Raw genomic sequence first — 144,179 nt, forward strand, 5'->3', positions numbered from 1 at the left:
AATAAGTTATTTGAGAAAAAATGTTGAAGTGTTGGGTGATCGATCAAAATAAATTTTGAAATTCTTTTAACGTATATTTTAAACCATCTAAAAGAGATCTTATATCACGTTGATATGTGAAGTTTCATCTTAGGCTTAATTGACAACTAGAAGAATTCCATGTATACTTTTAACTTGAGAGGATTCTTAACTTTTCAACGTCGATTCTTCAGACAAATAGAATTCATGTAAATTTAAAGCACGAACTACTAAGTGTTCAACTTTTTTGTTCTTTAAAAAGTGGGGTGAATTCTCCTTAATTGTTCTATTTTCTTATATTAGATTATTTTATTCACTTTTGATGATTATTGGTTGCAATTGAATTGCACTTTTTGGATACATTTAAAATGAACTCCAACCAAAGATGTTCTAAGCCACATATCAAGAGATAGACGCTATTAATAACTTTTGCAAAAGCATAAATCAACAAGTAATTAATTAAACTCTTGGCTCAGTTTCTTCCATCACATTCTTAGCTTTTCTGTGAATGGTTGGATAGATCCCTTGCTTGGGGGAAAAAACACTGATTGATTTTGTTTAACTGTTTTTAGAGGGTTATAAAACATTGGTTTTATAAAAAGCAGAAGTGTTTTCGTTCCTAACTACTCATGATAACGTATTTAATTATATACATCAGTTGATCTACGACATCAAAATTAAAATTTTACAATCAAATCGAGTTAACTCTGAACTTAGTTTGAACAAGGTAATAAACCATTTTCATATTATAGGCTAACCTCTAGGTCATAATTATGTCGAGACCGTGGGTTCGAACTTTTTTTCATTTTCCACGTCCAGTTAGGTCACGAGGTGTAACGTTTCTCATGTCTTATTGCTTTTTCTAGTTAGAATTTGTTTCACTTTGGTTATATTATTCTTTAGTCTAAAATTATGATGACAAAGACAGCTTCCATCTTTACCATATATGCCTGGAGTTCTTGCTCACTGTTCTTAACGACCAAAACAAAACTCGCTAAAAGTATTATTTAGTTAAAGGAATTTCTATACATACTTAAACCGGACATTCAACCTACAAACTTTATTACATCGATGAAAACAAAACAATTTTATCTTTTCATTTTTTTTGAACGGATAAGTCTCTGATACCTCTCTGATAGCCCTCCGATAACCTTTTGATCGTCATATGATAGTCCTTTGATATCATTAATTATGTGTCATATTTGTTATATTCTTTATATTCGCAACATGAAAAAAGGAAAATGTTATATTCTGTTTTTCTAAAATTTTTTTTATCATGCAAAGGCAAATTTCCCTTTTTTGATAATCACCTGTACCATGAAATTCAATTGTCTTGTCCAATTTCTACTTTTTTTTTCTAATTTACCAACTAATTCAATTTTAATTTTATTTATTAATCTATTATTTTTATCATTATAGAAAAACTCAATCTTACCGTTCCAAATTTAAATACAAGTTTTACTAACTCTACTTATTTAGTCAAATGGGCTCCTATTGTATTTTAAATTACTTAGTAATATTGGTGCTTTCCTGAGGCACTAATAGAGTAAGCGTTAAATTCAAGTAAAAGAACTTTTCCATAAACACACCGAAAAGTAAGTATAAGAGAAAATACATATAAAGTACTTTTGTTAAACAAAAATAAGTGGGGAAGAATTTCAAAAAGTATTAAAAACAATTTTACTTTAGAAAGGTAGTATGAGTGTTAGTTGTATAAAACTATGGGTCACAATTAATTATCTGTCTCACTAGTCAAGTGTCCGTTATGAATTTGTGTCTGCATTACTTGATAAATATTTTTTTGGTTAGTTAATGGGCAAATGGAATTCAGTGTCTGCAACCTTTATAATTCCTTTTTTTGTCTAAATAAAGTCATCTTACTTTTCAAAATTATTTAAATAACCCAATGGAAAAGTAGTATTTATACATATCTTAATCTAATATTAAAATTTGTATATATTAAAGCCGTCCAACCATTCCAAGTTGACAAATAACGTTTTGTATTAATATTTAAATTTTCTGATCTTTTCTTTGTTGAAGGTGAATTTTTCTGCATTTTTCGTCCCTTCTACGATTTGAGGTTCAACGCGTGCTGAAGCCAGGCATTGAGAGTTGGAAATTTTCTAAAAAATTTCCTAACCATGCTTAATTAGTGATCTACACGTCAAAATCATACATTCAAACATCATGCAATGAAGTTCATACATAAAAGTGAAACCATTCAATTATGCATGCAATATATTTGTCCATCTAAAATCACATTGTTTGAATTAAACTCAAGTTATAACAAGCTTCAAAGTAGTTATGCTTACAATATCGATTAAGTAATTTAAGAAACGAACTTTTTTCATTAAAATCTATGCATAAGTGGATGCAATCCTCGTTATTTTGACTCTAAGCATGTTTGAAAGGGTTTGGCAACTCTCAATTTGTTTTGCCTACTTTGGTTCGGTTCTCTCATTAAACTATCTTACAAAAAATGGAAGTAATATCTAGATTAGGGATGCCCTATTTTTAATATTTCCTTATACTTTTTACATAACAGTTTCTTTTACCTAGGGCATGTAGCTTTCACACTCGTCCTACAAGAGTTTATACAACACTAACATCCGGCAACCTTAGTTGATAACAAGGAAGCCCATCCACAAATACACTTTTTTTTTGCAAGCTAGCTAGCATTGCTTTTGCTTTTAACTTATTTTTTTATAAGGTTTTTTATTCTCATATTCAAGTATGAACAAGGAACAAGATGGATTATTATTAGACCGAAAAGGAACCCTTTGAGGTGAAACAAAAATATGAGCAATGCCATCCATCTCTAAAGATCTAAGGTTCAAATTTACTTAACAAAGTATAAAAAAATGCATGATGGCAAGATTTTTTTTTAATGGGCTCAAAATTATGGTGTTCTGTTCATACTTAAGATCATATGAGCATAGACAAGAGTAGTGTATCATCAATACAATACTGTCCTAGTCAGGAACTAAACAACAAGAGAGAACATACAACATGTAAAAATTTCTTTAAGCAATCAAACACTCGTTCAATTCATTTTTTCATTCATACATTCACAAAATCACAAAATTACAAATCCGAACTCAGGTGCTCAAGGGTTATCTAGATAAGGATGAAAATCATCACAAAAGCACAAGTGTACATAGCAACATATGAAGCAAAAAATGCAAGCAAGAGAAACCAAACCCCACCCCGAACTTTCAAGACGAAAGCACAAGGACAAACAAAGGGAGGGAAACATAATACTCCCCTGACATTTGACGTGTGCACTTTGGTTGAGCTTAGGTATCACCAGAGCATTCCTTTTCTTCCTCTTTATTATGAGATTTAAAGAATATTCAAACTTCTCTCAATTATTTGTAAACTTAAAATTAAAAACTAAAACTTGTTGAATTGAAAATCTAAACTAAGAAATCATATAAAGTTTTAAGGCCGGTTGCTCACTCTATCCACCTCAATTAACCTAAATCGATTATGACTACCTATACTCCTCAATCTATCATGACTGTACTTATCTCTCCATACTCATGAATGGATGTGCCATGAGTTGTAAACCCTGGACTTTACTACATCTTTACTGAAGTATTTTGTTGGAGCATTTGTTGATATTATTGTTATATCACTTGCTAGGTAGTGTAAGTTAAGTGTTGTAAAGGATCAAAAAGCTAATAAGGGTATGTATGTAGCCTATGTATGGCTTCAATTGTTGCATTAAGTAGACGGCCAAAGAGTCATTGGCATGAGATAGGCAACGTGAGTAGAGTTTAGATGAAATCTAAGATGTGAGAAGATAAGCGACCAAGTGATAGGGAAAAATTGAAGACTAATGTCACCTAGGCAGCCAAGGATGTATGTGTGAGACGACGAGACTATCAAACCTAAGTATTGTGTCGATGGCCAAATGTGAGAGTAAGATGCGCAAGAAACAACATTTAAATGTTTGCTAGGGAAGAAATGAAGAGGTTTTAGGCGTTATGAATGAGCTACACAACCTACGTTAAGGTTGGGCACTAAGTGATAAAGAGCCAAATGTGAAGACCCTGTGAGTATGCAACATAACCATTAAGGCTTAGGTGAGCAACGTTTTTGTTGTTAGACGTTCTAAAGTGAATTGGTAGACATAAGACAAGAAGACTAAGTCGGCTTATTGGTTTACAAGTGACAGATTAAGTGTAAGCATAAGTTTAACCTAAGTAGGAGGTGTGATCGCACAGTAAACGGGCTAGGTTTTCTAGCTTAAAACTCTATGGATAGCCACACTCATGTATTAATTCTCTTATTTTATAGGAAATTATGATCTACAAAAGTGAGAAAAATCCAATGCAACAAGAATGACTCAATTTTAAGGTAAAACAAACGAAAATGGGTTGAAAAAAGAAACAGTGGAAAAACCGTAAATAAATGGAAACTAGCGACCTTGACGCTTGATAACTTGTAGAAATACAAGTTATTGTGACTTTTTAGATAGAATAATTAAGTCAAAATGCATACGAAGTGTGGCAAAACACTTAGCTTATAGTATGAATGCATAAATATTTAGAAATACACACTTTACATAAGCATCCATGTCTGTTTCACCCTGTTTTTAGTGTCTTAACGCAGGCTAAAAAAAAGAGAGAATAAGTTAGCAAATCGAAGAAAAACTCGCACGAAGATTGACTGTTATTAATAAAGTGTTATTATTATAATAAATGTTATTGATTATATATATATATATATATATATTTTGTCTTAATAACCGAAATCCAATAAACTAACATCCTAAGTTATTTGACAAGTTTTGAACAGTATGTAAAGACATATAGAGATCAATATTTGAAATCAGCTTAAAGGGTCTATAGTATAGGGATAAAGCTGAGTACCTTATCCTAGTAACACTATGGATACGGATCATTTTGTACTTGATACAAACGCAATGATCCAACACGTTCATGTTGGTGACATGCGAGTGAAGGTATCCTATGTAATGAGTTTGCATAAGATCAGACCACAAAATAGTAACCACTAGATGTAACTTCGTTAACTAGTTAGTTTTCTATTTCATTAGGATGACCTAGGTAACTTAGTCTTAATCCTGAGTGTATTATGAACTCCTATTCGCGAATTATTGTCCTTTGATTTGTACTGGTCAGATTGACCAAATTGTCAAGTCAATATTCTTATTATTTTGGGGACAAGATTGAGTGGAGAGCTGGAAACATAATTACACAAGATGAAATTTACTCATTCTCTACTTTAAGGGTAAGTAGATGAGTATTCCCTTAAATGGTGTCTTCGAGACTTGAACAAAGGGTCGTAGCCTCTCTATGACATGAGAGGGATTTTTATATATTGGTTAGAGTATAAATAGGTTGTTCATTAGAGGAGCATTGATATTTAAGGACTAGAGGTAACCTAGGGGTAAAAGGGTAATTTGACATAGCTGGTATTATGAACACTCGTAAAGGACTAACTTACTACTATTAATCTATATTTGTGGACACAGAAACATATCTACAGTGAGAAGAGTTCAGTTGTGAGTTTTTAGTGGAGTGTACACACGATTAACGAATATTGATTAATGTGGTTAATGAGTTTTGTTAATTAATTTTATATCGTCGTAGCTTTTTATCTATAGGTTCATTAGGTCCCTTTTCTAGCTTGTAGAGGGTAATAGAATTTATTTATATTGATTATAATTTAAAATGTTCAAATATACTTTGGAAATTAGTATAATGTTTGATCTCATACATTATAATATAAAGTTTATATATTTTAATCAAACTTTATTATATGAATTTTATTTTGGATATAAATCAAAATTAATTTATGACAAATAAAATATTTGAATGAGTTCAAATATTAGTTTAATGTGAATTGAATTTATATTAAAATTATTTATTGGTTACAAGAGAAATTTATATTTGAATATGATTCAAATTTAATTTAAGTTAAATATAAGATATTTAATTCAACTATTAATTAATTGAAGAATTAATTAATAGTTTAGATTAAAATTTTATTTAATTAAATTAATTTAAAACTATAAGATATTGGAGAGATATTCACTAAATATGATTTAAATGTAATATTAATTAAATATAATTTAATTAATTATTTATTTATTGATTGATTAATTAATTAATTAGTAGATTTAAAATTTCTATTAATTTAATATTTTTAAAATTAATAGAATCTCATGGTTCTCTCCTACTCCCTTAAGGAAAGGGGTTATAAATATGGAGAAGAAAAATAGTTTTTCTTAATCCATTATGCAAAAAGTTTCTAAACATTTTTCTGATCCCAATTGGTTTCCACAAATCAATCTCATCCTAGAGGATAGAAAGGTCTTCGATGGGTGGTGTCCCAATTTGGAGTTTTTTATGTAGATTCAGAGACGTCAAACTACGTAAGTTTTTCTTTCTCTAATCTATAATTAGAAAACATGTTTAGCCTTTAAGTTATAATATGAAAATTAGTTTCGGCATTATTTTGTCAATGTACTGGTATTTTAGAATTTTCAAATTGAATTGAGGAATGATTATATAAAATCTCCAGCTGTCATGGGTTTTTATCCCTTCAAGCTTGAGGTCTGAGTGAAGAAGATCTCATTTTCCATCTCCCCTAACTTCTAATTGCATTTATATTACTTCCATATTTTTTATTTCTTTACATTGTATTGGTTCATATTGTACAGTGAGCAAAAGATCTTTATTCTTTAATACAATGTATATTTATGCCTCTTCAATCTATCACTTCTTTATTGTTCATCTATCATTGTGTTATTTGTAGTTTAGGGTCTATGAAAGTTTCTTGATAAGAAGACCTAACTTATAACTCTTATCACATTAGCTGAGCTATTTTGATCACTTGGTCAGTGTGTATCACCAACTACCTGATAGGAGAAGTACCAAGGATATGGCTAATGCGTGAAAGGAGGAGTTTGGAGACAAACTCCACCTTGGCAAGGCAACTTCCATCATTTGTATTCCGAATGGAGAACAAGTGTGGGTACTAGGCGCCGAGAGATTGTCACCCTTAAACAAGAAGTTTTACAAGTCTTGTAAGTGAAATCTTCTAGATATACCTTGTTTACCTAGGCTTAGTCGTCTGAATCTTGAAAGGAGAGCAAGTGTGGCATTTAAAGACTCTAAGAGGAGCTCGCCTTAATCATAAGCTAGTCAAGTAAGTAATTGAATTAAGACTTTCATATAACTTATTCACCTAGCTAGTAATGCATAGATTTTCTTTCATTCCCTTTTTTGTACAAGTTAGTTTACTGTTGCATTCCATTCTCACAACCACCTTCATTAAATTACCTTTACAGATTTCTCTAGAGTACATAACTAGATATGATATAAACTTACACTCTTTTACACTGTATAATTTATTCTTTCATACTGCCTAATTGAAGAGTATATCCTAGAACTAACCTTCAATATCAATTCCCTGTGTTCGACCATAGATCATCTAGAAAAACTTGTTGTTTAGCTTACACTTGGGCAAACAATAGGAAAACTTGTATACCATGAGGAGTTAGCTAACACATGAGGAAGAGATTTATAAAAAGCATTTTGCATGTAATGATCTTGATCAATGACTCATCATGTAGATGTAAACACAAACATAAGCAACAATACTATTCCTCTAAGTCCTAAGTTAGTCAATGTTACACAAGCATGTTTTTGGCGCCATTGGTAAACACACAAGCTTTTATTTGACGCTTTTTTCCACGTCAAGTATAGTGTAGAATTTACTTGACTGTGTTTTAGTATCAAGTGTAGTGCAACTTTTACTTGACATTTTTCCACGTCAAGTATAGTTAATATTTACTTGAATCAGAAACACATTTTTATTTCGTCAAGCATAAAAATAAACAAATATTTTTTATTTCCCTCTTTTCAATAAATAAAATTATTAAAATAAACATATTGAAAATTTTACTCCCTTCCCTTCTCGTTTCATCTCCCTCTTTCTCTCCATCAAACCTTCACGTCGTTTTCTCCATCTCCATCTCCACCGACCGCTGGGTCACATATATTTCTTGTCTTTTATTTACAGTTAAGACCTAAATGTTTTGCTTATTGAAATTTTTTCTTGATGGTTTCTGTGATATATTGATGGTTCTTTATAGGAAAAACATCCCTCGTAGTTTTGCTTTTATAGAAATGGTTCCTTAGAATTTTGTCAACATGTTTATGTATGCTTCCTTGATAGTGACTTTTAGATTCTTCCTTTGTAGTTAGCTAAACATGAAGGGATTTCTTCAAAACAATTACTAGCTAGATTGACAACTAGAGTGGCTAAAAGCTGAGATTCTCGAGATACTTTTAGCCACTGTAGTTGTCAATCTAGCTGGAACAAAGGATTTGGATATTGATCTTCAAAACTAATTTCACTTCAGGTTTTTTATTGTTTATTTGTTGTGAGACTATTGGTGTTCTACTTTTCAATGTTTGTTTGTTTTGTAGGTTTAATCATTATCTAAGGTCAGTTGCCAATATTATACAAACTTCACATATATGGTTCATGTTTAACTGATCTTAGGCGTGTAGGTTTCGATAATTTTTTTATGGTTTTATTTTCTAAAGAGAAATTAGTGAACGAATATATAACAAAAATCCAACATAAAATGCATGCATGGATATTGATCATATAATAGGATAAACCAAACCCTATTATTTTACACTATTAGGTATAAACTTTTGAATTACATGCCATAGCTAAATTTTGGAATTAGGTTATATATATACTTTTTTTTATTTGGTTAAAAAAATGGGAGTTATAAAATTAGGTGAAACCTTAGTTGCCAAAAACAAAATATATATATATATATAATTGTATCGATACAACACACTTATTCAAATTAAGATTAACTTTTCGTTTATCAATTGTAAGGTGGACCGAGAGTAAGTCATTAAAATCTTCAAAAAGATAATTGGTGCCTTCGAAGTATTTTCGAATTAACGAAATAAAATTTATTTGTGAGATTATTAACCATTAATCACTAATTCCAACGCAAACAGACACACTTAATCTACACTAAAACAAAAATTGTGACAAAACATTCCATTCTCGCATAGCATAAAAAGAGAAACAATGATGTTTTTTATTGCTCATAATCAACTACATTCAAAAGCATGAATCTACATTTACATCAAAACAAAAAATGTGTTTAAATATGAAATAATAGGCTTTTAAGCCAATGGTTTTATTATTCGTATATGGTATGTTTATCTTGAAAAGTCAATCACGGTTCCTTTCTCCTCTCACCATACTTCATATTCCTTTTGTTAGCATCGCTACTTCATGCAAGTTTGATAACATCCTTTATAACAACTCTCTGATTTTTCCAGGTCTGCCAATTTCATAAAGAAAAAAAAATAATTAAAAGAAGGATAAGCACCCATCAAAACTAGAGAAAATTATTAAAGTAAGCGACCAAATTTTAGTATATATATGAATACTGCTACTAAACTCTCAATGATTGTGAGTTTGATCCAGATAAAATTTTTGTATATGAATACTACTCTAATTGAATGTTAGTCATGACTAGGATAACCTCTAATGCCATTTCATGCTCAATGCATGTAAGCAAACGATGTCTTCCCCAACGAATTATCCTCATTATGAAAATGTTTGCCAACACCACTATTAGTGCTTAAAATACAAAAGAAATATCAAAATTAACACCAAAGGACCTAAAAGCTCTTTTTTTTTTTTTTTTTTTTTTGATAAAAAAGAAAGGATAGTGTCAATCAGAGAGTCGAGCAGAATATCTCAACTAGAATGTGACATTCTTAGATATAGTCAAAACAACTATGTGAAAGGGACAATATTATGGAAGCTCATAGAAGAAAAGAACCAGAGCAAAGATCTCTCAGAATAGCATTTAGATTGACACATCAGAAACCAAAAAAATCTTAAAGGAATAAAATAGATATATTAACTTGGTCCAACAATGTAAAAGAATAAAATAGGTACTCCAAGAGTACTAGAAATTAACTCACTCGGGTTTTTCGGGGTGGAAATTTGGCTGCAGAGAGAAGCGGCACAACCAAGGTTGCAAAATTGACGAGCAGCATCCTCAGGGTTGGCATTCGTAGCGGAATTCGTAAGGGTTGATGTGGATCCTCCACCACATAAGCTAAGGATAATCAAGCAAATTACAAATGATTTCATTTTTTCTCAATTTCAATTTCTTCTTATGTTTTTTCTTCTTTTTGTTATGGTTCAAATTTATATATGGTTAAGCGCTTGATTTTATAGAAAATAAGATTGAGTAAAATTAACTATAGAGAGAAAAATAAAATTAAGTACTCTTCATCAAAACCACAAATCGAATTGAGGATGAAACAATATTCATGGCGATACTATCGAAAAACGAATGACTCACGATGACACACTGCCACGCTTCCCTTGATCACCTCACATTTTTTTTGACTAATTTAACTTCCTCTTATGGCTTAAAATGCCTTTCACGTTAAAGCCCTACCAATGTGGAAGATCTCATTTGTAGTTTACAAAATTGCCATTACACAAATTATATCTTTGACATTTTCAACCGATTATTTTTAGTTATAAATATAACAAATAGAAACACATATATAGACCTAGACCTAGACCACGTCAATTAATAGGAGTATACATTGTTATATTTACTTTTCATAATGCTTAAATCAGTAAACCTGGAAGTGATCTCTATTGTAATTGTTTGTTTATTTATTTTTCAGTAGAACATGATCCTTTACTTAATTAGCCGAGTTATTATTCGACATAAAGAATTTTATTAGTATAAAACACATAGCTCAACTGACATCTGATATGTGTTAGCGATCATGACGTTTATGACTTGAATCACTACACCCGCATCATATTCTCTCCAATTACTAATTTAATATCAAATCAATTAGTATAAAAAGAGAAAGTTGATGTCACAATTAGTATAAAAAGATATTATATTCGATCAAGGACTCATGACCTTGAATAGGCTTTATATTTTGGATTAAGTTGAGAATCACCCACATTGAAAATATATTTTTGTTAAAGAAATCAACAATGAATTATAGAATTACAAAAAACGTATGGAGAAATCGACGTACATATCTATGTGTGGTTTACTAACAGTGTCTTAGCTACATCTACGAGATAGAGAAGACACATGTTTTGGAGAGAATCTTTTCTTAGTACAAATTAAATTGTGCCTCTATACTTTGTTGTTCGTAACACCACATGTAACAAATTCAAGGCATTTTATCAATTTGTATATGTTTCAATTACTTTACTTCCACAATCCAATTCATGTATGGTATGAAAGGCTATAGCTCATGTAGTTATGATCTAATTTGATGATTAAGTTAGAAATTAAGTATCTTAGCCTCTCAAGGTTTGCTATTTTATATACATTTTTCATTTTATTATAACTAATAATTTTCACTCTTTTATATGGTTGCGTTATAAACAATAAAAAAATATTTTAGTATTTTAATATTTTATTGTTTTTATACTTCATTTTTCAACAATTTTAATATTTCATATTAGAACGAATATCGAAAAAAAAGTTTATTCAAAGTTAAGATAATGGACAAAAGGCATAAAATTATATTTAAAAGAAAACTACGAATTCAAAACCACAATAGTTTTTTTTTTTTTTTTGGTGTAGACACCCTAAAGCTTTATAATTAATTATATTTTAAAAAATCAAAATAGTTTCATTTTTTTAACAATAAATGGGAACAAATTGAAACACAAATTTGAGTACTACATAATCTATTTTACTTGACACTAGTTAGCTTTACAAAAAAAATGTCAAGTATTGAGCATTTTCAAAAAAAACGTCAAGTATAGTTTCAAAAAAGTGGAATTTTTTGAAGTATTTTACATTAACTTTTACTTGACGTTTTTTTCACATCAAGTACAAGAGAGATTTGATTTGACGTTTTATTCGCGTTAAGTAGTATAACAAAATTTTACTTGACGCAAACAAAACGTTAAGCATAGTTTGAAGAAAGCAAAATTTTCATGAAATTTTTTGAATTTTTTACGTTACCTTTTATTTGACGTTTTTTTCCACGTCAAGTATAATGTAGAATTTACTTAACGGTGTTTTAGTATCAAGTATAGTGCAACTTTTACTTGACATTTTTCCACGTCAAGTATAGTTAATATTTACTTGAATCAGAAACACATTTTTATTTTGTCAAGCATAAAAATATAAAAATATTTTTTATTTCCCTCTTTTCAATAAATAAAATTATTAAAATAAACATATTGAAAAATTTCCTCCCTTCCCTTCTCGTTTCATCTCCCTCTTTCTCTCCACCAAACCTTCACGTCGTTTTCTCCATCTCCATCTCCACCGCCGCCGGGTCACATATATTTTTTGTGTTTTATTTACACTTAAGACCTAAATGTTTTGCTTATTGAAATTTTTTCTTTGATGGTTTCTGTGATATATTGATGGTTCTTTGTAGGAAAAACATCCCTCGTAGTTTTGCTTTTATAGAAATGGTTCCTTAGATTCTTGTCAACATGTTTATGTATGCTTCCTTGATAGTGACTTCTAGATTCTTCCTTTGTAGTTAGCTAAACATGAAGGGATTTCTTCAAAACAATTACTAGCTAGATTGACAACTAGAGAGGCTAAAAGCTGAGATTCTCGAGATACTTTTAGCCACTGTAGTTGTCAATCTAGCTGGAACAAAGGATTTGGATATTGATCTTCAAAACTAATTTCACTTCAGGTTTTTTATTGTTTATTTGTTATGAGAATATTGGTGTTCTATTTTTCAATGTTTGTTTGTTTTGTAGGTTTAATCATGATCTAAGGTCAGTTGCCAATATTATACAAACTTCACATATATGGTTCATGTTTAACTGATCTTAGGCGTGTAGGTTTCGATAATTTTTTTATGGTTTTATTTTCTAAAGAGAAATTAGTGAACGAATATATAACAAAAATCCAACATAAAATGCATGCATGGATATTGATCATATAATAGGATAAACCAAACCCTAGCATTTTACACTATTAGGTACAAACTTTTGAATTACATGCCATAACTTAATTTTGGAATTAGGTTATAGCCAAATTTTGGGGTTGCGTGACACACCAATATTGACATTTCCTTATGTTCATATAGTATCATAAAGTCAATCCCAAAATGACTCTTCCTCTCTCCGTTCTTCATTAATTCATGTCGTGTTTTTTTAGCATCTTTGAAAGCTTGAGTTCATACAATCTCTCTCACTTGGTTCTCATCAGCAAAAAGGAAAAAGCTGAATATATTTAACAAAAGCAATGAATTCGGAAATTACTAAAAGTTAAATCAAGCTCAAAATATAAAAACTAAAAGTGCAACGTTCTGGAACTCCTAAGAATCGAATAGAAACTATATCTTCATTTGTTTTCAAAAAGTACTAGAAATCGAGCGATAAGGGATATGAGACAATGTAAATTCGTTGGACTTAGAATCATAATACATATAGTTTCTGTTTTTTGAGATGATAATATTGCAAACAGACTCACTTGGCGCACCAGTGTATCTCAACCAGCTGGTTGACAAACATAGCATAATTCCTCACTAAAAAATTTAGTATGTGATAATTTTTTTGTAAAAGATTAAAATATACTTTTTTTTTATTTGGTTAGAAAAATGGGAGTTATAAGATTAGGTGCAACCTTAGTTGCCAAAAACAAGATATATCTATATATATATAATTGTATCGATACAACACACTTATTCAAATTAACATTAACTTTTTGTTTATCAATTGTAAGGTGGACCAAGTGTAACTCATTAAAATCTTCAGAAAGATAATTGGTGCCTTCGAAGTATTTTCGAATTAACGAAATAAAATTTATTTGTGAGATTATTAACCATTAATCACTAATTCCACCGCAAACAGACACACTTAATCTACACTAAAACAAAAATTGTGACAAAACATTCCATTCTCGCATAGCATAAAAAGAGAAACAATGATGTTTTTTGCTCATAATCAACTACATTCAAAAGCATGAATCTACATTTACATCAAAACAAAAAATGTGTTTAAATATGAAATGATAGGCTTTTAAGCCAATGGTTTTATTATTCGTATATGGTATGTTTATCTTGAAAAGTCAATCACGGTTCCTTTCTCCTCTCACCATACTTCATATTCCTTTTGTTAGCATCGCTACTTCATGCAAGTTTGATAACATCCTTTATAACAACTCTCTTATTTTTCCAGGTCTGCCAATTTCATAAAGAAAAAAAATACAATTAAAAGAAGGATAATCACCCATCAAAACTAGAGAAAATTATTAAAGTAAGCGACCAAATTTTAGTATACATATGAATGCTGCTACTAAACTCTCAATGATTGTGGGTTTGATCCAGATAAAATTTTTGTATATGAATACTACTCTAATTGAATGTTAGTCATGACTAGGATAACCTCTAATGCCATTTCATGCTCAATGCATGTAAGCAAACAATGTCTTCCCCAACGAATTATCCTCGTTATGAAAATGTTTGCCAACACTACTATTAGTGCTTAAAATATAAAAGAAATATCAAAATTAACACCAAAGGACCTAAAATCTCTTTAATTTTTTTTTTTTTTTTTTGATAAAAAAGAAAGGATAGTGTCAATGAGAGAGTCGAGTAGAATATCTCAACTAGAATGTAACATTCATAGATATAGTCAAAACAACTATGTGAAAGGGACAATATTATAGAAGCTCATAGAAGAAAAGAACCAGAGCAAAGATCTCTCAGAATAGCATTTAGATTGACACATCAGAAACCAAAAAAAACTTAAAGGATTAAAATAGATATATTAACTTGGTCCAACAATGTAAAAGAATAAAATAGGTACTCCAAGAGTACTGGAAATTAACTCACTCGGGTTTTTCGGGGTGGAAATTTGGCTGCAGAGAGAAGCGGCACAACCAAGGTTGCAAAATTGACGAGCAGTATCCTCAGGGTTGGCATTCGTAGCGGAATTCGTAAGGGTTGATGTGGATCCTCCACCACATAAGCTAAGGATAATCAAGCAAATTACAAATGATTTCATTTTTTCTCAATTTCAATTTCTTCTTATGTTTTTTCTTCTTTTTCTTATGGTTAAAATTTATATATGGTTAAGCGCTTCATTTTATAGAAAATAAGATTGAGTAAAATTAACTATAGAGAGAAAAATAAAATTAAGTACTCTTCATCAAAACCACAAATCGAATTGAGGATGAAACAGTATTGGGATTGACTTTCAACCTGCGTCTTGCAATAGATTTCATCACCACACATCACACAATGAATACATAACAAACATTAGTTCAACAACCAACATTTAGCACAAAACAACGTAATAACACAACATTGAGATCACTTGATTTCAAAACAATACAACAATACAAATACTTAGAAGATACTTCTTTTTTCTGTAAAGAACATAACATGCATAACATTTCAAAATGTTCATGAAAACCATTTACAAAAATACTCATTTTATATATGAAAACCATTCATCGAAATACAGTTTTACGAGTGAGAATCACCCACAAACGATTCATTTATCATGATCACTTCACAAACAATTATTTATTCTTAAGGATCACTCACAAACAATCAATCAGCCTCCAACCTTTCTTCTTTGCTTTCAGCTTCCTCTTTTCACCAAGGGGTCCCTTCAACCAGTCATTCATCAGAATGGTAGCATCTAATCCCCTCCTTCTTTCGGCCTTTAGTCTTATTTATAGCGACCTTTCACATCTATGGATCATTTTTGCGCTTTACACGAGTCACCCTTCCATTTCTCTGCACTATGGAGTCAACTCAGACTCGACATGTAAGTCTTATGTCAGTTACAAATTGACACTTCCCTTGAGAAGCCAACCTTATCTCCTTGGAAAGGTAAACTTCTTTTCTTCTGAATTCTTTCTCGGAAAGCCACATAACATTAACTTCGCCTTAGCAGGTTGTCCAATCACCCTATACAAATGTTCGTCCTTTTAACAGAACGTCTTCCTTATCGCGATCGTACTTAGGTGTACGTATTTCTCCTTGCATCACCACACCCAATTCCTAGTTGTTAGCATTTATCCTATGCTTCTTCCTCACTAGCTAAACCTTTTTGCATCACTTACTTTAACGTGGTGGTACTTTGGCTCACATGCTTCTCTTCACATCATCTTTTGTCCAATTGCATTATTCCTTGTAGAACACCTCTTTCTTACACATAGTCAAAATTACCTTCCTAGACGGAATTCGCCTTTAACAAGACTCCCTTTTGGATCAGTGTCTCGTAGTTCTATTTGCTACTTGTTGTTTATTATGCAATATACGCTATGTGCAAAAATCATTTGTCGATATGTCATGTGAGGCTCTAATAATGTGACTAAGATGGTGTCTAGGTTAGGATTATGCGATAAAAGGTGCATGTCCTACTTATGCATTGCTAAATACATGATGATGAACGTTTATGACGAATTTTCCTCTTTTTCGCCCAAGTGCAAGAGACGAAAGAGGTTTCCTAGTAAGTCTAGGGTCGAATACGAAATTAGTTTTCTAAATAATCTATCTCGCGTCTTAATTATCTTATGTAGTTAAGTATATGGTATAAATTTATGCAAAGTATGATTTTCTTAACTATTTACACTACGATGCGAATAAGAACAGCAAGGTGGATATAGGGTGACATGGGATGAAATATGAACTCAGTGCTTATTAAGAAAAGCAACTTCTCGGTGCTTTCGCCACACATATCTTACATATCTGTGAAATACCGCTAGGATCTTTGGCGACACCATTGTATTGCTACAATCTTCTTGCCGTATGGTTAGCAAAACATGGGTCATCACGCGTCAAGCGATAACAGTCAATGCTTTATCTTTTCTCGAAAGGGAAAAGGTTATATTGATGGTTGTATTTAGTTAAGTATAGCATGGAAGGCATTCAACCAAGGTCTATAATGTTAAAACATGCTATATTATGCAAACAATTAACAAAGCATGCAATGAATGGACAGAGAAAGAAATATAAGAGAATGATTGAAGGAAAACATCAACCTCATAAATAAAACTTTAGGTCTCTCAACCATTGAGTCAATATTACAATTTAATGTTAACAAAATACAAAAATGAAACACAGAAAAAGATATAAGTCACAGAGTACGAGTGTTCATATTTTTTGGCTCTGATTTTTTCCTTTACACTAAGGAAAAAAAGGTTGAGGGAATCTCTCTCCTTTTCAAACTCTCACCTAAAACAGATAAAGGTTGTTCGTAACCCCTTGACCATCTTCGTAGTTAGCTTAGGATTAAGATTAAGCTACCTAGATCATCTATAATCAAAATAGTCAACATTATACAATAAATGGTATTATAACGTAAAAGTGAATATTTCATGGTTCAGGCTTATGTAAACTCTTTACATGGGATACTCCCACTTTCATGTCTCTACATTAACAATTCAGGATCACATCATTAGTACTAACTACAAAGTGGGCCACATCCATAGTGTCTCCAAAATAAGGTGCCCAATCAATTCATATATTGTATACAGCTTAGGTTATAGACTCTAACTTGATCCATGTTTATGTCTCTACATAAAGTTTAAGTTTACTGATCAAGACAGCCTTGAGGCCAGTCCTTAAGGGAAAAATCTATCTACTCACTCTATAATGGGTAGGAGTGATTTCATCTTGCACCATATGTCTCTAGCTATCCATCTGGTCTTACCCTTAAAATGGAAGGTTTATTGTGTTAGCGTTGATGAGTTGTCATCACCTATGTAGATCTAAAGATAGTCTCATGAGAACGGAAGTTCATAATTGGCTTAGATTAAGTTACTCATGTCATCTATAATTGAAATTGTAAGTTTTATATAATAAACGGTGTTATAACATAAAGGTGAATATTTCATATTGTTCAGTTTTATATGTAAACTCTTTACATGGAATACTGCCACTTTCATGTCTCTACGTGAACAATTAAAGATCACATCGTTAGTACTAACTACAAAGCAGGTTGCATCCACAATGTCCTCAAAATAAGATGCCCAACCAATTCATATACTATATATTGTTTAAGGTTATATACTCGAACTTGATCCATGTTTATATTTCTACAAAAAGTTCAAGTATACTCAAGATAGCTTCGGGACCTTATTTTATTGAATTCAAGATTGTAATATTCAATTTGACTGATAATTTCTCAGTAACAACTTTATTGGTTAAAATATGATTTTAAATTGCATACTACGAGTTTTATGACATAAATACCAACATGATGATGTGTTACAAGTTTTTTAATTCAAATTCAAGTGTAAACTTTGATTAGGTTCCTAGTGATTCCAAGGTCGAAGACAAAAAAAGTTGTTTCCTTTTGTAATGTATTTGAGTCGGCGTTTTGTGATTCAACTACAATTATTTAGAAACAGGTTGTGTTATAAATTAAATTAACTACTGCCCTGATGAGACGTGGTGGATGTGTAAGATAAATAGTCAATCAATCACTTTTAACTCAACAAGCATTGGATTGTAGGAAACGTATATGATTAAATATGGTTAAAATGTTTTGCGTCAATCCCTCAAACAAAATATAGATAACAGTCACACGTCCAATTACTAACTAAGGCAAGCTATTTTTTTGGCGCCTTAATGCCACAAATATTCTATTTAGAGATATAAATGATATATCAGTTCACAACAACAATAAGCTTATTTCTACATTAGTTCTATGTTTGTTTAACTTGATGTCAACCCGTTACTCCTTCAAAGTTAGCTACCCTTTACTTGAATTGTTCATTCAATGAACTCAAGCAATTAACTTTTACATAGGTTAAACAAAATGAAAGTTATCCATGCTTATTTTGCAGGAGTGAATCCAACTTCCTAACTCATTAACAAATTTCTCTTTTCATATAAGTAGAACGAAAAAAGATGAAGTTGTAATAGAATTAAACTGAAGTGATCATACTAATAATAAGAATTTTTCAACAATATCAAAATCTCTAATACAATCATTAAATGGAAGTGAAATGAGATACAAAAAATGGTAAAGATTAAGTCGTGGATCACAATTTCTTGCGTTCCTTGGTTGCTTGATGGCTGCTATATAAGGCTTCAATGACTGATAGGTGCACAAATAGAGAAGAAGATGGTGATTTGAGAAATAGTAAAGGTTCGATTGTTGAGTGTGTGCATCATAAATATCGTCCGTTTTGCAACGGCTATTTGCACGTACGCTTTGTGTGATCCACCCACCATTAGGAAGACTCGCCATTTTTGGTTCTCAGCACCTTACTCTTCTACGTGATGGATAACCATCATGCATTCATTTCTCACCGAGTTTGCCGCATTGACTCCATGCTTGATGACAAAGCTTCACTTTGCCTATGTGCTGAAGTGTTTGAAAGTTACACTTTAGACAATTAATTTCTCTTTTTCTTTGAATCATGCAATGAACAACAAAAAAATGTTGTAGTTTCTAGGATTTTGAGCACTGTCTTAGATCACAAGATTGCATAATTTCTAAGTTTAATTAGTTGATGTGTTTTCTACTATTTATCCTTAGTTATCTTGAACAAAGAGCACCAAATATTAATATACATTGCAGAAGAACTTTAGATTTTAAAAGTTTATATTAATACTCTTAAACACTGTATCATTTAGGAAAGACTAATTTGAATGAAAGGTAAAATGGAGAAGGCAAAGGTGTGGAATCAGCGAAAGCGAGTCTTTTCACCAACTTTTCCCACCAAAGTAAAATGGATAACAATAGCGTGGAAAGATCCATCGTGCAATTGCACGCAAAAATAACTTTATGTAAACAAATTAAAGGGGCAAGAAAATAGAAAAGAAACAAAAACGATAAGGATTTCTTTTGTATATGGATTTGGTAAAGAAAAGGGAAGTGAATAAAATAACAGAAGATTTGGGTTTGTGGTTTTTTGTTATTATTGTTATTTTGTTGTTTACATCAACTAAAATTAATTTAGTATAAGCTTTTGTTTAAAATAAACTAAAATAAAGCATTTAACTTTTTGCATCCAAAAAAAGGAGAAGAAGGATCAATAAATTTATACCATATTGACTCGCCTCTTCTTTTGAATTGAGTCTATTGTGGGTTAATGTCAACCATTTTAGTTATTATTTATTTCCACCTTTATTTTATTTTATTTTATTTTATACTCATCGTTTAACATATAATAAATTTGTAGGCCCTCTCTCACGACCATATACCTAATTCATGTCTTTTATATATTCTTGAAATTGAGGTGTAGATGCGTGATAACTTGTAGAAGTACAAATTGCTATAACTTTCTCTTGATAGAATAATGAGACTAAAATGCGTAGCTTATTATGTAAATTCATAAAAATTGAGAAATGTACTTTACATAAACACTCATGTTTGTTTCACCTTGTTTTTAGTGTCTTAATGCATAATTTGAATAAAAAAAGACTGGTGAATCATAGAAGAACTCACATAAAGTCTATGTGAGAAGATCTTTTCAGAATGCAAGAAGAGATTCGCTAGAAGACAAAAGTGATAGATGAAGTTGATGTGACTTGACACAAACTGCTTTCGGCGCTGACACATTTAGGAGAATAGAATTAAGTTTTCCACCCGAATTTGCCTATAAAAATTAAGGACTTCATCACCATCAAATAGAGTGTGATGTCTAGATGGGCCAAAAGATAGAAGGTTGGTTGAGAGAAAAGTCAAATGCTCGTACCAACTAGCCCAAATCCTAGAGAGTGGTGGAAAGGACTAGCCTTTCCACCGTTTATAAAGTCATTCTTCCTCTTCTTCGATCAGCCATTGAGTGGAAGGTTGAGCTCTTAGTGAAGAAGATCACATCTTCCATTCCCCTGTAACTTGTATTATTCATCTCTATTCCTTCCATTTTTGTATTTATATTAGAGATCTTTTTAAAATATAATAAAATGGCAAAATACGTACAAGGTATAAAACAATTTTAAAATTGGAAAAAACAAAAACAATTTTAAAATTGGAAAAAACACACAGACTCACAATGAAAAATACTAAAAATGACAAATTTTTAATTTTCATCTACATAATAATCGTTTAGATTTGGCTATTATTTCCTACACGATGGTTTAGATTTGATCATTTAGATTTCGAGCCAAATTTAAACTAAAATTTTCATAATTTTTTGGTATACGACCGTTTAGGTTTGATCGTTTAAATTTGGATAGTCAAATCTCAACGATTTTTTTCATGATTTTTTGGTACATGATCGTTTATATTTGGAACACACTTGTTTATATGTGAAAAATGATCGTTTAGATTTGGTACACAATCGTTTATATTTGAAACATGATCGTTTGAATTCTGCTACCTACATCTAATTAGTTTTTTTAAAGATTTTTTTGTACATGATCGTTTAGATTTGACTATTTTGGTACACGATCATTTAGATTTGGCTATCCAATATCCCAACGATTTTTTTCATGATCTTTTATATTTGGAACAACCAACGAACATTGTGAAAAAAACTAGATCTTTTATATTTGATACACGATCTTGAACCAAATAACAGTTTGAAAAAAAAATAAAAGAAAACTACATAAGAATAAGAGAAAAAGATGGTGGAAAGAAAAAAATTCGCAGAAGAGGAAGAAAAGGAAGCACAAGCCTTGAACATTTAAAAAAATGACCCGTTTACGAGCTTTTTCATTTTGTTATATGGACCATAAATATTTTATCGATTTGTTATATTTGTGAAAATTAAGCTTTATATTATTTGAATTTTATAATCTCGGTAAGTTATTTCTTTTTATCTTATTCTAATTTCAATAAATTTCGTATCTCCTACTAAATTCAACTTTGTTTTTTAATCTAAATATATACACACTATATACAATTAATGTAAATTTCTTTTATAATTTGAATAATTCAATTTTATTAGAAAACATTGATTTATATAAAATCTTGTGTGTGAGCTAGTAAGGAGGTTCAATGGACCTACGAATTAAAAGCTCTATTAATGGTTCAAGATTAATTAACTGAACTATTTAATTTGATTTTCTAAAACATGCATTTTCAAACCGTTGTGCTCAAAGTTTAGCTTTTCAGTATATGCAAATCATCTTATAAATAACATATAAGCTTCTAAAACATTTGAACTCTGTAATAATTCTCTTCAATAAATAATTCTTTGTTTCATGAAATGATTCTTTATTCGTTATATATCTTGAAACTCAGTCACATTATAAGCTTGATAACTCAATATTAGCTTGTTTGATAAACTTGGTCATGATATTATAATGCCTGAACTCGATCAAGGTAACAGAGTCAAATCAATACAATTTTGCTTGAACTCAATGGTAGATGGCGTGCATGGTGAATACAACCATGTACCCCTGTTACTCTATGTGAAAGGGGGCACATGCTTCCACTGGCCCATTAATTAATCTGTCCTTGGCTACATGTTATGGATTATGGTATTCTGTTAACTTTGTCTATTAGGGTTTTACCTACATAGGAGTCTTTCAAGATCATCGCCTTTCATAGATTTATGATTGTGTGCGTTCGACGAGACCACCAATCTGTCATGAATAGAATTATGAGTGGTTTGACAAGATCACTTATAGCCTGACATCATAGGTGTTTCTTTGGATTCACCAACAAATGAGAGTGCTCCTAAGGGCTCACTAGATTGCATGTGTTCGGGAGCACGATAGTTTTGGGTACCACCTTAAGAGGCTCTAAAGGGAAGTTTAACAGACAACTGGAGGGACTAGTAGTGGGTCCCTTACTAGGTATATTTTGCATAATCACTCTTTCCGTAATATCTCATTGGTTGGTGTGTTCTCTTGTTGGAACAACATATAAATGTTACTTGGGACTTAGTCATGGTAATCTAACATCTTGGTAACGTAACTGCAATACATCACTAAGTAGGTTCACTGAAGATCTGGCTGAGTACGAACTGCCTCTGGAAAGCCGATGATCAGGCAGGCAACTTACTCGTAAACTAGGTCTCATTCTCTCTAGAAGTGACTCATTCCATCAAGTAAGGGAATAAGGAAGAACCCTAAAATAGATAACGTATTGTGCTCACCATGTCTTTCTATATTGCATGGTTCATTCTAAGCAATACGTCATGGGTCATGATCATAGCATAAAGTGCCCACTATGCACCTTTTTATCGCGTGAAGCCTAAATCATCATTGAATCCAATTTTTCCTACTAATTGTCCAAGTGTAAGCGAAGCAGAAGGTTTACTTGGGTGATCCAGGGTCGAACACGAAAAATTGTTTGGAGATATTATTTCTAAGGTGTTACTCAAACGTTAAGTATTATGATGTTTAAGGTAAACGAATATACATAAAATAAAACTAAAGTTAATTAGAATCAAATTAAAAATCGTCGTTTTAAGTCCGCCCATCCTTGCAAAAGTTTACGCTCGTCCTTTGATCTATACCAATTCAATGTCACTTCATCAACGCTAACTACAGCCACTGTCATTTTCTTCGAGTCAGTCAATTTGTGGATTTAGAAGTACTGATCGGCTCTAAATAACCAAGAGTCTGGATTGTTGTCACTAAAGACCGACATCTCAACCATCTTGAACTTGCTTCGACCATTTAAATGTTCCTCTCCTTTAGTTTTGTTAATTCTCACTGCTGGCTTGGTCTCTTTCATTTACATATCACATCCTTCAAGAATAATTTCAATTGGACATCCCTTACTTGACGATCCTTCCATCCCCTAGGTCATCATTGATTTCTCCTTCACCATTCCTTCGATGTACTCAACAATAATTGTTGTTGTTGTCATTGTTATTTTTTCGCCCGGATGCCTAATAGTGGCAAATCCATAAATTTTATACATGGGGGCACCAGACACTATATAATAAACACACTAAAAAATGCTTAAAAAATATCTTAATGTTTCACTAATGCTCCAATAACATTCACTACATTTGTAGCAATAAAGAAAAACCGACAATTTCCACATGATTTTTTGTAATGTAAATATGTGAATTTAAAATTTGCATAAAAAAATAAAGAATAATACATTTTCATGAAATATTGTTGAGAAAGTGGAAGTTTGGATCACCGACTTTGTTGCATTTTTTTAAAAAAAATTGTTAGATAAAAAATGAGGGCTAGAAAATAAGTTAGATTTTTATCTTAGATGAGTTTTTTCTTTTTTTCTTTTTAAAAAAATTATCTTCTTTTTAGGAAATCTAATTATCTTCCTCCTAGAAAATCAAAATTTAGAAAGAAAAATTAAATTATTTTTATTTTAGGAAATCATTGAAACTTAGGAAGAAATTTGATATTTGAAGAAAAATATTATTGATATTCGAAGAAAGAAGATTATTGAAATTTGAGAAAAGAAAATATTGATGTTTTGAATAAAATTTATTTTATGATAATTTTGTAAAAAATTTGATATTTGAGAAAAGAAAATTGGTGATATTTGAAATAAAAACTATTTCGTAAAAATAATTGCAGTAAACAAAATTTGAACTTACAAGCAAAGAATTGTGCACGGGACACATAAATAAAATTTAAGCAAAATGAAGCTAAATTTAATATATATTGTAATTTAACGGTCGAAAATTAATATTAAAATATAAAACCCGATATCGTATGGCAAGTACCAGAGGCATGATGCCCAACCTTTGGATGCTCTTAGTCATGGATGATAAATTCTCTTGGATCGCCGGAAGTTTGTGCAGCTCCCCTCTTATTCCATAAATGTTCTGATCGAATGCTTCAAGTTTTTCTTCAATCCGTTTCTGTGCCTTTGCGATTCGTTTTGGAGGTAATTAAGCTGATACCAATATGATAGAACACCAAAGTTGCATAAACTTTGGGATTACAAGAAGAAATATATAATCTCAATTTGCGATTGATAATTGCAAAGAAACTACTCTCTGCCTTGAGACCTTTCCTCTCTCTCAAGGACGAAGTTCTGCAGAAATCCTTCACAAAATCATCCACCCTCCCCCTTCCCCTAACTTCTCTATTTCACTCATTTTTCTCTAACTGTGATCCCCCACCCTTAGTGCTCACTCCCCCACTCGCTCGTTTTCTATCCGTCTTCCCTCTCCTACTGATTTGCTAATAGAAGAATGGAAATTTCTAAAAAAATTCATACTGATTTGCTTTATTTGAAATAGATAACTTCTTAAAAATCGAAACAGTATTTACTACCTTTCCCTATATTATTTAAGCACAGTCATTGAAATAGTATTTATTACTTTAGCTTGCCATGTAGCGTTCGTACCAAATTATTTTTTCTATTAGATAGCGTTACTGTGTAGGGTTTTTGGTCAATTTGCTATCTTCATGGGGTGTTCTGTTCATTTTTGCTATCTTCTTTTCCTTGGCTGCTTATTTGACTCTAAGTGCTCTATTCGAGCTCCAATTGAAACTCACCAAACATGTCCCAAAAGCTTCTCAAACTTGATCATCTCAACAAAGCACATTTAAATGAAAACTTGATAGTTATCAAAAAAGAGCAGAACATTTAAATGTAAAATCTTAGGAACTAACATCATTCAGGTCAATAGAAGATTGCCCATTTATAGATCAGATATCTATGAGCTTAAATGAACAGTTTTAGATTTATGGAAAACATTTTAAACCACATGTAGAAAGCGATATATGATTGTTTTTAATTTAACCATCATCCATGAGAAAATTTTATTTAAAAGCCCACATTGATGTCATTTTAGTAAGCTGGAAGTGTGATCATAGGCCTGGCTTAAAATGATTTTTTTGGCAACAAGTTTATCATAACACTCTTCAATCCCAAACCCTTGATTTAATGTCACAGTACAGGAAGGATCACCTGAGAGATGACTGTCACATAATACTCATTCGATGCCGAGAGAGTGGTGACTTTCAGAAATGCCATAAAAATAATCCATCATCGTATTCTATATATGATGACACACGATACAACGACGGTTTATAACATTCAATCCTACGTCTACAATAATGTCAATTCATAACAACGTAACTAACATCTAAAACCAAAATTATTGTAACGAACACATTTTGATGGGAGATGAGAAAGTTTAGCCCTCTCCTGATCGCCTTCCCCTAGTAGTAGTTTGGGACATCCATCGATCACCAAATCATCTAATTTGGTTAATCGTTGTATGGCCTCTCTCGAAGGTAACTCTTTCAAATTTTTGCATTCGAGGAAAACCAATGTTGCCAAACATGTAAGGTTTCCCAACCATTCTGGTAGAACTTCAATGTCATCAAAATCTGCAATCTTCAAAACCTTCAAGTTGGTCAGATGCTGAAGTTGTTGGGGAAGTTGGGTTGTTTCACTACCACTTGACCCATCATCAGTCAACTCAAGTTCAACAAGCTGAGAAGATAAATGTATGAAGGGACTAAATTCATAGTTTTGCATACATCCACCAATTCTCAATTTTTTCAAGTTAGTGAGCTTACCAAATTCATCTGGCAATCTTTTCAACCCACGAATGTCTAAATGATACAAGTTGTACAAATTTTGCACATTTAGCATTAAATTAGGACACCCATCGATGGCCAAATATTCAATGGAGTAGCACCCTTCTAACCCACTTGGCAATTTTGCCAATTGATGACATCCAGAAAGAATAAGTTCTTTTAGACATCCAAAGCGATTTGATGCAAAAACCGTTGCTTCATCCCATTGTTGTAGCTTCTTCAACCCACAAATATGAAATTTGTTCAGCTGAGGAAAAGCAGAAGAATTTCTGTCGTTACAGTCAACTCCATAGAACTCACTGCCTATACTTCTCACACTGTTCATTGAAATAATCTCAAGTTTCTTCAAGTTGGGCAACTGTCCAAGCATAGGAAGCACTTCACATCTTCCACAATCAACCAAACGTATCTCAACTAAATTTTCAACAAAAATATTATTATTCAAAACTCTTCCTTGGAAGCCTCTAATGTCCAATGACTGTACGTTTTTGTGTGGCTGAAGTCCTTCCAACACTTGTTTGTTATCATCTTCATCATATTCTCCTCTATCATAAAGATTTAGAAACCATTGAAAGATTAGATGACGTAAATACTTCTTTTCCACCAATTTTGCAGCCATAGCCTCGTCTTTATTTTGCACATTTTGTAGATTTTTAAGAGTTAGTGTACCTTTGAGGTCTTTTAACGGTCCAAGCTCATCAATTTTACAACCCTTCTCAAGTCCAACTACAAACTCAGATAGTGTTTGAAGATGAATCATGTTGCCCATATGTGAAGGCATTTGTCCCATATCAAAAAATTTCTTAAATTCTAAATGTCTCAAATTAACCAAGTTCCTCAAATTCTTCGGCAGATCACATTCAATATATCCAAGTTTTAGCGTTTGTAAATTATAAAGTGCACAAATAGAATCTCGAAGAAGCTTGTTTATATTACAGTTTGAAATATCAAGATATCTCAAATGTATCAATTTGTCCATAATAGTCGACAAGGTATTAGTGTCAAACCATTTTAAGACTAACACACGCAAACAAATAATGTCAGTCTGAATTTTATGAAAAGCTTCTTCATTCTCGCAAATTAATGTGCGCAACTTTCTTGTACTTTTTCCATTCCAACTAATAGGATTTGAGTCCATCTTATGATGATTTGAAATTGCACAAGCAATATCATGCATTAGATCATGAATCTTAAAGGTGACAATTCTTCCATCATATTTAATGGCATCTTCAAATAAGGAGCGAGACAATAAAAAGTTAAGATACTCTTCTCCTATGTTCTCCATTGTCAAGTTTTCTCTTTCTTGTTCGGGTTGAATAAATCCTTCGGCTATCCACATTTGGATTGCTTCATCTTTATCAAATTCATAATCTTGAGGAAAATTTGAGCAGTAAGCAAAACATTGCTTCAATGCAGAATGAGGGAGAGACTCTACACTTAATTTTAATATGGACAAAACAAAATCTTTGTCCTCTATTGAAATATTTCTCGCAAAGCTTTCAATTTTTGCCATCCAACTCTCAGACCCACCTTCTTCAAACTTTACTGCCCCACCTAAAACTTTTGCAATGAGTGGTACACCACCAATTTTTCTAACCAAAATATTTTTCGTATTCTCCAACTTTGAATTCATCTGCAGCTGATTTGCATTTGCACTTTTTTTTAACAACGCCCAACAATGATCATCCGATAATTTTTTTAGATGATAAATGGGAACTGTCTTCACCATGGTCGCTACTTCTACACTCCTTGTGGTCACCATAATACTATTTCCAGATTTTCCAGCAATATATTTCAAATTGCCAATAAGCTCGTCCCACAAGCAATTCTCTTTATCCCAAACATCGTCAAGCACAAGAAAATACTTTTTTCCTTGCATCTCCTCTCGGAGTCGATTAAGCAAGGCCTCCCTGGAGTTCAAACCACTACTAGTATTCGTTAAACCTTGAAAGATTGCTTCCAAAATTTTCATCACAATAAATGGTTTAGACACACAAACCCATACAGTTTTATCAAAATGTCCTTTAATGGCATCATGATTGAAAACCATCTTGGCCAAAGTTGTTTTTCCAAGACCACCCATTCCAACAATGGATATCACAGAGATATGATCTTCATCGGTAGAGTCAATCACCAATTTTAGTATCTCCAAGACTTCAGCTTCCCTTCCTTCAACTTCAAAGTCAAGAATTGAGGTTGTCTCCCGAATCTGATTAAGTGCAGCCTCTGATTCTGTGGTGGATTCATCACCAACTAGTCCTAAAGGACTTGCCTCACAGTAATGTTCGTATAAAGTTTTGGTAATCTTCTTCATTTTCTTGGCCATCTTGAGACCAAACAAAAAGGAATTTTTGGATGGTGAGATAGAATCACGTACCTTTCTAAGTTTACCAGTTTGCTCCACAGTTTGTCGAATTTGTTCATAAACAATCTCATCTAACAAATCATCAGCTTCATAGATAATATCATGAAGTTCTTCCACCCATAACCCAACAGAATGATGGTGTGATTTCTTTGTGTTAATGTCTGCTAAGATTGTTTGCGCTTTGAGTAACCACTTTTTCAAGTGGGACAACTCCTTCTCCAAACCCCATGCCAAACTAATTTGCTCTGCTCCAAAGTTCACAATCTTCTTCAAAACTTCCTGAACAGCAAAAGTCCATAAAAATTCAGCCATGTTTCTTTGGTTTTTGTGCCCTCTGATTTCCAAAACACTTCAATGTTGAAGAGGAAATGCAAAAGTGAAGAGACCAAATTAGTAGATAAATAATAAAAAAACAAAATAAAGTATTGTATAGGGAACTCATGGTTTGTTTGTCACTCTATTTTTTGGATTTAAAATTTGAAGTAAAGTCCTCTCATTCCAACTCTCTTGAGCTTAAACAAAAAAAACTAAATCAATTTAATATATAGCAACATTTTAAAAAATTTGTAAATATAGCAAAATTTATCAAATTCTATCAATGATAGAAGTCTATCACCGATAGACCATGTTGTAAATATTGGTCATACACCATGTGAATCTATCATCGATACAAAACTATAGTTTTACTATATTTGTAATTTTTTTAAAAGGTTGTTATATCCTTGATTATTATTCCTAAATGACCATCAAATTATAATTACCCATAACAGTGTTGATTTAGTTTTTATTTTTAGATTTGTTTTTTATTTTTTAATTTTTAAGTATAATTAATAAATTACTTTTTATTTTTTTTGTCATTAAATTGCTTAAATAACACTGTGGTTAATTTTTCCCTTTTGTATTTAAATCGTTGTTTTTTATTTTATTGAAATTGAGATAGTTTTTGGGTTTGGTTCTTGTTGTTGTGCATTTTTTTTAACATCAACCAATATTAGTTTAGGGTGTTAGATAGTAATTTGAGATCAATCAAATAACAATAATCAGTATATTAATTTAATTGTTGTGGTCAAACAACAACTAATATCATCAACAAATTTTTAATAATTATCATATAACAATTTGTATAGTTGACAACCATTTTTAGATTGTAATCAAACAAACAATTAGATAACAATTGATATTATTATATCAATTAATAATATTAAATAGCAATCAAACCAGCGGAATTGCCAGAAATGACAAATTTGACGAACATTTATAAAATATAACAATATTTTAAATTATATCAATAATAAACATTGATAGACACTGATATGTTTCTAACAGTGGCATATTGATAGACAGTGATATAAGTTTATCAATTTCTATCATTAATTGAATCCACAGTATTACTATAGTTTGTAAATATTTTAATTTATCTTACTATATTTGAAAATGTCCCATCAAACAACTATCAAATAACAAATTTAATATAAAATAACAATCCATATCAAATGCAAATTAAGACATTAACTAGACAATAATCATTATAATTGAAAATTAGTATATCATAGTGTAATGAAAAAAATATTCAATATCAAATAGTAGCAATCATGTAACAATCAAATTTCAATCCATTTTAATTATTTAATTTACCCATAAGTTCTTATTCTCTTGCTTAAATTGTATTTATTTGAAAAATTGTTATATTCACATTTCATACCTTATTTTCTTTGAGGTCATTGAGATCACAAACATTATTTTACGAGTATATTAAAATTGTTGATTTTGCTAAGTTTTGAAGAGATCGAGGAGTGTAGATTCATCAGTATGGGTATGATATGATTTTTCTTAGTTCAATTCATATTTTAGTTGAAAATTAACTACATAACTTAATTAGTTTGTGATCACTATTTGATTACCATATGATTGTTATCTTTATTACCGTCAAATTGTTATTAGATTGCTAGTTGATTATCATCTAATTGTTTTATGATTATTGGAATTTAAATATGTATTGCTATTTGTGATTTTCATTACTTTGAAATTTCATAAATATTCAAAAATGCACTTTATATGATTCTTCATGCCTGTTTTACCATGTTTTTAGTGTCTTAACGCAAGATATTGATGAAAGAAGAGTCTAGTGAATTGCAAAGGAACTCGGGCAAAAACTACTCGAGAAGACCTTGTTTGACAAGTATAATTTCTAGGCGAGAACCACATCAACATGTGAGAAATGTTCACTAGAAAACAAAAAGGATAGATGGAGTTAATGTGACATGACAAAGGTTGCTTTCGACGCTAACATGCTAAGAAGAATAGAAGTTTTTCACCAAAAGTTGTCTATAAAAATACTCCATCTCCACCAAGTCGAGGGAGGCCAGACGTCTGAATGGACAGACCAAAGTGCTTGAATGGACCAAACCCAAAGAGAATGGTGGAAAGGGCTGTAAAGTCTTTCTTCCACTTCTCTGGTTAGTTTGTATGTGAAAGCTAAAGTTTGAGTAGAAAAGAAGTCATCTCCCATTTTCTCCTAATTTGTAATATTCATTTCTATATCTTCTATTTTCTTCTTTTTTGTAATGTATTTGCTCATATTGTACAGTGGCCTAAGGCCTTTATTCTTTAATACATTTCATGTTTATACATTTTCAATCCACCACATCTTTACTATTCATTCGTCAATGTATTATTTGTAGTTTAGGTTTGTGATAAGTTCTTGATAAGAAGCTTAGCTTATAAGTCTTATCGCATTAGTTGAGCTATAGTCATCACTTGGTCAGTGTTTATCGTCAACTACCCGAGAGGACAAGTAGCAAGATATGACTAAGCGCGCAATGAGGAGTTTGGAGACAAATTCCACCTTAGTGAGATAAATTCCATCATTTGTGTTCCGAAAGGAGAACAAGTGTGGGTGTTTGGTGCCGAGAGGTTGTCGCCCTTAAAAGAGAAGCTCTATAAGTTTTGTAAGTAAATTCTTCAAGATATATCTTACTTAACCCAACTTAGTCATTTATGTCCCAAGAGACGAGCAAGTGTGACATTTAAAGACACCGAAAGGTGCTAGCCTTAATCATAAGCTAGTTAAATGAGCTATATTACATCATGGCTATTTCATAGCTTAATTGCTTAATAGTGCATGAACCAGCTTCCTTCACCTTTTCTTTAATACAAGTTAGTTCACATTTTTATCTCACTTCCATCCTAATTCCCCTTTACAGATTCTCTAGTGTATTTAAGTAGATATAATATAAACTTACACTTCACTACACTGTATGGATGTTTCTTTTATATTGCCTTAATGAAGAGTAAACCTTAGAACTAAGACTTTGATATCAATTATATGTGTTCGACTCTAGATTAATCTAGGAAACCTATTGTTTTGCTTACACTTGGACAAACAATAGAAAAACTTGTACCCAATGAAGACTTAGTAATTACATGATGAAGAGATACACAGTGAGCATATGGTATAAAGTGACCATGTTCAATGACTCACCATGTAGAATCAGATACAGATACATATAACATTAGAACACACACACCAACATTATCCCCTAAGTTTAAATCTAACAAGCAATAACATTCCATGGAAATTTTGTAAGACATGATCCATAGCCTCAAGGAGTACTAAACCTCTTCGTCCTAAGACGAAACAGTAAATGGGATACAACATTCACTATTACCTACCTCCTTTAAGGCACAATAAAATGTACCCTTCTTGATGGCGCTTAGTAAAATAGGTTCGTCAATCCTACCATTAGTACAGAGTTAACCACATATATATGCACAATAGGTTCCATGTAATATTTAGGCTAGGATAAAACATATTTGAAAACCTTTAAACATTCTTTTTCTTTCATAATCCGTAGTCATAACATTCAATTGAACATGACAGTCTTGGAAAACCAACTTATAAAACATTTAAGCATTTGCAAACTCAATAGAAAGTAGTAACTTAAACTTTTTTTTTAAACGTGCTTTAAGCAATAGGTTATAAATCATGTTTTATGAAACATTATAGAAATCATTTTATCACCCACAATACTTGGTTTTACATCTTGGTTTAGAACTTCCTCTAAAATTTTCTTGACAAGAAAAATTCATACTTAAGTCCTAATTAATCCCTTGATTAAGGAAACATATCCACAAGTTGATCGTAATTGCCAAAATAGCAAAACAGCTCGAAAACAGCCCAAAATAGCCCATTTAGGCATGATGGCACGTAGTGGCATTTCGACAGAGGCTTGGCACTCGCGCATGGCCTAGGTGAGCCTTGTCGTGTGCTAACCTCATAATGGGATGTCATGCGCATCATGGCCGCGTTTCTTGCAAGCATCATGGCTTCATGCCTTGTGTGCGTTGTCCTACGTGTGCTAACCTCTACGCTCAACCTGAGCGTGTCCTTATCGTTTGGTTATGCCATGGTCGTGGCGTGTGCCCTTCAAAACATCAAGTAACCTCCATCCTATCTTGCACGCGTATGACCAATCCTTCCACGCAGTGATGCTTGGCCACTCAACCCTTGATGGTAAATTGTGAAATTTCAAGAATTCAACAATCAACTTTCAACACCTATAACTTTTGAACCAAACCTCAAAATGGAAAACTTTCTTTTACAAACTTGCTTAGAATTTTCTTACCTTTCTACCTCAAATGCGTTCAACTCAAAACTTTAAAAGATGCATTATGAGGACCCCAAGAAGTGCACACTGCTCAGTTTCTCTCAAAAAATGACCTTCTTGCCTTTCCTTTGCTTGAACGCAATCCTTCTCACCTCCAATTTGATTGACAACCCTAGTCTAGAAACTATATAGACTCAACCTCTAAAATTTTGGAGGTAAATAGCATAAGTGGATTGTGAGAAACTCTTGTCTGAAGTTGCCTATTTATAGTGATCCTTGCATGAGACTTGATTGACACCTCCAACTTTCTTAATCCACATCACATTTCCTTAATCCACTTTCTGCTTGTCAAAAAATGCCTAAAATATGTTGAAGACACCTAGAATTCTACTAAGCTGACTAGCCTCAGTTGGCCATCTTACTTACTTAAATGTCTTGCTAACCTTTATGGCCGGTCTCAAGCGTTCGTCACATACATAGCATTCCTCACCTAGCCATCTCACCTACTAACCTCTTAGCTCATCATCTTGCCTAGCAACACTTGCTCGCATAGCTTCATTAAAAGCCCACGATTTCTCTTTAAGGTTATTCCTCAATATGTGGTCTCCCAACCTTGTCTTCTTGCCTAACCTTAGAGGTTCTCCAACAATCTTTGGGCACCTAGAGTGAATCTTTTAGAGGTTACCTTGCCTTTCTGGGCCACCTATCACCCAATTACTGTTAACTTTCCTTGTTCTCAGCGACACTTCCCACTTACCAAACTTCCATTTAGAGGTAATTTAATTAGCTCATTTGGCAGCCTAGCCCATGCTTATCTTGCCTAGCTCCATATGCCATTAAAGAAAGACGATGGAAAAAGAAACAAAATAAATTGAAAAAGAGGAGAAGAAAGAAGATGGAATGGAATAGCAAACTTAAAATATTTTTTAAAAAAACTAACCGACTTCATGGACTTTTTGATTTTGTTACATGAGCCGTAAATATTTTAATGTTTTGTTATATTTATGAAAATTAACCAATAAAATAAAAATTTAATTGAATAATGAGAGTCAATAATAAGAACAACAACCTGAGTGCAAAGAAAGGCAAGTCATAAAAAAATGTCAAAATGCAATGAAAAGAGAAAAAAATAGATTAAGATAGAGTCTCAACACATATATACCTAAGGATGAGATTTCATAGCGTCACTTCCATAAAAAGTTATAAAATTTAGTTGTAATTAAAAAGGTAGCCATATCTCATATTTGGTTCTTTAAAACGAATTTATCATATTCTAATTTTGTCTAATAAGAGGTAGGGATTCAAATTAGAACGTGGTGATCACAAATTCATAATAAACCCAATATCATCTGTAACTTTAGTGGTGAGATAACATTTCTTCTTAGTAGTTTGTAGGTTCAATCTGTGGAAGTATATGTTTTTGATCTCTTATTTGCAAAATAATAATAACAACAACAATAATGAAGATTTTAGATCCTATATTATTTTTATTTCAGAAGATTATAAAAATGATATTTATTTAAAACATAAAAAAACCAATGTCATATCAACTTCTGTGATTAAATGGATGAACCAAAACATTGGGTAAATGCATGTGTTGTTGAGTTTGGAAACTCAAGAAACTAAATGCAACATAACTCAAATTTCATGGACCAAACGGATCCTTCTACACATATAGCATAATCTATTATTAAAAGAAAATAAACGAATTGACATTAATAATGGTAGTAAAGAATAATATATTATTGAAGCTACTGGAGATGTCAAACTATTCTTCAACACAATAAAGAACAGCATAATTTATTTCTAAAACAGCTATTATATGAATAATTTTACACCTAAACCGAAGACATATTGAAGATAAATTTATTATTTGAGGAGGTACAACTAATACAAAAATTAAGATTAGAATATAGTTTTATCTGTCTGTTCAATCTACATTTTTAATTTGGAAAGACCATGCATTATTAGATGATCAGCTAATTGCTTAAGCTACATGTTCAAACTACAAAATTTTAAAATGTTTCAACCTCCAAAAATATTTTCATCAAAGTTCATTAGGTAAAATTTTAAGTGGCTAAGGTAACTTTTAGATGATCAGCTAACTGTTTCAATTGAGTTTTAGGGCTTACTATAACAGATATCAGATCTCTCACACCTCGTTTGAAATCTGTTGTTAGACTCAATAATCAAGTTTAATTTCTTCCCATTTTTTCAAATCTTTTAATTTCTTTGAATCCCTTATCAATAGACATCTATGAATATATATCTAGGGATGAGCTGATAGTTATAGACACGTTTTCATGAGTGTACCAAGCATATCATGCTTAGACTGTCATTTTGTTCGAGATCAAATTGTCAAAGAGTACTGTAAAGTTGTTATTCCCTTTTCACACTCAATATCGGTTCGATGACATTTGTACTGAAGCACTTCATCCTTTCAAGCTCGATCTATTATCCAAGATGGGTGTTCTTAATCTTATTGTCCCATCATGAGTGGGAGTTCTAAGGTGTACAAAAGTGTATTAGTGTCTTACTAGTTCGTTACAATTTTGGTTTAACCACTTGTACTTCATTTGATGGCTATTTATTGTCCATTTCTGATCAATAAGAATTGAACGCCTTCCTACAACATTTTCACCTATTTTATTCTTTGAAAACAAAGCTAATTGATACATAGATCTATCACTCTAAAAAGGTATAGAGGAAAACTTATATTCATATCTGTCATATTATATATAACTTGAGAGTATACTTTATCAAAATAATTATGTGTGTATATACCTTATGTGTAAAAGAAAGACTAAATTATAAAATTGGGTAATTGTAATGGATGACCATTTGAGAAATAATAATTAAGGATATAGCAACATTTTTTAAAAAAATGCAAATATAGCAAAACTATCGCTGATAGACTTGTATCACTGATAGGCTCGTATGATTTATCGGTGATAGACCAATTTTTATAATATGGTCTATTAGTGATAGACTCTATCATCGATAGAATTTGACAAATTTTTCTATATTTGCAATTTAAAAAAAATGTTGTTATATACTTAATTATTTTGAATTTAATTACTAAATTTGCAACTATCCCTTATAAAAAATGCTCATGAACTTTGTAGTTTGTGTCAAAATTTACCCATAAACCTTCCAACGTTAAAAAAATGTCCTTAAAACTCTAAAAAATGGTTAAAAAATTACCCTCACCATTAGTTTCGGATGAAAATCGTTATAGTTTTATTTCAAAAATAGTCTTACACTATTGAAAAGTTTCATAATTACACTCATTGATCTAAAAAAAAAGTTAATAAATACACTCATTAATCTAAATTTTATACCAATTTTCTCACCAACGAAAATAAATAAAAATTAAGTTAAAATCATAGTTTTAAATTTATTTGACTATTAACACATACAACGATAGATCAAGAACACAATAGTTATTGTTGTGATTACCATATAGTTAATTGTCAAATAAAAAAATGTATTTGACTATTAACACATAGTGATAGTCTAATAGATTTATCAGTGTGATATATTTTTTTTATTTGACTAGTTATTGCTTTAGTCATGTTTTAAGGAGAATTTATGTTTTGACTAAGGTTTAAAATAGCGACGTTGATGGATATCTCAAAGGGTTAATTTTACAGAAATTTCTATTTCGAGGAATATTTCTCGAAAATTATAAAAACGAAAAAAATTAAAAAAATTAAATTAGTAAATAAATATTTTATTATTATTTTCAAATAATTAAACATGTTTATTATATTATATTGTATTGTATTATATTATATTTATATTAGTATCACTTTTATGTTTATTTTTTGTGTACGGTGGACTTTTCTACCATCTAATAAAAATATCAATTCATCCTTTTATCGTTATCAACTCATGAAAATGTGAAAATGTCATATCGACGTATGAATGGAAATTTAAAACTAAGGTTTTAACTTAAAATTTTGGTTTTTATTTTGGATGCTAAGAAACTTAGTGTAAAAATTGGATAAATATGAGTATTTTTTTTTAAAAAAAAAAAAAGCTTAAAGATATTATGAAACTTTTCAATAGTTCGTGTTATTTTTTAAACCATTAATGGTTTCCATCCAAATATAACGGATAAGAGTATTCTGTTCGCATTTTTCGAACGTCGTTTAAGAGAAATTTTAAAACTTTTAAAAGTTTAAGAGTATTTATGACACAAACCACGCACGCATAGTTGAAGGATATTTTTTATAGTCTAACCTAAAAGAAAATAAAAGCATGTATTTAGCATATTTATAATATACGTCCCAAATAATAATCCCCAATAATTCTATTTAGGGAAGGAAGCAAAATCAACTTCCACATTTAATTTGATACACCATATTTGGTCATCAATGAAATAAAGAATGTGTTGAATTAAATGCTCATAGAATTATTATTAATAATGTAGAAAAATGATATTAACATCTTGATGGGAAGGGTACAGATCACTACATGTATAAATAAATGTAAAAACTCCATATGCTTTTAGTAGAACAATATCAATGAACTTTTCTTGATCAGTTATAATAAAGTCTGTAGAGAAGATTATATACATTGAAGAAGAAAAAAGAAAAGAAAAATGTCTATTACTGGGAAAGTTGAGGCTCACATTGAAATGAAAGCTGCAGCTTCGAAACTTCATGAAATGATTGTAAAGAGACCACACCATATATCCAATGCTTCTGGAGACAAAATACAAGGCTGCCGTTTGCACCAAGGTGAATGGGGAAAAGTTGGTTCTATTGTCTATTGGGATTACTTTCATGGTTCGTATTTTTCTCTCAACTACTTTACTTTTCTTAATTCTCATTGCTCTACACATCACCTGTCCAGTTCATATCAATATCTTTTTAAGAGATGTTCAAATATTAACAAATACTTGTTTCAAATATTCTTGGATTAATCGATTCTCTGTTGAAGATCTCAAAAAGAAAATTAAAGCCTTGTCTGATTTGAAATCCAAAAATAATACTGTTGACTATAGATGGAGAGGCAAAGGTGGGAAAGCATGTAATCGAAGCAGTTGATGAGGAGAAGAACATGGTCGTTTACAAAGTGCTAGAAGCAGACCTTCTAAAGAATTATAAAGACTTCAGGTTTATAATGCAATTTACTCCAAAAGGAGAAGGAAGTATAGCTCATTGTACATTAGAATATGAGAAATTGCATGGAAAGGTTCCTGATTCACATTCCATGCTTAAGTTATGTGAAGAAGTTTGCAAAGATCTTGATGCTCACCTCATGGAAGGCAACTAATGAGAACTCAACTCAATGGATTTTTATTCTATGCTATGTATTAATTATTAAGCACTATACTCTATGTTTTTACAAATAATATTGCTTGTAGTAAGCATGTGTATGTTATCTTCATGTATGAGAAAATATTTAATAATCCTTTGAAATATTTTAAAATGTAACCATATACTCATATATATTGGTTGGACAATAAAACTACTATTTGCATTATGTTTACTATTATGTTATATCCATCCACTAATTTTGTTACGTCATAATACTGTGATAGTCTAATTTATTAAATTGGAAGTGAATAAAGAATTTATCTGCACCATTAAGTTTTCCTCAAAAAAAGAAAGAAAAAAGTTCATCAATTAGTTAATTTGAGATTGGGAGACAAACAAATGATAGCTCAAGCATTCACATCCAACCATGAATATTAAGCCTAAAGACGCAATATATTGATTATTGAAACAGATGTAAATATTGTAAATAGATTTAAATTAATAATATGTATAAAAACAATTTTAAGAAATTTCAAATATGGTAAAACCTATCAAAAAGTCTATCAAGGATAAAAGTCTACAACTGATAGATCATATTGCAAATATTCTGTCATGGACAGACTTATGTAATTTTTTAAAATGTTGTTATACACTTTATTTTTATTTTTATGTTATAATTACTCACGTTATTTGGATAATAGTTCTATTTTACCTAAAATTGTAAAATGTAGTTAGCAAGGCCCAAAGATTAAGCAATTCAAGCTTGTGACTTGAAATGCATTGGGACAATTAAAGAATCGAATAATGGAATAGTTGCAAATTTAGCAATTAAACTCAAATTAATTAAGTATATAGCACAATTTTAAAAAATCTGTAAATATAACAAAATTTGTCAAATTCTATCAATGATATAAGTCTATCACTGATAGACCATGTTGCAAATATTGTTCTATCACTGATATACCATATGAAGTCTATCAGGGATAGTTTTGCAATATTTGCAATTTTTTTAAAATGTTGTTATATCCTTAATTATTATTGCTAAAATAGTCATCCATTGCAATTTTCCTCGAATAATACAAGGGGCAACTAGAAAAATAGCAAAAATTGAAGTTTACTTTGTACAATTAAAAAAAATTATTTTAATTATAAAAATAGTAAAAACGAAAAAATGAAATAATAAATGGTTACAAATAGAACTTAAATTTCTCTATTCTTAGTACAAATGACACATTTTGTAACGTCCTGAGTTTAGGAGGGGGACATAAATGAACCGGTATCACATATAAATGAGAAAGATCCTAAGAACATCAAATTAAGGTTAAGAAAGACTTAAAAGAATTAGAAGTTACTACATATACTAACAAGGTGCACCTTCTTTTTTGGTGGCTTGATCATAGGAACTTCAAAGTTAAGCGTGCTTACCTTGGAACAGTTCTATGTTGGGTGATCTCCTTCCAGTAAGATGTGGTTCAAATGACCTCTTGAAAATTTTCCGAATCTTGGCCTAGGGCGTTATAGATGGAATCAAAGTGAAACGTCTCCCAGTAAGATCAAACCAAGTGATACCAATAAGGGTTACCTTCCTTTTTCGATGGCTCGATCATATAAGAACTTCAAAGTTAAACGTGCTTAGCTCGAAACAATTCTATGTTAGGTGATCTCCTCCCAGGAAGATGTGGTTCAGAAGACGAACCAAACATGAATGAACTGATATTACATTTGAATGATAGGGATCCTAAGGACATGCAAGGTTAAGATAAAGACTTAAAAGAATTAAAAGTTACTACCTATATGAACAAGGTGTACATTGATCATAGGAACTTCATAGTTAAGCGTACTTAGTTCGAAACAAATTCTATGTTGTGTGGCCTCCTGAGAATTTTCCTAGGATGGCATGTGAGTGAGGACAAAGCATGCTAAAAGGACTCATGTTGGTTTGTAGGGATGACTAGGGGTCACAGGGGATGCAGGGGAATGTTGGAGATCTGAATTTTGAATCCTCGGCTTGGGACATTACACCTTTTAAAATACAATAATAATTATGAAAAAGAGGAGTACACCATAGTGTAATTGTTTTTTTAAAATATATTCTTATGAATTCTTTGTACTTTCTATTTTTTACATGATTAAATAATATTTAAACTAAAAAAAGTGAAATGTTAGGAAAAATAACATAAGAAACGAGAAGCAAGAAATGATTATCAAACAAATTTAAGTTTCTGTTTTTTTTTTTTTTTTTTGAGAAACAGAAAACGAAAATAGTTATCAAACACAACACGTTTCTTGTTCTAAATAAAGAAGAAACAAGAAATGATTAGGAAACAAATTTTTGTTTTTGTTTATTTTTTTCAAGAAGCGGGAAACAAAAATAAGATCAAGCATAGTTTTATTTCTTATTCTAGAAAAAAAAAACAAGGAAAGAGAAACATAGAACAAGAAACAGAAAATAAGAAACGAAAATGTTATTAAACGAGCTCCTACTGTCTCATTTAATAAAAATGAACCTACATTTTCAATTTCATTTAGAAATTGCTTTCTATCTTTTATTTTGTAGTTTAACTACCAATAAGATGAGATCTTTGATCATATCCGTCGAGAGATATGGTTCCGCTCTAAATAATAGAAACAAAATTTTCCAACAATGGAGTATATATGAAAACTTTTGAAGTCTCAAATCGAAAAAATTCAAATAGATTAATTGGTCTTGTAATTAACTTTGACCCTAGTGAAAATATTCAACTAGTCGATTGATGGAGCATCAACAGGGGCAGCTTCGGCACATATCCGAGGGTTTTGCTTTCCAGAAATGATCGGCTTCACATTTGCACATTGAGACGTAATTGATCCTTTGTTTCCATTGTATTTTAGATCAATGTCAGCAACTTCCACCGCTTCACATGGTATGCTTTTGCTGCAAACAAGTTTGACCGCCACTGGAGTAACAGTAGTGCCTCTAATATTTTTGAAGCTAACTTTGCTGATTTTAATACTCGATGGAATCTAAATGTTGTAAACAAAAAATATTGTTAGCATAAATATATAACTCAACTTTTCCATTTTCTAAATTAATATACTTGTTTAATTGAAAATGAAAAGGTATATAACTAGAATACATACTTTTCGGTTGCATTGATTCCATGGACAATATTCTTGGTCTATGAGGATAGGATTGCTGACATCAATCATTTCAATATCTTCAAAATGCATGTCAGAGGCGGAATATTTTACTGCAGAATCTGGCCACGTTTTTATCCTAACACCGTTTGTAGTCTTGATTAATTTGCATTTTGTCACCCAAACGCCTTCCACAGCCTTTTCCTTAGTGTACTTGCCTAAACTTCCTATACTGATTCCATGTCCTGGTCCGCAAGTCACATCTCTAATAGTTATATCTTTGTTACTATCTCCTACAGACACGCAATCATCTCCTGTTGATATTTTTGTATTGAGAATGCGAATTTGTTCTGAACTACTAATATGAATTCCATCGGTGTTCGGGCTATTTTCTGGTGCAGATATTGTCACATGTTCAAACGTAATATTCTTGCAACCCAAGAGGTTGATATGGAAATTCTTACTATCCAACGAAGTTATGTCCTTCACAATTGAATTGGTGACAAAATTGAACTTCAAAGTCTGCACAAAAAAACATACACACACAATTAAGAGATATTTCTAATGTATTTAAGTTGTGTATGTTATTAAGCCAAAAACAAAAGACTATTATAAACCAGAGGGTTTACCATTGGGAGTTTGGTACATATTTTCTTCTTGTGACAATCATTCTTTTCCCAACCCGCTTTTCCTTGCCCATCAAAAACTCCAGTGCCTGACAATGTCAGTTGATCGATATATTCCAAAATGACCAACCCATCACCTTTAGGATCGGGAGGAGCTTGCAATGTCCCTTGAACTTGAATTTCAATAGAACTCTTGCAAGGACCTTTAAGGTTGGATTGACTTAACAAGTAAATTCCTTTTGGAATCAACACTTTACTTCTGCTTGTTGATGCACATGCTCCTTTCCAAGCATTTAGTAAAGCCTATATATGAATTTGTTTTATTAGAAAAGATTTTAGATTACAAATTAAAATGGTATAGCAAAATAACGAATATATACTTACGTGAGTAATATCAGTATTAGGTTTTGCGCCATACCGAGTGACATCAAAAACAGATTGACCTTTAGTAGTAGATGCCAACAAGAACAATAAAGATAGAAATGCCACAAAGTTCCATCTCAAACCCATTGTTTCTATGTCTTTCTACTATGTTTTAATTGGAAGGATTGCTTAAAATATTCATATCCAACTTGGCTTTAATATAGGAGAGAAAAAAAATTATTTGCTAAATATGTCTAAAGATGAATAAGAGGTTGAGGTTAATGCATCATGTGCGTATCATTAGCTCCTTCCTTGAACATTGGAACGACTACTTCTTTCACTACAATCAAATTCATTCCATAAGTTTCTTTTCAGATCTACACGCATGGCCACACCTCACAATCTGTGACAATTGTTGAAAATAAAAAAATAAATAATATGCTAAACTCATGGAATAGCCTTGTTGATCCATCAAAAGGAAACTTTCTTGCATCTCTTGAAGTTAGTTTCATTCTTGAATTTGTGATTTGGAAGGGTAATGGTGGTGATATCTATTGGCGATCTGGTCCATGGATTGTTCTATCTTTTATGGGAGTACCCGAAATGTATACTAATTATCTGTCTGGATATAACCTTGATATCGACTACAATACTTACTATTTATATATTGCAAACTATAGATATCATGTGATTTGCGTATGTAATTCTAAATAATTCACTAGGGAATCTTGAAGAAACATTGGATGTTGAAAAACCGGAGTGGTTGGTTACTTGTTCGGCTTTTCGCACGGCTTGTGATTACTATGGAACTTGTGGGGCATTTGGGATTTGTAATGCAAAAGCTTCTCCTATTTGTAGTTGTTTAGGTGGGTTTAAGGCTAATGAGGAAGAGGAATGGAAGCAAGGGAACTGGAGTGGTAGATGTGTTCGAAAGATACCATTAAAATGTCAAAGCTGGAACATTAGTTAAGAAGAAGAAGATGGTTTTGCTATGTTGGAAATGGTTCAAGTCCCTTATTTTGCTCACTGTTCTAATTCATCTAATTCAGTACAGGATTGCAAAAGAGAGTACAGGAAGAATTGTCCGTGTGTACTGCTTATGCATACCAAAAAAGTCTTTGTTGTATGCTTTGGAATAACCAATTAATAGATATATACATAAGTTTGAGAGAGGTTGAACCACAGCTGGCTTTTACTTCTAGAGTGGCATTTTCAAAACTTGGATCATACAGGTATATAATGTCACATCCGACTCCAAATGTCACCGTTTGCGAACAATGTGGAAACATGACCGCTTAGACACTTAATGCATATCTTCCCACAAGATATTGCACGTTGAACGCCTAGTAAGCCGAATTACTTCAACAACCGATCCCCACGCAACTTGAACCTTAGCTTTATCGCCTAGTTCAACTTAACTCTTTTAGCCTATTAAGCGATAAGAATAACACAACGCAGCGAAATAAACAAACTTCTCTTTATTAACTTAACAACATGCGTTCTAAATACAATACAATTCATGCTTTCTTAGATACAAAACTATAAATTAAAGCTTCTAATGCCTTGCGCTCGGACTAATGCCTCAACGTGTAGCAACTCGCCTACCTTTATTAACTTGGCCTCAATGCCTTGATATATAACTTGGGGAAGGAAAACTTAAACCATAAGTCAAATACTCAGTAGAGTGAGATTTTAGAAGTTCATTTTAGGTTATACAATGCAATCAAATGAATTCATTTTCATTTTCAGAAGCAGATTCTCAATACCTCATTTTCAGTAAAACATATATATCACACATTAGCTTTTACTTATTCCATTAGCTTTTACTTATTCATTTCCACTAAAAACACGAACCATTCTCACGTATAGATCTCAGATTCATTTCACCCACATCAAGCCGCATAGACCCCAGATTATTTCACCAGCATCCAACACTTAGACCTGGGATTCATTTCACCAACATCCTTTAAGAAATTTCTCTGGTCATTTCTCGTTGCTTAGGTTGACTCATACACATTTACTCATTACTTGCACATAATATAGCCTAGCTTATTGATAGGAATAAGGCTAATTAGGTTTACTTACATATAAGGATTACAATCATCACATAGAGACTTTAGTTTTCTTTTCAAATAACAATATCAACATCAACAATACAGTACGCGTTAAACATATACAACACAAGACTCATAAAGAATGCTTTCAAAACGTTTTTTTCTCCTAGAAAATCATTCACAAAATACTTAGTCTTAGTTTCCTAATACCTAACTTCAGTTTTTGCTCCTCGCCTAGTGTTTTCTTAGCAAGCAACACAACTCTTAGGAAATTCTCAGGAATAACAAACCTTTCTTCGTCATATCCTTCAATTCTGTTTATATTAATCTTAAATCAGGTTAATGATCATCCTTTAGCTTCTCATAGCTCGCCAACTTCTTCTACTTACAATTTTATACGTGTCAACTTATAACTTATAAAGTCATGCTTAATTTTATGTTTAACACGTGAACAGTTGTCAAATCAAGATTTGACATTTCCTTGAAATGCTAAATCTTCAGCACCGACTTTCTATTGCGTTTCACCAAAATGTTTACCCTTTCTCGCGTTACAGGACTTGAACACATACTTCTTCTAATCGTGTCACCTCACTTCAACGCAAAATGCCTTCTTCAAAATTCTTTTAATCAAAATTTTACTTCAAGATGACCCTTCCTATCCAGGAGCATGGTCTCACACAGTCCCTTTTCACTTTGTTCTTTAGTGTAATCAATTTTGCCATGCTAAAAATTACTTTTCAATAGTTGAATTCATGAAAAATCATCCATTAACTTATTGAAATACTGAATTTGTTTATACAATTGTTAAATGACATAAAATTAACTTCGTTTTCACCAGTAACTAAAGATTTTGGAGTCATTTCGTGAAATTGATTTTTTAATAATTATTTTAGTGGAGCTTTTTTTTCGTGTTTAGACTTATTTTAGTAATGGTAAATCACCATGAGATGATAAGTAGAAATAGTAATATTGAATTAAACTATGGTTGGCTATACTAGTTAGAAATATACGGACAATTATAATTTGAGTCTCAAACATAGTATGTGGTATAATAGCATAGTGATAGTTCATTTAGTTGAAGTTGGAACTTCAAATAGCTCAACTTTTACATTTGATTTACCAACTTCTTAAACTAGTGCAAACAAATCAACTTTAATAATAAACACTATTAAACTTGCTCGATTTTCATTTTATATTTACCGAAAAAACAATTTTCCTTTTGATAACTACAAGAAATTCTGGACATCCAGACGCTACTTTAGTCCATCGAGAAAAAAGGACAGGAGGTAGTGTATCTCCTGACGCAGGTGAGTCAAAAGATTGGATATCTCCCGACGCCTAACGTAATGCATCAGTAGAAAAGAGGCTAATTATCGACGCATTAGCAAAATCGTCGGAAAATAGCAGGCTACTTCGAATGTCATTAGTAATGTGTTGGGAGTTCCTACACAATTCCTGATGCGTCAGTAAATCATCAGCCAAAAAAATCATTAAAATAATGATTGTGCGTATCCCAATGCCATGCATGTATCCGTCAGGAGTTTTGTGCGAACTCCTGAAGGTTATCATGGTGGGTCAGGAGTTTTCCTTTAGAAACCCTCTTTTACATCTGTAAATTACAGATCTAGAAGAGAAAGATAAAGGGCAAAGAGGAGAAGAAAAAGAGACTGCGAGAGAGAACATATCAAAACATCGTTGCCTGTCGCCTGTGCCACTTTCGTCGCTCATCAACAGCTTGTGCCACAGTTGTCCGTTACACCTCCGCCTCCATCCTCCCTTGCAGTCGCCGCCTTCTTCTTCAGTAACTATAGTTTTCTTTTGTTTTTTTCCTCTTTATTTTGGTTTACTCAATTAATAAATAATATTCGATCTGCTTCTTGTTATTTGGTTGATGATGTATGTGTTTGATGCTTGACATATTTAGGTAGATTTTTAATTTTGCCCTCAAACTCTAAAATTATTTTGTTTGATAAACTGTTGATTATAGAAGTTGTCCTGAAAACCCCTTTGTTAAAGTTGGAGAATCTCGCTAATTTATTTTACTTAGGTTGATTTTATGGGAGTTGAGGTTAGAATAAGTTTTTATGATTAGTGCTAAAGAAAAAAATTAAATATCATTGAGGATGGAATCAATTTTGATGAGCTTAGCTTTTAGTGTTCCACTTTCAAAATGAAGAATTATGTTATGTAATTTAAAGATTGATGTGAACAGTGAGTTTATGTGTTCTTGTTGTAAACTTATGTTTTCTGACATGAACAATGAGTTCGTGATCACTTGCCCTTTGTGTTATTGATAATTTAGTGAAAGACTTGGTTAACTAAATTAATCCTTGGTTGTAGTTATTGGTTTTGGTATAGTATTTAGGTCTGAAATCGGTGTTTTTGAAAGCGCTTACAGTGTCACACTAAAGACTAAAGTATGTATGTTATTCTTTAAATCACAACTTGAATCATTCTTCATGTGTCAATGGTTTGAAATTGTATTGGAATGTAGTTTTTAATTCAGTAGTAGTTTTATTTGTTGGAAGTGTTAGCTAACTTGTAAAGATTGAAGTACGTATGCTTTGTGGGGTGGGGAGCGAGGAGGGGTAATATTGCAACATGTGAACCTAAAGATTGAAAGTGTGTGTTGCAAAACTCCGTAAAGTTAGCTAGGTTGTAAAGATTGACTAGTTTCTGTGATTCTTTCTCCATTTTTTAGATTAAGTCGCATATTGTACCATTATGAATAAGTCATGGATGAAAAATAATAGAATGTCAACTGAGTATAGCTTAGTGGTTGAAATGTTCATTAAAATTAGTTTTGAACATTTAAGGGATTGTTTGGATTGAAGGAATTGGAAATTAGATTTTAATACTTGAGGCAAAGTTGGTGTGAGATGTTTCGAGATGAAAAGCAGAAGGATTTAGATTTTGAAACTTGAGGCAAAGTTTCCCAAGATGCTCTCTAATGAAAAACATAAGGACTTAAATTTCTATAAGTAGTTCTTGGACTTGTTTTTAATTTTCTTGTATTCGGTTGTTAATTCTTTAATTTTCTCAAGGAAAATTCAACGATTTCTTACAATAAAAGAAAAAGAAGAATAAATTGGAAAGAGAATTATTATACAAAACGATCTCATATGAAGTTAAAATCTCTTTTCAAAAGGAATCAAAGTAACAATTATGTTAACGTATGGGTTGATGTACCAGCATTTTATGAAAAATGTTACACTTTAACCAATATTATTTTCATTTCAGTTTTTAAGAATTATGGATGTTGTGGGAGATAGTGATCCATACGACATCTTGAAATTGAAGCAAAACCTTTCCATTGAAAACATTAAGAAGAGGTATGATTTTGCTTATTTCATATTAACTAGATTTTGATGAACTAATGTAGATTATGTGCAAGGCTTTTATATATGAATCTATGCTTTATGTTTTAAACAATTTTCTTTTTTGAAATCTGTTACTCATACATTGGTTTGTCTTTCTTTCGTTTGTCAAAACTCCAGACTATGGATGAATTTATGAATATAAACTTGACATACATTGTGTCTTTTGAATGCTTTTTCTTATATTTTCTTTCTGCAATTTCTTCTTCTCTTACTATGAAATCTTATGTCACTCAATTATTGTTATGATTTTTTTCAAACGGTTGCTATGTGTATATCTAGTTATGAGGATCAAATTGGTTAACAAGGCTTTTTTTTTCTTAAGATGGAATGTTTGAAAGTACATGGATGTAAGGGATAGAGAAACCTATAGAACAAAAAAATGATTTGGGAAGGTAAAAGATCATAAAAGGTTAAAATTCTACCCCAACGTATATATACCATCCATTTATTGATGGAATGTATTTTTTTAAAAAAAAAATGAGTGGTGATATTCTGACGTCGTACAAACGGCATCGGAAGTTCCGCATTATCTATTGACGCATCATGTTGTGCATCGGGAGATTCTTTCCTGACAAGGTTTTTCGACCTCGATCTTGACAGACCTTTATACGTCAGAAGATCCTTTTCCGACTCATTTTCGTGTATCTACTGAGACGTGTTTGTGCATCCGGAGATCCCCCATTTCTCATAATGATTTTATAGAATAAGTATTTATGGTATCATCCTTTTTCAAAACAAAAGCAAGACAATATTATTTATGATATCTGAAGTTGTGTAAGTATGGTAAATCTCAAAAAACCAAACAACTACAAATAAATTCATACATTTTTAGTTTAGAGTTATTTTTTCAACAAGATATTATTGATTTTAGTTTGTATAACCCCATAACTTGTATTTTCTTTAAGCATACTTGTTTAATTGTGCAAGAGTTGTTATTATTGTTATTATTGTTTTGAAGGTCTTACTGCTAAGTAATGTGTATTAAGAGTCAAGAGAGAGAATTAAACTAAATTTTGGGTGGCCAACGCTTACTAGGTAAGCAACCCTGCGTTATTGGCTAAGTATGCAGCAAGATGTTAGTTGATGACACTCAAGTGGACGGCCAAAGAGCAACCAAGAAGACACTAGGCATTTGGAGTTAAACGGCCAAACAATGAATGTTGTATTTGAAACTAAATGTTCCTAAGGCGACCTAAAGAAGGTGAGCTAGGCGGAAAAACTATGTGAGCCAAGTGACCTATAAACTGAAAGATTAGCTCATCCAAGTGTTTCCTAGACATCTTGGGTGATGGAGTTGAAGGCAAGATGGTAGTGTGCGTCCTAACCATTAGTTGTAGGCTGACACTAGGCAGAACGACGATTGTTGTGGTGCTAGGCAGCAAAAGATGTTATGCAAGGTGGCGAAGACCTATGGCGTAAGTTAAGTGTTAGGTGGCCACAAGTGAGTTGGTGGGATAAGCCAGGTGAAGAGATTAAGTTGTTTAAGTAGATGGTTCATTATGGTTAAACATCAGCTTAACCAAGTAGGAGGTGGTCGATCGTGCAAAACCATGCAGAGAAGCCTATAAAAAGGCTAAGCTTAACCAAGTAGGAGGTGGTCGATCGTGCAAAACCATGCAGAGAAGCCTATAAAAAGGCTAACTTCAGCATAAGAGTTCTTTCAATTCCTTTGTTCAAACTTCATGTTATTTGTGTCAAATGAAAGATATTTTAGTGTAGTTTATGTGTGTGGGGTGCTGAAAAGAGGTAAGTTGGAGAGGTTAATTACTGAGAATTTGAAGAAAACACACATTGTCTAGATTTTAGTTCAATTATCCAAGCAGTACTTGCAGTTTTCATTACAACCGAAGCTCTGGATTGAATTTTAAGTTCATATTTTAAGGTGAGCTAGTTAAGAGGATAAGAAAAAATTTAAAGAATGAACTTTTCAAATTTAATAAATGGACTTTCGTTTTCAGAGAATTTGTGGGGTGTTAGGTGGATTTATCTCGAGTTGTTTGCTAACATAAGGAATACTACCAACAAGATTTATTTATTACATCAAACTTGCAAACTACGAACTATAAAGACCTAGTTTCAAAGTTTGTCTATGCTTCTATTAAAATTAAAAACATGAACATGTAATTATTTGTTTGACATTAAAAGATCTTGTTGGTTAGATGGTAAGAACATAATTACTCGAGGATTTTATGATTACCGCTTTGATCAAGTTATTATTTGTGATTTATTGTATGTTATACATGAGGTGATATGTCAAGTTGGCTTAAAAATCAAATTAGATGAGTATTGATATAACGAACTTAAAATTGAAAATGAGGTAAATCCTTCTAACAGCCCTACAAAACTCCATAGTAATTATGTTCTTTATCATCCATTCAAATTAATTCACAACGTACATGAACATCAATAATTTAACTGACTTAATTAACATTAAAAAAATTAAGTAATAATTTAATCGACTTAAGACATTTAAAATTTCATCTCAGACACAGAAGTAACCAAACCCAAAACAAAGATCAAATAGAGAAAATAGTATACCTTCAAACAAAGAATGAACAATTTTGAGCACAACATCAACCTCTACCATCTTTTTCAAAATGTGTCCAATTTCATCCTTTTCTTCTCGTGCACCATTTATGTTCATGAAAGAATACGAACCAAACATCAGTCCGGGAAGAAACATCATTTGATAGGCTTTAGCTTTGACATTAGGACCATCTGAGATCTGACTTGAGTAGAACTTTGAGTTTGGGAAAAGGCTTATGGATGGATGCATTATGTATTGCACATTGAGAAGATGTTTTGGATGCACTAATGAGCTTAGCCTCGCAAACAAGCTTCTTCCAAATCCAGGATTACCTGAAACCTTAATGGGAAGAAAAGAGAATTTTTAAAAAGCACGAACACAGACTGGCCAAGACATGGAATGGAAAAGAAAACTAAGAACATATGAATGTTATTTATATTAATGTTATTTCTTCTTCCACTTACCTCAAGTGTCTCTTCCATAATTTTTGTTATGAATATTATGATCTGCCAAGAAATGGAAAAGAAAACATAAGAGAATAGAGGAGGGAATGGAGGATATATATAGAGAAATTTAGAATTATTAAAAGAAGTTAAAAGAGTAGAGTTATTATTTTATCGAGAACTGCAAGAGATTGGCCTCTAAGGGAACTCCTCGTTTCCTCTACTCTCATAACTCACAAACACTATTATTTGTGTATGGTTATAAATAAATATAGGGGAAGATAATTAAAGAGTTAGCTATTATTTTGGAAAATTGACTTATGTTTTATATTTTAAAAATTATTACAACTTTAGAAAATTCGTAATTTTGTTTTTCTTGGAGTTAATCTTGGCTGGGATCGACCGGAGATTCTTTCCAAATTTAAAAAACTCTTTAAAGGATTTATCTTGGTTTCTCTCGACCAAGTGCATCACTAATAGAATGTGTTTTCATTAAAATTTTGAAATTGAGGTTAATTCTTCTTGGGCCAAATTTTCCACGAGAGTCCTTGTAGGATTTTTCATAAATCCCAACAAGGTACTACTTTAAATCATACTCTTCTTGAACCATTTAGATTAACTATTCTCGAGCTATTGTGTCCCTAAGATGGCCCCAAGATCATACTAAGTATTATGTCAATGATATTGTCAATTTTTTCAATTATGTCCATGATTCTTAGCCAAAGTTGTCCTGTGATGGCCCCGAGCTAAAAAACATAAGCATTATTATGTAGTATGATCTATGGGTTAGTCAGTTTTAGACTAGATAGTTTAAATTAAAGTTCAATCTCAGTGATGCACTCAATCGAGAGAGACCGAGATAAATCAGCTTCAAAGAGTTTTTAAAATTTGGAAAGAATCTTTCGGTCAAAAAATAAAATTATAAATTTTCTAAAGATGTATTACTTTAAAAATATAAAACAAAAAAGGTGGTAGGTTTTGTCAATTTTCCTATTATATTCTACTACCATATACATTATATGCTTTTTGTTTTTTGTAATTTCCATTTTCCTTTTTGTAAAACGAATATATATATATATATATATTTTACTAAGTTTTGAATTTGATTTATATAAATTTAGTCTATATGTTTTGAATGAATGTAATCATTTTATAATTTTGTTTCAAGGTGGTCTATAAGTTTCTAAATCTACTCTTATAACCTCAATTTCTCGGGAAATAAATACTTTGTATTTAACTATCTTTTTAAGAATTGGGATTTTAATCTTAAAGTTTATGTTTTTTAATTAATTTTTCTTATCTTTTTGTTGAGTTTCTTTTTTCTTAATTAATTAACCTTTTTTTACACTTTTTTTTAATAGTTTCTTCCTAGTTTTTAATAACTATGTACAAGAGCTCATACCAACTTTCTTGTCATTCAAGTAAAAGTCAAGGGCGTTAATTTTGGAGATGGAGAAACAACGTCATGCCCAATATTTTCGAGATAGAATGAGACATCACCAATACTTTGAAGATAAAGATATTTTCGGTCATATTAAAATAGGATGACCCCAAAAAGGTCATTGTTGACTGGACCTTCCAACGTAGCCTCACGTGCACGTCATGATTTTTGGTAAGATATGTTTAAACCATGTTCAACATGAACGTAATGAACTATATCTTTGGGTGTGGATAATTCAGAACCAGCTAAACTTATTTTGTTCTTGATTCAGTCCTTGATAACAGTAAAGATAGCCTATATATATATGATCTGTTAGTGGAACATCTAGTGAACATGTATGTTCAGAATCGAACCTAGTAAGAACTCAATCTTCAATTACAGACTGCAAAACTAACACTACTTTGTTTGATTTCACTGTAACGTATTGAAAATTGTCTCTAATAGCAATGACTTAAATGAACTATTTCAACAAAGATTTGGTTGAAAACATGTCGTGGTTTTTTAGTGCAAAGTTTGAATCTATCTTAAACACATCTATATTTTAAAAAAAAACGACTCACATTTGAATGGATTTCAGTTTGAAATGAACTTGATGACGATGAACTTAAATAAATCGCTAAAAGGCTAACAAAATGAACAATAAGGGCAATATGTTGTTCAATGTTTGATGTTATTATATGGTAAACCCATTTAAATCGTTACCATTCTTTATAGTCAAATCCTTCTTAAGACATTCTATAGGACGCAAAGATATATATCAATATTGTTCATATCAATAAAGCTACCTAACTTGGATTTAAGGACATTGTACAATTCTTTATAGCACATATTGTTCATCAACTATTATTTTGGACACATAAACTAACGTAATTGTTAGATTCATTGAAAAAGTCCATCGAAATAGACTGCAATTCTGGCCGTCCTACCAAAAAATATTAGAACTATATGTCACTAAATATTGACGTTGTAAGTAAGATGAGATATATATATATATATACTAAATCACACAACAAAACTATTATATTTTACGGATATATTAAATTATATATTGTTAATTTAAAAAATATATAAAGTGATAATATGTATATATGATATTTTGATCGTATATTATAGATACATTCAGAATGTGTAGTTTACTAATCTTTTAGTAATATTTACTATATAAACATATATTTTAAACTCAAATTTTGTCGAAATAGTGTAGTGTACAGTATACTTGAAATATAAATATTTATATGACTAATAACTTAAAATTACTATATGATAAACAAAGTAACAAAAAAAATCATTGAAGGAAAAAATTTGGACATCTTACTATATATCATTATATATGTGTTATTGTATATATGTGTAAACAATATAATGGAATGAAAAATTAACACGTTCTAGGTAAAATACGATGTAATGGACTGATTCTAGGAAGCTACTTCATTTTCCTCATATTCGAGAATATCAAGATCGTTTAAATATCATTTTAACATGATTTAAACAATTGTTTACCATGGTCAACACGATTGTTTAAATTTAAAGCCTATTTTCCATCATTTAAAACGAACTATACGATCGTGTTTGCATTATTTAAGCGATCGCTTACCATAGTTAACACAATCGTTTAGCATGGTCAACACAATCATTTGATTTGAAGTTTTTAACTATTATTTACATTGGACTATACAATTGCTTACCATAATCAACACGATCGTTTAAATTTGAAACATTTTTTCCATCATTGAAAAAAACTACACAATAGTGTATCATAACCTAAATGATAGTAGATAATTCGTTTAGACTCTACACGGTCGTGCACACGTGTAACCGATTAATCGTGTATTGATTGGGACATTTTTGGCATTTCTCATTATAAGTCGTTGATTTTTTATGTTTTCAGAATTATTTTATACCGTGTAAATATTTGAGTGATTTGTCATATTTAAAAAAAAAAAAAAACCTTTTTAAAATAAATATTTGAAATTTTTTTTAATCATTTCCTTTTAAAAGTGAATTATATAAAAGGAAAAAATAGTGATGATATACATTTGGAAGGTTAGGAGTAAACTTGTAATTTAACCAAAAAGAAATGTGTTATGGGGCAATGCGCATGCATAGCATGGCGTTCTTTTTCCAAATTGCGAAGTTTCAAAGCAACTCAAACAGTGGTAATAAAAATGGGTTATACGGGAAAGGAGCAAAGAAGAAACTCCATGTTGACTCATTGGTTATAATGGAGGTCATTGTTTTTTCAAAAGCATTCATGGACTTCCATGTCTATTTTTAGTCTACTCTTCTTTTTCTCATCATTGGGTTTGTTCCCTTTTCTTCTGATTAGGTAGCGGAATGCGAAGTTGTGAATGTTTGTGTCTCATTCTGCTGAAGAGTTCTTGAGGAATTTTGATGTGGAGGGAGTTTGTGGTTGGAGATTGAAAAAATGGACGCAGATAGCTCTTCAAAGACGGTTAAAACTAAGAACATATGTTCCAATGGCCTTATTCATCATTTGTTTTCTTGGACTTTAGAAGATATATTGTATGATGGTTTCTATAAAAACAAGGTTCTGTTTTTCTTTTTTATCTTCTGATTTTTTGATGAATACTCATCATACTTTATTTTCTGGGTTTTTCTCTTGACTTCCTTGCAATTTCTTTATACTGTTCTTATAATCTTATAGTTGATACTGGACCTAGACCAACTGAAAATCTAAACTAATTTTGTATTATATCTATAAAAAGTCATGCAGGAAGAATGTTGTTAATTATCTTTTTGTTATCGAACTCTAAAAATAGATGTTTCCCTCTTCTAGGAAGCACATTATAATTCAAATAAAAGATTCAAAAGCTTGCTTTTTTGGAGGATTACTTCTTGAGGTTACCTAGGCTACATCAAAATGTTGCATCTTTTTTTTTTTTTAAATGTTTACTAATTACTATCCATCTCTATTTTCCGTACTATATACAATTAATTGACTAGAAGTTTCGCTGTAATATTGTAAAAACTTGGGTGGCGATAAAAATTAGATTATGGGATATGGCCTTAAAATTAGTTTATTTGAGATCATAAAACTAAGTTTATGGTTACATAACTAAAATACTACTATTTTATGAGTTTCTTGACTTCAAGTGTTGTAGATTTGAATAGTGGTTTTATGGGATGAATTAAAGTATTAACAAGTTGGCATGAACACTTAATTTTCTCTACTTCACTTTACTTGTATGATTCATACGATGCTATATGATCTAGAAGTAGATTTTTCTTTCCTGTATAGTTTTTTATTTCCTTCTGCTGAAACAAGTCAAGTAGCCCATCCTGATAGGTGCTTGTTCTTATTTTGAGTTCGAAATTTCAGGTGCAACATATTCCAGATTCGTTTGAATCAGTGCATCAATATCTTGGAACTTATCTCTTTCCTTTGTTAGAAGAAACTAGAGCAGAACTGTCTTTAAGTTTGAAGGCAATTCATAAAGCACCTTTTGCTCGACTGGTCTCTATTGAGGAGCCAAAATCTGGTGGCAAATTGTTACTAGATGTCAGTGTTGATTCTTGGAGAAATACAACAAAAAATGGTGGGAAGGAGTCTTACAGAACATTGCCTGGCGATATCTTTCTCATACTGGATGAAAAGCCGAATGCGGAAACTGTTATGAGTTTGCAATGCTCAACAAGAACCTGGGCTTTTGCTTGGGCTAAACAGAACCCTGAAAATGGATACTCTGCTCATCTGAAACTAAATTTCTCCAAAAACATCAGTGGTGAACATGACATGCAGAAAGAATTCTTTATTGTTTTTCTGATGAGTATCACAACCAACTTGAGAATATGGAACTCATTACACTCTTCTGAAGATGCAAAGATTATCGAGCACGTACTTAGCAAAAAATTAATGGTAAACATTTATCTTGAATGAAGACATTCACCTTGCTGGTTTTTGTTTATCAGCCTGGGCCCTACAGAGCATGATACTTTTTAACATGAAAATAATTTGATCTTTTGGATGTCAGGGTGACGAAATCTGTGATAGATGCTCTTTGTATAATAATGCTGTCTGTGCTGAAAAATTGGGAACAAGCTTATCTTCTGTGTTGAATGATTCTCAAAGTGCAGCAGTGCTGTGTTCTATCTGCAAGACACTTTGTGACCATATGCCTTCCGTGGAGCTTATATGGGGTCCGCCTGGTACAGGAAAAACTAAAACTATTAGTTTCTTGTTGTGTAAAATTCTGGAAATGAATCAAAGGGTTCTTGCCTGTGCCCCAACAAATGTTGCTATTACAGAATTGGCAGCTAGAGTTGTACAGTTGCTAAGAGAATCATCCAAAGCAAAAGGTGTGTTATGCTCTTTAGGCGACATGCTCTTGTTTGGGAATAAGGATCGGCTGAAAGTTGGTTCTGAACTTGAAGAAATATATTTAGATTACCGTGTTGACAGGCTTGTAGAGTGTTTTGGACAAGCTGGTTGGAAATATCATACAACTTGTTTCATAAATCTTTTTGAAAGTAGCAATTCTGAGTATCTCATATTGTTGAAGTCTAATGTACAAACAAGCCCTTCATTCCTCGGATTCATAAGAGAAAAGTTCAAATCTACTTCTTCAGCACTCCGTGGATGCCTCAAAACCTTGATAACACACATTCCCAAACAATTCATTCTGGAGCATAATATTCAGAATATAGAGATCCTTCTAAACTTGATTGATTCATTTGGAATGCTTTTATCCCAGGACAATGTAACCTCTGAGCAAATGAAGATGCTTTTGTCAAGTCCAGAAGTATTTATTGATTTTCCAAATTCTTCTGTGGCAGAAACCATTTTATATTTCAGGAGCCAGTGCCTCTCAAGTTTAAGAACTCTTCAGGCTTCCCTGAATCAACTTCAGTTTCCAAGTACAGCGAATAGAGAATCCGTGAAGAAGTTCTGTTTCCAGAGGGCTTCTCTGATTCTTTGCACTGCTTCCAGTTCATTTCAACTGAACTTCATGAAAATGGACCCAGTGAACTTGTTAGTTATTGATGAAGCTGCACAGCTAAAGGAATGTGAATCAATAGTACCGTTACAACTTCCTGGTATAAAGCATGCTATTCTCATTGGTGATGAGTGCCAATTGCCGGCAATAGTTAGTAGCCAGGTAAGTTCAATGGACTATCTACTTTGATATCAACATTCAGATATAGTTTGTCTTCCAATTATCCTTGGAACTCACACATAATGTCTAATCCCTTTTATATTAGGTTTGTGATGCAGTTGGATATGGTAGGAGTCTTTTCGAACGACTGAGTTTATTAGGACATTCAAAGCACTTGCTCAACACACAATACAGAATGCATCCATCAATAAGTTGCTTTCCAAATTCCAAATTTTACAGCAACCAAATTCTAGATGCTCCTCTTGTGATGGCTGAAGTACACAAGAAGTGTTATATTCCAAGTCCAATGTTTGGTCCGTATTCTTTCATAAATGTTTCTGTTGGGAAAGAAGAAGGGGATGATGATGGATATAGCAAGAAGAATACGGTTGAGGTAGCTGTAGTGATTAAAATAATTGAAAAGCTATACAAAGGTATGTTGATGCAAATGAGAGATAAAGTGCATTTGGGATTGCTTTTTAAGGGTCAAAACTAATTATGTGAGAATTCATTATCTATTAATCTATCTACTGACACTCTTTTAATTTACTCTAGTGTGCAAAATCACCACCTAGGTCATAGCTTTTGAAATTAGCTTTCTGATGAAACACCAAGTTGTGTTCAATCAATAGAACTTCATTGATAGTAGATTCTTCGTTCGATTACAAGAACAAATCGAATTGAGAATATCTCAATTCAGTTACAAAATCCCTCTCTGTTGTCTTATCTCTCAAAGGTGCACAAAATTCCTTACTAATCTCAAAACTTAACTCACTTTCCCTCCAAGATTACAGTTCTATTTATAATTCATATTGTAACTAACTCATTTAACAGACTCAGACGTGCCCGCACTGACACTCTCTTTCTTCTTCCCTCTTCTACTGTATTGGTGAATGATAGGGGGTCTATCACTTTCCTAAAAAATTCATGTACTCTAACAAAAATTTGGAAATTTGGATCTACCCTCCCATGTGCTCCGATTCTATTTTCTTATAAAGTTGTTTTTTTCCTACACTTTGAATAAATAATTTAGATTAAACAAAGTAACTTGCAATTTAAGTTATATAATTAACTAAATAAGATAATGAATATCAATATAAAAATATTTGAAATACTGTTAGAATTTGTGGGATTGGCCCTTAGGGTGTTTATGGAAAGCTTACCGTAAATCTTTCTTTTCCTTTTTTTCTTATTTCCTTCTGTATTCTATTTAATCTTCCTCATTGTACCTTTGTGAATCATCATAAAATAATAAAACAACAACATCGTGGTTTTTCTCCTAGTACTCAGGTTTACAGGTAAGCCTAGGTTTCATGTTTATTGCTGTCAATAAATAATAGCAGCAGCAACAACATCAATAATAATAACAAAGAAATAACATTAATATAAAGAAAAAGGAAAAGAGAAGAAAATTGGCAGTTAAGATATATTTCTTATTGTTTTGCTTGCATTAACTAGTTATAAATCCTCTCGAAGATCTTTTTGGATAGGTTTTCAATTTTCAGTATGTCCTTTTTTGTAGTTGGATTTTATTTTATACAATTTCTCTTGCTTTCACTCATTAATGATGTGGCTTTCTTTCATACGGAAAAATGTATATGCAGCCTGGAGGGGTGCCAAGACAAGACTCAACGTTGGTGTAATATCTTTCTATGCTGCACAAGTTTCAGAAATTCAGAGCAGACTTGCACATAAATATGAGAAGAGTCATAATTTCACTGTAAAAGTGAAGTCTGTGGATGGTTTTCAAGGTGGTGAGGAGGATGTGATCATATTAACCACTGTCAGATCCAACAGGAGAAAAAATATTGGGTTCATCTCTAGTTCACAGAGAATCAATGTTGCTTTGACAAGAGCTAGGTACGTTATCTTCCATGTATGTTTCGGTAATATTTAATTTCTTTTTACTTGTTACATTTTAGAATTTTTGTTCTTTGCAGGCACTGTCTTTGGATTGTTGGAGATGCAACAACATTAGGCAATAGTAATTCTGAATGGGAAGCTGTAGTTTCTGATGCCAAGGATCGTCAGTGTTATTTTAATGCTGCGGAAGACAAAGACTTCGCAGATGCTATAATAGAGGTCAAGAAAGTGCTTCTTGAGCTTGATGATTTACTCAACAAGGATAGCGTACTGTTTACAATGGCTCAGTGGAAGGTATGTATCTTGTGATACACTAATACTTTGTCATTGTGTAAGAGCACTTAGTTACTGAATATTGATATATATATTTTTTACTTTTGAAAATTTATATTGATTTTTGTGTGCTCAAACAAACTTATCTTCTTGTAATCTCAGGTTCTTCTAAGTGATTCTTTTAGGGCATCCTTTCAGAATGTGGTTTCAATCAACCAAAAGAAATTAATTATTGTCCTTTTGCTGAGGCTCTCATGTGGCTGGCGTCCAGGGACAGACTATGTCCCCAATCTCAAATGTTCTAACATTATAAAATGCTTTAAAGCTGAAGGTCTGTTCATCATATACTCATTGTATATTGAGAAGGATTTAAAGTACAAACAAATTCTTAAGATATGGGATATCAAACCTTTGACGGATGTAAAAGTACTTGTTGAGTGTCTTTCCGACATACATGAGCTGTATACTGATGACTTCCTGAATCTATGTAAAGCAAAGTCTCATAAAGGGTACACCCATATCTTCTCATTTTAAATGTGACCAGTAAGAAAATTGTTGCCCTTTCATATATTTACTAATTGGATAATGTTGGCCTCACACAATTTTCTGTTATGTGACTATAGGGATCTTGAGCTTCCAATCACATGGAGTGCTTCTCCTGATATTGTTGTTTATAAAGATTACATGAAAGCTGAGCTAAATGCCATATTAAGTTTGCAAGGTGACAGTGATGACACCCAGGATATAACTTTGAAAAAAAAATTGCTGCAGATGAGGTTTCAATCTTTATCCTATCAAAAAGCAAAGCACTTGCTCTCGGGCCGTGACAGTAAAGAATTGGATCTCCCATGTCAAGTCGAAGATGTTGAATTAGAGATAATTTTGGTTCCTACCAATGCTTTCATAATGGGAAGGCCCGGTTCTGGGAAAACTGCAGCTATGACAGTAAAGCTTTTTATGAGAGAACAGCAGCAGTATATCCATCCTACGGGATGTAGTCTGGTTACACGAGAGAATGCAGAAGTATGTTATAGAAATGAGGGTGGTGAGGAATGCAAAAAGACAGAGAGAACTGTCCTGCGACAGCTGTTCATCACAGTCACTCTTAAACAGTGCCTCTATGTAAAAGAGCGCCTTGCATACTTGAAAAGGTTTGTGAAAATTTTCTGGTACTTGTTTTAAGAGTCGTACCTTTCACAGAAAAGACATTAGAGTTTGTTCGGTAAATTAAATGTCCTTCATTTCCAGTATATATTTGATTGAATTACCACCAGTAAGGCTTACAAAAACGGTAGAGGCTTACAAAAACGGTAGACTTAAACATAGACTTAAACAAACACATATGAAACTCCCATCGCAGAGTGCTTTTTGGTCGAAAGAGATAAGAATTCATCATTTCTTTAAGTAAAGTTTGGCAATTGACTTTCTGGATTTCAATTGAATGAGCTGGCCAAACATTGAAAATCAAGCTCAGAGAGCATAATGAAATCAGCGCAGTTACAAAGCATATAGTTATTTGTCTACACTTACCCTCTCATCAGGAGTTTGGATTGTTCAGTCAAAGAAGAGCCAACTATTCTTATTTATTATTCCTTTTTTTGTAAATAAAAATATGCACTAGAATGATGATTAATAGCTTCATGGTATTAAGAGCATTCTTAAGATCATTATGAAATCTTCTCGTGTTTTGAAATAATAAATTTTATATTGGTTGGGAATGAGATTTTATCTTCCCCTTCTTCTCAGTTATTTCACCTCAAAGAATGATCTCATATTGTTTCTTGAGCTTAATCTAATTATGTTTCTGAAATATTCTAATTTCACCATTACTGAATCATATTTTATATGTTTAGGCCATAATTGAAGGTTTCTTTAATATGCAGAATTTCCAATGGTGGGAACGTTTTTAAAGAGACCCAAAATTTGTGTAAAGCTGATGTGCTCGATATGAATGATGTTCAAGATCTCTTGGATGTTCCAAATAGCTTTGATGGTATTCCAGCCAACTCATTTCCTCTAGTGATAACATTTAGAAAGTTTTTGATAATGCTTGATAGAACTGTGGGAGATTCATACTTTATTAGATTTCAGAAACAATGGAGACTTAGTGGTGGCAAGCCCAAAGATTCATTATCAAGAGCTGCCTATAATTTTATAGTATCAAAGGAAGTAACTGTTAAAAACTTTGCTTCATCGTACTGGTCCTACTTCGATAGCTGTCTAACCTACAAGCTTGATGCTGTTGTGGTTTTCAATGAAATCATTTCCCAGATAAAAGGTGGATTAGGAGCAAAGGATGCTCTTGATGGTAAACTTAGTAAGCTAGATTATACTCGACTTTCAAAGGGTCAGTCCACATTAAGCAGAAAGCAAAGAGAAAGAATTTATGATATATTTTTAGATTATGAAAAGATGAAAAACGCAAAAGGGGAATATGATTTGGCTGATCTAGTCATTGACCTTCATCGTCGATTGAAAGTTTTTCGGTATACAGGCGATCACATGGATTTTGTTTATGTGGATGAAGTACAAGCTCTTACTATGATGCAAATTACTCTTTTAAAATACCTGTGTAAAAATGTCAATTCAGGCTTTGTTTTTTCAAGTAATACAACTCAAACTATTGCCAAGGGTATTGACTTCAGGTTCCAGGACATAAGATTTTTGTTCTACAAGGAATTCATATCAGGAGTTAAAACTGATGAAAAAGGCATTGATGCAGGGTTAATAAAAATCCCGGACATTCTTCACATAAATCAGAATTGTCGTACACAACCCAAAATTCTCCAATTAGCTAATAGCGTTACAGATCTTCTTTTCCGCTTCTTTCCACGATGTATTGATATAGTGTGCCCTGAAACAAGTGAAATGAGTTCAACTGATTTTGAAACCCCAGTTCTTCTTGAAAGTAGGAAAGGCCAAAATATGATGATGGTTTTATTTGAAGAGGGGAGAAATATACCTGCAGACGCTCGTGGATATGGAGCAAAACAGGTCATTTTGGTTCGAGATGAGTGTGCCAGGGATGAGATCTCTAGTCTTGTGGGAAATCAAGCCATTATCGTTACAATTATGGAGTGTCAATGCATGGAATTTCAGGTGAATACTAGTCCTTATTTTGAATTACAATAAATTTGCATGAAGTCGCTATCATTGATAGCCATTCTTTTGATTTTTGGATGGGAAGATATTATGCTTCGAAGAGTTGTCTCAGGTTTGTGGGATAAATCACCTCAGGGATTTCAGAACCTGAAAACTTGAGTTATATAATCTACTCCATATAAATGTCATACTTCATAGTAAAGCCTTGTTTTCACTATGGTGAATGAATCACACTATAAATGGGATATAAGATCAGAGGAACTTATTAATTATTGAGACAGTTAAGTTTTTAGTTTTGATAATTTAGCATGACCATTCATACCTTCTTTTCTCCATAGAATGTATGTTCTGCAAAATTTAAAGTTTAACCTTCTGCCACAATTATATGCTGAAATATATATATACTTATATATTTGCATTTTAGGATGTTCTGTTGTACAAATTTTTCAACTCATCGCCTCTGGGAAATCAGTGGAGAGTCATATATCAATATATGATTGAGCAAGACATGCTTGAAATTGCTCCCGGTGGTTCTCCAAGCTTCAATCAGCCAGTACAACTGGACTTATGTTGGGAATTAAAGCTACTCCATATAGCACTTACACGTTCAAGGAGAAGATTATGGATTTATGAAGACAACCAGGAGTTTTCCAATCCGATCGTTGACTATTGGAAAAAACTGTGTTATGTTCAAGTAAAGACACTGGATTACTCAATCGTACAAACAATGAAGGTCCCAAGCACGAAAGAGGAGTGGAGCTCACTGGGGCTTGAGGTATGACTAATTTTCCAGCATGCATGAGCATATCCTGCTAAATTAAGGATAACAAGTACTGCTCTTGATTATTAACACTCTTCCTTTGGAACTTAAGTACTTGTTATAAAACCCTCGAGGAATGGATTTAACTGTCTTACTAACAAAACAAAACTCTTGAAATGAATTTGAAAATGTTGGAAGTTCAACAATTTAGGAACGTTTATGTGTAAATGCTAGTTGTCAAATATTTGTTCTTGATTGTCATAATTCTGTTTCATATTTGTCATAGGTTTTTCTCCTTTATAAGAAACTTGATAGACCACCAATAATAGTTCATCAATACAGTAAAAGGGGGAAGAATAAGTGGTTGAAGGAGCTAATTGTAAATATAACCGATTAGATAGTTAGTCTGTTTATTAGTTGAAACTAATCAGCTGTAAAACTGATTAGTTCTCCCCCCCAAACTACCTAACTGTAACAAACTGAATGTAACTACCCACTACAATTCATCAATTCATCAAAACATCAAGCCCATACACCGCACCCGATTTAAGCTTAAGCGCATCTTGACTTTCTTGTCTTTGGCTGTCTCCATATACTCAAAGAAGCTCTCCACATTTTTTAACCCAATCAAGAAGTGCTTCTGCATCCAATTTGCCGCTGAAATTTGGCAAATCGACCTCCATCTTAAAATCTTGCTGCAAATTTTCTCTTCTCCTTATTTCTCTATATCTGGCAGGTTGCAAATGGTCTTCAAGATAGTCTTCTCCCCCATTTCGGCCTCTTCTGAAAACTGGGTTTTGAAATCTGAACTCTCTCTGTCGCTGGCCATCTCTGAAATCTCTTCTTTCTCTTTGGCGTGGCCGAAAAAGCACTTCCTCTTCAGAAGCCTCCGAATCTTGAAGATCCATATTGGGCTCCTATAGTCGGCCGTCTCTGAGGTGGTCTCCACCTTCGTCTGACGTTTCTGATGAACTCCAGTGATTGTCGCGGCCCGACTTGCCGGGATTTCGGCCGGCAATGTGCCGGAGTTCTTGGTGATTACCGTCGCCGATTTCCTGCTGCTGGGGAAGTGCCATCAACACTACTTCCAGCCGGTGAGCAAGACGTTCCGTGTTGGTTTCAAGATTTCTCACTCGGTTGATGAGTTCTACCACACTTTCTTCAACGGCCATCAATCGGGCAGTCGAAGTGAGTGGAGATGGGATCTCTTCTTAATTGGGCACTACCTCCTTTCCTTTGTCGAGGTATTCTTGCCAGTCACAGCTCCCTTCATCAGTGAAGCTCTGATACCAAGTTGATGTGTTTGGGTGTGTGTCTGTGTTCTTGGACAGAAAACACTTAAAATAGACTAAAAATCTTCTTCTGGAACTTTTTATTATTAATAGACACAATGACAAACTAAGGGTTTTTATACTAAACCCCAAAAGTCAACAAATTACATCAGCCTAATCATAAAGCTTCTAAAATATCAGCACACATTTGATATAGTAACAGTAACTAAACAGTGACTAACTAACAGTAACTAAACACTGAGCACAAACTAAATACATCAAGTTTGGAGAAAGAGAGGTTAAGCTCTTTGTACTCGAGGTATTTTGTAGCCCTCGGGCACCCTTTTTCTAAGTAATACTAAAGTTAGTAAGGAGATACCTTACAGATTGTTAGTACATTAACTGCCAGATAGATTCTATCCTTATGTCTGTTGCCAGTTATTTTCTTTTCATATTTTCTGCTTATCATTTTATACATTATGATGGCAGTTCTTTTCAGAGGGTGTTTATGGGGCAGCATCTTTGTGTTTTGAAAGGGCTGAAGACAGACGTAGAAGTGAATGGGCCAGGGCTGCTTCTTTTTGTGCAACTGCAAATCCTCAAATATCTCGTAATGCCCTTCGAGAAGCTGCTGAAATTTATATTTCTTTGGATCGTGCTGAGATTGCTGCCAAGTGCTACATTGAGTTAAAAGAATATAAAACAGCAGGTGCACAACTTCGATAATTTTAAAGTTTCATACATGAATCTGAGCTTGTTTTAAGTCTAGGACTGTTCAAGTATCATAATGAGAAGTCCAATAGGCCTAGATGGGTAAGGAAGAGATAATATTACAATTGGTAATTTGGTAGGATAGTTTAAAAGGACATTTTGGTGATATGATGTGTGGCTTTTAAAGTGGAAGGCCCATCTTAAATCGTCTTATTAATGTCTCCGTTATTGTTGTAGCTTATACATATTTAACAAAATGTGGGGAAGCAAGGTTAGAGGATGCTGGTGATTGTTATATGTTGGCTAAATGCTACAAATTAGCAGCCGTGGCATATTCAATGGGCAGATGTTTCTTGAAATTCTTTGATGTCTGCACTGCGGCAAATCTTTTCGACACGGGGTTGCAAGGGATCTGCAGCTGGAGGAAATATGATAATGTTGATCTCATTAAGAAATGCAAACATATCAAAGAGGCGTGGCATTTGTTTCTGTGGAAAGGTGCCCTTCACTATCACCAGCTTCAAAATTTTGGTTCCATGATGAGATTTGTCGAATCCTTCGACTCCATTGATGAAAAATATTTATTCCTCGGGACTTTGGGTCTCTCTGAGAATAAAATGTTGCAAGAGGAAGAACTAACCATATCCGAAAATGAAGGGTTTCATTCACCAGGGTTGCATCTTCAACCAAAGCTTGTATCAGTCTCAGTACACAAGGAAACATCTCAAAATGATACAAAGACTAAGGGTAAGATGAAAGTTGCTAATAACATATCAACAGCTAAAGGGTCTTCGCGTGGTTCAAAGTTTCAACCTAAACTCAAGTCAGTATGGAAGGAAACGACATTCCAAAATGATACCAAGTCAAAGGAAAGGATGAAAGTGGCTGATGACATGTTTTCACTAGGATTGCAGTTTCAATCTAAGCTTGAGTTCAAAACAGTAGCACAGATTGATACCACGATAAGGGGTAAGATGAAAGTTGCTGAAAACATGTCAACAACTAAAGGGTCTTCCCAAGGATTGAAGTTTCAATCTAAGATAAAGTCAGTATGGAAGGAAACAACATCCCAATATAATACAATGACAAAGGAGGTGGAACTGGCTGATAACTTGTCTACAGCTGAAGAGCCTTTGCAAGGATTGCAGTTTCAATGTAAGCTTGAGTTTGAAACAATATCACAAAATGATACGACGACAAGGGATAGTATGGAAGTTTCTGAGGACATGTCAATAGTAAATGGGTCTTCAAAAGAGTTGAAGTTTCAACCTAAGCTCAAGTCAATATGGAAGGAAACACAATCCCGAAATGGTACAAAGACAACGGATAAGATGAAACTGGCTAATAGCATTAGCATGTCTATAGCAAATGAGTCTTCACAAGGATTGCAGTTTAAATCCAAGCTCAAGACGAAAACAGTATCTAAAAATGATACGGAGAAAAAGGATAAGATCCAAGTTGCTGAAATCATGTCAACAAGTGAATGGTCTTCACATGGATTGCAGTTTCAATCAAATCAGGAGTCACTGTGCATGGAGAAAACATCTCAAAATGATTCGAAGATTGAGGATAATCTGACAGTTGCCCCTTTCATCTCATCCCCTAAAGACACATCATACAAGTTGCAATTTAAGCCAAAGTCTGTGTATGCCAAAGAGGTAATTGCAGCACAAAATGATCTGAAGATGGAGAAAGACGAAGTGAATATTGTAAACAAGGCAGAAGCTTCACAAAGGCTGCAGCAGCAATGTAATCAGAAGGTCAGAAATGCACATAAGGAAACAACAAGCTCGATTGATTCAAAAGCGAAGAAGGATAAGATGAAAAACTCTGTCAACTTGTCAGAATTTGGAGATTCATCACAACAACTGCAACAGCTGCAAATTGAACAGAAGAAGCTAAAAAACAAGAATGTGGATGGTGAGAAGGGTAAACAGAAAGTGACAGATCACAAGTTCATAGCCAAGCAGTACTGGAGAAAGGTAACCGAAAATGGTATGAAATTCAATTTTCAAAAATGATATAATGTGCATGAATATGAGCAGTTTTACGCTCTACGATTCTGTTAGCTTGTTTTTGTACATATGCATGTACACATGTGAACTTTCATTCTGTAATATAATGCATATAGGGCCTATAGTTTTGAGTTTGTGATATTGGTGGCTTAATAAACACTTCAGACTTGACTATTTTTGGGTTGTTGGCATATCCAACATACTAATATGGCCTTTTCCTTGTTATCTTTGGCTTGGCCTCTGAAATTTGGATATCAATCCTCCTTAATCTATCTAGTCTCTCTCAATCAGTCTGTTCATCGTGCACTCTCCCTTAGATTCCTATAAAACCACAAAGCTGTTGATCGAGGAGGTTTTATTTCATCTGCCCTTTCTCTTAGTTATTGTTTTGTTTTAACTCACTTATGTTTCATAATCAAGGTTTAAGATTTAAAAAATATGGAGGTTTTGATTGTTGAAAATATCGATGCAAATATTGATAAAATGTTGATGACGGTGGATATTTTTGGAAAAATTATAAAAACAAACCGTAATAAATTTAAACCATTTTTGGAAATAATGGTTTATTTGTGAAATAGTCAACAAAATAGATTAAAGCTGATATACTCAATAGCTTTGTATATTAGTTTGATAGCTCAGTTATCAGATTTAAAGTATATCAATTATAGTTGATATAGAAAATGGAGAAAATATTAACCTACACATTCAACGTAGTTGTACTAATTTAGACCCTTAACTAATAATTATATCAATTTAAATTCTAAACTTTGAGGCTTTGTATCCATTTAAATTTTAAACTAATTAATAATTATATTAATTTAAACTTTGAACTTTTATAAGTGTGTCAATTTAAACTTGAGTTCACATTATTATATCAATTTGAACCCTCTTTTATGTTTTATTTGGATACACTTACGAGAGTTGAGAGTTTAAATTGATATAATTATGTAGATTTGAAGTTTAATTTGATATATTTGTGAAAGTTTAGGATTTGCCAACACGAGATTAGTTTATCTAACATCTTATTCGTCATGACATCCCACACCAAGTTTACTTAAAAAGACCTTTAAAAAAAACTTACACGATTTAAATTGACAATTATTAGTTTGAGACTTAAATCAAAATAATTATTAATTTGTGATCTAAATTTGTCCATAATTTGCCTTTATAAAATATTTAGTAGTATTAGTATATGAATTGTAGAATAAACATAATTTATTTTATGCACGTACTTAGTTTTCAAATATACGAAAATGAATCCAATTTTTTACAAATTACAACCAAATTTCTTAGTTTAACAATTATAGACGTTGGTAGAAAGAATTTTATAATACACAATTTTAGAGAAAAGACCTCGTTTGGCCACAATTTTACACCAATGCCTTAAATTTTCAATTAATTTCATTAATAAGATTTAGTTAATTTTATGAACAAATTTGACCTTTTAAATAATACATATAAACAAAATTTGAGATATTTTTTTACCGTAATGAAATATTTTGAACTATATTTATTATTAAGATAATTTTAAAAATAGCATAATATTTATAAGCTATAGTAAAATTTCTGATTCTATCCACGACAAAAATTGATAGACTTTTATCACTTTCTATTAATGTTACTAATAGAAGCATATCACTATTATTATTGTAACTATTTTGTCAAATTTTCTATTTTGGACCATTTTTCTTATTATTTATATTAAAACTTACATATTTACACTATTAATTATTGGAGAATTATCAAAAATAACAAATTTGACAAAATATTTACTAACATATGGCAAAATTTTCAAATTATATCAATAATAGCCAAAGGAAAGAGTTTGACCATCACTTTGCATAATAAGAATCTTGGAAAACTCAAAGAGGAGAAATTAAAGTTGATTATCCTCCAATGGAAGATGTTGAGTTCAAAAGTTTTTATAACGAGAACGATATAGCAAAACCTTTTCAAATTATCAAAGAATCAGAAGAATATAAGACTCCAACAAATAAGGAAATAAAAAGTATGTAGGTGCAAAACAAATATTCAAACAAAATGCTCTCTTCAATTCTAACAAAAATGAAAGTCTTCAAGTTAGAGAGAACTTTTAACCCTCCTACCCCTAAAGAAATTCATAACATTTTCCGACCTTTAGAAAAAGTTAGAATAAAAACTAAAAACAAAAACTTCTTGAAGAAACTAAAAGGTGAGAGTTCTATAAATGTTCTTAATGAAGAAGATGCAGCTCAATTCATTGGAGATTTTGAAAATCTTTCACTCAACGTAGAAGAAAAACAAATCAACAAAATCAATTTTGAAAGATTTGTTAACAGAAGAGATCAAATTAATTTCTATAAACGATCTTCATTTCCAGAAAAAGATCTAGACCAAAGATAAAGATATGCAATCAATACAGAATTCAATGGAGAATCTATATATGTTTGGAATATTGATGGAACTTCATAATATCAAATTTATGACATATTGAATAATATGTTAACTTATTCCATAGTCTATGAATCCAATGGTCATACAAATGGAAAAGTTGTTATGCTTCTAATCAATGGATTCAGTGGAAGCCTCAAAATGTGGTGGGATCATGCCCTAACCAATGAACAAAGGGAAGCAATTAAAAATCATAGGACAAGAATTAGAATGATGATTAAAACTAAAGATGGAACTTCAACAACTCAAGAAGTAGAAGAAGAGCGAGTGGACGCTATAAAAGTTCTTCTCTACACAATCAACATGCACTTTGGCCCAGGAAGTGACACTGATATAGAAAACCAGAGGAAAATAATAAAAATCTAAAATCTTCCTCTATGGAAAACTTTAGATGGTACAAAAGTATGTTCTTATTCAGGATTGCAATACCAGACATTGGAAAGAAATGTTCATTGATGGACTTTCGAGCTTCATGGCAGAACGAGTCTACAACTCTCTCAACGAAACACACTCTGAGCAAATACCTTCGGAAGACCTTACATATGCTCGATTAACCTCTAAAATCATAGAGTATGGTCTTCTGCAATGAGATAAAAATTCAAAGCAAAGTTCAAAAGCATTCAAATCTTCATAAGAGAGAAACAAAGACTTTTTGTTCTTAATATGGATTTGAGAAAGTCAAAGAATCGGGTTCTTCTTCAAAGAAAATTTGTCCAAAACACTATAATATGAAACCTACATTTTATAGAAGATCTTCAAAGTATAGCAAATCTTAAAAAGGTATTTCTTTAAAAATGTCTTTAAAGAAATTAAAGACGCAAGTAAATGTGTTTTAAACAAAACAAATGTTTTAACTTTCAAACAAGATTTATTATTTCAAACTATTAACCGTGTTTGAAATGAGGAGTTAAAATGAAATATTTTAGAAACACTTAGAGATTCTTTCACACGAGAATCTTCCTCAAAACAATTTTAAAAAAGGAAAACAATTTTTTGAAAAGGTTTTTCAAAAGTATTACAAACTCCAAACACCGGTTTCTATTGATGATTTAAAATTTGAAATCAATTGCCTTAACAGGGAAATTTTCCAACATAAATATGAAATTTTAGAAATGAAAGTAGAAATTTCTCATATGAAACAAAATAATAATTAAGATGATTTAGACTTAGGAAAATATTTTTTAAGTAATCTAAATCGTGAAATTAATTTAATTTCAAGAATAAGTTTTAGTTTATTCACTTTAAAAATAGAAGATTTCAAAATTACTTTAAAATCACTCATAAACTCAAGTGCGGATCAAAATTGTATTTTAATTCCTACAAAATATTTTGAGAAAACCATAGAGGTTATCAAAATTGTATTTTAATTCCTACAAAATATTTTGAGAAAACCATAGAGGTTATTATCATTGGAGCAAACGGTAAGAGATTATATATCAAATTTAAACTTTCAAAAGTACATGTTTGTAATAAAGAATATTGTTTCAAAACATCTATTCTTTTAGTCAAAGATCTTTGCCAAGAATTAATTCTTCGAACTCCTTTTAGTAAAAAGAAATTCGGAGAAAAATTGATTTTGGAATTTATCTCATCAACTTTTATAAATGAATGTTTTGAAAATAAAACAAATAAAAAGAAAACAAAAGCAAATTAGTTTTCTAAAAAAGGGAAATTGACTACAAAAGGATTGAGGAAAATTTAAAAGAATTTTCAATTCAAAATAGGATAAATTGAAATGAAATTTGTTCTAATTTACCAAATGTATTTTGGGATATGAAAAAACACATAATTGATCTTCCATATTCCAAATAATTCAAAGAATTGGATATCCTAACAAAAGCTAGACCGATTCAAATGAATTCACACATTACAGGAAAAAAATACAAGTCTTATTAGATAAAAATCTAATAAGATCCTCAAAGAGTCCATGGTCGTGAACCGCCTTTTATGTCAATAAAGTCGTCGAAAAATAGCGCGAAGTTCCAAGATTAGTAATAAACTATAAACCGTTAAACAAAGTTTTGGAATGGAATATTAGATATTCAATTCCCCATAAACAAGGTTTACGCAAAAGAATTTCAAATGTAAAAATATTTTTAAAATTTGATAAAATCTAGACTTTGACAAATTCAAATTTCTGGAAAAGATAAATTACCAAAATATTTTCAATGTTTCGTTTGGACAATAATAATGAAATGTAATGCCTTTTGGGCTAAAAAATGCCCCATCAGAATTTAAAAAAATCATGAATGGTATTTTCAATGATTTTAAAGATTTTACGATTGTTTATATTGATGATGTTTTAATCTTTTCTCTAAGTTTAGAAAAACATTTTAAACATATCAATATTTTCATAGATGTCATAAAAAGAAATGGTATGGTAATCTCTTTACCAAAAATCAAATTATTTGAAACAAAAATAAGATTTTTAGGGTTTGAAATATACTTAGGAAAACAATCAAGCCCATTCAAAGGTCAATTAAGTTTGCGTCGTACTTTCCTAGTCAAATTCTAGATAAAACACAACTTCAAAGATTTCTCGGCTGCCTACATGATGCGTCTGACTTCATTCATAACCTTAGACCCATTTGCAAACCACTATACCAAAGATTAAAGATAAATCCAAAATCATGGTCCGACAAACACACTTGAATTGTTCAAAAAATTAAGTCTTTCGTCAAATCAATCTCGTGTCTTAATATCATCAACCCAAAAGTAAACCTTATCATTAAAACAGATGCCTCTGGTTTAGAATATGGAGGAATCCTCAAACACTGTCTAGATAAGATCAAATCAATAATATGATTCCACTCAGAAATTTGGAATGAAAAAGAAATTACTCAATGGTGAAAAAAGAATTACTTGCAATAATTCTCTATGTTAAAAAATTTCAATGAGAATTTATCAATAAAAAATTTGTTATCAAAATCGATTCAAGAGCCTCAAAATTCGTGTTAGAAAATGATGTATAAAAGATCGAGTTTCAGAACAAAATTTTGCTAGATAGCAAGCCATACTATCTTCAACGGATAACTTTTTTACTTTCTCTTGTTCGTTTGAGGTTTATCTATTTTTCTTTTTTCTTTTTTCATTTCTCTATACAATCTCATTTTAATTATTGGTACATTTTCATGTCAAATATACATTTTAAATATACCTATAATTACTTAAACCTAATAATTAAAATAAGAAAATTTTATAAAATTAACTACATTTAAAATATGTAAACCATAATGCATGGTAAATCAACAAACAGTAAGATTTTGTTACATATTTAAATCATAATGTAAGTTAAATCAACACAAAGTACGTTTTTGTTATGCCTTAAAATGTATCACAATGCATGAATTTTTTTAACTTTGAAACTCAATTAACCCTATCAAGTATCACATTCAAAACTACGTTATCTTTTGTTTGTCTATTTAATAGAATATTTAAGATATACCTATTATTTCATATGTTTTGAATATATATAGTACTAACCTCGAAATTTAGACCTAAATTCTGTTGGAAAAATTATGTATTTGCCGACCGTCAAAAGTCTTCTTCTTCACCGTCGGAATCTCTCAAATTTCTCAGTACAAACCGTAACCCATGTTGTCTTCCGTGAGTATAATGGAAGGAGTAGACTACGATTTTCGTAGAAGGAAAGTATTGAGTGTTTTCGACTTCTTTCCAAAATTGTATCGCACGTTCTTTTTCATTTATATTTTTGTTTTAAATCAATTAAATGATAGAAATTAGTATTAAAGTAATTTGGATCGAATATTTGTGTAATATACATACCCATTTAGAACATATTTTGAAATTTATTAGAAATTAAGACTCTTTATGTAATATCACATGACAATTTAGGTCATCTTAGTTATCTAAAATACTCTTTAGGAAAGTATTGAGTGTTTTCGACTTCTTTCCAAAATTGTATCGCACGTTCTTTTTCATTTATATTTTTGTTTTAAATCAATTAAATGATAGAAATTAGTATTAAAGTAATTTGGATCGAATATTTGTGTAATATACATACCCATTTAGAACATATTTTGAAATTTATTAGAAATTAAGACTCTTTATGTAATATCACATGACAATTTAGGTCATCTTAGTTATCTAAAATATTATTCAATCTGAAATAATCGAACCATATTTTACTGACTGGGTTGAAAAAATTAATTTAGATTGTTGGGATTGTGGAAGGCATATAAAAATATAAAAAAATATGGATTGAATTGAAAAATGTCTACCGACTCAATTCATGATTTTTGTTAAAAGAGAGAGCAAATAAGATTTTGCCCTAACAATCGTCTTCTGCTTCATCTTCTTCTCTCTCACCGTACTCTACCTTTGAGTTTCTCCGACTATCCCTTCTTCTCTCACACTCTCTCTGCTTCATCCTCTCTCATCCACTTTCGCATTTCTTACAGTAACAGCGACACCAGATCTTAAGTTTTCTCGTCTTCACTCCACGGTATTTTATCGTTTCTTTTTCTTCGCCTTATGCGTGATTCTTTGGATACTTTCTAAATTCTTCTAATTTGTTTCAAGTTTTCATTTTCAGGAAACTTACCACCCTGTTAATTTGTTTGAATCCCCGAGTTTCGTTTAGGCTTGTATTTCATTTTGGTAGGTTATTTGTTTTTATGAGTGAACTTCTTTCTTATATTTGGCGAAGGGGAACTACATCGATTTTTGGTGAATTTAAGATTTTTGTCATTTGAAGTTTGTACTAATTTTCTGATTTTTCAAGATATTTTTGGAGGAATTTTATCTACTAGAGGGTTTCTCGTTTTTACTTTTATTTATTCAGAAAGCATTTTATATTCAGGTTTCCATATTGTTTCTGGATTGAAATGGTGGCTATGGAAACTACAATTGTCGTTAAATGACAGAAATCTTGAAAGAAAGTCAGAAAACTAAAACTTGGGCCTAACTAATTGGTTGCATGAATGAAGTGCAGTAGTACGTATATTAGCATTAGTTTGAAACAAGTTCGTGGACAAAAACCCAGTGTAAGCATATTCCAAACTGAACAATCTGGATTGGGTTCATAGTGTTGGAAAACACTGTAATTAATCTAACAGTGGCACCTCTAATGGTCTAGATGCTCTAGATTCCTTAATTTCCATTTGCATGTCCAGTAATTGCTTTTTGTAACTCCATTTTTGGGCTCTTGTTTTTACCCGTCCTTTTTTTTGTAATATTTTAAGTGAACTCATCGTTCTTAAATATCAATGAATTTTCAAAAGAGAGAATTCTCATTAACTTAATTCTCGTCAAGGAATTTTAGTTGAATAAACTGAAAGTTAATAAAGTAGATTAATTGGAATTCATTTAGACGTACCCAAGATAATTATGCATGCTTCAGATTTAAGAAAGCCAACGTGTATTTGAATCTTCTTTATTTTTTAGCTTTTTCATAGTTGTTTCTTCTTTGTTCCCTTTTATTGTTCAAACCCTGTTCAGTAACGATATTGTTTTTAGTCTTCTGTTCTTTGAAATTTATGCTTTCATGTTATGATTTTCACATTTCTTAAAGGAACGCTTGAATTCTTAGTGAAATTCTAGAAAGAAAAACATGTATAAAGAAAATAGTTTTTTTAGTTTTCAAATTTTGACTTGGTGTCTGAGGACGCTGATGAAAAGTGGATAACAACAAAGAAACTTATTGGTGGAAGTAGTGTATGTAAGTTTTTTAAAAAAAAACAAAAAACCTAATGACTATCAAATGGGGCCTTAGGTGTTCATTGCCACAATGGTTTCTCCTTTTCATTTCTCAGTCCTGTGTTCCGTTAAACCAAAATCTTCATGACTATCAAACCAAATAACTAACAAGACTACATTTCTGAGTTCATTGCCTCAATGTTCATCCTTATTAAGTGTTTTGTTAGCTAGTCTTCAGGAAGTCAATTTGTACTGGGGAGCTTTCATTTTTCCTGCCCTAGCTCTGTTTCTTACGCAATTTGTTCTTTTATTTGTATCTGCGTTGGTTTTGCCTAGCCTTTTTGTTCTTTTTTAGTTTTTAGTGTTGTTTTTGCGCCTTGGGGTATCATCCTAGTTGAGATGCTTGGTTTTGTTTGATGTTCCTATTTTATTGCTCTCTCTATATCTCTCTTGTACTATGAGCAGTTGTCTCATTTTATCTTTATTAATATCCAGTCTGTCTCCTTTTCAAAAAAAAAAAAATTATGTGTCCTGTAGAGTTTTGTCTTATTTTTTACTCCCGTAACTATTGAAGCATATCATAATTTTTTTGAATACGTAGTGTCTGTTTATTAAAGCAATAAATGATAATTGCTCATTAATTCTTTTACGTTGTTTGATAGTGTTGAATAAATTTGATTACTAATATTCAGGTATAAAAAGTTGGTTGTGCAAATAGAAGAAAACTAGAGATGAGTATTGGTGGTGAAAAAGGTTCTGCATCAACAAAGACACCAGCGGACTTTCTCAAGTCAATTCGGGGTCGTCCCGTAGTTGTGAAACTCAACTCTGGTGTTGACTACAGAGGTATGGTTGCCTCTACTCTTCATTCACCCTTGGTTTTGGGATAAGTCTGTACATGTTCAATTTTGATTTTAATTCTCAGGGCTGTATCATTAGTTTTAAGAATCTGTAGAAGTTCATGGAAAACAACACTTGCAAATGTTGAGGCACTATCCTATTTTTTGTTAATGAATCTTACTTGTTGATAAATGGCGTTAATAGTCAATCTTTTTGTTTTCTTTCCTTATAAGAATCTGTAGACGTTGAGGGAAACCGACACTTGCAAATGTTGAGATACTATCCTTTTTTGTTGACAAATGGCGTCTTTAGTAAACACTTTTTATTCCATCTAATCTCTTTATCAATTTCTTGTCATTTAAACCTGATTTGTTTGTAATATTTTTAACATAAACCAAGCTTTCATGGAGAAGAAACAAAATAATACAAAAGAAGCATGAAAAAGATACCCAAAAAGCTGAGCCAGAGATACAACAATAACCTAACAAGATAAAAAGGCCTCCAATCCAAAATGATTAGACCAAGAGAATAATCATGGAAGTATTTTGAAACAGATGTCAGAAAGAGGCCTTAAACTTGGAAAGAGCGCATACATTCCTAAGACCTCTCAAACCTCTGATAATTCTCTCATTGATCTCCAACCAATGCTCTATTACATAGCAAATAAGCGAGTTTGCAAAAGCATACAACCCTTATATTGAAAAGACAAATGGAAGAAGGCCTCTTCCATCACAAGGCAACAATCTGATGAAAATATTAAGGGACAATTTTTATGGCGAGCTACATGTATGCTTTGGTGTGGGGGGCTATGGGATAGGATCAATAGTTTTAGAGGTTTGGAACAAGACAGTAGAGATGTTTTGGGTCCTTGTTAGGTTCTATGTTTCTTTCTAATGATGTTATCTATTTTTTTTTTTTAATTATCCTTATGGTCTTGTTTTTTGATTTACTAGATTCCCGTGGCTTTGGGATTTCTTGGACGTGACATTTTCTTCTGAACGAAATTGTAGTTCATTGTTAGTTTTTTATTCCTTCAAATTTATTTAAAAAAGAATAAGGTAGGGTTGTTATTAGGAATCTTATTGTGGGATTAAGAGTATGTTCCTATTTTTATATATTGATTAGATCAATCTTACTTGGGAGAATAGTTAAATGTTACAAGGCTTTCAAAAAAATCAAGCTCACAAAAAAAGGGAGCCAACTACCAGAAGGGGCTTCAACTAAGTAAAATAATGCTTGCTTATATGTTACACATGATCTTTGAAATTGAAAGCCGAAGGAAAGAATGAAACTTATGTAGGTATTGTAGAGAAGTTGTGATTTGTTATAACTAGAGTCGGTGGGAAATGGTAAAGGTATGGATTGATTTAGTTGAGAGCCTCTCAAGTTTGAGTGGAGTGTTCAAGTACCTCAAATTAATTGTGTTCCTCCATCTTTATCTTTTAACGCTATTTTAGCTATTATTTTGGTTCTATCACAATCTGTTATGGCTATGCACTCACCAAAAGTCTCAAAAAAAAAAAAGTTTCAAATTGTTATAGCATGCTGGTTTTTTCAACACCAAGCAATCTTACCAGCTCCGAAGGAAAATACCACGACCATTTAGCCATAAAGCCTCATTCACAAATCCTCAAATTGCCAATACAAAACCCTCCAAACTCAATAGGTATCATAACCCTCTCCTAACTAAATGTGAACTGTTCCTCTCGTCAATACATAACATAAGGAACATGAACATTTGTTTCACAAATGTTGTCTTGATTTTAAACATAACCATTTGTCGTCCTTTGTTTAGGACCTTTATCTTTTCTTGTGCAGTATTACCTATTAACAGTTGAAAAATAGATAAAATTTATGTTGAATTCTAATGTGAAGATCCCATTATATGTTTCATTGCAAAGGTATTCTTGCCTGTCTCGATGGATACATGAATATAGCAATGGAGCAAACCGAAGAATATGTAAATGGACAGTTGAAGAACAAATATGGCGATGCTTTCATTCGTGGAAATAACGGTAGATATTGAAAAGAACATCTTCTTTGACAATCTTATCATCTTGACTCAACTCTTGATAATAATATTAAGCTACAATTTGTTAATGCAGTTCTGTACATCAGTACATCAAAGAGGACATTAGCAGAAGGGTCATCTTAGCGACGCTAAGAATTCTGACAGGAAATGAGAGATGGGTCGGAATTGGAAATTGATCATGAAATTGTGTTGTGTACAATGAAGTAGTGAGTCCAATCATCGCGCCAAGATGTTATGTTGTGGTTGTGAACAACTTCGACCAAAACTCTTGTTTGGTAGGAAAGAAATGAAATGCAAACTATGAGACCTTTGGACCTTTCTTTTATTGGAATTACTATTTTGATCTGCCTGAGACCCAATTAACAAATCCCTCCTTTTTAAAATCCTCATGTATGGCTCTTGATCATTTAAAATTCCTGTTTTTTCCTGTTCGAGCTAAAGATTCTGAAAATTTACCTTTCAGAATAACTATAAATTATAAATCTGTAATTGGCTAAACCATGAATTTGATGTTTTGCAAGGCAAATGTATAGGTGTGAAAATGCTCGATGGTGTAGTCTCTTATCTTTAGGTGATTCTATCTAATCTTCTATGTATGTAGTTATAGGGATGTGTGGTGGTCACTGGTCACCCTCCACGAGTCTTTAAAAAAATAGGTGTGAAATCAAATTACGTTCATTTCTTCAAGTTTGCAATATGATATTATTTTTTTATTGAAAAATTCAAATGCTACTTTTGTCTATAATTTAGACTCCCAGTTTATATTATCAATAAGTATAACAATTACAGAGACGATAAATTGAATCTTCTATTTCAAGAAACGAAATGTGTTTATATTATCAATAAGTTTAACAATTACAGAGATCTTAAATTGAATCTTCAATCTCATGATGAGATGAAATGTATATCAATCTTCAATCTCAATAGACGAATCTGAGATGAATCTTCAATTTCAAGAGACGAAATGTAGAGCAAGTAGTATTAAACATCAATTAATATTGAGTTGAGTTTGGTTAGTGATTAGTTTTTTATAAGAAAAATAATATTAGTCATAACTTTTTTAAGGAGAAATCATACAAAATAGCAAATTCGACAAAATATTTGTAACATATAACAAAATTTCAGATTTGAAGGTAACTTAATTGTCAGCTATGTCTTCATTTAAATTCCTCTAGATAGTGCAACATAAATTTGTCTACGAGAAAACACATTTTCAAGAAGATAGATTCCAACATTAGGAATTAATTGTCCTTGTGCTTTGCTAATTGTCATTGCAAAGCATAAACGAACGAAGAATTGTTTTCTCATGATCATCCATTGCTATTTCAACATGTTTAATATTTTTGCTAAATGATCGACATATCAATCTTGTCTCATTACACAATCCATTGATTGGATCCAAATTTCTCAATAAGAATGTTGGTAGAAAAAAAATCAAGGAAGCTTTTTATACAGGAAAAAATGTTACAACAACTGTCAACTTTCAAATCTTTAAGTTTGTATTGTTAATTAGAATTAATAAAATATTTAAATTTTAATTAAAGTGATTTAGAACATAGAACTAAACTCAAAGGTATAATGGAGAGAACAAAGTTTATCCACGTTAAAGCTTTTATATATAGTATAAATAATTATTTCTTTCGTGGCATAAAAAGTGAGAATTTAAGTTTTTAGACATTTTTAATCTTTTTGAATGAATGTAAAATGTCAAATATTAGCTAGATCAGCTAAGATGAACTTATATTATCAACCCTAATATTTGAGATTTGAACTCACTCCATCCATTGTCAAAGTATATTATATACATACACACATGTACACATGTATCCATACATGCATGCATGGATGTATGGATGGATGTACAAAACTTTTTATATTTCTTTTTTTTTTTTATTAACAATTGTTAGGAGTACTCGAAAAAAATATTGAAGAAAATGAGCATTATAATGAGATATTAATAAACTAATGTCATGATTGAAAAGGATAGAATCATATTTATAAAAGTTAACGGTACTTTTACATACAATATTGTTCACAATATTTATAATTAAATACGAGTATTACATATTTAGATATATAAAAAATGTAAACTCTAGAATACCCAAGAGAGGTGTGGTTTAATATGTTGGCTAAGTTGAGTTTAAAGTTTCAAAGAGGTGGGAGGAAATTTATTTAAGTATTGGAACATGAGAATCCATTGAAGATGGCGGCCAAAGGAAAATGAAAGAGGAAAAGAAAGTTCAAAAATTGACCAAGTGTTTGCTACACATTTTGGACATGTTGCTAAGGTGGCCAAAAGGTGTTAATAACCTCTAGTAACAAGCTTTAGGCAGCCATGGTGTTAGATTTTGAGCATGGTTGGATGGCCAACCATGACAACAAAATCCTTTGAGGACAAGGGGTTGGGTTGCAAAGGCACACCTTTGGGCGAGGAAATGTTTGCTAGGTAGCAAGGGTGTTGAGTTATGATGTCACGCTACTAAGACAAGTCTATGCGGGCAAGGGTGGTGTCCATATCCTCTACGCAACATGAGGTGTGCAGCTAAGTTGTGCTAAGAAGCTCTACATAGCACGATGTATGCATTGAGGGTAGGCGACATGGCTTAGGCTAGGGCTATGCAAGATGGGTTGTTAGTCAAGTGACTAGGCAGTATGGTGCGTAAACCTTGAACCCCTAAAGAAATTTGAGTCCTTTGAAAGTTTGGAAGGTTATGTTTTGATTGGAGGTTAAGTTGAAGAAATAAAAATGGTGGCTAAGTCCATAGGTGAAGTGTTTTGGACATTTTGGACAAGTGTAGGCGGTCAAGTTTGGGTGTATGTGTGGCTAGGCATTGAAGGCATGTTCATAGAGGTTAGAAAGGCATTTAAAGTCTTTAGACGTTTTGATTGAAGTTGGGTGAGATGGTAAGTCAATTAAGTAGATTCTCACGACAAAACTCTATATTGATTGACTAAGAGAAAATATAGAATGCTTTTCATGAAAGGATCACGAGCAGTCATGTGAAATCTTGAGCAAGATTGATGAAAAAAGTGTAATCTCTTGGCAATCTTGATGCTGATTCAACCTAGATTAGAAGAAGAGAGGAAATAAGAGAAATCTCAAACAATCTCGGACACAAGTTCGGTCGAGATTGAAGGTAAAAGAGAAAATTGGAAGGAACTCGAGGCTTTGTCGATCAAGGCTGGAGACAAAAAAGGAATTATTTGAGATCTCGGGTATAACTTGGGCTATGTTTTCACATGTCCTTTGCATGCTTAAGTTAAATTTCGGCAAGCTGGAAAGTGTCAAGAAATTTTCATTCAAGGATCACTATAAATAGGTTACTTCATAAGGAAATTTCTCTCATTTTACTCGGGCATTTTGGTTGAAATTACTCCAAAAAGTTCTCAAATTGAGTCTAGTTTTTAGACTGAGGTTGCTAATTTAATTTGAGGAGAGGAAAGTTGAGTTTGAGTTTAAAAAATGGAGAAAAGTCATTTTCAAGCAGAATCTGAGCAGTCTTGATTCCAAGAAAGCTACATAACGCATATCATGGAGTTCTTGGCTAAGCTTTTGAGTTAAGAAATTTAAAACAATTTCAAGCGACTTTGTAAAAGAACTTTTTCTCAAGAGTTATGAGTTTCTAAAGTAGAGTTAAGTTTCTGGACAAAATTCGAGTTCTGGACCGTATTGGTGGTTGGCCGAGTTTGTAAGGTGAGATGGGCTATTTTGGTGATTTTTTTTTTTAATTTTAAGTTAATATTTTATCTTTATGTAATCAAAGGAAATTAAATGGATTTATTTCTCATTATTTTAGGACAAGAGAATATCAGACAAGTTTACAAACTTAGAGTCTAAGCTATATCATCCGTGAGTGATAAAACAATTTCTAAAGAAGTTTCTATATATGTTTTACAAGTTATTATCTAAATTATGCTTGAGATAAACATTGAGCTTTATTAATTTATAAAGTATATTAAAAGTATGATTTATGCTTTACTAATGTTTGCTGACATTTATAATGAGGTGTTTGGATTACATTTTCAAGTGTTTAATTTAGAAAATAAGTTATTTTGAAAAAAGCTAAATTGCTTGAAAGTCACCCAAAATAGATTTTTAAGTATATTTTAAACATTTTTCAGAAAAATGAGTCTAAACAAAAATGAGTTTCTTGAAAAATATTTATTTCTTAATCTAATCTAAACAGACAGTAAAATTGCATGTTTTCATTTGTGTTTGAGCTAGTAAACGATGATTTAGGAATATGTTTGCAGTTTCTAAAATAAAGTTGTTTATTGTTTTAGAAATAAAGATACTTGCAAAAGCTTGGGTTATTCTTCTTAAAGTTGGCTTATTTATGCATTTAACCCGAGTTAGAAGTTACAGGCCTAGTTAGTAAAGTTATTTGTTAAGTTTATGTGTTTCCGCTAAGTATTTGCAATAGGTTGCAGTCAGTAAGTTGTTTAGTGTGCTTTTAGCTTGTGTTGTTCTTTTCGTTTGCAATGTTCGTTTGTAGTTGTCGATTTAAGTTAGGTTAGGTTGGTTGGTGAGTGTTGTCAAAGTATGGCAATGCTTGCGAACCCTCACATCCTCGTTCAAGGCAAGGGAGAGAGATAGGGCTTCGAGAGGGGGTGTGACAGAAAAAAAAAGTACTGCAATATAAAAATGATTGATTTATGTAGAAAAAAAAAACAATGTAATGGAAATAAACTTATTTTTCAAATCGTGAAAATGTGTAGGTGAGACAAACGTGTGGAATCAAAGTTAAGTGTTTAAAAGAAAAACAAATAGAGCAATGTTGCAAATCATATTCTATAATTTCTGAAATGGATTGGTATTAATTTAGAGTGTATATGAATATGTTAATATACATGATTTTCAAAAAAAGGAAGAAAAAAAGATTAACAGAAACTCTTCATAATGATTGTTTTATATATGAAAAATCTTGAAGTTTCGTAATCATATAATTCAAATATTAAAAGAATATATATATAGCAATTATAAAACATTCATGATGAATATGGTACAATCATCTCATTCAATATTTGTTGAAATGAAAGTATAAAAGTAACATCATTTGTTCATATATATAAAGAAATCATAGACAAATTTATGTATATATTGATGATTTAAATGTGTAATGGAAATTCCCAAAGGACTTTTGAAGGTAAATAGAGTTTCTTAGGAAAGAAATTGAGATGAAAGGTTAAAGCATATAGGTTTGATCATTTTATACATATAAGTACATCATTGAACATTCCTATGATGCTTTATTTACTCTATGTGAAAAAAGTACGTGAAGAAAATGGTAGGCAAGGATGATATTATATGAAGATAACGACCTATATGAAGAAAATGGCAACATCTACGACAAATTTATTTGAAAAGTATTATCTAAAACAATATTTGAAAAAATGACAAAAGCGACGCATATTAGGTTTTATATTTTAAAAGTAGAACACTTTTAATAAACTTACAGTATTGTTTTTCTAGGATAATTTCGACCGGAATTAACCCCGAGATATAATGTTTTGTTTTTAAAATTCAAAATAAAGAATATGTTCAAAATTACCAAAATACTTAAATCTTCCTGCACAAACATTTATATTCATTTTTAAAAAATGGACTGACATTTATTATAAGAGTTAGGTTTTAAAATTATTTTGAATATATATTACATGCTAAATGCGAAAATGATATTATGAGAATCCATTGGACAAAAAATGAAGGATTCAAAGACTTATTATAAGAATTATATGTATATATATATAGACATAAATGTAAAAGTTTATGTACAAATTTGTGGCTTGTAACGTTAATTCCTAGATCAGCAACTATGGAATGGTAAACTTGATGGGATTATTTCCAATTGATTTGAAATTTATGTTTTCCCTTTGGTTAATGGAGGGTGAATTTGGTTGTCAACAATGAGACAAAAAAAGAAGGGGTGATCATGAAAAAAAATGTTTCTAAGTTAGAACACTCTCTCTCTTGTGTACCATTTTGGGTTATATCTCAATGCTACTAATTATTATTCGGTTATCACTCTTCCAATTTTGTTATACAAATGATCAAAATGAGTATTATCATAACATCATACTAGATTACCAAAGTTTGACGTGTCTTCTATGTTATTTATATGTTTCTATAGTTATTCAAGTTATTAACTCACGGTATAACACAAAGTACAATAGTAACTGAGAGTATTTTCTCAGCCATGTCGTTGAGTGATTCACAAACAAGTTTTTGTAAAATAGTTTTGAGACATTTCAATTTTGTGCTCAATGTACTATTGCAAATTCATTAGGTACTGACGTAAAAACCAGAGCCAATCACAAACTTATGCACCAATTGCAAGCGATGGAATAGTTATGAAAAAATTTATATTCGTTAGGATAGACAGATTGTCTCATAAGATTAGTTGAGGTGTGTGTAAACTGGTTCGGACACTCATAAATATAAAAAAGAAAACATAAAAGAAACATTTATATGATTATCGTGACAATGATATTTTCTTTTCAAACAGAACTATCTATCTATGTTCGAAGATATGTACTAGCGACATTGATTAGCCTCAATATAGTGGTACGAGGGATTTCTAGCATCATCTTAGAGAGGAGATCATTAGCATCTCTTAACATTAAGCACTCAGATTACACAAGAAATATTATTAATAGAGGAATAAGTTGGCATGTTGCTTCATTCATAACCCTATCTAGTGGTATTGGAGGGGACAGGTTGAGGATGGCATGGTCTTCATTATAAGATGGAGGGATGAACTCAAGTTTGTACAACAAAAAGAAATAGTTGACACTGGGTAACACTAACAAAGCCCACCTTTTTTAATAAGCAACCTTTGTTTCCTTTTTTTAATTATGAAACAACCTTCATTATAAGATATCTTAAAAATGGGGCAGTCTCTTAAAAGATTTGTTTGTTATACACACAATATGTACAGATGTTAAACTTATTTCATTTGTCCCTGTAAACATGGCTTTGCTGTGGGCTTAAACGCAAAGCTTTATGGGTTGTTTCATTTGAAAGTCTGAACCAAACTGACAAAGGTGAAATAATATTATCGCATTTTTAGTTCATAAACCAAATGGAATGGCTCACATGTCATGTATCCATGATTCGGAACTTAAAATAATAAAAATCAGAAATAGACTTCGGGGGATGAAATTGTGAAAAAGACAACCTAATAAACAATGAGAAACCAGATGGTGTTTTCTCCTCCACCTAACAAAAATGGTTCCAACAAACTGTCTAACTTTGCACATTTTCCTTACTCTTCGCACTTCTTTTTCTTCTTGATTCTTACCTTTACTACTCAAATGGGGCAGGGAGGGACATCCAGAGTAGATCCAGCTTGAATTTGACCCCAGCCAATAAGACGCCAGTGCTTCTCAACACGACGACTTAGAGCGATCTTCTCCCCCTTGCTGGTGCAAACAGGAGATGTAAGCTGCAACTTTGCTAAATCGTTCTTCACTGCAACTACTCTAGCTCCCGTAGACATGGATCCTATGTTCAACATTAGAATCTCCCCCTTGGCTAGTTTTGATACTTTTCCCTGTCTTTCTGATCCTTTTGTCCTCACACCTAGGAGCCGCCGTAAAAGGAAAAAGTTTACCTGAAAAGATAAGGACAAGTCTCAAAACAGATATTCTGGACAATTGCCTCCAACCTTTTTCATATCAAATCATTCATAAACTTGCATGTAAAAAAGAAAAAAAAGATCCAAGAAGATAAGACCTAACCTAACAATCAATTAGAAGAATGATTAGAGGCCATTGCCTAAAGTGAAGCATTATATTTGAACCAAACCTCCTCGCAAGGTCTCTCAAGACCTCTACAAATCATACAGAGAACTGTAGAAAAGCCAATGTTCTGTAACATTCGGCCTTGACCAGAAGGGTGAATGCAGGAGGGCTTGGGTTTAGAGATGCACTATTAAGCAGAAACAACCCAAAGCAACAAACAACTAAAAACGAGTAGGCCCACTAATTGTTTCCAAAAGAGCACGGAAATTCTTGCTTTAAAGAAATAAACAGCAATCTGGAAGATGCAGGGGACGAGCCTAAAGTATCTTAGAGTAGTCTCGGATAGCAACCTAAAAGATTTCGACATCCATTAAATAAGAGTACACTCAAATTATAAGAACTTTACCTCTAGCTCGACATAAACATCAGGAAGTGATCCAACTTCCCCAAGAACCTGACCTACCAATCTGTCAGCACGAGTCAAAGTGGGGTCCATGGTTGTACCAACCCCAATAAGACCTCCAGGGACTGCAAATTGCAGCTCATTTTGCTCAGCATACAAAGAAACAATCCTCGAGTATATTGGGGTGCACTTTATGTTACCACTTTCATCCTTAACAACAATCCCAGGACGAACTTCAATAAATTGATTCACCTTTAAAACACCCTGCAAATAATACATTTTCAAATTCGTTAGCCACACATAAGGCACCGGCAAAACAATGGACAGTTTTTCCAAAAGGCAAAATGAATTAAAAAATGTAAACGGTGACATGAATTCCTTAAGTAGACATTATCCAAAACAGGTTCAACTGCAAAATTCAGGTTGGTTGAAATCAAAACATCCAATCCAACCACCAAAAAGTAATTAAAAGAATTAACAAAACATTTTGATTTCTTTACTACTTACATGATTGCTTGAACTAGTACAATAATAACTCAAACCAATCCAAAAACATGGACAAAGTTCTTAACCGTATAACTCAACTTATTGAACAGGATCATCTATATGCAACGTCAAAAGCCTCGTTTTTAACTTTAACACCAATAATTGAAAAGGATAAATCACATTTGTCAATTCAAGCCAAATTCCAACGATTGTCTTTGCTAGTAATATATAATCAGATTTGTCTTCAACCACCAGCTTAAGCTTTTTGGTGAACTGGTGGTTCAATATGGTATCAAAGCAGGTGGTCTAGGGATATAAGGTACTAAAAATAAACTATAAGGCACAACTACAGCTTTACAGACCATCTGAAAGCTGGCTTTAAGTACTTCATAGCATGATAATTTCAACCATAAGGTACCATTACAGCTTTATAGACCATCCGAAAGCTGATTTAAGTACTTCATAGCATGACAATTTCAACATAAATTGATGATCACTTCTTTAAGAAAATAGTATTACGTATATACCCGTAATATGCTACCACCAGCTACACCTCCTTTGATCTCATCAACTTCAAATCCGGGTTTGTTAACATCAAATGAACGAATCACAATCATATTAGGAGGTGAGACGAAATTCCTTTCTGGAATTGGAATCTTTTTTACTATATATTCGCAAACGACATCAATGTTATACTTCAGCTGAGCAGAAATTGGTACCACTGGTGCACCATCAGCAACTGTTCCCTATCAAAGATTTTAAAAAGACATTGAATACAGTTAAAATCCTTCACTATGAAAATTGCATGTTCTTTTCTAAAAGTAAATACACAATATTGTTCGTACAAAAATATAAATAACCAAGAGGCAATAAAATAAACAGAGCTAACCTGAATGAACTTTTGAATAGCTTCGTGCTGATTGATTGCAACATTTTCCTGAATAAGATCAACTTTATTCTGGAGGATTATAATATGCTGAAGGCGCATAATTTCAACAGCAGCAAGGTGCTCAGAAGTTTGAGGTTGAGGGCAGCTTTCATTGGCAGCTATCAGAAGTAGTGCTCCATCCATAATGGCTGCTCCATTAAGCATGGTAGCCATAAGAATATCGTGACCCTAGAAAAAAATAATTGAGCTGGGTTATGGTAGCAGCAGAAAAATAAGCTTTTGTGGCATGTGAATATGTGATGACCCGCCATATAACAAAATCAAAGATTGCAAATCCAAGAAACTCGTAAGAAGATATTATCCATAAAATGTGTAAGGAATAATATATTTTTGTTGTCTTCTATCATGTTTCATACGATTCTTAGCTGCACAGATGCAACAATTCAAAGCCTTACCGGGCAGTCGACAAAGGATACATGTCGCAGTAGTTTCATCCTGCAATTTTCAAACCCAAGCACATCACACAAAGGACTGTCTTCCTTTCCACTTCCATATGCCCTACAAAAGCATGTTGACTACATTAATCAAATACTGGAAGTCATTGACCTTTTAGGTACAAATAGGAGTGTAAGCTTAGCAATATATAAAAATAAAAGAAACACCCACTTGTAGCATGCAGGCCGAGGGCACTTGTCATCTTCACATTTGTATATCTTCGCATTAGCATACCCCAACTTAATGGTAATGTTACGCTCCAGTTCATTCTTAAAACGTACAGTCTGCAGATTAGACATTCCATTAATAGATCCATCAGAAAGCAGAATTTATAATGGTTTTCTGGGAAACTCTACTCATACGACCTAAATTTTTAAGGAAAACCACTTTAAATATGTGCTACTTGCTCCAAGTGAAATTCAATGCAATAAAGCATCCATGCAAACACATGTTATTGACACCATTGTGAAATATGTAAAAGCCTGGGTTTTAGACAAACTACTAATAGCAATTTTTTCCGTGCTGGTCAATAAGAAACAGAAAGTTTAGTCAATAAGAAACAGAAAGTTTAGTCAATAAGAAACAGAAAGTTTATGTAATACCTTGTTTGATTTTCTGTTATCATTATGTAGAAAAGGAAAAAAAATAGAAGGGAAGAAAAGTTTTGCACCATAAGATAACCAAGGAACCTCTATGGAACATAAAATCCAACCAACAATCAAGCCAAAGAAGAAAGACAGAATAATGCAATAGAGAATAGCACCGAGATTAGCCATCAGTGATGGGGAAAATAATCACCTGGACTCCTGAAATTGCCTTTACAACTGTAGACTTACCATGTGCCACATGACCAATAGTACCTGGAAAAGATGAATTTATTAATGGACTGTCAACTCTGATAGTAAGATAAGATCCCCAAGTACATAATGCTGCAGTATACACATATGGCGTAACAAAGGGTTAAAAATGTGCAATAAAAAGATCACACAAAAGAAAAGTTACCAATATTGATAGTAGCTTGACGAGATATAACTTCTGGAGAAAGCGGATGGAGCTTTGTTACATCCAATTTCTTTAAGTCTTGTTCCATTAAACCCTTCCGCGACATCTTGGCTAAATATCTTTATGCAAACAAGTTACGGATGTGTGTCTTGGTTCTTTGTGAAAGTTAAACCAGAGAGTAACCAACCTGCCCCAATCCAAAAAAAGAAATGCAATTATCTGCACTGCCACCAACCAAGCGCACAATGGTTTAAATAGAAAATATTTACCGAAAACAGCACTATCTCCCACATCAGAATACAAACTACTTGAACATAACTGCATACTTGGAAACTAAACTAATTTAACACGTAGGAAATGATACTGAATCATAATAATAAGCCTAAACCCTTAACATCAAAAGGTATAGAAAAATGATTTCAAATCCAAATTTGTTGCTGATACAAAATAAGTAAATGATACTGAATCATAATCCATACACCATCAAACAAGTTATACACCAAAAAACAAACTGAGATTCTGGAGATTGAGCGACAGTCCGTAGCGCTTGGAAGGGGAAGGCGAATGTACTGCCGCCGAGAAAAAACTGGCTATTAGGCTTTTTCGCACGAAATTGGCAGACAGCTTAGGGATATTTTAGACCTAACACTTCAAATGGTAGATTGAATATTGAACATTCAGGATCGTATTGGGTTGAATTAAACGATATTTTAGACCCAGCCCTTCAAATGGTAGATTCTCCGAAACCGAAAACCCTTCCTAAGCTATAAACCCAAACAAAACCAACTCCTCAAAATTCGATAAGATAAGCGTTAGATTGGTTCGTTCCCAGCCCGTCCGTTTGCACTTAACTAAAAATGACTTCAGCCCAGAAGTTGAAAATAAAAGTACCCAGTTGCAATTACTTGAAGTCATAAAAAAGAATAATAAACATGGTTCATCCATCAAAACACGATAAATGATTGGATACACACAATCCATCCATCAAAACTATACAAGAAATTGAAGAAAAAGAGATGCAGGAGCAAGGAAATTTTAGTTGTCGGACCTGGTGATGCTCAATCAGAAATTTCTGTGTGTTGAGAGAGCGATTGAGAGCGACGAGTGAGAGAAAAGGAGAGAGATTACCGGCGGCGGTGGCGTCAGAGAAAGAGAAGCTACCGGCGGCGGCGAGTGATGAATGTGAGAGAGAAAGAGATCACCGTCGAGAGAGGGAGAGAGAAAGAGGGAGATAGAGATATTAGAGGAAGCTTGCGTTGTACAAAGGTTAGGGCTGCCCTCACAGCAATGGGAAGCAATAAGAGGAACAACAAAAACTCTTCTCAAAATTTGTGGAAAGAAATAATAATTTTTTTAAGTCTTCCTCCATCTCTCCCAAAATAACTTCAAAATATTACACTAATACCATATATTTATCTACTTTTACAATAATTAAAAACAAAAAACCGTTCCATACGTCTTGATACATTACTAATATATATTTGATACATATATAATATATATAATATACCTTTGATATATACTTGATACATACTTGAAAACAAAATATTTGGAAAAATTTTTAAAAATAGAATAATCTGACAAACTATTTACACTAGTAAAAAAAATTATGGTCATTATGTAAAAGCCCAAAAGTCCATGTGAAATACTAAAAAAGCCTACCCAAAATCTCAAAAAACCTAAATAACCCACGACTCATCATCAATTCATTTCTTTTCAACAACGTGCACAAAAATTCAAGAGAATTTATAATGGGTAACCTATTTGGCATAAAATATTAAGTATATAGCAATTTTTTAAACAATTTGCATATATAGCAAATTTTTAATTATTCTTTAAAATATTCCAAAATTACACTCGATTTAAAAGGAAATTGGCGCGATTTTTTCCTTTTCCATTTTCACCGTCATTACTCCACGATTTTCTCTCTTCTCCATATTCTTAGCTATTTTCTCCATTCTCCATCTTCACCATCGTTTCTTCATCTTATTCGTGATTTTCTCCTAAAGATCACCTTCTTCATCGTGTGCCTCCAATCGGTCGTCCTCCAACCAATCGCTCTCAACGTCCAACAACTTTACAACGATCTTTCGTTAGATCATCTGGTATGTAATTAAATTTATTTTCTTTAAAAATTTTACATTTGATCTTTGTTTTCTTTAAAGATTTTACATTTGATCTTTGTTTTCTTTAAAGATTTTACATTTGATATCACTGATAGAGTTTGACTTCTATCAATACTCCAGTGTAATACTAGGATGATAATTGTTTTATTTTATTTTGCAATAATTTGGAATTATGATTAAGCTTCCAATAGTAGTGTTTCATAGTGGACAGTGAGATGATACAAATAAATACTTGAATTACAAGACTGCAGGTGTATTGGTTGATGAGACAATTTGTATTGAAAAATTTACTGAGCTTGATATTAAAGAAAGTTCGATTGGATCCATGTCCTTTTTCAATACAATTGTCAATCTTATTGGATTATGGCATCACTGATATTTAAATTGTGGTTGAAATTCATGAAGATAAAGATGTTGATTGGTTTCTAAGTTTAGTTAAAGGGCAAATTACACGACAATCATTAGTTGTCCATGTTGTTTGTGTCTCTATGGATTTAGAATGGTCATCTAGTGTTGTTAACAATGGGACGAATAATTTGCCTTCTCTGTTGCCTTCTTCTTCAATTGATGATGATTTTCAAATTCTTACGAACATTCATGTTAGTAGGTTATCGTCTACATTCGATTTGAAAGAAAATGATATGTTTGCTAGCAAGGAACTACTATCAAAGTCATTTTACTACATTGCTATAAAGAACAATTTTGAGTTCAAGACTGTGAGATCAAATTCTAATTAAATCTATTGAGTTTAAGTGCTCCCAAGATAATTGTTCATGGTATGTCCGTGCATCTCGTTACAAGGATGTGGAATTATGGAGACTAATAAAGTATATTGCTAATCATGATTGCTCCATGAATGTTATTCAAACTACTCATAGACAAGCATCTTCATAATTGATTAGTGATTGTATGATAAAAGACTTTAGTTCTTTTAATCGTTTGACTCCAAATGATATTATGATTCACATGTGCACTAAACTTGATGTAAATGTTAGCTACTATAAAGCGTGGAGGGCAAAGGAACTTGTTATGAATTCTTTGAATGGTGAAGCAAAAGAATCTTATGCCTTGATTCCCAACTTTTTTACAAAACTAAAAGAAATTAACCCATGCATGTTTTTATTCTTATAATTTATATCATCAATCAAGCTTTTAATGATATGGTCTATCACTGATAAGGTCTATCGGTGGTAGGTCCTATAGTAAATTAGCATCTCATCAGACATGACATGGTGGTTTACTATAGGATCTATCAGTGATAGATGTCGTATTAGTGATAGTAATGAGCATATCATGAGACTGATGACAGGGTGGTTTACTATAGATCTATCAATGATAGACCGTATCAGTGATAGTGAATGAGCATATCATCAAACTGACGATATGGTGGTTTACTAGGGTCTATCAGTGATAGCACGTGTCAGTGATAGCACGTATCAGTGATAGTCCTTATCAATGATAGACCATATTAGTTACATAGTTCTAGTGATGTGCTAATTACTATAAGGTATCAATGATAGACTATATCAGTGACAAATCTATAGTAAAAGAACATGTTCTTTGTCTTTGATATAATGTATATATGTATTTTTTTTTATTTCAGGTCCATTCACTACTTATGAAACTGATACAGAGGGACATTTTAAGTCATGTTTTATGGCTATTGGAGCATCCATTGAAGGATGGAAATATTGTAGGCCCAACATATACGTTGACGGCACATTTTTGAAATCTAAATATGGTGGAACTCTTTTGATGACTTCTAAAATTGAAGGTAATAATCAAAATTTTCCATTGGTCTTCAGTATTGTAGATTCTGAAAATGATGAATCCTGAATATGGTTTTTTGAGAATATAAATAAAATTTTAGGGGATCAGGAAGGTTTAGTTGTAATATATGATCGACATTTAAGTATTTCGAAAAGTGTTCATAACGTTTTTTCAAATGCTGAATATTGCGTTTGTTTGCAACACCTTCTAAAAAGTTTGAAGATGATGTATAAGGACCCTATAATTGATAAACTGTTTTTTAGATGTGGAAAAGCATATACAATTGTTGATTTTGAGACTAATATGAGATGGATGGAGTCTATGTATCATAGTATACGAGACTATCTTAGTAAGATTGGTTTCGAAAAGTGGGCTCGAGCATACTGTACAAAGAAAAGATATCAAATGATAACTACAAATATTTCAGAAAGCTTAAATGCAGTTCTAAAAGAATCTAGAGATTTGTATGTTGCAACATTACTCGATTCTATCAGGCAAATACTTCAAAATTGGTTTTATGATCGGAGAAAAGTTGCATGTTGTATGAGAACTGTTTTAACTAGTTTGGTTGAGAGAGAATTACAAATACAACATCAAAACTCAAGAAGTTTCACAGTAAGTCTTTGTGTTTTAATGTTTATTTACTTAATTAGTGGGTAATATAACAAGACCTATCAATGATAGACTTTATAGACTAAGGACCTAAAGATTGGAGAAATTTATAGACTAAGGACCTAAAGCTTGTATCTGTAAGTGAAAAATAAATTTACTTAGTGATTTTGAATTATGTTTCTAAATCTATTGTTTTAAGTTAAATGTTTGAGTTATCTAATTTATGAATAATTTTCAAAGCATGTGATTTGATTAAAGTTTTTATTCAAGCATGATTGCTGAAAAATGTTTAGACTAGTAAGAAAATAAGTTTATCAAGGCATGAGTATGTCTAAGATTTTCTTTGGACAAAAGAAATCGTTAAAGACTTGGAGCACTGTTTCAAAGCATAATGATTTTATTCGTATTTTATCTGATCCAAGAGATCTCAAATAACCCTTTAGGGTAGGTTAAGGGGCATTAAGAAATTGAGATAAGTACATTTATCTCTAGGATTAGAGTTAGGGATGTCTACCTCTCAAGAATAGGGATTGGGGATGCCCATATCTGAGGATTAGATTTGGTATTGAGTTTGCTCTACCACCTTCCAAGAGTAGATTCTTGGTTTATGATCAGGAAAAACAAGGATTTGATTTACTGTTTTCTAAATGTTTATTAAGTTAAAGTATTCATTTTATTGTTTATGGTTACTGCTTATAAAGTTTGTGAAATGTTGTTTAAAAAAACCAATCACTCACTGGGCTCGTTTGTCTCATACTCTCCAAATATTTTCCACTATTTAGGTGGAAATCGTGTTCTCGAAGCCTGATTCGTCGTCATTGTCTGCTTGCTGAAGGGTTTTGTCTTTCTATCGTATCATCTTGTTATTTTGAATCTAGGTGTAGTTGGTCTTTTAATTGTGTCAAGTTTATTTTGAGCTTGGTTGAAGTTGGAGTTTGTTTTCATGTAAATATGGGTTATTATATATATGTATAAAACTTAATAAAGTTTTTTAAGTAAAAAGGGTTGCAGTGTAGTTTGTGTTTAAGTTATGTGCGTCAGCTTCCGCTTGCATTTTATTTAAAGGTTTAAAGCTAAGGGTTAGATAGTGTTGTTTAGAAGAGGAGCGACATCAGTTGACTTCATGCCATCTCTCGGGTCGAGTGTAGGTGATCTGGGAGGGGGTTTGACAACTTCAAATTTTATAAAAACATGTTGCATGCAAACATAGTACTCAACATCCTTAGACACACTTAAAACACCCTCAATTTCTTCTCTTTCGCTCTTTATACTCAAGGGAAACCCTTTTCTAGCTAACCTCGTTTTCTTCAGAGTCTTCGTAGCCTTGGCTTGCCCAAAACCACTTCCACAAAATTTTCCCTAGCTCAAATGAGCTCTTATGCCGATTAGACATATAAATCAAACAACCATTTCAACTACTTAAACATAAAAGAGAAAGCTTGGACTTACTTGGCTTAGACTTCAAATTCTAACTTCCTTTCTTCAACTTAAACTCACCAAAAAACCCCAACTTTTAGGTTACAACAAGGAGTAAACTGAAAATTGGATGTTTGCTCCACTTTCTCGCTTTGTTTTAGCTAACTGAACTCAAATCCTCAAGAAACTTCAATCTCTTCTCAAGCTTCTATCTCTCAAACTAACTTTCTCTTCTTTCTTTGAAGTAAAACGATGGAAAATGGGAGAAACAATTTGGAGGGAGAGCTTGTAACAATCATGTTCAACTTATGATAAAACTCTTGGATTGAAATATTTTCGAAAACCCTATCTATTACGTGTTTAAGTGATCTCAGCCAAGAACAGTCTGAGATCCTCTTAGAACGATCTGAGATCCTCTGAGATCTTCTAATATTATCGATCGAACATGTTTGAGTTCTATTTGAGTTTCCTTTAAATTGTTTCTTTTTCTCCAGTTATGGCCAAACTGCCATGAAATAGGTTGAGAACACTTTTCAAAACCTTTCTATCTTTCATCTTAGCGAGCAAGCACCAAGACGATCGTGCCTTAGCTTCAGAACTTACCTTCTATCTTAAATCTTGCTTGATATCTCCTCAGACTGCTCGAGATTGCCTTAACTAAAGCTCTCTCTTTTCTCTCGACCAAACAGAACCGAGTCCTTGAGCCTTGATCCCAAGATGGACTACCTGAGACTCTCATTTGGCTCATCTAAACTCTTAAATGTTGTCTCAAGACGCTTAACTTGGCCTCGAACTCCTTGGGCAACATCTAACTCTTCCTCAACTATTAGCAAGCAAGTGGGATAGGAGATTCAAGTATTACAAAACACATCATGACACCTTTAAAGGAAACTTCAATCTATAGGTTATTAAACTATCTCATTCAATAATTTGATACGGACTAATATACCAAGGATTCAATTTCCTTTTACTGCCAACACGTAACACTCTTTTCTAAGGTGATAACTGGAGAAATACTCCATCTCCAACCCCAAACTGTAAGTCTCGTCGTCATTTATCCCCATAATGTTTTTGTCAATTTTGAGCTACTTTCAAATTATTTCTATTCAACTTAATACTTTAAGTAGTCATCTAAATGAACCTTGGTCCCACCAACTTTTTTTTCACTGACTCATTCCAACAAATTGAAGTTCTACACAGTCTTCCATACAAAGCTTCATAGGATGTCATCTCAATACTAAAATTGTAATTGTTATCGTAAGCAAACTCGATTAAAGCCATGTGGGCCTCCCAACTACCTTTTAATTGTAACATCGAAGCTCATGGCATATCCTCTAGTATGTGCAGAGTTCTCTCAGACTGACCATCTATCAAAGCATGGAATGTTGTACTAAAATTTATTCTTTCAGAATTTCTTTTTTCTTCTTCATTTCTCATATTCTTTTGTTTTTTTTCTTGGTACAATATCTAAATGATATTGGTATACATGATCTAAACAATCGTGTACCAATATCTAAACGATCAGTTGTCTATCTCAGATAGACTAGGTATAAGATCTTTTAGACTAGGTACAAGGGTACAAGATCGTTTAGACTAGTAAAAGGGTACATGATTGTTTAGACTTGGTACAAGGGTACAAGATTGTTTACAATTTGTACAAGAGTACAAGATCGTTTAGATTTGCTACGAGGTCGTTGCTAAGTGATTGTTGCTAATAAGTGAACGTTGCTAAGAGATTGTTTAAACTGGTTATAAAATCATTTTTCACACGTGTATGACTGATTAATCGTAGGGTATTTTTGTTATTTCACGTTATGAACATGTGAACTTTTTTCTTTTTTAAAATTGTTCTATGTGGTGTAAATATTTTCACACTTTGTTCTATTTTTTAAAAAAAACCTCTTCAATAGCATTACTATAACATACAATTGCAACTATAAATACTATATTATAACATTGAAAATAATGTTATTGTATGTTAAACGGAGTACATTATTTACACTATATAAACATATTATTGTTTTAATAAAAACCAATATAATTTATTTTTATAGCCGCGTATACAAGCTATATCTTCGTACTCTATAATAACATTCATTATAGCTTCTAAAAAACACTATAAAGTCTTTGGCTTTTAATAACACTAGTAAACGTAAATCACATAAAAAATTATAGTTTAACTTTATATAGTTTGAATACAATCGTTTCAATACTTTCATATTTATATCATTTTTATATTCACATCGAGGAAAAATGAATAGTAAATTTAAAAATATTATAATATACTATCTCAAAAATTAATTTTTATTTTAATTATAATTTGAAATAAAACGGTTTTGTTCTTTTTAATGCAAATGCGAAATTGAAAGTTTGAATCTTGTACGCATACACCATTACTGTAAAAACAAAGGATTCAATAAAATATCATAATTTTTTTTCTAAAAAATGTCAGTAGATAAATCATTAATTAGCACTTGAACAACTTAATTAATGTTCGATCATATTTGATAAATACTCATAAGTTTGTCATATTTGTCCATAATTAATTTAAATTCCAATCATACGTTATCATGATTTTTTTTATATTTTTATTAAAAAATATATATACACAAAGGCATGAGACTACATTTTTTTTAATCTAATCTATATATAACCAAATAAAATGGAAGATAGTAAGGTTGTTAATTGTGTAATAACATATATCATATATTATGTAATATTAGTTATTGAAGATGGAAAAGTTACACTATGGTCTTAATAACATAGAACATTAACTAATATTAGTTATGAAATCAAAACTTCTATCTTGTTGAATGTGAAAATGACCACAAACATTCAATCTAGCTATGTGAATTTAACAAAATTACTACTGAAACAAGACTAAAAAAGTTATAATGAAAGTGTAAAACATCCACAAAAATCATATTTCTTTTGAAATTATGAAATTATAAATGTGAAATCATAATTTTTTTTAATGATTTTGTAGGTAGAAAATTAAAGAAAAGACTTTAATATTTATTGCTTTACACATTTTATTACCCTTAGGTGTACTTAATAAATTTCAACAATATTTACATTGTTTTAACAAAATCAAAGTGTAAGTCACTCCAAAATTTTATTAATAAAACAGTTTTAATAATAAAAACTAAATGAAGAAAAAAATATGAACAAGATTCTCATTGTTCCATTAAAAAAATCTCAGTATTACATGATTTAAACATAAAAAAATCTCAGTATTACATGATTTAAACAATACATACATATATATATATATTGTAAAATGAAGGGTTATGATGTTTGAGTGTATACGTAGATGGAGATTTAAAAAATACAGCACAAATAACATAGGCCAAAAGAGTTGAAAACACCATGCAAAGACTGTGTAGGAAAAATTCTTCTTCGCGAAGAAACCGCTGGCTTATCGTACAAATAAAGACACCGCTGACTGATCCTACAAATAAAAACACTGTACGAGCCGATCATCGTCGTCTGCTTCATTTTACTTACTTCTTCATACCACTTCTTGAAGGCGGGAAAGTCAAACAAATGCTTCTAACAATAGAGCTTCTAAAGCAATAGAACCCTTCGAGTTCTATTACATTTTTATGAACACCGACCCAACAAGAACAAAGACTTTGGTCTTTCTAAGTCAAAAATATGTACGGATTTTGATTGTTCTCACATACCCTTTTCCTCTTTCTCTTGTACCATTCTCAGTCATCACCTTTTACTTATGTTTTCTTCCTTTCTTTCACTTTAAGAAATGGTGTATAGATATATGGAGATATTATTTGGTTATTAGTGGTTTTTCTGCCTTCTGTGAAAGGTTTTGTTTCTTAAAAGCATTTTGGTTTTTGCAGAAAGAAGAGGAAGGAGCATGCATGAAAAGGAGGAGGAAGAGATGGAGACCCATTTGGGGTTTACTGATATTTTGTTTTCTTGGTCACTTGAAGATATTTTCAATGAAAATTTGTACCAAGACAAGGTTATTTTTCTCTCATTGGCTTGTTTTTTCTCTCAACCTATTTTCTTTCCACTCATTTTGTTCTTTTCTTGTTTGATGCACTGTGGGTTCTCTTTTTTATGTTGACAATCATTTGTTGTTACATTCGTTTGTTATTTGGTTGATGTTAAGCTTCGCTGTTTAACTTACTTACTTATCTTGGTTTGTTGTGTAGTTTAACTAAATTACTTCGTAAGCACAAAAAAGTCAAGGCGAGTTGTGATTCCGAATGTGTTTCCTGGTTCATCATTTTTGTTGAATCAACGTTTTACCATGGAAATAGGATCAAGTTTTAAATAAAAGAAGCAAACATCTTGATAGATATAAAAATATACTGAAGAAATTAAATTCATTTCTTTAGCCCAATTATTGATTAGAAGATTTGCCTTGTTTGAATCGTTAGTCATCCACAAACCATTCCTACTGACGATTAGAATTTCTTTGAATATGTCCTTGAATTCATTCGGAACATGAACAAAACTTAGATTGGCGAAGAATATGGTCCATGTTCCCTTTATTGCAACTATGTTTCTACTTATGTTTTGCATTAGTTAGGGGCTCTTTTATCTTGAAAAATCGTATAGTTACCTCATGAAGAGCTAGCTGCACCCACAACTACAAATAATTTTTTACCTTTAGACTGTTTATTGATTTTATACTTCGTTGATTGATATGTATATATATATATATATATATATATATATATATATATATTTTTAATAGATTGAAAAGATTCCGGATACTTTTGGCTCTGTTGAGAGTTATCTTGGGTCATATATCAACCCTTTACTTGAGGAGACTAGAGCTCAGCTTTGTTCTTGCATGGACATGGATGTTATATTGGCTGCACCTTGTGCTGAAGTGAGTTATTTGGTAGAGTGTAAGCCATATAATACCGGGTTATATGACTGCAAGGTTGATGGATGGAGGAACAAATTTGACCGAATTGGGAAGGAGCCATACAAAGTTTTTCCTGGAGATGTATTTATTTTGGCGGATGTCAAACCTGAACTTCCTTCAGATTTGCAAAGAATGGGAAAATCTTGGAGTTTAGCCATTGTTCATAAAATGCCAGAAGATGATCTCTCCTCCACTTCATTTAAAGTAAAAGTACAGAACTCAGAGATGATTGAGAAATCGATGTTTGTGGTTTTTTTGTTCAATATACTCCCGAGCAAAAGAATATGGAACGCATTACACATGAATGTGAATTCAGAGATTATCAGGAAAATTCTATGCCCCAATTCATTGGTGAGTGACTTTTCTGGTAAATTTCTGAGTTATTTATTTGTTTTCTGGTACGAAATGGAAGAAATTTGTTTTGTTTTTTTTAAATGAAAATAAGGAAAAAAATTGTAAAGGAAATACAGAAACAGAGTATTCTGTCATGTTATAAGAAGATTGCAATGAACTATCTCAACAGACTGAAAATCGCAGCGACCAAGAGAGACATAAATGGTATTATCTCAAAATTTATGAAGAGTTGCCATCTTTTAATATTCTTTTTGGTTTTTTTCCTAATCAAGAATACCGAAATAATATTGATCAATTTGACTTGTGAATTCTGTATAAAGCAAATGTTTGATCTCATGAGTTTATTTATTTATTTGGAAAAACAGGATGCTGAAGATTTTGACACGTCCAGTCATCTGTATCAAAATTTGAATGCCAGTTTTCTCTCATCATTAAATGCCTCTCAAGAGAGAGCCGTTTTGTCATCTCTTTACAAAACAAATTTTGAGCATGAATCTAATGTTGACCTTGTATGGGGTCCACCAGGGACAGGGAAGACGAAGACAGTTAGTGTGTTGCTCTTAAATCTAATGCAGAACAGATGCAAAACTATCATAGTCGCTCCAACAAATGTTGCCATCGTGGAAGTTGCCACCCGAGTTCTTAATTTGGTCAAGGAGTTGCATGAAATAGAATATGGACCAGATTATTTATATTATTCTTTTGGAGACATTCTTTTATTTGGAAATAAGGAGAGGCTCAAACTTGGCTCAAATGTTGAAGAAATGTATTTGGATTATCGAGTTCAAAAACTTCTGGAGTGCTTTGATCCCATCACTGGTTGGAGGCATTGCTTTGGATCCATGACTGATCTTCTTGGAGATTGTGTTTCTCAGTACAATATTTTCTTGGAAAATGAACTTAAACAAAAATGCCTTGATGATAAAGAAACTGATGAAAAAGGCTGCATAAGTAAAGATAAAGATGATAAGGTGGCTAGTAAATCTTTTCTTGAATTTGCAAGAGAGAGGTTTATGTCTGTTGCATCTCAACTCCGAATGTGTCTTGCAATCTTCAGTACTCATTTACCTAGAAAATGCATTTTGAAGCTTGGTTTGAAGGACTTGGTTTCCCTTTCTAAATCATTAGATTGTTTTGAGGATTTACTATTTCAACAATCTGTTGTTTCTAATGTACTTGAGGATCTTTTTAAATGTTCTGTTGTAAGTGAAGGTTTCCCTACAACATGCACCGATTTTGCTTGCTTGTTTGACATGGCAAGAAGTGGTTGCCTATCCGGTTTGAAATCTCTTCATTGTTCCTTAACAGCACTTAAGCTTCCAAGGGCCATAAACAGATTATCGATCGAGCACTTCTGCTTTCAGAATGCTTCCTTGGTCTTTTCCACTGCTTCAAGCTCATATAGGTTACATTATAAGTATAGGTTAGATTCTAAGTCGATGCCTTCTTTCAAAGTATTAGTAATTGATGAAGCAGCACAGTTGAAAGAGTGTGAGTCAATCATTGCATTTCAAATTCCAGATTTTAAGCATGCTGTACTCATAGGTGATGAGTGCCAATTACCTGCAATGGTTAAAAGCAAGGTAGAATATGTGAGCTTAACATTTTATATGTTACAATTACTCTTTCCTAAACTTGAGTTCTAAACTTTTTACTCCTTTCATTAAAAGCTTGCTGACAATGCTGGATTTGGAAGAAGTTTATTTGCACGGTATTGCTCTTTGGGCCACCCGAGACACCTTCTCAATGTGCAGTACAGAATGCACCCATCCATTAGTTTCTTTCCAAATTCGAAATTCTATTTTAGCCAGATCTTGGATGGACCTAATGTTCAAAGTTCGAACTATCAGAAGAACTATCTTTTGGGATCTATGTTTGGACCCTATTCTTTCATAAACATAAAGTATGGAAAAGAAGAGAAAGATGATATTGGACACAGTCGAAAGAATATGATCGAGGTGGCTGTTGCTTTGAAAATTGTGCAAAGTTTGTACAAGGGTATGTCTATATTGACTTATTGAATGACTCTCTTAAGATTCAAAAAATAGAAAATTCCGTTGTATGATCATTTAGACGATAAACAACCTTTCGAGGGTGTTGGGAAAAATTAGAAATCAGCATAGTAGATTAGAAGAAATTAATTATATGAAAAATTATAGACGAAAAATACAATTCAATGATTAGAAGAAATCTATTATATGAACAGTATAGATGAAAAATACTATAGAATGATCTGAAGAAATCAATTTTCTGACTAGTATGTATTTTTGGTTTCATTGCTGTCATAACAGCATGGAAAAACTCAAGACGAAAGCTCAGCATTGGTATTATCTCCCCGTATTCTGCTCAAGTAGCAACTATTCGAGATAAAATTGGACACAGGTATGATAAGCTTGATGGCTTTTGGGTGAAGGTGAAATCTGTTGATGGCTTTCAAGGTGGTGAGGAAGACATAATCATTATCTCAACCGTTAGATCAAATAGAGGTTCTTCTGTTGGATTCTTATCTTGTGATCAAAGGACAAATGTTGCTCTTACAAGAGCTAGGTAATGTAGATTACTATTTTTTTTGCAAGTTTATATTTGCTTTATCTTGTATTTGGAGAATACTTACTGCCCATTATATGCATCAGATATTGCCTGTGGATTCTAGGGAATGATAAAACATTGTCAAATAGTGAGTCTTCTTGGGCTCATTTGGTCTGCGATGCTAAGGATCGTGGCTGTTTCTTCAACGCTGATGATGATGAGAACCTAGCCAAAGCAATAGTGGATGTTAAGAAAGAGTTCAACCAACTTGACGATTTATTGAAAGGAGATAGTATTCTTTTCAGAAATGCAAGATGGAAGGTTCAATACGAACCAAATTTCTCATCAGTATTCATTATTTGTTCTACTTACTGTATCACTTTCTCTTATTTTTACATGTATAGGTTCTATTCAGCGATAGGTTTTTGAAATCATTCAAGAAATTGTCAGCAGTTGAGATGAAGAAAAAAGTTCTGAATCTTCTACTGAAACTTTCCAGTGGTTGGAGGCCAAAAACCAGAGATTTAAATTTGGTATGTGGAAGTTCAACGAGAATTTTGAAGAAAATCAAGGTTGAGCGCATCTACGTTATTTGTTCAATTGATATAGTAAAAGAGTCGGCGTACATGCAAGTTTTGAGGATTTGGGATGTCTTACCATTGGAGGATATTTCAAAATTGGTCAAACATCTTGACAGTATATTCAGCTCATACACTGATGAATACGTCAATCTTTGTCAAGAAATATGCTATGATGGGTATGTGGGATTTCTGTGGTGGCATCTCATGCCTCTTTTACTGCTAATAAGAAAAAGTTTTTGTTTAATATGTTTCAGTGCTTTTCTTCAAAATGGTTTCTTAACCATATGGTTTTGCTCTCATGAATAGGGATTTTTTGGAAGTTCCCAAAACTTGGGCATTCATGTCAGAGCTTGTAAGGTACAAGAGTCATGTTGACAATTCAAATGAGGACAACTTACAAGGTGCTGCTTATGATGGCAGAAGTTATGTTGAGAATTCAAAGGTCAAAGACAGCTTGTTACTGATGAAATTTTACTCCTTATCATTTGGTGTGGTGAGCCATTTGCTTTCGGATAGAGATGGCATTGAGTTGGACCTTCCATTTGAAGTAACAGAAGAAGAACTAGATATAATTCTTTATCCCAGAAGCACTTTTATCCTTGGACGGTCTGGAACTGGTAAAACAACTGTATTGACCATGAAGTTATATCAGAAGGAAAAGTTGCATTATTTGGTTACAGGATCCTATGGAACTGAGGATGGTGTGAGTTCAGAAGCTGGTCAAAAAAGTGAAATTTCAGAGATTCCAGCAGCGGAAAATGGAGCTGTTTTGCGGCAGCTTTTCCTGACAGTTAGTCCAAAACTTTGTTATGCTGTTAGACAGCACGTGTCTCATTTGAAAAGGTAGCTGATGAAACATAGAAAATGTTGCTATTATCAGTTCTTTTGTCTTCCCTGTCTGACTAACATTAATATTCTCCCTTCTTTGCATGAAATTCTTTTGGTAGGATTAATTATGGGGAATTATCAAAAATAGGATAATTTGGAAGGATGTAAAGAGTTTTGAGATGAATTTTAAAAAAGATGACTTTTAGGACAAATTAGTTGGAAAAAGTCTATATTACCCTCAAGTTAAAAAATATCCTAAAATCAATTTATGAATCCTCTCTTCTCCTTCTCCCTCCGTTTTTTCACTTTCTAAAAATGTTTCATTTTTCTCTCATCCCTCCCTCTGGTGTTCCATTTTCCCTCATTTTCACGAAATTTCCTTTTTCTTCCTTTTCCATTCTTTAATTCGTTTTCTTGAAATTTCTTTCTGAAGCTCTTCCCATGGTCTCCCACCGGCCTTTGAAAACCATTTTCTCCATTTTCTCACTTCCAAAAAGAATATTTCATTTTTCTCTCATCTCTCTCCATTTTCATACATTGTGGGATAAATTGGCCTTCCTAATTCTAAGAGCATGAAAATGTTGCTCTCACCTGCATTGTTGTACATTATATAAAAGTTCTGCACACTTTACAATTTTCCAAGATAATGAAATAAAAATTGCATACCAAAAAACAAAAATGGTATTCATTCCATTATATAAAACTATTTATGTACATAGTTTGGAACATATACAATTCCTTCAAAAGTTGGAACTAAAAGTCAATACATGGGATTGTTGGTCCATAATTGAAATGCCAATTGTTTTCTAAAATATGACATGTTTTCTTGACATAATGTAGCTACATCTAAACCAGAAGCTTCATATTCGAAATACTTAATTGTAAATACACCACAATCACTATTGTTGCGTTGAAGTGGAATGGAGTCGACAATGACAAGTGGCCAAGGTTCCTTGTGTGTTGATGATCCGCCTCTCCTAACAAAGAATCCAGTAGCATCGAGCAAATTTGGCACCATCTCTTGAATTGGCTCTAATATGCTTCTCATATCTTCGGCACTCGTCAGCGACGGAAGCGAATCCCATACCTTAACTTGACAACGTACCAAGTCCAAGCATAATAGAATCCAATGATTGCCATGGATATTGAATGGAGAGTAAATGTAATCAACATTCACCCAAGGATCTTGACAGTCTTGTTTTGATCCGACAACATAGTCAACCTGCTTACTAAATGTGATAAACTACTTACTATAGACTGAAAATGATGAGCAGGGTCAATCTTGTACATGGGACCGTTAGTTGATGTTGAAGCCATACTGAAACCTGCATAAAAAAAAACTAATTAAATATAATTGCATAAGAGACTTACTAAACATGGATGCACTAGCATCTTGGGACTTCTACTCAAAATTTTGGAAGGTGAGAGATAGGTGCGAGATGCTGGAAAACTTCAAGGCAAAGTTGCTAAGTCTAATAAAATTGCTAACCCTAAAGCCTTAACACCTAGTAGAGTAGCTAAACATGCATTCTAAACGGTTTAGGAAGGTTAACACTCTCATCTTGGGACTTCTACTCAAAATTTTGGAAGGTGAGAGATAGGTGCTGATAGGTGCGAGATGCTGGAAAACTTCAAGGCAAAGTTGCTAAGTCTAATAAAATTGCTAACCCTAAAGCCTTAACACCTAGTAGAGTAGCTAAACATGCATTCTAAACGGTTTAGGAAGGTTAACACTCTCATCTTGGGACTTCTACTCAAAATTTTGGAAGGTGAGAGATAGGTGCTGATAGGTGCGAGATGCTGGAAAACTTCAAGGCAAAGTTGCTAAGTCTAATAAAATTGCTAACCCTAAAGCCTTAACACCTAGTAGAGTAGCTAAACATGCATTCTAAACGGTTTAGGAAGTTTACACTCTTATATTGGGACTTCTACTCAAAATTTTGGAAGGTGCGAGATAGGTGCTGATAGGTGCGAGACGATGGAAAACTTCAAGGCAAAGTTGCTAAGTCTAATAAAATTGCTAGCTAAACATGCATTCTAAACGGTTTAGGAAGTTAACACTCTTATATTAGGACTTCTACTCAAAATTTTGGAAGGTGAGAGATGATAGGTGCGAGATGATGGAAAATTTCAAGGCAAAGTTGCTAAGTCTAATAAAATTGCTAACCCTAAAGCCATAACACCTAGTAGAGTAGCTAAACATGCATTCTAAACGGTTTAGGAAGGTTAACACTCTCATCTTGGGACTTCTACTCAAAATTTTGGAAGGTGCGAGATAGGTGCTGATAGGTACGAGATGATGGAAAAATTCAAGGCAAAGTAGCTAAGTCTAATAAAATTGCTAACCCTAAAGCCTTAACACCTAGTAGACTACCTAGACTAGCTAAACATGCATTCTAAAGATTGTATTCTATTGGAACTACATCACTAAAAACATTAACAAAGTAGAGAACAACAATGCAGCTTATGATAATGTCTTTCAACAAATTGCAAAGGAAATGGTCTTTCAACAATGCAGCTTATGATATTCTATTGTACTGGTAGCTTTGCAGAGTTTATATGGGGTACCAAATATATGTTCGAATTCAAGTTCTAAACTCCAAGGTATGGTTTTTCTATTATTACAGTACATTGCAAAGGAAATGATGGATACGGCACTGCCAACGTAGAGGAGTGGATAAGAAATGGAGAGGTCCGGTGAAAACAAACCTGAAATCGAAATGGATGGAAGTGGAGAAGCGTCCGCCGGAGTTGAAGTCGAAAGTAAAACAGAGACACGTGCAATGTCAGTAGTACGACTCTCCTTCCTTGCATTTTGAAGATTAGTGAATATCCCTTCAAGGTCATTAACACAATTCTTTTCTTTTTCCTTCAAAACCTAATGAGAAGTAGATTGATATTTACTCTTCAAACCCTTTGGCATTGATCCGTCTCTTTTCTTCCACCAAAATTATCTTAGCAGCAACTGAAAAAAAAAGAAATCACAATGAAGCACCAACCCTATATATAAAGTCCGTTCAGATTGCAAAACAGAATCTACCCAAAAGGAAAAAAATCATATGGGCTTTCGAAACAAATACATTTCTAATGCTACCATTGAATATTCATCCACTCCCTCTTACTCAGTTCAAAAAATAGGAGACTGAATTGGAAACAAGTAAAATTGTAACCATTATAACGATCATAAAATGATCACAAAATTTCACCTAAGCTAATCCATCCTTACCTAGGTCTCTATTTAAAATTTCGGCAAAATCTTAAACATGTTTTTCTATCATGTACTAATTCACCGTGATCTCTGTGTGCCATCATCAAAGATTCGACTCAGTAAGCGGTCTTTTGATTCAACCCTAATTCACGTATTAAAAAGGAAGAAAAACAGAAATAAACAAAGAATAGTTACCCACCAAATTGCTGAATATTTGAGTCGAAAATCAGAGGAAAGTTTGGAGGAAGAAGATTAGGGGGTTTAGTTTTTTCCTTAGAGAAGTAACAAGTGTAGCTTTGGCTCTTTGTTCAGATCTTTTAGTTCACACCGGAGGAGCGACGAACGACATCCGAGAAGCGATGATATGCACCGAAGTAGAAGGAGAAGAAAGCGAATGTGTGTGTGTGTGTTTTTTTTTTTTTTTTTGCGTTTTGTTTCTGCGTTGAGGAGAAGGAATGGAAGGTAAAATGAATTAAGGGTAATTTAGACAATTCACACATAATTTGTCCTAGAAATCAACTTTTTAAAAATCAATCTCATAAATCTTTTATTCCTCCATTTTTGGCTTATTTTTGTTAATTTCCCATTAATTATGTGTTAACAAGTTAAGAGTTTCGATATTTTTTTTGTTTCTGTAGTACTAGATTATTGTTTGCTCAAGACATCAATACGGATGATCATATCAAATACAGCCATTTTCCTTTTGAATCATTTCAGACAATGGTATTCTGAAATTTGATAAAAGTATAATGTAGCACTGTTTAATTTGATATTCTATTTGGTTTGAAAACTTCAGTTTACTTTCGAGTTTAATGTATTTTACTCTATCATTTACAGCTATGCTTGTGGTGGGGATACTAAGAGAACAACTGCATTTGATATGGAAAATATGGATGACTTAGAAGCACAATTCACGGATGTCCCAGATTCCTTGGCTAATATTACAACGAAGTCATATCCACTTGTGATAACTTTCTACAAGTTCTTGATGATGCTGGATAGAACTTTATGCAATTCTTATTTTCAGAGGTTTTGTGATGCAAGACAACTTCTATATGGTCAAAATTATGGTTCAAGATCTATTGCATTGCAATCTTTTATAAGAAAAAATGAAGTTACTTACGATCGTTTTAGTTCTTCTTATTGGCCTCATTTCAATACCCAACTCACGAAAAAGCTAGATTGCTCCAGGGTTTTCACTGAGATTCTTTCACATATAAAAGGGGATCCTCGAGCCATTGATGCAAGTGATGGAAAACTAAGTAAAGAGGATTATCTTTTACTGTCCCAGGGTCGAACATCCAGCTTAACTAGGCAGGAGAGAGAGACAATTTATGAGATCTTCCAAAGTTATGAGAAACTGAAGATGGAAAATAGAGAGTTTGATCTGGGTGATTTTGTTATTGATCTCCATCATCGCCTTAGAACTCAAGGATACGAGGGTGATGAGATGGATTTTATTTACATTGATGAAGTGCAGGATTTGAGCATGAGTCAGCTTGCTCTTTTCAGTTATGTCTGCAGAAACGTCGAAGAAGGATTTGTCTTTTCAGGTGATACAGCTCAGACAATTGCCAGGGGAATTGATTTTAGGTTCCAGGATATAAGATCGTTGTTTTACAAAAAGTTTGTATTACCAAAGATAAGGAGTGGAGGTCGTGAAAGAGAAGGCAAAGGTCACATTTCAGAGATATTTCATTTGAGTCAAAATTTTAGAACACATGCTGGAGTTCTTAATCTATCACAAAGTGTAATTGATCTTCTCTATCATTTTTTCCCACAATCGATTGACATTTTGAAGCCCGAGACTAGTCGTATTTCTGGTGAATCCCCTGTGCTGCTTGAATGTGGAAACAATGAAAATGCAATTAAAATGATCTTTGGAAATAGAAGTAAAGTTGGGAGTATGGAAGGATTTGGGGCCGAGCAGGTAATATTGGTGCGCGATGAATCTGCCCAAAAAGAGATCCTTAATATTGTTGGAAAGAAAGCACTTGTCCTTACCATTCTGGAGTGCAAGGGACTTGAGTTTCAGGTAAAAACATTTTTTATATTTTACTATGGATCAGATGGGATTTCTTAAAGTAAATTCGCATTCCATTCAGTAAGATACTTCAAGAATTACCTAGACTGTACAAGTCTCATTATCTAATATCCCTTGATCTGAATTTCTTTGTTTTTTCATGCTTCTACTTGTAGGATGTGTTGTTATACAACTTTTTTGGTTCCTCGCCATTGAAAAACAAGTGGAGGGTTATTTACAATTATATGGAGGAGCTAGGCATGCTAGACTCCAACTTAGATCAGTCTATACCTCAATTTAGCATGTCAAAACATAACATTTTGTGCTCTGAGCTGAAGCAATTGTATGTTGCGGTGACTCGTACGAGGCAGAGACTATGGTTTTGCGAGGATACAAGAGAGCATTCTGAACCCTTGTTTGATTATTGGAAAGGAAAATGTGTGGTGCAAGTTCAACAGTTGAATGATTCCCTTGCACAATCTATGCTAGCTTCGAGTAGTAGGGAGGATTGGAGGTCACAAGGGTTTAAGGTCAGTATATTTGCTATTTCTTCCATTAATGTTAAGATATCATGAGGGATGTAACTTACATGGAACTCTTTGATTGTGCTTTTTAAGGTGGTCACTGAGTATTTATATCCATTTATCTAGTATTAATTCTCTTGTTTTCATTCCACATTCCATATGGAAAACATACATTGAACATAATAAATGTGCTGCACAACCAAGTTCTTAGTTTGGGTTGTCAAATTACTTCAGACTTTGCTTAAATAAATTTTAACTTATTTAACACTCATTAAATGTGCTTAAATACATTTTTCTCCCTCAAAATCTGTCTCTTTACACCTCCTCTGTTATATTTTTTGTATACGCAGAATTTTTCTTTCGAATCTCCCGACACATATTGTTTTCTAAAATATTTTAGAAACTTAGAAATATATACTTGATCATTAGAAAAGTATTAAGGTGACGAAAATCACTTCTTAAAATCTTAAAACCAAACATCAAATTGATTTATTATTGAGTACTCTATATGAATAAAGTTTCATTAAAGCACTTATTGCGATAGAGCTTTTGAATACACCCTAATTTTCTTTCACCAAAAGGGCTTATAAGAATAAAAACATCAAACTAAAAAAATCATACAACACTCACTGTGAGAATCATCTTTCAAAGTCATGCATGTATATCTTTGCTTGCGCTGTATGATAAGTTGTTTTCCTTGCACAAGGTTGTTAGAGATCCATTTAGACTCTATACTTGCCTGAAATCTGATCTCTTTATCTCTTACAAAGCTATACCACGAGGGCAACTATAAAATGGCAACAATGTGTTTTGAAAGAGCTGAAGATGATTATTGGGAAAAAAGATCCAAGGCCTCTGGTCTTAGAGCTTTTGCAGAACATATCCATAAGGCCAATCCTGTAGAAGCTAATTCTATCCTCAGGGAAGCAGCTGTAATATACGAAGCAATTGGAAAGGCTGATTCTGCTGCTCAATGCCTTTTTGATATTGGAGAATTTGAAAGGGCAGGTAAGTACAATCTTTGCTACTCATAAAATTTGGTGTGCCAAATTCTTGTTTTAGAAAAATTACATTGTTCATGGATGTATAACAAATAGAAATTGAATCTGCTTCATGCCCTGTCATGTGTTTACAACTTGTTTGTTTGCTCTCCTTCCAAGTTTCATCTACTCCTAAGAGCAAAGCAGAGTTTCAATTGCTTTTGCTGTCAGTTTAATCAACTTTTAATGAGATGTGGCTAAGTACTCCTTGTTGGTGTTGTTTGTGACAAATTTTGGTTTTAAACATTATTGAATCAAACTTTATGATGTAGGAGGCAGGTTATTATGTTGTTTGTTCATTGTTGGTGATAGAACTCATTGTACAATGAAATTACTTCCCTTTCTTGCCATGTTTTCATAATGATTACTGTAAGGGTTATAAGTAGTAATTAAGAGCTGTAAAATGTTAATTTTGCAGGGGTGATTTTTGAGGACAATTGTAGAAAACTAGAAAGGGCAGGGGAGTGTTTTCATCTAGCAAAATGCTATGACCGTGCTGCCGATGTTTATGCCAGAGGAAATTTCTTTTCTGCGTGTTTGAATGTTTGCTCTGAAGGGAAATTGTTTGACATTGGTTTGCGATACATTTTATCCTGGAAACAAGATGCTGGATGTGATCACCATGGATTCAAAAGTAAGAAAATTGAGAACCTTGAACAAGAGTTCCTAGAAAAATGTGCTCTTCATTTTCACTACTGCAAAGACAGTAGATCCATGATGAAGTCGGTTAAAAGTTTTCGAACTGTAGATTTGATGCGTGGTTTCTTGAAGTCCTTGAATTGCCTTGACGAGCTACTTTTGTTGGAAGAAGAACTTGGTAACTTCTTGGAGGCAGTAAAAATTGCAAAGTCAAAAGGTGATTTACTTCATGTCGTTGATCTTCTAGGTAAGGCAGGAAATTTTAGTGAGGCCTCCAAGCTTCTTGTACAATACGTACTTGCCAACTCTCTCTGGTCTCCCGGATGCAAAGGTTGGCCTTTGAAGCAGTTTAAACAAAAGGAAGAGCTTTTGAAGAAAGCCAAATTCTTGGCAGAAAATGATTCAAAAAAATTATACGACTACACATGCACAGAGGCAGACGTTATATCAAATGAAAACGTTAGCTTGGAAGCTTTGGCTGGTTATCTAACTGCGACTAAAAACCAAAAGAGTTTTAGAGGTGAAATGATATGTCTTCGAAAAATGTTGGACGTTCATTTGAATACATCAAAATACACTTTGGAAGATGAACTAGTTTCTGATCTAACCAAACATTCGAAAGAAGTGGTTTTGAAAAACCAAGTGTCCCTTGAAACTTTGGTTTACTTTTGGCATTGCTGGAAGGATAGAATTTTAAGCCTCCTTGAGAGCCTTACGTTTCATGGTGGGAATGCTGTTGATATCTACCCTTACAATGAGTTCTGTTTAGATTTTTTTGGTGTTTGGCGGCTGAACAACAGTCACATATTGCTCAATTCAAATGCTGATTGGGCCAAAAATGTGGATGAAAGATTCTTTCACAGGAATGGAAAATTGGTCTCTATTGATGCTGCTCAATTTTATTTATTTTCCAAGAACTATTGGACTACAGAATTACGAACTTCTGGGCTGAAGGTTTTAGAAAAGCTTGACTGTCTCTATAAATTCTCCAACAAATGTCAGCTCACCACGTTCCATTTGTGTAGGCTTCTCAGTCGCATGTTTGAAGTTGCAAAATTTCTTCTAGAGACCACACATTTGAATCACGGATATCATGATAAACAGATGCTACTTAGATTCTATAAATTGGCAACTGGGGAAATCCAAAGTCATTTTTTCCCACCAGATTGTCAAGTTTCTTTAAAGGAAAGTTTAATATGTCTAAGACTTACTGATGTTTGTCAGAATATGATGACCGAAACTATCATGGAGAATGTTCAGCTAACAATTAGGCCAACTTATGGAAAAATTGGAAGGGTTGCAATGTTGATTTTAGGATCTAGAAAACTTGATAAGAAATTGTGTAAAAGTATATTTAACTGGTTACGTGAGAATTATCCTTGGAGTTCTTTCATTCAAGAACTTTGCAACAGTAAGAGTGTAGAAAATGAGCCAAGAGGGAACCTGGCAAAAGAAATGGCTTTAGTGTGGAGGTTTCATGAAGCTCTAAGGGACATGTACAACGCTAATTGGGTCCTAGAGCGAGATTATATTTCGCCTTTCTCTTTCATGTACCTTGTCGAAAGGCTTTTGATCATGGTATCATCCATGAAGGGATACTTCATCACTACAAAATTCTCTTTTATTGAATGGCTCATCTGCCACGAAGAAAATTCCAACTTAACCTACATTTTAGGAGCTCAAACACAACATTCTTTTCAAGCTACTGTTAAATTTTTGGCTAATATTCTGCAACATCTTCTTTTTGACGTGAAGACAACAAAGGATTGGACAAGAAAGACACATCCAAACTTGAAGGAGTACTACCCGATTTTGGTGCGGAGATTGGTTGCTGTCACATGTTTGCTTAATCTCAACTTTGGCATCTGCTTTGATGTACTCCGCAATTTGCTTGGTCGCAACTACATTACCGACTGTTTACCCTCAGAATTTTGTGATGCACTTGGGAGAAAGAATTTTTTTTGTGTAGAAACTGATAAAATGAATAAGTTTGCTGGATTCTTCAAGGCAATTGGGAACCCAATGGTAATTGTGAGTTCAGGTGGAGATTGTAAGCAATTCAAATGTAGAGATGCAACCCATGTCAACTTGAAGATCAGCCGCTGCATCAATGACATAATGAAGGTTTTGTTCCCAAAGGAAGCCAAAAGTATGCAAATTCGAGCCGACACTCCCAAATTTCAAGATGTTACTACTACTACCAGTGAGATGCAGTCATCAAAAGGCTGTGATCCAGGTGAAGTTACCCAGCTTCCATCCTCTAGCTTGGCTTTAGATAAATGTAAGGAGACTCAGGAGATGAAATCTGATTGCGAAAATGAGGGAAATTTACCGAAGGCTGCTGGATACTGGGAAATGTTTGAAGCTTTGACATCAGTAGATGAAAAGAGCAAAATGTGGAACGCGTCAAAAGTGAAGGTAATTTTAGCACTCCTGTCAGATTGTTTTGACATCGTATGAACTATGTGGAAGCATCCAATTGAAATTTACTGTATACTTTTTCTATGGTTTGTTCTTGCAGATGGATGTGGATAAATGGGTTCAGCATTTAACTGCTGCAAAAAGCAAGGCAGCTGAGAAAGAGGTTCCTTTAGAAAAAGTGGATGGCTTGCTTAATGAATTATGTTTGCTTTCTACTGCTCTAAGCATGAGGTAACCAAGTTTATACATTCTCTCCATAATAAGCTTTCAACTTCCATCTGCTTGCTTCTATCATTGCCTGTTGATGCTAACATTCAGCTGTTGAATTAATTTTACATCAGCAAGCCCGAGGAAAATGCAACAGAAGTGATATCGATTTCAAAGAGTTTGTATGGAAGGAGGACAGAGTTAGGGTCTATTTTTTCTAATCTACTAAGCGATGATCCTGAAATGGAAGTAGGCCAGATGTCGGGTATCAAGAATGCTGAAGGCGACGAGAATGTCAATCCAGATTGCAATGACGAGAGCCCTGAAGAATGCAGAGAAGTGGAGGCTGTGAAAGCTCTGAAAGTTGAACCTGTTTTGCCCCAGAAAGGGAAAGGGAAAGGAAAAAATAAGCCCAAGAAAAAGAAGAAGAGTGGAAGAAAGTAAGGGAGAATCCAACTGCTATACTCTTACAACCAATCAAAATCTTAATTTCTCTCCTAAAGTTAAAATTCACCTCCATCATCAAAGCTCCAAATTTAAAACCGTTTTATATTTTCAATGTTATCAAACCCTTCAAATCTTTTACACTTTCAAGCATTTAAATGTTCATCAAAAAGAGATTCATTGAAAAAGATTCCTCAAACTCGAAACGATTCCAACTTTGTCATTCTTTCGTTCGCTTGAGTTTCTGATGCTTGATAACATCTCTAACAAACAACCTTTAGTACTACATCCTTTAGTATTCTCCGTATGTACATTTTAATAGGAGTCTTTTAAAAAATACAACAAAGCGACAAAATATTTACACGTTATAGAATAATTTCGAAAACGAAAAAAGCTTACAGACCAACAACGAGAAATACAAAAAATGCTCGTGATTAATTGACATCCAGCGTGTAATATATTTGGAAAACTATCGTTTAGATTTGGTTATCTAAATCTAAATGATTTTTTTAGGATTTTTTGGTACACGATTGAAAAAAAAAAAAAAGAAAAACTACTGAAGAAGAAGAAAAAAAGTTGATGGAAAAAAAAAAAAATTGTAGAAGAGAAAGATAAGAAAGATGATAAAAAGGAAAGACAAACCTGAAGTATTTTTAAAAAGTGACTAGTTTCATGGGCTTAAATATTTTGTCTCTTTGTCATATTTATGAAAATTAACAATTTTAATATATGTTTTTTTTTTAAAAATAGATATAACTATCGTTAAAATATACATTCTACAATAAAAAAATATAAAATATTAATGAATGTATTATGTATACCAAATCTGTCTTTGTGAAATCTGCGAAATTGTGCCTCATGTTGGAGCCATTAAAATATACTATACTTTGAATCTATCAATTGTCTTATAATGAAGGGCAAAGTCGGGATTAATATAATTAAACCATGCAAATGACAATCTGTTCTCGAAATTACACTGTATTTTTTACTATACGAACTACACTATAATAAGAAGCATATCCCATCTTATTCCAAATAATGAGTTTTGGAGTTGATGTCCTAAATCTCGTGGTCTTGTAGTTTGTAATTGTATATTTATACAAACATTTTATTTATCTAATAAAATAAAGTGTTTTTATTTTATTTGACATTTAGTTGCATTAACCCACAAAACCAATAAACTAACATTCAAAGTTATCTATTGTAACCTAAACATGTATATGGAGACATACAAGTAGATCATGTTTAAGTGATAACCTAAATGGTCTATAGTACATGGATAATGTTGGAGGTAACACTTACGAATACGACCTGCTTTGTAGTTGTTACAATTGTTCTAAAGTGTTACAAATTATTTGATCCTAATCATTCATGCTGAGACATCAGTGCGAAGGTATTCTATACAAAGAGTTTGTATAAGAACAAACTAGAAAATGAATAGTCTCTCTTATTAACACCGTTACTAGTTGAGACTACATTTCATCAGGATAACCATAGGTGACTTCATTTGAATCCTGAGTGAGTTGTGAACTCCAACCTATAAAGGCAGTTCTTTGATTTGCGTAGGTGAGAGTGACCTATGTCACCGACTTAATATATGTCTACCATTTTCAAGATCCATTTGATTGAAGAGCTGGAAACACAACTACACAAGAATGAATCCACTCATTCTCTATAGATAGAGTAAGTAGAGAAATTTCTCTCTTAAGGGTTGATTCCAAAACTTAAACAATGTGGTGCCACACCTTTCTCGGATCGAGAAGAGTTTAGTTGTAGTGGGACGACTATAACTTATTATTCATTCTAAGAATCAATGTATTTAAGAAGTTAGATGTAACTACAGGGCAAATCGGTAATTTTTGACCTAGTTGTACTTACGAGCAATTTGTGAAAGATTATTGAACTGATGATTGGTTATATCTAATAGACATAAAAATATATCTACATTAAGAAGATTGCAACTTTTAGTCTTTAGTGGAATGATGGATAATTAATTTAATCAATTAATTTCATATCATTGAAGCTTCAATCTGTAGGTCAATAAAGTCCTCTTGTTAGCTCAATAAGAATGAATGAGAATCAAATTTATTTTCGTTTAATTTAAATTGTTCGAATTGATTAAATTAAATAAATTGTATAGAATACAATTTATAATATAATGTATTTGATACATATAATCTAAAGTTTTGATGAGAGAAGTTAATATTTGAATATGATTCAAATAATAATAATATTTATAAGATTCCTAAATAAACTATAGGTTAAAATTAATATGAATTTGATTCATATTAGAACTATAAGTCATCTGAGAGATCTAAACCATTAGTTATATTATATATGATATAGTATAAAGTTTATATATATGAGATATAATATGATTTAAATATATATATTTTTTATTTTAATTATTAGAATAAGAGTTATTCTACGTGAGAGAGAGAGGGAGAAAGTTATTTGATAACTTTCCCCTCCATCTCTCTTAAAAACGGTTAAGATTATATAAAATATATGATAACCTCATGCTCATTGTATTTGACGATCTCTCTGTTCCAAAAAGAAAAAGAAATCTCTCTAAAAATATTTCTTTCACTAAACCAAATCACAGAAGCCCACAATTCTATGTTGATTTTCACCTTGAGAATAACGAGGAAGACTTTATGGTGTTCTTTCGGAGATTCAAAGAGAATCTATAAAGGTTAGTTTCTTTTTCTTTTTCCTCCTTAGAAACATTTTTAGGCTTTTCTTTGTATTCTTTTTGTTTTTCAAATTGAATTCCATTTGCACGACGTTCATACGCTTCCGCTATTGGAATTTCATTCCTTCAATGAGGATGTCTTTAACATTGTTAAACTCCAACACATTGCTTAGGTATCGATGTATAATCTTCTCGTTCGAAATAACCAATATGTTAGATTTACAATAATTGAACGCACAAATACAAAACAGACAAACACTACATAAGGCAACTACGATTACATATTATACACAATGTATCTTGACCTTAAATGATAGTATATGACATGAATTTCTAACTATGACAACTTGGACGTATCTAATTTTTAAAGAACGATACTTTATTTTAACTTGTACCTAGCGATGACACTTTCCTAAGCGAAATAAACTTAGTAAATATTTCTGGTAGTCTTTACACGAGCAAACTTTATCTCAAATCTCTTTTGTAAATTTTTCTAAGTTCATATTATCATTCACTTTTTTGCAATGAGGACCTTGCGAGACTCTAAATTTGGGGGTGTGCGAGGTCCGAGCTAAAGCGTTCGAAAAATTAAGGAACCTTTTCTTTTTAAGTTTTTTTATTAAAAAAATAAAAACTATGTTATTCTAAATTCAATTGAAATAATAACTCCTATGTTGCCGCCTCTCACCAAAAGTAAGTAAGAGGCAAAACTTCATCAAAATTTGAGAGTAAATAAATAAATGGCGATAAGAGTTATAGTTGAGGAGAGGAACGAACTCATAAAGTACCTACGATTTTCCACTCAACGCCTAACGTAAATAATTAATTTGGCTAATAAAAGGTTGCAAGAAAAAGAAAGGAACTGAGAATTTTTTAAATTACAACCATTCCGCAAAAAAGGGAAATAAGATTTTCTAGAAATGAACAAGGATATTTTAAGACTTAAGCTTGTCATGTTTAGAATCTAGAAATATTTTCAAGTTTAGAGTATGCGAAGAAAAGGGGAAATGCAAGAATGCAAGATAGATTAGAAATGCATTTTGAAAGGTTTAGCGATGTGCACAAGAGAAATCATGCTTAGAATCCTAAGATGATGCTTGAGGACAAACATTATTTAAATTTGAGGGTGTGATAACTTGTAGAAATACACATTATTGTAGCATTGTATGTAAAATAATGTAGTCTAGGAAAAAAGTAGAGATTTGATTACTCTGGGAATAGTGTAATACAAAAGAACTTTGTCCATGTTTTACCACTTTTTAGTGTTCTTATTGCAGGACTTTAGGCAAATAAAGTGAAGCTCAACGATATAATGCTTATGCAAAAAGTTGCGTCTAGCCAACGCGACGACAAAGAAACAAGCTAGGTGATATAAGTCACTAGTAAACAAAATTGATTGGTGTGAAAGTTAGAAAGAATGAAAGGACATATGCACAGTGCCATTGTGACACGTGGCATCTTGTCAATATCAACTCTTGCCTATGAATAAAGCCTCTCACTTTAGATCTGAGTGTGCACAAATTGGCCGGAGAGCAAGTTCCAACATCATTCGTCTTCTCCATTCTCTTGAGTTTTCGGTGAGAGCTTGGAACAAAAGAGAGAGAGAGAGAGTTCATCCCCTTCATCTTTCCCTTCACGGAGTAGGCAAAAACCAGAGCTAAAAGAGTGAAAAATCATACTTCGAGGTGTAACATCTTCTATGGTCTTCCTTTTTAAATTTTTATTGTAATGTTTTGTAATATGAATATCATGGCCGAGAGGCCTAAAGTTATTTTTTCAAAGCAATGCATTTCTTCTTTCATTCTCTCATCTTCCTATTTCTTTCCCTCTTTAATATTTTTAATTAAATTTTTAGCAATAAAATGTATTTTAGTACCTAAAGAATCCCAGTGTGTACTTTAAGTTTTGCTAAGTTAAATGTGGATGTCAAAAGCATTGTATATTAAATAGAGGGATAATTTTATTGACTGTGATCATTTGTCAAGTGAGAACACACATTTAGCTACGCGAGTGACGAGAAGGTTGTACCGATGCAACCTTATCGCCAAGTTTGTCTTTCGCATATATTGTAGAGATGCCAATGTGTGGCGAAAGCACTGAGAGGTTGCTCGCCTTAATCAAGGAAAAATTACTTAAAATGCATATAAAATTATTAGATATAACTCATAGTTTAACTCTGTGTATTTGGATTTCGAGAGGTGAGCAAGTATGGGGATGGCGCCAAGAGGTAGCTTGCCCTAATTCAAAGTTAAAACATACTTTATGTCGCCTTGAATATTATTAAAACACAATTTATTACATTTAGATAGTTAAACTGTTTCTTCCTTGTCATGCCTAGGATGAGTTCAATGTCCATACCTATCATGTCACCATGCTCACCTTGCACTGCCAAGCACCATAGTATATATAAATAGCTAGGATAAAAGAAAATATTGTGCATGTTCGACCCTAAACTTACCAGGAAACCTCTCTTCGCGTACACTTGGACGATAGAGAGGAAAACTTGCACGACACTACACATCTGTTTAGATGGTTAGCAACACATGAATAAAAATGCACCTTTTAACGCATTACCCTCTTTGGTCGCCTAATAGTCACTTAATTGGAGCCCAACATGATAAATCCATGATAACAATTCATACATAGAATAGAACATACATACACTTGGGAAACAAGCATCAATTGTTGCTACCTTGGTATATATTCCTAATTTGGTCTACACTACCAATATGGTGTGTTTCCTTCTTGTACAAGTTTATCAAATTTGAAACGTAATAGAACTTATCAGTGTACATATATATGTAGATGAAGATTCCCTTCAAACAGTGAAATAAAAAATAAGATGCTGTTAAAATTGAAGGGATAAAAGTCATTGGCAGCGAAATATATTACATAACTATTCCTCAATTTAATTTGAAAATTCCAAAATACCAATACATTTTAAAAATAATACATAAACTAATTTTTTTATTATAACTTAAAGGCTAAGCATGCTTTTAAATTAAAAGATACAGAGAATGTAAAACTTACTTAGTTTGATGATTATGAATAAAAAAACTCCAAATTAGGACACCACCCATAAAAAATCTTTCTATCGTCGGGGATGAGATTGGTTTGTGGGAACCAATTTGGATGAAGAAAAAAAAGTTTAAGAGAAACTATTTTAGGAACTTAGAGCAAAAACATTTACTTTTTTTAATTATTAAGAAAACCTGTTTTTCTTCTACACATTTATAACTCTTTTACTTGGGTTTGGAGTTTTTTAAATTTATAGAAATTTTAAATATACTAATCAATTAACTAATCAATTAATTAAATCATATTTAATAAATATCTCTTCAACATCTTATTGTTTTAAATTAATTAAATTAAATAAAATAAAACTAAACTATTAATTAATTCTTCGATTAGCTAAATTAAATATCTTATATTTAACTTAAATTAAATTTGAATCATATTCAAATATAAATTTCTCTCGTAACCATTAATTTTAATGAATCCAATTCACATTTGAACTCATTGAAATGATTTATCTCTTCTAAATTAATTTTGAATCATAGCCAAAATTAAATTTATGATTAAAATATAAACTTTATATTATAATGTATCACTATACATTATATTAAATTCCAAAGTAAATTTGAACATTTCAAATTACAACCAATATAAATAAATCTCATTATCCTTTACGAGCTATGAAGGAGACCTAATGAACCTACAAATCAGAAACTGCAACGATATGAGATTAATTGACTAAACTCATTAACTACATTCATCAATATTCGTTAACTATTTGTACACATCACTAAAGACTCACATTTGAACTCTTTTTACTGTAGATATATTTTTGTGTCCATGAATATAGACCAATAACAGTAAGTTAGTCCTTCAGGAGTGTTCGTAATACCCGTTGGGTCAAATTACCATGTTACCCTTGGGTTACCTCTAGTCCTTAAATACTAACACTTCTCTAATGAACAACTTGTTTATGGTCAAACCAATAAATAGAAACTCCTCTCATACCATAGAGAGGGTAGGACCCTTTGCTCAAGTCCCAAAGTCATCATTTAAGGGAACACTCATCTACTTACCCTAAAGTCGGAAATGAGTGAATTCCATCTTGTGTAATTATGTTTCCAGCTCCCCACTCAGTCTTGTCTCCAAAATGATAAGCATATTGAGTCGACAATCTGACCACTCTCACCCGTACAAATCAAAGGACAAACCCTCGTGAACAAAAGTTCATAATACACTCAGGATTAAGACTAAGTTACCTAGGTCATTCTAATGAAATAAAAACCTAACTAGTTAATGAAGTTACATCTAGTGGTTATCATTTTGTAGTATGATCTTTTGCAAACTCATTGCATAAGATATAGTCACTCACATGTCATCTACACAAACACTTTGGATTATTGCATTTGTATCAAATACAAAATGAGTTGTATCTATAGTGTTACCAAAATAAAGTACCCAGCCTTATCCCTATACTATAGACCCTTTAAGCTGATCTCGAACATTGATCCATATATGTTTCTACATATTGTTCAAGACTCATCAAACAACTTACGATTTCAGTTTATTGGATTTGGGTTATTAAGACAAAACTAATAATATAACCAATAACATTTATTGAAATTACAATAATAACACTTTATTAATAAAATAACGGTCAATGAATTATATTTACAATCTACGAGTTTTAGGACATAAATCCTAACAAAAATTTAACCAGTACACGTAAATTATAGTGTATTTCTATGTACTGACCAATTGTAATTTTTTCAAAAAAGAAAATTACAGTGTATTTGTGATTAAGTATACCTAGATTGTTTCAGATCAGTATATTCAAGAATACTAACAACATGGCATATGAGGCCTCCAGAGTACCCTTAATGGAATTCAAATAAGACATGAAAAGATTTGAAAACGGGAAAAGTCTATCTTGAATATATTCTACAAATCCTTGAAACGAAGATGAAAATGGAACACATACCTCAACAACGCGATAGTCGAGATACTGAAAAGATTCTATCCATCTACCATCCAAAATAGTCTTTACTTATTGTAAAACTATAGCAAAAAGTTGTTTGTTGTAATTGTACTATTGTCTTCGAAAACTAATACTAAAGGATGTACTGTAAAGATTGTAATTAATCGACAAAAAATGTTAAACAAATAACATAAAGTTTACAAATTTTAAAAATACACATTTTTCAGAATTTAGAATCTTAAAAGCAAATAACATGAATACTAATATTTCAAAATAATATAAACATAACATATTTTTTAAATATTTTTCAAAAATAGATATAAATAACATATATTTTTTAATTTTAAATTTTAAAATAATGAACGTAATGCATCTAGATTTTAATATATATTATTTATTTATTTTTAAAAATAGAGTAATTATAATTTATGATCATTTTAAGAATAATAATTAAGGATATAACAACATTTAAAAAAATTGCAAATATAGCAAAACCATCGCTAATAGACTTGTATCACTCAACATTTGTATGATCTATGAATGATAGACCAATATTTACAACAAGATTTATCATTGATAGAATTTACCAAATTTTGATATATTTACAATTTTTTTAAAATGTTGATATATATTTAATTATTTTACATTTAATGGCTAAATTTGTAACTACCCCTTAAAAATATATATAAATGTCACCTAAAAATAATTTTTTAAAATAAAAAGAATAAAAAATATTAGTAAATGTAAGTTACACTGATTTTAAAGAATCTAGACTAAAATATAATTTCAAAATGTTATTAAAAAATATATATTATGTATTATTTAATTATAATTACTGATGTTAATAAATGGTTTAAAATATAAAAAACCGAAAATTATATTAATTCTCGTAGACATATTTACCATTATTATAAGAGGAAGTTGTTGTAAGATTGTTTGTAAAATAATATGTCCTTTGAATCGATGAATTATCGGTAGATTCAAGATTAATATAATTAAATAAATAGATGCACTAGCTTTTGCTATTTTTCTTATTATTGTCACCTTTTGTCATTTTTTTCAATTTTGCTGTTTCACGTTTATCTCCCTATTATATTACAAATCAATTCCATTGTGAGCAAACAGAAATACTTTCCTTTTTTCTTTTTAAATCAACTTTTTCTTTTTTCAAAAGGTGTAAAAATATATTTTGGAAGATCTTTGGTGAAGTTGTAAAATCTTACATATTGACCTACTTTTATTACTTATCAATTTTTTAATAAGTTGAGAATTAGATAAGATATACAAATTTCCATGACTATATTAATATAAATAAAACGAAAGAAAGAAAGAAAGAAAGAAAGAAAAAGCATTTAAGCTATCATGTTTCTTGAATAAATCCTTTGAGAAGTTATGGGAATTCAAAGGAGAGGTCGAAGTTCTCCGGTGAGGAGTGCAAATTGTCGGTGGTTGGAGAGAATAGGTTTGGTCATGAGGGCTTCTAACATTGATGACAAATCATTAGAAGGAGTTGATCCATCTTGCTTGCCGCCCGATCCCATCATTGCCTGAACAATTTGTAGGGGATCCCCATGGCTTACCACTAAGATTGCACACCTGCATTATCCTTATCCTTGTTATGATATGAATTTCAAACAACGTTCAACAATACTTCATCTATAATAAAGCTTGTAAAAGAATACCCTTGAAATAGTGACTCAATTTCAAGAATTGCTTTGGCAAGCCTTGAAGCAACATCTTCAACGCTTTCTCCACCTTCAGGCCGCTTGAATGCATCCTCCTCATCAAGTGCCCAGATTTCTTCATACTTTTACATGATCCAACACACACAAAATCAACACCACCACTCTTTTATCACCAACTCCAAACACAACACAACACAACCCATTAAAAACTTTTGCTTACTTTCTCTATTCATTCAACCTTCAAATTCATTTCATGTAACTTAATAACACATTTAAGTCGGAACAAATAACGGCTATCTTACTTTGTCATGAGACAAGAGCTCAAATGAAGGACCAAAGTAGCGTTCCCTCAGATTCTCTATCATCTGCAAATCAAAGTTTTATGATTGGATTGGTATTAGGGGTTATTAGAGTATTAAGGGCATAATAACAATAAGATAGTTATATTTATTGGTTTATACAGGCATTGGGGAATGGAGAAGATAAGCAATATTTGGTACATGAACTAGCTTGAGAGTGATCTTAAGATAGGCTTGAGTGTGATCTCAAGAAGGGTTCTTGAGGGTCCAAGTACCTCAAATCAATTGGTTTATTGTGTATTTCTGTTATTTTTTAGATTTAATATATCTGGGTTTTATCAATTTATCTTGTAATAATAAGAAGACATTGAATCCGAAATTTGACTCAACCAATACTATTTAAAGAAACACAAATGAAATATGACAGTTATTTTACCTTACACTGGGGACCTTCAAATGGAAGATTCAGTACAGATGCAGCAACTTTAGCCGTATGAATTGTTCTAGAGAATGGCGAATAGCAAATACGAACATTTTCGAGCAATATAGAATTTTCCTTCAATTCCTGCACTTGTAATATTGCTTTGATCCATCATTATTTTCCTTATCAACAGTGACCAAGAATGATAAAAAAAGACCAATTGAGATTGACTCGACATTGATAGAGATGATAGTGTTAGGTACTCAAGCACCTTGAAGAACCATACCCAAAAGTTAATTATTGGGGTGGGAGAGCCAAGCCATTTAAGAGAAATCATCCCATATTACCTTGGATCCTACCATATAGTTCATAAAGCATACAATTATAAACAAGTCACATAATTAAATAGCCAAATAAGTTTTGATTGGATTGTGTTAATTATCATGATCATGAAGGCCAAAACCCCCATGTTATTCACTAATCAGTATTAAACATAATGTGGCTGCTACCTAAAGAGAACAAGGGGCTTCATGAGTTATACTGAAAGCAAAAACAAATTAAACCTATCTGTTGCAGTTATATAAAGAATAAACAAATTAAACCAATGTCAATGTGTCCCGACTCGCAATTCTACAGCATACAAATATAAAAATTTCCCTTATTTCCTTGAAATGGTTAGACAATCTTACTCTCCTTGTCTAGCTCAGCAGAAAAAAATCAGTAAAACCACACTGTTGACAGAAGTTTCTTGTTTTTGTTCTTAAAATTGTTTCCACGAAGTGTGATTGAATGATCTTTAAAACGTAGTATTACCAGACATACTAAAATCGATATTTACAAACTCAACAAGCGTTTCAGAAGCAAAGCTATCACATTTTTACTTTTGGGAAGAAAAAACAAGGGTCATGAATTAGAATTGTGTAGAATAGAACTGGAAAACAAAAACTACTTTATTTGCTTTTGACAAGCTAGGATACTTTCACTCTTTCTACAACATATTAACTTTGAAGTTAATTTGAGCTAAGCTAAGCCATCAATTAACATCCGAAAAGTCATTTTGTTCCATTTTCTACCCTTACAAATACAGTTTACACATAACCAACTTTGTCTAATCGCTCATTTGCACAATCTAAGGACTACTACGTACAGAAATACAGCCTGAAGAAACACAGATTAAGGAGAAAAATAGAACACCTTTAAGAATTGTACTCCAGCCAACCGTGCCTGTTCAACACCCTCAGGGGCAAGTTGATACTCCGGAAGGATACCATTTTCCTACAGCAGAATCAAACTCAGTCAATTACCTATTCTTCACTCTTCTTCTCAATCTAACTGACAAGCAAAACCTACATAAACATGTCTTATCACAGGCACATACCCTTAACAAACAGACATCCAAGCAAACTCACCACGATATGAAGCCTAAAATCAGCATTCACGCACAGCCCAATTCATTTCCAAAACACAATTCGGTTGAAAGGAAAAGAAGAACATAAGAGAAGCAGCAAAACAATCCTCAACCACAGCCATATCAAAAACCCATTTTTCAGAAGAATAAAAGAAACTTCGGAATCGGAGAAAAATTCTCCACACCCAAATTAAAATCAGACAAGTCAAATTCCCCACACCCTTAAAAAGAACTTTTTAAGACAAGAATCCAGTAAAACGCCAATTTCTTACAATCCAAACAACAAACAGAGAATAAAGCAAGTGAATAGAAAGTAAAAAAAAAAGGGTCATAGTCACAAACTGTAGAGGACACAATGAGGCCCTTCTCATTTGGGATGCTCTTGCCATGCCTGAGAATCCAGTATCGGTTGCGCAGAAACGACGCCGTTGCCATCCCCTGAACCTGAACTCCCCTCTCTGCTTCTCTCTCCGGTATTTGTAATACTTTCCATGAATTCGATGCAACACTAACATCATTTGGAAAGTTATTGTACATTTTAGCCAATGGAAAACTTCCACGTTTACATAGGGGTCAAAGTACCAAGTCATTATGATGACGTGGCAAACATGTATTGGTTGTTAAGATAAAATAAACAACAAGCGGCCGTATAGAAGAAGTATACATTCAGATATCTCCTTCTCCCTTCGACCCACCGTCGCATTTCGAGAACTCTGCTTCGGCGAATTGAAAGAACGAATCCTCCAAAAGCTCGAAGCTTCCGATTTCTCTCATCTGGACAACAAAAGGGACTGAATTTTACTGTTGTACGAATCGCGATGGCTTTGAACCTTCGCCAGAAGCAAACAGGTGATTTCTCTTTGTTTCTCTCTAGATCCCAGTTTTGAGCAGTGCCGGAAATGAAATTTGATGCTGCATTGGTGTTTTCAAACTGGAATTTGATTTAAACTTCTTGCGATTGCAGAATGTATAATTCGAATGTTGAATTTGAACCAGCCGGTAAACTCAACTTCGGCCGGGAACGAAGAAGAGGTTTACAAGATCTTGATCTTCGACAGATTTTGCCAGAACATACTATCCCCTTTGATTCACGTCAAGGATCTTCGCAAACATGGGATCACTCTTTACTTTCTCATCGACAAGGATCGAAAACCTGTTCACGATGTGCCCGCCGTCTATTTCGTCCAACCGACTAAGATCAACATAGATAGAATTGTTGCTGATGCTTCTCGTCTTCTCTACGATAGCTTTTACTTAAACTTCTCTTCTTCTATTCCTCGTCCTCTTCTTGAGGATCTCGCATCTGGGACGCTGAATTCGGATTCGGTACAACGAATCTCGAAGGTTCATGACCAGTATCTGGAGTTTGTTACATTGGAAGATAACTTGTTTTCATTAGCACAGAAGAGTATATATCTCCAATTGAACGATCCCTCTGCTGGAGATCGTGAAATCGAGGAGATTATAGAGAGAATCGTGAGTGGGTTGTTTAGTGTTTTGGCTACGCTTGCTGTAGTGCCTGTCATTCGATGCCAACGAGGAGGACCCGCGGAAATGGTTGCCTCGGCATTGGATCAGAGGTTGAGAGATCATTTGTTGTCGAAGAACAATTTGTTTACAGAGGGTGGAGGATTTGCTAGCTCCTTCCAGCGTCCCATTTTGTGTCTGTTTGATCGAAATTTTGAGTTATCTGTAGGAATACAGCATGATTTTAGGTACAGACCTTTAGTTCATGATGTTCTAGGATTGAAGTTGAATAGATTGAATGTGCAGGGTGAAAAGGGTGGGATGAAATCATATGAATTAGATAGTTCAGACCCATTTTGGGTGGGAAACGGATCTTTGGAGTTTCCAGAAGTTGCAGTGGAGATTGAGACTCAGTTGAATAAGTATAAAAAGGATGTTGATGAGGTGAATAGAAGAACTGGTGGTACTGATGGAGCGGAGTTCGATGGAACAGATTTGATTGGGAACACAAAGCATTTGATGAATGCAGTGAACTCATTGCCAGAATTGACTGAAAGGAAGCAAGTTATTGATAAGCATACAAACATTGCTACAGTATTATTGGGTGAGATCAAGGAGAGGTCACTTGATTCATATGCTAAAAAGGAGAATGACATGATGGCCAGAGGAGGGATCGATAGAAACGAACTCCTGAGTGTACTCAAAGGGAAGGGTACTAAAACGGATAAGCTCCGATTTGCTGTTATATATCTCATCTCTTCTGAAACTTTAAATCCATCTGAAGTTGAAGCTGTGGAAGCTGCTCTGAGGGAATCAGAGGTTGATACCAGTGCATTTCAATATGTCAAGAAGATCAAGTCATTAAATGCCTCATTCTCATCAGCAAATTCAGCTAGCAGAAGCAACCTTGTGGATTGGGCTGAAAAGCTATATGGACAGTCAATAAGTGCAGTGACTGCTGGTGTTAAAAATCTTTTATCTAGTGATAGGCAGCTTGCACTGACTAGGACGGTTGAGGGGCTGATGGATGGAAGACCGAACCCTGAAATTGATACTTTTCTCACATTTGACCCACGTGCTCCAAAGTCGAGTTCTGGAACAAGTAGTAGCCATTTGAAAGGACCATTTAAGGAAGCCATTGTGTTCATGATTGGAGGGGGTAACTATGTCGAGTACGGGAGCTTGCAAGAACTGTCAATGAATCAGCAACCAATCAAGCATATAATATACGGTAGCACCGAAATTCTCACCGGAGTTGAGTTTGTGGAGCAGCTTTCTCTTTTGGGGCAGAAGATGGGATTTGGCAATGTAGCTGCTCCTCCTCCTCCTCCAGGTCGTTAACTGAATTCCTTTCTGTAAAATTTTTCTATCCACTGCAGTGCCTAGGATTGGCTAATTCATTAAAGAAATTGGTGCAAATCTGCACAAGAACATCTTGGGTTATAAAATCTACCCACATCAGTTGTTTACAAGGCCACTTTCATGTTCTTAAAATCAGACTCTTTATTGGCCTCAACCTTCGATAATCTGGGAAGAATGCCTTCTTTGTAGATGTTAGTTTGTCCATTTTAATAACTTTTTGTATTCTTTAGAAGTTTTATGTATTTGGAAATTCACTTGCCAAACATTCTTTTGTCAAAGCTTGAGTCCTAAATTTCTTTGTTAAATGATATCTACAAAGATTATTATATGTGTAATTGTAGGTATTTTCATTTCTCTTTGTGGCTATTCACTTCCTAAAATCAGTTTTGCTTTGCTTAATTTGGTTGTGGTTCTCATTTTAATTTTTGAGTGGCTTCATTTCTTTTATCTAAATAAATTTCTTGTTACGATTTTTTTTTAATGTCATACCCATTCCTTTTTTCACTACAAGAAATTTAACCTTTGATGTTGGTCCAAAAAAGAAGGTTCAGATGTACAATATCAGGAGGGTAGAAGAAAAAAAGTGGATCCTTAGTGTCAATTTTTGAATGACATCAAAGATGAAAAAAAAGTAGATCTTTAGTGTCAGTTTTGGATTGACATTATAGGTATATTTCATGAGAATCAGAGAAACTGATGTGATTAATTAAAGAAAAAAAACCCTATGACTCTATAACACATCTTATTACATTCTCCTTTTCCCAAAAAAGAACCCTCAAATCTTCGCTGTATTTCCATCTTTCTATGGCTACCATGGAGAACTTGACCAGTTTAGTCAACCGAATCCAGTAAGCTTGCACTGTCTCGGGAGATCATGGTGGCGAGACGAGGGAATGCTTCTCTGGGAAGCTCTTCCTCCCATAGCTGCCGTAGGACAGGTTAGTAATCTCCTTAACTCATCCTTTTTTTCATGTGTAAATCTCGTAACCATTTCTTTTTGTACTTGGTCCATTCTATTCTTGTGGAACTTAAAAGTCCGGTAAATCTTCAGTGCTGGAAAGGGTGGTCGGTAGACATTATCTTCCTTATGGATCTGGTAAATCTTCGAGATTTGTTCTATTTATTCTATTTGTGTGTATAAATGATTTGTTACCTTTTCACGTTCTCCCCCCTTTTTTGCTAATCTGAGTGACTTTAGAGGGATAGGTAGATGTGTGATAATCTTGGACTTTTCATTTTCCTCACTGGTCTACTCTGTACTCAAGGATCTTACATTTTAGCTTGGATTGAGGAAAGTTTTGTATGCTTTCATGTGAAAATTATAACAAAGAATATTCAATGATGTACAAACGCAAGCTTTCTTCTAACACACAACAAATAGTTTTATTTGGATGTAAAAGAGAGGTCTAAAAAGTTGCTTTCCATCATACAAAATAGGTAGTAGATGCTTTGTACAAAAATGTATTGCATGTTATGTATATATTATTTTCCATTATTTGTCAGGTTTTGTTCCTTGAGCAAGAGCTGTACATCGAACAACTATTTACTAATCCCTCGTTCTGTTTATCTTGTCTGGACACACTTTCATATGAATTAACAATTATTTGTAAAAGTTTTCATTTGAGATGCATCAAATTGGGTCTAAAGTTATCAAGTTAAAGATTGAGCTTCATTTTCTTTGTTTCACCTTTAAAATTCCCTTCGTATTTTTTAATATGTTGAAATTTTCAGAGCCGGGAAGACCTCCTTGTTGAATTGTGGTATCCTTTTTTGACTTTTGATGATCAATAATCACATGTTGATCTTCACTTAGTTTATGTTATTGCCAAATTAAATCAATACTTCAAAGTGTTTGCTGAAATGTGATATCTTGTGGCAAGGTTAAGTTATTGTAGTATTTTATTTAAAACAGTGAAGCCAAATTGAGATTTAAGACGATGAACTATGATGAATTTATATGAAAAAACTTATTATGCGAACATAAGTTTACAAAAGATGCGTGTTTATTGTGAGTTTTAATGTTTTGAACGTAAAATTAAGATGAAAAAGAAGAAAATTTGAAGAGATTAGCTACACGAAGAAAAGTAGTGACCAATACTTACACTTGATCTAACATGTCAAGCGATTAACCAAAGAACCACACAATAAACAAACAAAGTGATGAAACGACAAGACAATCAACATGGTTGGTAATTGTCTAGATTATACCCGATCATATGGATCTGTGATACGATGAAACGATGCGACAGGGCATGAAATTTAATGTTAAATGTTAGAAGAAATCAGACTTCGGATGCTTGAAATATTCAAGTTCAACACCTATAAATAGCCCACGAGAGCTGGATGTTATACACAAATACCTCATATTGGAGAATTCTTTCTAAGTTGAAATCTATCAAACCACTACCCCATCCTCTTTTCTCTTTAGTTTCATTGAAGTTTTTGATGAGAGCTTAATTCTTCTCTGAAAACGGAGATGGAGCCCATCTATTCCATTCACGTAGTATCACTTACAATAGATTGTAATGGAGTCAAAAGATATACTCGATTGCATCTTGCCGCTTGACGCTAACTTCCTTCCTTTCCACTTGTATTTTGATTTTATTATATTTGAATTTTGAACTCAACAGTCGAAAGACCAACAATTTATCATACGAATATGAACACTCTTCATGATTCATCTTTTATCTTTTTATTTTCCATATTGGTTCTAAAATGAAGTAAAAAGATGCAGTTTATTTTAAAGAGTATGTATGAATAGTACATTCGTCTTGTTTAATCTATGCTACATTGAACGCCTAATTCAATTGAGAGATTGAGTTAAGTATTGATAGTCAACTACTCGAGAGAGCAAGTAACTTAAATCACATTAAACAAGTAAAAAGTTGACTTTAGAAATAACACTTTGATATGAACCTTAGCATCCATATCCTAGAAACGAGAATGTTTTTGACATTAAAGTGTCGAAAGGTAGCGTGACTTAATTAAGGGTTGAAGCATAAACACGTTATTCATATTTACTAAGAGAAAATATAGTATTTGAACTTCAACATATATATCCAGAGATGTAACTATGTGTGACAGAGGTGTCGAGAGGTTGTTTGTCTTAAATAAAAGTTAAATATGATGCTTACTATTATTTTAAAGGATTCTCGAGTTTTTTTAGTTCATAACCATCTTGTATAAGCATTCCTTTAGTCATCTCTTAATGTTTGTACTAAGTAACTTATTAGTTCAACTACGTCCGCACTCACCAACGTTATTCCGTTCCACTCATAGCATTTCACATACATGTACACTATAGGTTTAGTTAATTTAGTTGCATATTGTGCATACCCTTCTATTGTATATATAGTTCATTGTAAAAGACATAACATTGCTTAATTTTGAGAAACTACTAAGTTCATATGTTCGATTAGGGCTTACTTAGGAAACCTTTATATATGCTTGCACTTATATATGATAAAGAAAAACTTGTATGCAATTAGACAAACCATTAGAGAGTGAGTAAGCATTGTTGCCACATTTTAATGCATTTTGTTGTCTCATCGGCAATTAGTCGCATACGTAGAACGTCAATGAACAAATCTATGAGTAAAAAACTTAATCGCATATGAATTCACCATAGAATGTAGTCATCCCATAATGCATTATTACATCTTTATGCTTTAAAGTTATAACACATACTAACAACCAAACAAGTTTTTCAGGCGGTTGTCAGGGGCTCAATGAAATTTGTGTAATGATTTGCATTTTTTCGTCTTTTGCAGGAACTTCAGCTATAGCAGTATCGTATACTTATTTAAAAAGTATGCTAGCAATATATGGGCAAAGGATTACAACCTGAGCTTGCATTTAACTCAAAAGTTAAGCAAACCTTTTGGCGCAAAAATAGAGAACGTAGACAAAGGAGAAATAGGACTTGCGAGCATAATATAAACAACAATTGCAATGCTCCTTTGATGGATAATTACAACCGAAATATCTAGAATATGGCCAATAACAACAACAATATGATGGCCCCAACTCACCCCATCCTCATATCTCATGATCACAATACACCTATTTGAGAATATGCTTCACTAAACCTAATATGATTTCAGTCTTGAGGTCATCCGTCTAGTTTTCATTGGCAGAAGATTCGGGATGAACCTTTGTATTTCAAATGATCTAAAACACGGTTCAATTTGGATTATACTCAAGTGAAGGCCGACACGAGCACCTTAAGAGTTTCATGAAGATATAGCACACTTTCTCTTCCCTACGTTACTTAGGAGGAAATCAAACTGACATTGCTTCACCACAAAGGAGGAAGGAAAGAAATTTATCACACCTCCTGTTGGATCACCTACTCTCAATCCCAGAGGCAACGTGAAGTCAACCAATATCGCTCTCCTTTTGAACGACACCAACTGACTCTGATTACTGAACCTTTTGAACTACTGAACAACTTAAACAATTTAAGACTTAAGCAACAGACCAAGACAACATTTATAGATTCAACAAACTTCATTCCATAAATTTTCAAAATAAGTTAAGGCTAAATGTCATTGAATATAGACAACGCTTAAACCAAACAAAAATTAAATAACTTAGACTAACTAAACCTTAAACTTATGTACATGACAGGGTTTCGTTTGGTTTACTTAAAGTATAGATAACACTTAAACCAAACGAAAATTAAATAACTTGACTAACTTAACCTTAAACTTATGTACATGACATGGTTTACTTAAAACACACTTTAAAAATAAATTAACTTTACACTTAGTCTTTTGCATGAGTAATTCATGAAACATAACATGAAGCATAGAATTCTTAAATCTCTCTTTCTCGATAAACTCTTTCTGTTTTTAAATAATTCTTTCTATCTTTAAATAACTCTTTTTCTTTCTAAAACAAATATCTATTTCCCATTTATGTTAATTCTATACCTTAGAAATTTGGTCATGATAGTAACAAACTCAACCTATCGTGCCTGATCTAATAACATCAGTCAAGATAGCAGAGCTTTGTTCATACTATTCTGCCTAATCTCAGTAGTAGCTAGCTAACTGTCAGCAAAGTCTCATACCTCTGACTGTGCACATTGACTGTTGAGATCTAGGTATATAGAACCACATGATTTTCTTGGTTAAAATCTTTTTCATGAAACTCATGCTTTTGCAAATATCTTTCTAAAATAGTAAACAACTTTATTTCAAGAAACTTTAAGCATACTCATAACTCATCGTTTATTTGCTCAAACACATTCAAAATAGTCTAATTAAAAACATGTAACCTTGTTTGTAAATCTCGACAAACATTAGTTAAGCTCAAATCATACTTTAACTAACAATTTGTAAAGCATGCTTATAAATTTATTTAGAAATCATTTTACTCAAACAAGGAAACATCAAATCAAGCTTAAACATTTGATAACAAATCAACTTTAAATTATTTTTGTCACTCACAGATAGTAGTTTAGAACCTCAGCTGGTAAACTTGCATGATCTCCCTTCGACTTGAAATAATTGAAAAATAATTCCATTTAATTCCCTTTTATTATAAAAATCAAAACTTTACTTAAAATTTCCAAAACACCAAAACAATCCACCTCGTCTTGCAAACTCGGTCAACCACCAACAATGCCCATAACTTAATTTTCATCTAGAAACTTAACTTTACTTTAGAAAATCATAACTAAAAATCCATAAGTCTTTTGAGAAAACATCCCTCTACAAAGTCACTTGAAATTGCCTTAACTTTCTTACCTCAAAATTTTTGCCAAAAACTCCACGATATGCGTTTTGTAGCCTTTTTGGAATCAAGACTGCTCAAATTCCTCTAAAAAATTACCTTTCTCCCTTCTTTTAGTTCAACCTTAACTTTCCTCTCCCCAAATTAAATTAGTAGCCTCAGTCTAAAAATTTAGACTTAATTTTCAAACTTTTGGGAGTAATTTCAGCCAAAACACCGGAGTAAAATGAGAGAAATTCCCTTATGAAGTGATCTATTTATGGTGAGTCTTGCATGAAAATTTCTTGACACCTCTAGCTTGCCAAAATTTAACTTAAGCATGCAAATGACATATGGATTCTCGATCAAAACACAGCTCGAGTTTTTCTAAGATCTTAAATAATTCATTTTCTGTCTCCAATCTCAACCGGAAAAGCCTCAAGACAGCCCTGAGATCCTCCAAATTTCCTTTTTATCTTTAATTTATGTCGGACTCATGCCCGAGATTGCTTGAGGTTTTCTTAGACTTGCTTTTCAATATCTAATCTCGATCGAACAAGCATCGAGATTGCCTGAGTTTCCAACTTCTTAAGCGTTTTATCCTTTATCTTAGCCAAACAAGCACCGAGAGTGCCCCGTGATTACCCTTCTGTCTTCAACCTTGCTCGAATTCCATATGACTGCTCGAGATCCTTACCTAAATTGCATTATGCCTTTCCTCTCGATCGAGCAAAACCATGATTTAACACTTCTGCCCTAAGATTCCTTTGAACTGATTTACCTTCTTGCCCCACTTTAATCAAAATGTCTAACCAAAACGCCTAGCCTATGGACTTAGCCACAATTTTCTCTTTTTAAACTTATCCTCCAATCAAAACCTAACCTTTCAAACTGTCAAATGACTCAAGTTTCTTTAGGGTTTGAGGTTTACAAAAAATGCTTACTCATTGGAAACAAGCGAGGTCTCTACCCAAGACCAAATGGTGGAGAAATTTATGAAAAATATTTTCTTCTAACTAAGAATGCAAGGAGAAGAAGAGACATTGCAAATTTCGAGCAGAAGGATAGAAAACTCTAAGTGGTATCTAAAATTAATTTAAACGCTTAGTCGAAAACTGCCTGCATAATGGTATTCCTAACTACATTCAAATGGAGATATTTTATGATGGACTCAACAAAAGCTTGTAACAAGACCATTTGCATGCCTGAACTTCATAGACCATTTGCATTATGACTCTCTACATCATGATTGCTCATCACAATAATTCTTTGCTCTCAATCATTCATCGCAATGCTCAAATGACCTTTCTTGGTCCTTATCACTTAGCTAAGTGAAACATGAATCTCATTAGCTTGATGTGAGGAAACTCTCCTTGATGACTTTTTAGAGATTCTCATTTTCATTTGTGACCAATCGCATCCATTGAGATTTCTCTTGGTCATCTGCCGAAAGATACACTGATATTGGGGTTGGTTCAAGCAATCACATATTACTTTGGTACCTTGAACCTCTTTGCATGATTTTCAATTAATCGCATGATTCACCAAGATCAAATGTCCTGCCCAAGATCAAAGTAAGACTCTACTCTAATATCTAGACTTTATTCCCCGACAATGGTGTCAAAAACTTGGTTGGATCCCTCCAACGTGTGTGAAAGGGTTGGAGACTTATTTATGGTAGTTCATTTGTTCAATGAAATTGCAATACATCATTAAGTAGGTTCACCACATAGAATGCGCTCACCTTATCTTTCTGTATTGCATATGTAATTCTAGACGATGAGTCATGGGTCATGATCATAGCATCCAAAATGCTCATTATGTACCTCTTGCATTGCGTTTTACCTAAGTCCTCGTTGAGTACAAGTTTTTCTATTGCTACCCAAGTGCAAGTAAAAATAGCAGGTTTGCCTGGGTGATCCAAGATTGAACACGGAGAATTTTTTCAAGACATTTGTTCTAGTGTCTACTTATCAGTTAGACATTATGATGGTTGCAGTAAAAGAATGTATACAAAGAATTTAAACTATTTACAATCACCTAAAGACTCATGCACATGGTGATAAATTATGGTAAAATAGAGGATTGAGCGAACTAACTTGCATTAAAAAGGTGGTGAAGGAAGGTTTCATGTTATCATGCGAGCAAGTTCTATGACCACTTCACTAGGATATAACTCATCAAGCTATCTTATGTTTAATGTTCACTCCTCTTGGAGTCGTTGAACGTCACACTTGATTTTCTCTCATAATCCAAATGACTAGGATTGGCCAAATGGTTTATATCTAGTAATACCTAGAGTGCTCATTTAAGAACAATAACCTCTCGATGTCTTGGTCCACACTTATTTGCCTTTCAAAATACAAATGAAGGAAGTCCTCTAGCAAGGTTAAGAAAACTCTTCTTTACGTGTGTTAGCCATGTCCTTGCTACTCACCCTCTCGAGTAGATGGCAATATACACTAACCAAGTGTGGCATATAGCTCAGCTAATACACCAAGCAGTATAAATACATACTACTTAAAGAAAGTACATCATAGACCTAACTACTAATGACATAAAGACAGATGAACAGTAGAGACATGGATGGATTGAAAAGTGTATAAATATACATTGTATTAGAGAATGAAGGCCTTCAACCATTAGACAATATAACTAAATACAGTGTAAAGAAATAATAAAATTGTAAGAGAAAGAAAGTGAAATACAAGATAGAGGAGTGGGACATGACTCTTTTCCTCTCAAACTCTAAGCTTTCATGTTACAATATGATCGAAAAAGATATAGAAGTGTTGTACAATCGGTGGTTAGGTTAATCCTTACCACCGACCCTCTAGGTTTTGGTTCATGCCGACCCATTCAGGTGCTTAGTTGGCCCATGCAACCCCCCTCCCCCTTTGTGTGGTGGGGGATGAAGTACTTTTATAGGCAGTTTTTGGCGAAAAAATTCTATTCCTCTGAAACTGCTGCTGCCTTTAGTCCTATGAAGTCACATCATACCAACTAGCTCATAAGGAATTAACTTAAAACGTTTTTGTTGGAATAATTCGAATTGTTTGAATTATGTAAAGAGAGACAACAACTAAGGAATATATGTAGGCGTCGATTATAAATTTAAGATAGAGATTTATGTTTAATTGTGATTTAAATATTGAAAATATGAATATAGATTCATATTCGGAAGCTTGAAATTGATGAAAATTGTTAAAGTTGTGAAAAGTCAAAGTATTGACTTTTAAATTTGAAAAACCAAACTTTGACTACTTTATATTTAAATGAGATTTGAATTTTATAAAAAAATGAATGTGGATTAATGCTCAAGATTTCAAAATTAGTCAAGATGGAGAAATGGAAAAATGTCAAAATGTTGACTTTTGATTTGAAAAAGTCAAAATTTGACTTTGATTTAAGTGTTAAATTACCATATTGTTCTTAGACTAAGTTGTTGAGATTTGGCAAGCTCATTACATGTGATTTGCAAGTGGCTTCATGCATATAAGACACAGTTGGTGGTATGCCCAGTGTTGAGAATGAGAAGTTCATTGCATGCATTCTTACATGTAGTTTGCTTATTAAAAATGGTGAATTACAAATGTGATTAAAAAAAACCTTTTTTTTTAGTTGTTTTTGGAAATTTTAGTTTTTAATTTGGAATTACAAAATAAACCAAATACTCTTTCATTCTCAATAATCTCAACAAAAGTTCTTCCTCCTAATTCCATCACTCTCTCTCTTTTCTCTACCATTCTGGTCCCACAACCCGGTTCTATACCAAGAGACCTTGAACCAAGGATGAGTAAAGATAGAAAAGTGAATGATGCTTTTATACACTTCCAAGGAGGCAAGTTGTATGGAATGACTATAACTGGCCACATGTTGTATGATGTGCTCATATTTCCAAATGCTAATCTGACATTTCAAGCGTCTAAAGCAAAACAAGGATACTAGCTCATTAAAATGTTTCCAACTCTTAGCATCAGCAGGATACCGAAGTATGCCTTCAGTTTCACACCTCTTATCTTTGTGGCACCTCATATCCTCTATGGTATGTTTTGAAATAAATAATCTTTGCAACCTTTCCTTTAGTGGAAAATATCTTAGCACCTTTTGTGGAATTTGTTTCCCCTTTCTATCATTCAAGTTATATCTAGACTCTCCACAATGTGGACATTTGTCAAGTGATGCATAATCTTTCCAAAATAAAGCACAATCAAATTTGCACACATGGATTGCTTCATATCTCATCCCTAGGTCACATAGTTTTTTCTTAGGTTCATAGTAGGAGGCAGGTAGCTTCACACCATCTGTAAAGGTTTCATTTAATAATTCGAGCAACATATCAAAGGATTTGTCATTCCAACGATTAAGCACCTTAATATGCCTAAGTTTCACTAAAAAATTAAATGAAGTGAACTTTAGACATCTCGGATATAACTCCTCTTCTATTACAGGAAACATTCCACTTATTCTATTGGACTCATCTTGCTCGTTTGATTCTCTTGTAGTTTCTTCAAACATTGACCCATGTAGATCATTAATCATCTCCAGTATCTCACTATCCATAGTATCTCTAACTCCAATGTTTTCTCTAAGATTTACATTATCTTCTCTACGTTCACTTAAATTGGAAAACGTTGCACCTAGAAACCTTGAATTAGATCTTAAAAATGGAGAAATACCAATTGTATCTCCATGGAATGTCCATCGTCTATAAGTCGGGACATACCATATTTATACAAATGGCATTCTACGACGTCTAATCTATTCCAATTGACGTTCACATAATTTGAACAAGAACATCTTATTCTTCCCTCTTCGTCTAAATGATTTGTTGCAATTGTGCAAAAATTAGCAACACCATCAGAATATTCACTACAAGCTTGATCTCTTAAATTTATCCAACTTCGATCCATAATAGAGTACAATGCATAAAGTACCTAAGTTAGAAATCCAAGTGTTAGAATCAAAATCTTATACAAATTGCAAAATATCACACAAATAATGGATGAAAAGCCAAATAACAATTGCCTACAATTGCCACAAAATATCACCTCCAATTCAATTCTTAAAGACTTTTCTTTCTAAGTCTCAAAAGAAGAACATGTATAGAAATGGGAACCTATTGTGATATTTCAAAAGAAGAGAAAAAAGTGAGACCTATTATGATATTTGAGGAAAGAAAAATGAAAAATTAGTATTGTCTTAATTCATTCCACACTTTCAGTAAATTTTTGTATTTGTCTATTTTATTTTATGGTGAACATTTTCAAAATAGTAAGATCTCTTCTATCATGACATTTGATATTAAATTTTCTTTAATACAAATTATGATAATTATTTTATGAAGTTCTATATTAAAAAAAAAAAAAAAAAAAGTTAACCTTTAGCTAAGTGAAAATGACTAATTCGATTTTGAAAGTTAACCTCTAGTTAAAGTCTCAAAGGATCACAAACTATTTAGAATACATTTAAATTGGATTTGAGCTTGTAGTAATCCATATTTATCTTCGTTTTTAAGTGGATTGATTCGAATTTTTTAGTTTCCCTTTCTATCACATGTTTCATAATTTAGGTTGTAATCACCACTATGGTTTTCCTACTACTCTAAATACTCTCCATATATTCCCACTAGAACTTGCGATATGTTCCAGAAAATGTTTGAGCAACATGTTCAAATATCAAATACCCATTTGTTGAGTTAGGTTACATAGTAATCCTTTTGCTAAAGTAGAAAAATAATTTTATTTCTATTCAAAAGGGAAGTACTGCCAGACTCTAGAGACAAATGTTTTGTATCTATCAATAAGGCGAGTATAGCAGCAATAACTACTATCAAATTAAGATAAATGTCCTGTAGATGCAAGTTAAAAAATGGAGATTTCTTAAAAGCTCTCTTGTAGTCGCAGAGGGGAAAAAAAATAAAAAACTTATAAATTTCTAGCTTTTGTTTGCTCCAATTCTTTCCTTTGATGGCATTAAAATCTACATGTTTGCAATACATAACAAAAGTAAAATGGTCGTGAAAGAGAAGAACAAGAAAATACTCACCTGGTAATGAAGACATGGACAAAAACAGACATAGCCACTAACAATGAATTTTATCTTAATCTTAGGAATTCATCCCTCTTTGTTTTACAATAGACCTTAGGATAATATTTATTTTCAAATATTCCTCAAAATACTATCGAGCTCATGGTATTTGTATCTCTTCTCTAGTTTTAATTGAAACCCACCATCCCTCTGCTTCTTTTTGCAGTAGAAAAGTTGCTAACTTGACCTTCTTCTTTTTGAGACAGTCCATCACTTTAAAACACTTCTTTCAACATATTCAACTATGCTTTTGCGTCAGCCGGATCTTTGGATCCTTAAAAAATTGTAGCACCTAAAGATTTCAATCTTTCGATGCTATGTTTCTTTTTAGTCCTAATTTGCATTGTTCCCATTTGACTCCATGAATCTCTGAAACATCAGCCTATAGCTTTGTTCATCAATTTTGTCATGTCTCGTACTTGACTCACTTTCTAAAGTTTTATCCTCCTCCATGGGTATTGCTCGTACTTTTGCTTTTCTTTTTCTGGTATGGTGAGACATTCTTATTTTCCTGCAATCATAAACATTCTTAGTATTCTTAACTTTCAAATCTTAGTCCAACTATTTAATAAATAAAAAGTAATTATTTACAAACATACTTTTTATTTATTAACTTCATAAGTTTTCCTTACATACATAAGCACCATCTCTTTACACTTAGTACTTTTCTTCTTTTTCATTAAGATAACCTAACAAAGCTTATCTTTTCTCTTAATCGATGCCGCTAATTGTCGTCTAATAGATGGAGCTGCAAAGACTACCTCCATCTCTACTTGTCTATTCAGACTAAATGCTAAACAGTTATTCTTATGTTGTCCTCTTTGACAACATAAGTAACATTCAATTTCATCGGTAACACACTTTCATCTGTGAAACTTCTTACACTTATAACACTGCCTCTTTCTCTCCAATTTTGAAGTAACTTCTCCTTCTTCAGAACAAGATCCTACTGACTCTTGTTTACTTTCTTCCTTCATTTCTCTCAATCATACCTTCCAGTAGTGCTTGGAAAAGTATTCCCTTTCAAACATACTTTGGAGCACATCTCAATTCTATTTAGCTTCCTCAGCCAAATCTTCCTTCAGTGTAAACCATCATTCTTTTGCATCATCTATGAGCATGGTTTCAACTATTATTACTTTAATATCCTCATCACAACCTATTATTTCAAAGCACTCTCGTACCCTATGCATCCACTCTTTTCCCTCGGTAGGATATATTGAACCATCATACTTTTCTACTCCATAAAGTTCTAGACGTCCTCTTACGTTATTGTTTTCCATGAATCAGTGAGTAATAACATACATTTTCTTGTTTTAGTGCTTGAAATAACAATAGAAAATACTTACATAGATTTTTGGCAAGATTGTGTCTCGATTGCTGCTTACATACGTTGCATGCCAGACAACTTTATTGAAAACACAATTTTATTTGAAAACTTACTTTGACTTTTAGTGCTCTGTTCCCTAGGAACTTCATTACTCTGATACCAAGTTGTCACACCCGGCCTCGGACACCTGTTTGCTCGTCCAGAGACTTAAGAGAATTCTCCCAAGAGCTAGAAGACCATCATCAAATATTGAAGCTCCTTTGAAGATACGAGCTTTCTTCCAAGACTCCAACTTCAAGAACATCACGTGCTCTGCTTCCTCAAATCAAGCGTAAGCATCCAACCGAGAGAGATTTAGAGGATCAAATACTAGAGATCAAACTGCATCGCATCAAATCAACATAAATACAACATCAACACAAGTTCAACTCCATGAATCAAACTTATCCAAAAATCTCATGTGAACAAGCTTCTTTTAACAATATTTTCCTTATTTGAACTCCAATTTTGGTGATTCGAGACGTGTCAAAATCACTGTTCCAAGCTCTATGTTATGGACTATTCAAAACAATAAATCTGTTAATAAAAAAATTAGATTTGTTATCATCAAAATATTAATTAATTAATTTGAGGTTAAGGGTCAAAAAGATAACATAATGCTTATTGGGCTAGTGCTAATGATTTTTCGTCATCTATGCAAGCTTAAGGATAATCATGTATGAACAGGAGTTCATAGTTAGCTTAGGATTAAGATTTAGTTACCTAAGTCATAAATAGAAAGAAATAAACAGTTTTAAACATTAAACAGTGTTATAACGTAAAAGTGACTATTTCACGATTCGATCATATGTAAACTTTACATGAATAAATTTGGGATCATATCATTTGTACTAACTACAAAACATCTTGTATTCATAGTGTCCTCAAAACAAGGTACTCAATCTTATTCACATACTATAGAGCGTTTTAGCTATATATTCGAACTTGACTCATGTTTGTGTCTATACATAAAGTTCAAGTTTATACAAGATTACCTCGAAACCTTAGTTTATTGGATTCAATAGTATACTATTTCACGAATAATTCTTCATAACCACTTCATTGAAAAATAAAACAAAATATGATTACAAATTAAGACATAAAATTCAACACAATATACCAAAAGTCCAAATTGATCGATCGAACAGATGTCATTTTGACGAAGGAGGAGGGGGTCAGTTAGTGTCAATTTGAGAAAATTTTAAATCGACAAATTTTTTTAAAAAAATCAAAGAGTAAAATTAATTGATCGACTTTTACTCCTCAACAGTTAAAGTCGATTTTATACATTTACTAAAT

General features: G+C 32.6%; 9 protein-coding genes and 1 long non-coding RNA gene across 12 annotated transcripts; 5 read left to right on the forward strand and 5 right to left on the reverse strand.

Annotated features, from left to right (window-relative positions):
• Nucleotides 1-9,097: 9,097 nt before the first annotated feature.
• Nucleotides 9,098-10,429, reverse strand: LOC116404073. The gene is made up of 2 exons (XR_004217014.1): nucleotides 10,023-10,429; nucleotides 9,098-9,370 (listed from the first exon to the last, which is right to left on the reverse strand). It is a non-coding gene; the product is annotated as an uncharacterized LOC116404073 (long non-coding RNA).
• A 15,575-nt stretch (nucleotides 10,430-26,004) lies between these two features.
• LOC101211502 (disease resistance protein RGA2) lies at nucleotides 26,005-29,148 on the reverse strand. Its single transcript, XM_004140394.1, has one exon. It carries the CDS (start codon nucleotides 29,146-29,148, stop codon nucleotides 26,005-26,007), a length of 3,144 nt encoding a protein of 1,047 aa, XP_004140442.1.
• Nucleotides 29,149-37,945: 8,797 nt separating this feature from the next.
• LOC101211747 (MLP-like protein 43) lies at nucleotides 37,946-38,943 on the forward strand. Its single transcript, XM_004140395.3, has 2 exons — nucleotides 37,946-38,236; nucleotides 38,455-38,943. The coding sequence occupies exons 1-2, from the start codon at nucleotides 38,050-38,052 to the stop codon at nucleotides 38,724-38,726; spliced, it is 459 nt and encodes a 152-aa protein (XP_004140443.1). The 5' UTR covers nucleotides 37,946-38,049; the 3' UTR covers nucleotides 38,727-38,943.
• A 2,193-nt stretch (nucleotides 38,944-41,136) lies between these two features.
• Nucleotides 41,137-42,987, reverse strand: LOC101211984 (exopolygalacturonase). Its single transcript, XM_004140396.3, has 4 exons — nucleotides 42,838-42,987; nucleotides 42,457-42,756; nucleotides 41,831-42,349; nucleotides 41,137-41,713 (listed from the first exon to the last, which is right to left on the reverse strand). The coding sequence occupies exons 1-4, from the start codon at nucleotides 42,961-42,963 to the stop codon at nucleotides 41,453-41,455; spliced, it is 1,206 nt and encodes a 401-aa protein (XP_004140444.1). The 5' UTR covers nucleotides 42,964-42,987; the 3' UTR covers nucleotides 41,137-41,452.
• An 11,781-nt stretch (nucleotides 42,988-54,768) lies between these two features.
• On the forward strand, nucleotides 54,769-68,042 carry LOC116403818. Its single transcript, XM_031885430.1, has 13 exons — nucleotides 54,769-54,888; nucleotides 56,002-56,538; nucleotides 56,654-57,778; nucleotides 57,882-58,260; nucleotides 59,066-59,073; nucleotides 59,298-59,635; nucleotides 59,716-59,932; nucleotides 60,074-60,420; nucleotides 60,535-61,062; nucleotides 61,795-63,010; nucleotides 63,438-63,788; nucleotides 65,534-65,753; nucleotides 65,993-68,042. Exons 1-13 carry the CDS (start codon nucleotides 54,769-54,771, stop codon nucleotides 67,774-67,776), a joined length of 7,170 nt encoding a protein of 2,389 aa, XP_031741290.1. The 3' UTR covers nucleotides 67,777-68,042.
• Nucleotides 68,043-74,435: 6,393 nt separating this feature from the next.
• On the forward strand, nucleotides 74,436-79,113 carry LOC101220195 (sm-like protein LSM36B). 3 transcript variants are annotated; one of them, XM_031886358.1, is made up of 5 exons: nucleotides 74,440-74,665; nucleotides 74,743-74,820; nucleotides 76,551-76,704; nucleotides 78,600-78,713; nucleotides 78,804-79,113. In XM_031886358.1, the coding sequence occupies exons 3-5, from the start codon at nucleotides 76,590-76,592 to the stop codon at nucleotides 78,851-78,853; spliced, it is 279 nt and encodes a 92-aa protein (XP_031742218.1). In that variant the 5' UTR covers nucleotides 74,440-74,665; nucleotides 74,743-74,820; nucleotides 76,551-76,589; the 3' UTR covers nucleotides 78,854-79,113. The 3 variants fall into 3 exon arrangements, with proteins under 3 accessions (XP_004140401.1, XP_031742218.1, XP_011655091.1); XM_011656789.2 differs by having other exon boundaries at nucleotides 74,441-74,665; nucleotides 74,756-74,820; XM_004140353.3 differs by lacking the exon at nucleotides 74,743-74,820 and having other exon boundaries at nucleotides 74,436-74,665.
• A 6,650-nt stretch (nucleotides 79,114-85,763) lies between these two features.
• On the reverse strand, nucleotides 85,764-91,120 carry LOC101220434 (eukaryotic translation initiation factor 2 subunit gamma). The gene is made up of 9 exons (XM_004140354.3): nucleotides 90,797-91,120; nucleotides 89,749-89,935; nucleotides 89,545-89,606; nucleotides 88,918-89,030; nucleotides 88,707-88,809; nucleotides 88,252-88,479; nucleotides 87,890-88,108; nucleotides 86,880-87,140; nucleotides 85,764-86,343 (listed from the first exon to the last, which is right to left on the reverse strand). Exons 2-9 carry the CDS (start codon nucleotides 89,852-89,854, stop codon nucleotides 86,041-86,043), a joined length of 1,395 nt encoding a protein of 464 aa, XP_004140402.1. The 5' UTR covers nucleotides 89,855-89,935; nucleotides 90,797-91,120; the 3' UTR covers nucleotides 85,764-86,040.
• An 8,057-nt stretch (nucleotides 91,121-99,177) lies between these two features.
• Nucleotides 99,178-115,599, forward strand: LOC101212468. Its single transcript, XM_011656788.2, has 16 exons — nucleotides 99,178-99,331; nucleotides 99,533-99,657; nucleotides 100,399-100,926; nucleotides 101,295-102,512; nucleotides 102,600-102,927; nucleotides 103,221-103,476; nucleotides 103,563-103,779; nucleotides 103,863-104,215; nucleotides 104,346-104,882; nucleotides 108,714-108,798; nucleotides 108,863-110,110; nucleotides 110,275-110,628; nucleotides 111,393-111,630; nucleotides 112,081-114,719; nucleotides 114,823-114,953; nucleotides 115,064-115,599. The coding sequence occupies exons 2-16, from the start codon at nucleotides 99,550-99,552 to the stop codon at nucleotides 115,371-115,373; spliced, it is 8,550 nt and encodes a 2,849-aa protein (XP_011655090.2). The 5' UTR covers nucleotides 99,178-99,331; nucleotides 99,533-99,549; the 3' UTR covers nucleotides 115,374-115,599.
• An 8,666-nt stretch (nucleotides 115,600-124,265) lies between these two features.
• Nucleotides 124,266-127,426, reverse strand: LOC116403875. Its single transcript, XM_031885763.1, has 6 exons — nucleotides 127,217-127,426; nucleotides 126,661-126,741; nucleotides 125,482-125,610; nucleotides 125,049-125,111; nucleotides 124,744-124,868; nucleotides 124,266-124,657 (listed from the first exon to the last, which is right to left on the reverse strand). Exons 1-6 carry the CDS (start codon nucleotides 127,409-127,411, stop codon nucleotides 124,462-124,464), a joined length of 789 nt encoding a protein of 262 aa, XP_031741623.1. The 5' UTR covers nucleotides 127,412-127,426; the 3' UTR covers nucleotides 124,266-124,461.
• A 103-nt stretch (nucleotides 127,427-127,529) lies between these two features.
• Nucleotides 127,530-130,057, forward strand: LOC116403874 (SEC1 family transport protein SLY1-like). Its single transcript, XM_031885762.1, has 2 exons — nucleotides 127,530-127,723; nucleotides 127,839-130,057. Exons 1-2 carry the CDS (start codon nucleotides 127,693-127,695, stop codon nucleotides 129,680-129,682), a joined length of 1,875 nt encoding a protein of 624 aa, XP_031741622.1. The 5' UTR covers nucleotides 127,530-127,692; the 3' UTR covers nucleotides 129,683-130,057.
• Nucleotides 130,058-144,179: the final 14,122 nt, after the last annotated feature.

This window comes from Cucumis sativus, chromosome 5, assembly GCF_000004075.3.
Source record: "Cucumis sativus cultivar 9930 chromosome 5, Cucumber_9930_V3, whole genome shotgun sequence".
Taxonomy (NCBI): Eukaryota; Viridiplantae; Streptophyta; class Magnoliopsida; order Cucurbitales; family Cucurbitaceae; genus Cucumis; species Cucumis sativus.

Excerpts from the sequence above, each read along its gene's own strand:
- LOC101211502 (XM_004140394.1), bottom strand. The coding sequence starts at position 29,148 with ATGGCTGAATTTTTATGGACTTTTGCTGTTCAGGAAGTTTTGAAGAAG.
- LOC101211747 (XM_004140395.3), top strand. The coding sequence starts at position 38,050 with ATGTCTATTACTGGGAAAGTTGAGGCTCACATTGAAATGAAAGCTGCA. Across the intron at positions 38,237-38,454 it reads CTATTGGGATTACTTTCATG|ATGGAGAGGCAAAGGTGGGA; the intron begins GTTCGTATTTTT and ends TGTTGACTATAG.
- LOC101211984 (XM_004140396.3), bottom strand. The coding sequence starts at position 42,963 with ATGGGTTTGAGATGGAACTTTGTGGCATTTCTATCTTTATTGTTCTTG. Across the intron at positions 42,757-42,837 it reads CTAATACTGATATTACTCAC|GCTTTACTAAATGCTTGGAA; the intron begins GTAAGTATATAT and ends ATTCATATATAG. Across the intron at positions 42,350-42,456 it reads TATGTACCAAACTCCCAATG|ACTTTGAAGTTCAATTTTGT; the intron begins GTAAACCCTCTG and ends TTTTTTGTGCAG.
- LOC116403818 (XM_031885430.1), top strand. The coding sequence starts at position 54,769 with ATGGCGTTCTTTTTCCAAATTGCGAAGTTTCAAAGCAACTCAAACAGT. Across the intron at positions 54,889-56,001 it reads ACTCATTGGTTATAATGGAG|GTGCAACATATTCCAGATTC; the intron begins GTCATTGTTTTT and ends TCGAAATTTCAG. Across the intron at positions 65,754-65,992 it reads AAAAGAATATAAAACAGCAG|CTTATACATATTTAACAAAA; the intron begins GTGCACAACTTC and ends TTATTGTTGTAG.
- LOC101220195 (XM_004140353.3), top strand. The coding sequence starts at position 76,590 with ATGAGTATTGGTGGTGAAAAAGGTTCTGCATCAACAAAGACACCAGCG. Across the intron at positions 76,705-78,599 it reads CTCTGGTGTTGACTACAGAG|GTATTCTTGCCTGTCTCGAT; the intron begins GTATGGTTGCCT and ends TTCATTGCAAAG. Across the intron at positions 78,714-78,803 it reads TTTCATTCGTGGAAATAACG|TTCTGTACATCAGTACATCA; the intron begins GTAGATATTGAA and ends TTGTTAATGCAG.
- LOC101220434 (XM_004140354.3), bottom strand. The coding sequence starts at position 89,854 with ATGTCGCGGAAGGGTTTAATGGAACAAGACTTAAAGAAATTGGATGTA. Across the intron at positions 88,810-88,917 it reads CCTCGGCCTGCATGCTACAA|GGCATATGGAAGTGGAAAGG; the intron begins GTGGGTGTTTCT and ends ATGCTTTTGTAG. Across the intron at positions 86,344-86,879 it reads ATGTTTATGTCGAGCTAGAG|GTAAACTTTTTCCTTTTACG; the intron begins GTAAAGTTCTTA and ends TTATCTTTTCAG.
- LOC101212468 (XM_011656788.2), top strand. The coding sequence starts at position 99,550 with ATGCATGAAAAGGAGGAGGAAGAGATGGAGACCCATTTGGGGTTTACT. Across the intron at positions 102,513-102,599 it reads CTGCAATGGTTAAAAGCAAG|CTTGCTGACAATGCTGGATT; the intron begins GTAGAATATGTG and ends TTTCATTAAAAG. Across the intron at positions 104,883-108,713 it reads CACGTGTCTCATTTGAAAAG|TACTAGATTATTGTTTGCTC; the intron begins GTAGCTGATGAA and ends TTGTTTCTGTAG.
- LOC116403875 (XM_031885763.1), bottom strand. The coding sequence starts at position 127,411 with ATGTACAATAACTTTCCAAATGATGTTAGTGTTGCATCGAATTCATGG. Across the intron at positions 124,869-125,048 it reads AGCTCTTGTCTCATGACAAA|TATGAAGAAATCTGGGCACT; the intron begins GTAAGATAGCCG and ends ATCATGTAAAAG. Across the intron at positions 124,658-124,743 it reads ATTGAGTCACTATTTCAAGG|GTGTGCAATCTTAGTGGTAA; the intron begins GTATTCTTTTAC and ends AGGATAATGCAG.
- LOC116403874 (XM_031885762.1), top strand. The coding sequence starts at position 127,693 with ATGGCTTTGAACCTTCGCCAGAAGCAAACAG. Across the intron at positions 127,724-127,838 it reads CCTTCGCCAGAAGCAAACAG|AATGTATAATTCGAATGTTG; the intron begins GTGATTTCTCTT and ends TTGCGATTGCAG.